Raw genomic sequence first — 144,179 nt, 5'->3', positions numbered from 1 at the left:
TTCTGTAGATAAAGCTCGGGAGGGTTGGGGACGGGAGTTGGGCCTGGACTTCACAGGGGAGCTGTGGGATAAAGCTATCCGTAGCATACGATCTAGCACGCCTTGCGCTAGATTTGAACTTATTCAATTCAAGGTGCTGCATAGAGCCCACCTATCAAAATCCCGATTATCTGAAATATATCCCAATGTTGCAGACCTATGCGACAGATGCCAGGGCTCTCCCTGCAATTTAAGTCACATGTTTTTCTCCTGTCCTAGGTTACAGAAATTTTGGAGTGACTATTCTGTGATCATGTCTAAAGTTCTGGGGAAAAATGTTGTTATGACCCCCCTCATAGCAATATGTGGACTCTCTGTTGGCTCCTCACATATCAGCCCCACACAGTCAGAAGTATTGGCTTTCACATCCCTTTTAGCAAGACGTCGTATCTTACTTCTATGGAAATCCCACAAGTCTCCGTCTATTTCTCTTTGGCTTAGTGATGTTATGTTTTTTTCAAATTGGAAAAGGTGAGATACTCAGTAAAAGGCAACTCAGCTAAATTTGTTCATAAATGGAAATCCTTCGTAGATTACTTTAACTCGTTGAAGACTCTCCCCACTGACTGATCCCCCCTTACCTTAAGTTTCTTTTCATTTCTTTTATTTATTTGTTTTTATTATTGTTATTTTTGTTGCATTTTATGTTTTATTTATTATTTCCATTTAATGGGATATCAGTGATGGACATTTGCATTTACCACTGCATTTGTTTTTTGTATGCAACATTTGCTCATCCATTACTTTCCTCCATTGATCCTTTCTTGCTCATCTGTTTATTTATCGTTCAAATCTACAGAGACTCTGTTCCTTAGTTAGGTTTTGTGTGTTTAAAAAAAAAAGGGGACAATGTATAATGTATAATGCGTATCTTTGATTATATGTATCTATGTTATAATTATATGTTGTTTTTTCTAAAAAGATCAATAAAAAAAAAAGAAAGGACAGGGATGTCACAAAAAACAAAAGTCTATCATTACAAAGAATTATACAGAAAGGAACAGAAGGGAGGAAATAATCATAACAAGACTCAGACTGGACCACACAGGATTAAATGACACTTTGTATGACATGGGGAAAAGGGACAGTGATAAGTGTGAGAACTGTGGAGTGAAAGAAAACATTGAACATATTCTAATGTATTGTAACAGGTATGAAATAGAAAGAGAAAAGCTACAGGAAAAAGTGAGAGAGGCAGGACGTGAGTGGAATTAGAGGGGGATCCTGGGAACAGAGGGAGAAAGAGGGGGTTGAAATCACCAGAAAGACTAATTCATTTCTTAAAAGACACTAGTACAGGGGTCGGCAACCCAAAATGTTGAGAGAGCCATATTGGACCAAAAAAACATTTTCATTTCATTTTATTCTTTATTTCATTCAAAAAATAAAACAAATAATTCAATACAAATACAAATACAAATGTTCATAAATTGTGAATGAAAAGGGAGCAGAAAGAATAAGAATCTTATCTAATCTGCCCCTTTTTTCAAGAAATAAAGTGTATAAGCCTTAGAATGAAGGCAGAAGGCGAAATGTCGAGAAAAATCGAAATGTCGAGAAAAAAGTCGAAATGTCGAGGAAAAAGTCGAAATGTCGAGATTAATGTTGAAGTACAATCTCGAGAAAAAAGTTGAAATGTCGAGATTAAAAAGGAAAGGAAAAAGGAAGAAAAAAAGAAAAAAGGTAAAAGAGGAGAAAAAACTAAGAAAAAAGAAGAAAAAAAAGAGGAAAAAAAGGTAAAAGAGGTAAAAAAATAAGAAAAAAAGGAAAAAAAAAAAGGTCAAACCTTTTTGAAAAAGCTCCAGGAGCCACTAGGGCGGCGCTAAAGAGCTCTAGAGCCGCGGGTTTCCGAGCCCTGCTAGGCTGATAAATATTGATAAATATACTGTAAAAATGAATTATACATATATATTCCATTATACATATAATTATGTTATACACTCTTGTACAGTAGGTGACGGTATGCACCTTAAAGTTTGTTGCGATCCGCTAATAAAACAGAGAAGAAGAAGAACCGCCAAAAAACGCAAAGAAAGAACAAGAAGAAGAAGAATGAGGGTCACGTGGGTTCAGACCACGTGTAACGCTTTATTTACAATTTTAAATGACAGTGTGTCGTAACTTTAGTGAATTTCACCTTAACTTTATAGTCATGTTAAGTCACAACAGCGAGAGATGAGCAGGATTAAAGTTACGAAGGAGAACCAGCGGTTTGGGTTCGGATTTTTAGGACGGAACCGAACTTATCGATCATGTGCTGCTGATCAGCAGAACAATCTTCATCATGCTGAGCCGGGGTTTTAGAGCCGTTTCTGCTGTAAAATCAGCAGGAGTCTGGGCTGTTGCACACTCTCTGGATGATACTGGTAATGTGTTACAGTTTCAGGATTTTTGTAAAAAATACCACATTCAATGCAATTTATTTTCCATTTACTATTCATTTTTGTGAATAATTTACCCATCCAAATGATGTCAAATGAGAGTGAACTTTGTAATATTATAAGCCCTCTTGGCTTCCTATTGTTCATTTTTCATTGACTATTTTTTTTTAAATTTTTTATAGCAAAAGGTGCAAATAAAAATAGACACTGATGCTAATAAATAGCCCATATAGGCCCATACACTTATTTAAAATCAAGGTGCAAAATAAAACAAACATCCCCAAAAGCAGTTGGTCCCCGAGTTGCTTCTTGGTTATAATATTGTGATTCAGTGCAATATTTCTGGGGTGAGATGCAGAGCTGCTTCAGTCCAAGGACAGTGAGCTACATTTAACTGTGAAGACAGTTATATTTGGTGTTTTTGTTGAAGACAAGAATTTGGGCTTTGTCCTTAAAAATTTGGTGTTATTGGGATAGTTCTTCATTCACAAATGTAGATATTTTAAGACCAAACCGTGTTTGACCCATTGGAGAAATGAGTTAAAGCTCTTGAGTAAGTCCTTAGGTCTTATAAGATAAGATAAGATAAGATAAGATATCCTTTATTTTGTCCCTCAGTGAGGAAACTTATTTTTGTTGGCAGCAGTACACATAGCACACACATGCAGGGGAGGGGTAAAAGGACTAAAAAGTCAGAAATAAAAATATATATAAAATATATATAATCACAGAAATATGAACAGTATATACAGTTGGTTGAAAGAAAGAGACAGGTGGAGTGTTGTGAGGTAGACTGGCAGATTGGCAGATATTGCACATCTTATATTATTGGAGATTATTAAAGAAAAGAAAGCCCTTAAACTGTTTTCTTTACTTGAAAGATATGATTTAATATGAGATGGCCCTTATGAGTTATTATTTTATTTTATTTTTATTTTATGTCGTACGATAATTAGATTATCAGTGTATATTTTGTAATACTGATGTTGCTCAACCAAAGGCAAAAGTTTATAATTCTGATATGACGTTTATGTGCTTTGTTTTTTTGTATCTATGTTTCAATAAAAAAAACAGCCCGGTTCTGCAGGAGAGGACGCTGCAGCCCGGCGGACCCGGCCCCGGGTCCTGGTTCTGATCCGGACCAGGACCCGGTCCAGACGCTGCACCGCCTCTGCTTGGACCGGTTCTACGTGGCTCCGGGTCCCGGCAGCGCGGCCCGGTTCCGGCGGGGGCTCGGCTGCAGCTACGGGCCGCTGGGCGAGGAGCTGAGGAGGAACCTGCTGGCCCGCTGGTGGAGCTCGGTGACCCGGTCCAGGAACCGGGTGTTCGGGGTCAGTATGGAGGGAGATTTGTCTTAATTATTCAATCAAAAAATATATTTTCAATTAAAAACATTTCACTTCAATCAAAAAAATGATTTCAATCAAAGAAAAAAAGTGTTTGAATGCAAAAAAATATTTGAGACAAAAAAAATGCATTTGAACACTGTTTTTCTTTGATTGGAAATGTTTTCTTTGATAGAAGTGACTTTTTTTCTTTTTAGTTTGAAGCAACTTTTGTGATTGGGCCATATTATGGGTAGGACTTTTGTGTCTATCATTTAATCAAAAAAGAAGTTCTTGCTGGCGACCATAACTTGCTGCTAGCTGGTCAGAAAGACGTGGTTGGTTTAGACACCTGTCACTCAAACATGTCTGACCAATGGCGAAGCACCGTCCACTGAGGGATGTTCGTGTCAAAATAATTCAATCAAAAAAAAGACTTACATTTTTTTCACTTCAAATCAAAAAAAAATATTTAAAAAAATTAAAAAATTGTTCAAATGCAATTTTGGGGTCTCAAATATTTTTTTGCATTCAAACACATTTTTTATTGAAAATATTTTTTTCTTTTTGAAACAACTTCTTTTTTGATTAAATGATAAAGACACAAATGTCCTACTACCCATAATCAAAATCAAAAAAAGTTGCTTCAAACAAAAAAAACTTCACTTCTATCAAAGAAAACATTTCCAATCAAAGAAAAACAGTGTTCGAATGCATTTTTTGAGTGTTAAATATTTGTTTTCCTTCAATCACTTTTTTTCTTTGATTGAAATTTTTTTTTTTTGATTTTAAGTGAATTTTTTTATTTTTGGATTGAATAATTAAGACACAAATCTCCCTCCATAGGTCAGCAGCAGCCTGAGCGGCCCGGCCGGACCGGAGGTTCAGGTCCGGGTCGTGGAGTCCGGGCGGCTGCAGCAGATCCTGGACCAGCAGGATCTGAGCAGGGAGCAGCTGATCCGGGAGGTCAGAGCGCTGCTGGACCGGTCCGGACCGGCCAGAACCAGCCTGCTCCCAGGTGAAATAAAACACTCACATCACTGCACTGGAAGAAATAACATTTAATCCTGAGGAAAAAGGGTTTTCAGAAACCTAAAACAAACATTTGGGGATTTTTTTATTTTCATTTCTACAAAAAAGTCAGAATTCTGCCCTTTTTTTAATTAGAATTTAAAAAAAAAAAAAAAAAAAAAAAAAAAACTCCCTAAAAGATGTTTTTTAGGCTTCAGAATTCTGAGATTAAAGTCAGAATTCTGACCTTTTTGTTTTGTTTTTGGTTTTTGAAAAAAGCCAGAATTCTGAATTCAGAATTATTACTTTTTTTTTTTTTTAGAAAAGGAAAAAAAATCCTCCCATCCTTTTTTTGTTTTTGTTTTCTGGTTTTTGTTTTTTCTGAAAAAAATCTGAATTCTGTTTTTAATCTCAGGATGAATTTTTTTCTCAAAATTCTGAGTCTGACTTTTTTCAGAAACCAAAAACAAAATTTAGGGAGAATTTTTTTTTCTTCGTTTCTAAAAAAAAGAGTTTAAAGTCAGAATTATGACTTTTTCTTTTAGAAATGAAAAAGAAAATCTTTCTCAAACAACATTTTTTTAGGCTTCTGAAAAACTAAAGTCTGAGATTAAATTCAGATTTCTGACCATAATCTCAGATTTCTGACTTTTTTTCTCCAAATTCTGGGATTAAAGTCAGAATTCTGATTTTTTTTTTTCTTTTTTTTTTTTATATATAGATACGAAAAAAAAATCCTTCCTAAAAATGTTTTTTTAGGCTTCTGAAAAAAGTAAGAATTATAACTTTAATCTCAGAGTTCAATGTTTTTTCTTCAGTGGCCCTGATCCTCTTCCGTACCTGCTTGTTGGACCATAATAATAGAAACATTTAGTCACCTGAAAGAACAAAGTAAACCTTATTCAGTTATGGGAAATGCAAACGTCCCCTTTACTGACGGACTACTTTAAACCAGGTCCGGTTTAAAAGAACCCACTTTACTGATTCTTCTGAAACCCGGTATATTATATTGTGACGTGGGTTTTCTTCCAGGGGCTCTGCAGCAGTTCGTCCCGTCTCTGGAGCTGGTGGGCAGGAAGCTGCCGTTCGGCCTGGCCGAGACCGGTCTGTGTTTCCGGCCTCCGGACGCCTCTGGTTGGTGAGGCATCAGTAGATGGGATGTTTTTTTGGATAATTGGGATCCAGTAATCTTCCATTTGTTTATCTCTCTGATGCATATGCAGGTTTTCTCAGGTTAGACATGTTTAGGGGGGAATTTAAGGTCCATATTTGCAGGCTGTTGCATCTCATGGAAGAAGACTCTTTTAAAACAACCCAATTCCTTCAACCACAAGACCACTGGATTTGTCCAAGTGTTATTGGCGGCAAATTAAGTTTAATTCCTCTTTAATTCAGAATTAAAATTAAATCAAATTTAAAATGAGTAAAAGTTACCATGTAAACACCTAATTCCGAATGAAAATGGCCATTCCGAATTAAACTTAATTCCGAAGTAAGTGGCTGGTTTATTCTGATTTTAAATCCAAATAGAATAATTCCACGATCATGTATAAACTCATTCCTCTTTTTTTTTTTTTAAACTTTTTTTTTCTTAGTTTTATAATACAGAATTTTATGTGCTGAAAAAAAAAACATGACAGAAATCAAACAGCACAGAACATACAGGTCACCGAAGGGGGTGTATTATGGTGTATCAAAAAAAAAAAAAAAAAACAGATATTGCTCTCGGTAATAAAGGGTTACTATAGTTCCTGGGTGTGAGAGGAGAGGGCAGCCAGCCCTGGGTGCGAGTCCCTCCAGTGTACAGTAAGTCCATCCAATATGCAGAGTAGGGAAGGTGTCTTGTCAGAAAAATCCGTATGGTAAAAAACAGTCAGGGGAACAAAGTTGATAAAACAATCGTGGGTAATAATATCAACAAGGAAATTTCCAATGCCGATGTGATTTCCGATCAGTCCAAGATATTAAGTAACAATAAACATCCATCATAGTATACAAATTAAACAAATTAAACACTGGGGTAGTTGCTCTATAACGGTCTCTCACCCATATACTTTAGCCATTTCCCCCAATATTTCTGGGCCTCATCACTACATAGTCGTAGGGAGAAGGTCAGCAATTCCATTTCACGTATTTCCTCCACAGTGGCTATCCACTCTCTCACTGTCGGCGGCTCCCTCTTAAACCACTTCCTTGTTAGTGACTTTTTGCTGGCTATAAGCAATATTTTCAAAAGGTATACATCCTGGGGATTGAGATCAGTTGGTAAATTACACAGATAAACAGATTTCAAGCTATACTCAATTCCAAAGCCAAGAATTGATTTTATCTCTCTGGCTACATCCAGCCAGTAAGGTTGGATCACTGGGCAACACCAAAAGATATGACAGTGGTCAGCCATTGAATTATTGCATTGTCTCCAACAGTATCCAGATTCAGTTCTGCCACCTTGTAGATATGTCCTTCTCGGGGTTATGAAATACCTGATTATGTTCTTCCATGCAAATTCCCTCCACTGCCCTGAACTGGTAGTGGAGGAGTTAATTCGACATATATTCAACCATTCGCCTTCAAACTCATTCCTCTTTAAATTAATTCCGGTCTTTCTTTCTGCTCGTTCCCTCGCCCGTCTGTCTCCATGACGCTTTTATTCCACGCTGGGCTGGTTTTCCAAACAAAGTTTCAAGATGCAGCAGCAGTAAACGCTGGTCAAGAGCAGAGACCATTTATTTAATAAATAGCTTGGAGGACCTGGAAATAATTAAAAGATGGCAAAAAACAAAAACTGGAGTTTTGCAACTATGCCAGGAATTACTGAGGTTCAATTCAGATCATACACTGATATCATGTGATGAAAAGAAAAGAGCTGGTTGCATTATGTTCGGTACATGTGATTAGAAAAAGAATGATTTAAATGTTTTTGTTGCATCATGCACCTGTAAATAATATTTTCATGGTTCTGTTTCAGCTCCGCTGAGTTCACTGAGACGTCTCTGGTCTGGTTCTGCTCCCCGCGAACGTCGTCCCAGTGGCTGGACCACTGGACACAACAACGGCTAAAGTGGTGGCGCAAAGTGAGTATGGGAAACGGCGTCGTACCAAACCGCTCAGCCGAAACCAAACGGGGAATCAGGATCAAACCCGGAAACGCTAACATGGACACAAAGGGTGTTTTGAATAAGTTGAAGCTAAATTATTAAAATCATTTATTGTTTAGTTGCCACAGATGAACAAGAGATAACGATCCTACAGGCTTATTAAGATTGTTTTAGTGTTTTTCTACCACTAATATATTATTATCTGAATCTCAGGCTAGTTTTAGGAAAATTCACAAACCAAAAACTGCAGCTTACGGGTATTTAAATATGGTAATTTTATTGTGTAGTTTGCTCCTTTTATCAGTTTTTGTAAATGCTTGAAGCAAAAACTGATAAATGTGAGGTTCTCAGGTCTGAAAATCTGGTTTGAGACCAGGAGGAACCTCCTGAAACCTCCTAGCTGTGACGCGGAGTTCTCCAGGGTTCCACTCCGGGGCCTCCTCGTTTTATATTATACACATTTGATCAAGTTTGTTGGTACCGTTCCATAAAACAAAGAAAACGACAAAACTTTTAAACTGACAAATGTCATTATAAATAATAATGAACTGAAAATCAACTAATGAGATTCAAAAGAATAGTTTACAAACGCAAAGGAAAGAGACTGGCCGTACAGATTATTGTGACTTCTGGTAAAGATCCATGAGGACCAGAACTCCTGTAGTGTCTACAGGTGGACTAGTGTCCACTAGGGCTGCAACTAACCACTATTTTAATAGTCCACTAGTCACCGACTATTGAAACGATTAATCGACTAATCGGATAATTAGTAATTTTTTCTTAAATTTAGTATGTTGCTTTAATTATGTGGCAATTGATAATAAACACGAGAAAGATGGCTACTTCAATGAAAAATAGATATTTTATTCAACTTTGTTCATACAAAAAGTAAATAAAATGTCCTATCTAAAACCAAGGACAGGCACAGTGATCAGTCAGTATAGACATAAATCCATAAATAAATAAACCTCTGTCCATTATTTAAAATTTTTTAAGGACAGGCAGTTGGGTTATATATAACATAAATTATAAAATAAAATAAAACGTCTCGTATTTTTTCTCCATCAAGTGGGTAAATGGGTTCTGGATGGCAGGACGTTCTCTGGGTTGAACTGGTGCATCATTTGTTGAAACCGTCACCATCAACCATGGAGAGCTGCTCATATCACAGATCAGTATTGATCAGTGAGGGCAGTCGTCTGGTGCAGGGACACGTCTGCTTCTTCTGCAGAAAGGGGTCCATGGTGGCTCTTCATCTTCGGACTGCATGCATTTAATTTAAAATACTTTTGTCAGGCACAGTCAGGCATAACGTTAAAGCTCTTTTAAAGCCAAAATAGGCTTAATATCTTACCAAGGCAAGTCCGTTTCATTCAACTGTCCGACGTGCTTCCTCTTCAAATGCTCGTGCGTCACCAACGTGCTCCCGTGATAAGCAAGGTCTGCTTTGCAAACCTTGCAAGTCAACTTTTTATTTACCGTATCGAGGCTAAAAGGCTGTACAGGACGCCGTCATTTTTGTTTAACCGCTACCGCTCGGCTGAGATTGTATCGAAGTGAGACGCCTCACTCCATTGGAAAACACGTCTCTGAGAGGACACTAATAACTGGTCCATGAAGAAAGCTGTGAAAGTAAATATTAAATCGAGGTCCATCACTTTTGTTCAGGTTTGTGTCATTCGGTTGTTTATTTTTATGATTTACGTTGAACCACAAATCAACAAGTCAGTTTTCAGTAAATTGTTTATCATCAATTTAAAGATCTTTAGGTGACTATTGTGGGTTTTTCTCTCTTTAATGGAAGAATACCAACACATTTATCCACGTGGATAATAATATTAATAGTCTTGATCATAATGCTGCAGTTTGAAGCTGCTACTGTCGTCTGATTGATGTTATTTACATCAACGAAATAAGTTGGTGGTGGATACGTACACTGCAAAAACTCAAAATCTTACCAGGAATATTTGTCTTATTTCTAGTTAAAATGTCTCATTTTTAGTCAAAAAATCTCATTACACTTAAAACAAGAGTCATTACCAGAAAAATAACTTATTTGACAATTTTCACCTTTTTCAAGTAAATTTTCACTTGAAATAAGTAGAAAAATCTGCCAGTGGGACGAGATTTATCTTCTCATTACAAGCAAAAAAATCTTGTTCCACTGGCAGATTTTTCTACTTATTTTAAGTGAAAATCTACTTGAAACAGGTGAAAACTGTTGTTTTTTTCCAGTGATGAGTCTTGTTTTAAGTGTAATGGGATTTTTTTTTTACTAAAAATGAGACATTTTAACTAGAAATAAGACAAATATTCTTAAGATTTTGAGTTTTTGCAGTGTAGAGTATATCAGTAACCAACGTCTTCCCACCCGCCCAGTTCGCCCTGAGCCCGTCCGGGTTCATCAGCAGCGAGGTCTCGGAGGACGAGCTGGAAGAGCCGGCGTCTCGCGGGGTCAGGATCTCTTACGATTTTCCTTGGGGACGCGAGTCCCTGGAGACGCTGTGGAGTCGAGGCAGCGCCGAGCTGCTGCAGACTCACAACGGAGTCCAGTCCAAGCTGCAGGTGAGTCTGCTACCGCCGTCTCCGCTGCTCCTGAATCAATCAGAGAAAACTGACAAAGGTTTCTGAAGACAAAGGAGAAACATCTTCAGAAAGCAAGAGAAGGAGGTCCTTTGTCGAGCTTTAGAGAGTTGAGATGCAAGCCCAACCCCTAATTTACCTACACGATAACACACCACACCGTCACCACACTGCACCCTTCACTGTCTACGTTTCCATGCAGTCAAAATTCAGGTTAAGGTCAATATTCCAGTTACTGAATTGGGAATAATAATAATAATGATAATAATAATAATAATACATTGGGAATAATCTGTTTCCATGCGTGAGCAAACAGGGTTATCCCTGTATACATTAATTAGTAATTTTAATCATTTGGGATATTTCCATCAAACCAGCGACGCATGGAGAACGTCATGACGCAATTCCCCTCATTTCTGCTTCTTCTTCCTGTATCCAAATCCAAAACAACAGCAATAACAGCAGCACGGAGGATAATCAACAGCCCAGTACAATTCATTTTGTTTCTCGGACCTGCGTCAGCGTCTTCCAGCAGAGCTTGATCTGGTCTGGCGTTCGTACAAATCCTGCTTCGCGCAACTTTTCTCTCACCTTCTTGTAAATCTTCTATCCCGGTACTTTCTACCGTCTACAAATGCAGAAATGTTCATATATTTCATTACATTTATGAAGTGATTAGTCTCCTCCTGGTCTTGCGTTTCTCCGTGTTTATAAGAACTTCCTGGACTCAAAAGACCAAGATTCCTTGCGAAAAGAACATGTGCAGAAAACAAATTCCTGTTCCGTTTGATGGGGAAATCCCGTTATGCGAATACATGACCAAATATTCGGGTTAGAAAAGGAGGAACCCAGGGGTCATTTTTGGGTTTTTAAAAACAGGAGACTGAACCCCAGGTCGTCTCCAGAGAAATGGGGGGTTCCTGTCAGGAGGGGGCGACATAAAACCTCCCTGTAGTCAACATCTGTGACCCCTTGAAAGAAGGGAAAAGCTGAAAGAAGTTTCTGTTCCTGTCGTCTACATCTCGTTTTCTCTGATTTACGGTTTTGAGATTTAGGACTGTCTTCCGTCTCTCACGTGCTCCATCATCTGCGTTTCCTCCATGTGTTTCAGTGTCGAGACGGCAGGAAGACGGTTCCTCACGTGATCTCTGTCAGCGGGAACATGGACCGAGGAGCCACGGCGTTCCTGTCCAACTCCCTCCAGCAGCTCAGTAAAGAAGACGGCAAGAAGAGGCTGCAGCACAGAAAGGTGACGGCGCTCGTTTTAAAAAGGCCTGTTTCCGTGAGCTGGGGGGTCGGAGAGAATCAAGACCGAGACTAGTTCAGCTCCAGACCGAGACCAAAAACAAACCTAGTAATGTCCTGATCCTGCGTGATTGTATTCCATCATCCTGGTTCTAGTTTCCATATGAGCTTGTTTTCAACTGCAGCTCAATAACACAGAGAAGTGGATGATGATGTTGAACTCACTATAAATGTTTCCATCCATCAGCTGAGATCAAATTAGGGCTGCAGATATTGAATATTTTGGTGATCAATTCTATGAAATATTCCATCAATTAATTTGATAAAGCTTACTTTTGCTGTATTAAAGCCCAATTATAAATATACAATAGAAAACAAGACAGATTACTTGATTTAAAAAACAACCAATTTGTTTTTTTTAGAGAATAATTTACATTTATTTACCGGTACATATTATGCAAACTAGTAAACTGTTTGTTACATTTTCCAATAAAGATATATATACAATTGTTTTAAACATAACATTTCCTGAAACATAAAAAAACCTTATGTTTTTCTAAGTATCAAAAATAAAAAAAATTCTGAAACACTGCTTTTAAATTGTGCAATTTCACATTCAGAACCAACACGTTTCAACAGAGATGCTTGGCTGTGGACCGGGGCCTTTTTTATTATTTTTATATATTTTTGTATTTATTTTTAATTTGAAATAATCCCACACCTTCGACATCTTCAAATATGTGTGGCGACTGCACTACCGCTATTTCTACACTATTGGAGGATTGACTCCAGTGCTTTTAAGGATTGACACGACGACTAACTAGTCCCAAAGTCCTCTAGCAGAATAACCAGCTCCAACACCCCCCTCCACCTCAGAAAAGTCAGGAATAGTAAATGTTACTGATTTTAATTGGACCGAATTTGGAGATGAAACCTGAATTTTAAATATTAAAGATTGAAATTACATTATTTACCATTATAGTAATCAGATTACACCGTATATCAGTATCACTGAAATGGACCTGATGCTTAATCAATCACAACAATATGCAAATATTATTCATATATGTATTCAAACAAGGCCATTATAAACACAAAACTGTAATTGAATACAGACACATGCAGATGCACCAAAACATTAAATCAAATGCAAAATACAAATACAGGTCTGTCTCAGAAAATTAGAATATTGTGATAAAGTTCTTTATTTTCTGTAATGCAAAAAGGTCATACATTCTGGATTCATTACAAATCAACTGAAATATTACAATCCTTTTATTATTTTAATATTGCTGATCATGGCTTACAGCTTAAGAAAACTCAAATATCCTATCTAAAAAAATGTGAATATTCTGGGAATCTTAATCTTAAACTGTAAACCATAATCAACAATATTAAAATAATAAAAGGCTTGAAATATTTCAGTTGATTTGTAATGAATCCAGAATGTATGACATTTTTGTTTTTTTAATTGCATTACAGAAAATAAAGAACTTTATCACAATATTAAAATTTTCTGAGACAGTCCTGTAGTTTACAAAACTGTACATTAACCAGAGGAAGAACTGCTGATACCAGATTCTGTCACCTTGGTGTGCAACGGACTCTCAATGATCCGAGTCTGAGACCTGGAGACCCGAGACCAAGACCAGACCACAGAAAAGTGGTCTGGAGAACCACAAGTTCACCCTGAACCCCCGCCAGTGGAAGCACGGCCTCGTCTGACACTTACCGACTTCTTTTTAGTGACTTTTCCTGAGTTTTGACTCTTTGATTTCAGGTGCTGAAGTTGCATCCGGTGTTGGCGCCGGTCAAGGTGGCGCTGGACATCGGGAGGGGAGGCACCGTGGAGCTGAGGCAGGTGAGACACGGGGAGCTCCTCCCTGCAGGGATTCACCTGGTTCAAACAGCCAACTCCCGCAGCAGAAATAAACAGTTTCAAGCAGGGGTCTTCAACCGGGGGTCCGCAACCCCTAGGGGGGCCGCGGGCGGAGGTACTGCAGGGGGTCCTCCAACTTTGACCTAATTTTAACCAAAATAATTTGAGTTAAAAAAAAACAAAAAAAACCTACCCTTTTCACAAAAAAAAGAGTTAGCTTTTAAAAACGAGTGCATTTAGGATTTAGATAATGAAACAAAATGCATAAAAAAATCTGGCTGGGCTGTGCCCACCCAAACGTGGGGGGGGCTTAGAGGAGGTGCCACTTTCAAATCTTGCTAGCTCTCAAACATTGCATACTATAACTTTAACTATGGGCAACATGCGATCACGATTTAAAAAAATTAATCGTTTGACAGCCCTAATAAATATATATATATATATATATATATATATATATATATATATATATATATATATATATATATATATATATATATATATATGATTGAGAAAACTCCATTTACAGGCGATAATAATCTACTTTTGACAATAACTATTTAGTCTACAACTCTACATAAATGATTCCCCTGACGTGAGTCATGTGACTAATGTCAACTTTAGAGCGGAAAAATGAGCTAGCTAGCTGTTTAAGAAAAAAAAATGTGTTGCTAAATTGACTTGGCTATTTCATATTTAACGCTAGTTCAACCTGAAGAATAAATTAGTGACAATAACGAAGCCTAAAGCTGGAGATTGTAACGTTCCAGCTCGGCCTAACGTTACTCCTTCCATGTCTGACGAGGCCAAAGTTTCATCAACCGTAAACACATGTAGCTAATAACCCAGTCAGGAATTGGTTAATAAGGTGATATAAGCAGAATAAAACACATTCAAAAGTTATTATAAGCCAGACTTAAAACCTGACACATTAAAAAAAGGGGAAAAAATAAGAATTCCAAGTGGGTTTTTCCCTGCTCCGTTGTTTCTCTCATCCAAGGGCTAAAAAAGGTTGAAGACTCCTGGTTTAAAGTGTTTCTCTCCGTGGATATTCCACTGAGTGTGGGTTTAATGGGACCAGTAAAGGTTTGAGTGTGTTTCCCAGGTCTGCGACGGCCTCCTGCAGGAGTTCCTGGAGGCAGAGATCTTTGCATGGCCCGGATATCTGGAAACTCTGCCCACATCAGCGGAGCAGCTGAACGCCAAGTAAGCTCCTCACTGGCCACGGTTACATGATGTTTTTTTAATTTGGAATTAATTATTCCAAATTAAATAATTTTCCTTCGAGTTTACATGGAAATAGTAATTCTGAATTGAGGTTTAAATGGAAAACAGGTTTGATGGTCTTTCTCCAATTCCTCTCCAGGTCTGGGGGTTGGGAAGGTTCTGATTGGATAGGGGGGGGACCGGAAGTTAAACTACCGGAAGAAAAACTAACTTAGCCGCTACAACTTTGAAAAGCTCACTATTCTTATGTTTCCTGTTTCCATCTGTTCTTTTAATTATTTCCAGGTCCTCCAAGCTATTTATTAAATAAATAATCTCTGCTCTTGACCAGCGTTTACTGCGTGCTGCATCTTGAAACTTTGTTTGGAAAACCAGCCCAGCGTGGAATATAAGCGTCATGGAGACAGACGGGCGAGGGAACGAGCAGAAAGAAAGACCGGAATTAATTTAAGGCAGAATGAGTGGATACATGATCGAGGAATTATTCTATTCGGATTTAAAATCGGAATAAACCAGCCTTCGGAATTAAGTTTAATTCTGAATGGCCATTTTCATTCAGAATTAGGTGTTTACATGGTCATTTTTACTCATTTTAAATCAGATTTAATTTTAATTCTGAATTAAAGAGGAATTAAACTTCCCATGTAAATGCACTGAGTGTGTCGACGCCGGCTGAGCTGTGAACCATGTGCACCGTTCCCGCCGCGGCCTCACCCGTGTTTCTGACCGTCCCTCCCGCAGGTACGATGAGATGGGCGTTCTCTTCAGCGCCGTGGTCGGAGAGAACACGCTGGAGAGCGGCCTCCTGCAGCTGCGCAGCAGAGACACCACCATCAAGGAGACCATGCACATCTCAGAGCTCAAGAACTTCCTGGCCAGATACATTTCTGCAGCCGACAACATCTGAGTGGAGGATTTATCCGGGAATCTGAGGAGACGCTCCTCCGGACGGAGCTTTGCTTCAAACTAATCTCCCCGAACTCAATCAGAACTGTAGACTTTTATTTATGTTCTCGTCTGTGTTTGGAATAAAAACGTGCACACAGCTTGTGTTTTTCACTGTTTATTATCACGTGAAAACCCATCCGAAGACCCGTTAGCCCCCTTATTCACCTGAGAAATTTAGAAATGACAACAAAATTAAATAATCACTGAGAATCAGAATCAGCTTTATTGGCCAAGTTTGAACATGCCAGACAGGGAATTTGACTCCAGTTGTTTCGCTCACTGAACCTAGTAAATATTTTTAATTTAAATAGTAGCAAACAGTAAATAAAAAAATGTGACTCTTATTAACATATTTACAATTTTTTTTTTAAAAAGTGAAAGGTGCAGCAGTATGAGGTAGTAATGCTTATTGAAAAGTGCGTTGTTACAGTGTATGATTGTGTTTATTATTATTAGAATAGAATACTTTATTGTCAATATACCTGGGTACAGTGAGATTAAAAGCAGCATCACCTTTTCAGTGCAAGACAGTGCAAACAATAAGAAATATAAGAGTATAAGAAATATAAATAATATAATAATATAATAATATAAAAAAGGTTAAGGTGCATTTGAATAGTGAAATCAAGACCCAAGATCCTATTTACAGATAATAACATATAGTTACACATGTGGAATATTGCACAGATAGTCCGGGAAAAAGTATTGCACGGTAAAAACAGTAATTGCACATGAAGGCATTCACATTTTGTTCAGGGCGGTTATGGCTTTAGGGAAAAAGCTGTTTTTTAGTCTGTTAGTTTTTATTATTGCACAGTTGTACAAAATAATATAAAATAATATATCCTTTATTTTTAACTACCTTAAAAATAAAATCACTTTCTTTCTATACTAAATTATAAGAGCATATAACATATGGTATTATTCTTCACAACAAAGATAATTGCCTATTGTATGTAAAAAAATAAATAAAAAATGAAATAAAATCCTTCCAATTTGGGAAATTTACATTTCAATTGCAAGTTAAATTCATATACAGGACTGTCTCAGAAAATTTGAATATTGTGATAAAGTTCTTTATTTTCTGTAATGCAATTAAAAAAACAACAATGTCATACATTCTGGATTCATTACAAATCAACTGAAATATTGCAAGCCTTTTATTATTTTAATATTGCTGATTATGGTTTACAGTTTAAGATTAAGATTCCCAGAATATTCTAATTTTTTTAGATAGGATATTTGAGTTTTCTTAAACTGTAAGCCATGATCAGCAATATTAAAATAATAAAAGGCTTGCAATATTTCAGTTGATTTGTAATGAATCCAAAATGTATGACATTTTTGTTTTTGTAATTGCATTACAGAAAATCACAATATTCTAATTTTCTGAGACAGTCCTGTAGATGTTCTCGGACGAGGTAACGTCAGACGTGTCCACGGTCATGCGCAATAAAGTTTCAGAGGAGAAAAAAAAAACTCGCCCAGCCCCCAGATCTCGCGAGGTTTCCGCCTCTCTCCTCTCCCGGTGCACTACAGCGGCTAGCTGCAGAAATGTCCTCCGACAAGCAGAACGGAGCCAAACTCGGTCCCATGGAGGAGAATAAGGAGAACTCCTCGGACGGAGGACTCGGTCTCGAAAGTATCCTTCCTCTCAGACCGCGGTTGGGGTTTAGTTTCCACTGAGAAGCAGCATTTTCTGTGTGGGAGCTAAGCTAAGTCTGCTAACGCCTTTAGGCAACGTGTCATTGTGAAGCTGTCAGTTAATCTCTTAAAATCACCTCATAAACCAGCTCTGACGCTTTTAAAGTCACTTTATTGCACCAGTTTGATTCTGTCTTTTTAAATGAACTCAGGCTTTGGTGTTATTAGGCAGTGAGGAAGGTTTTAAATGGAGGAACATTGTCGTTTTCATCCAAACTGTGTTGATTAATTAACGTATTTAGTATTTTGAATTATTGTTCTGCTCCTTCACCTCGTTAAACTGCAGTCCTGCAGATCATCAAGGAGTCCCAGCAGCAGCATGGACTCAGACACGGAGACTACCAGAGATACAGGTGGGAATTCACTGTAAAAGCCAACAATTAAAGAGAAGTTAAAAAAACTCAAAGAATTTCATACTTTAACACTTAATATCTTAGTTCCATACATGACTTATTGTGTGGAGGTTTGGGGTAACACCTATAAAACAAATATAAACCCTATTTTCTTATCACAGAAAAGAGCTTTAAGGATAATTAATAGATCTGACTATTATGAACCAACAAATAATCTCTTTATTAAATATTATACTCTATACTCTATACTCTATATAAATTCCATGATATAGTAGAGCAGAAAACTCTACAGCCCAGCAGAAACTGCTTCCAAACTGCATTCAGGACTTGTTCCAAATAAAAGAAACCCGCTCTGACCTGAGGGGGAAACTCATGTTTGAGACGACGACAGTAAGAACTAATATTAAAAAGAGATTTACATCAATTAAGGCAAGAGAAATATGGAATAGTTGTGTTAACAACCTAAAAATGTGCAGTTCTAGCTACAAGTCTAAGAAAATGTTTAAAGAAAATATTGTAAATAAATATAAAACACTATAACTATAAAGTATAGTAACAAAAACATTCTAGAATGTGAAACATCAATTTTATATTTTGTCTTATTTATTTTTGTCTTCTTTATGCATTGTTTGTTTCCACGGATTAATGCTAATGTTTCTGATTTAAGCTGATCACGAGAGAAAAAGGGTCGGCACTATAAGCAACGGCTTCAGCTACACCTTTTCAGCAAAAGCAATGTTTATTTTACTTTTTCATTTTGTTTTGTAAAATAACTTGTACTTGTCGAAATAAAGACCATTCATTCATTCATTCACATGTGCAAAAGGGAGTAGGAAGAAGTGTAAATTTATTTAATCCTACCCCCATTGACTAATCATTTATTAACACTTATTTATAATAACTAACTATACTATAATTTTGTGGTGGGGGGAAAAAAAATCGATATTGCAATATATTGTTGCACTCTCTGTCGCAATAAATAATCGATACACTGATGGCAAATATCAATAATTTATTACAGCACACATAATGGATTTACGCGGTTATCATTACACTATTGTTCATACACTTCAATTTGTCCAGCTGTACAGTAGGGCTGCAACTAACGACTATTTTAATAGTCGACTAGTCACCGACTATTGAAACGATTAGTCGACTAATCGGATAATTAGTCTTTTTTTTTTTTAATTTAGTATGAGGTTGCTTTAATTATGTGGCGAATGATAATAAACAAAGGAAAGATGGTACTAGAGCCCTGATATAGCAGGACTGTTTTCTTCATCCTGCTCCCGCAGTGTTTAAATCCACTCCTGCAAAACTCATGAATTCATGCCCGCACGGCGCACAATAAAGATGCATTGTTTTAGTGTCTTCTCCCGTCCCGCAAGAGAAAAGTCCAGACAAATCTATCTGATTTAATTTTAACATGATGATTGTGGAGCTTGATGGATAATTGACAGTTCATTGGTACCTGACTGAACGTTAGATGCAAATCCATCATTGTCATCATCACACAAGCTTTTTCACCTTTCACGCAGCATCAATTATGTGATGGAGGTTATAGCAACGAGAGTAGCTGTGAGTGGCTCAAATAATACTAATAAATAACATGAAATAAACAAAGTTAATGAATGAAAATAGGCTTAATATCTTACCAAGGTGAGTCCATTTCGTTCAACTGTCCGACGTCTCTTCAAATGCACCGACGTGCTCCCGTGAAAAGCAAGGTCAGCTTTGCAAACCTTGCAAGTCATCTTTTTATTCACCGTATCGAGGCGAAAAGGCTCCCGAACTTCACCTTCAGCGTCAGGATGAGGTTTAACGGTGGAAACTTTGACCTGCTTCTAGTGCATAAACTGGGTTTAGTTTAAGTTCTAACCTGGTTTGTCTCTGGCTTTGGTCCAACATGTTCAGATATTTGAGCATCTTTAAGTAGATTTGCTGTTAGTTATCTGAAGAAGCTGTTTCTTTCTCCCTGCAGGGGTTACTGCTCCCGCAGGCTGCGCCGCCTCCGCAAGACGCTCGGATTCAAGATGGGAAACAGACACAAGTTTGTTGGGAAGAAGGTCACGGTGGAGATGCTGTCGGACAGCAGGTTGGTGATGTTTACTCGTGTCGTAAAGAGTTAACACTAGTTTGTGTTCAGCTGTGTCTCGGTAACTCTTCCTCCTTCTAATCCCGTGTTTCTGCTCTAAAATCATCTGATCACAAATAGGGCTGCAGCTATCGAATATTTTAGTAATTGAGTATTCTACTGAAAATTCCATCGATTAATCGGATAAACATTTTTGTTTAGTTAAAGAGCAATTATAAATATACATAAGAAAATAAGACATTTCACCTAATAATGAACCCCTGGTTTCCTTTTTTAGATAATCAATGTCTTTATTTTTAGATGCACATTGTTTAAAACAGCCAACAGCAATTGCATCTCAGGAAATGTGACCAGAAAAAATAAATAGATAAGCAAATTTTAAGTTCTAGTTAAGTTTTAAGTTAAAGTCTTGATAAGATTTTGAGTTTTGGCAGTGTTCAAATATAATTCTGAGAGCTGCTGTAGTGGAGCACATTAGCCACCAGCGCTACTTGATGTTTTATCCAACAATGACTACAGAGCTAAAATTGAAAACTACCCGATTAGCTTTATTACATTTTTATTTTTCACCCTCATCACTCTACAGATCTATGTTTTTACAGATTAAATGCGTTAGCCGCGCATCAACAGTAGTTATAATTAACAGAAACCTAGCCCTCCACAGGGCTAACGTTATGTAATGTTAATCTTATTAATTAGCGCTACGTTAACTTAATTTTCCCATCTCTCGGGTGACGGTTCCTCCGCTCTCGGAGTAAACAGGGTGTTGGTGGAGAAGCTGCAGCGTCGAGGACGTGCTGTGTTCGCTTTGGTGTCCAGCTGGAAATGCTCCCACACTTTTGACATTTTCTGCCTTTTCTTTTAGTTAAAACCTTACATATCCGCCGCCTCTTTTGTGGCGTCAGCGCGTTGTGCCGCATTAAACGTAGTCCAGGCGAAATGTCCTGCTTTGAGCTGCAAAATTAAACGATTCCCCTAGGCAGAGAAAATTCCTTGATCATCAACTTTACCGTTATTAGGATGTACAAGATGTGCTTGTATTCAGCCCGGATGGACCAGTCGAGGTCCAGGATCTTCTTCTACCGTGAGGCCGGACTCAACATGACCCCCCACTTTCATGTTACGAAACCCCTGGTCAGGCCATGTACAGGTGTTGAGACCAAGGGTCACATAGCATGACATTTAAACCAGTAGGGAACCCAAGCATAAAAAGGTGCAAATAACTGAGACAACACAGGGTTTTAAACTGGTGTGCTTGATTTTACTTACACTCCAGCAAGATATTTACAATATTTACAAGTGTACAAAATGACCAAACAAAAGTATGCCACTGCCAGGGGACGTGGATGTTGCCAAAATAACAAACTAAGCAGCTGAGGAAATACACAGTTCTATCTAACTGTCTAATAGGGAAACCAAAAGCCTGTCTGCCTAACTACACTAACCAGTGGGACAAAAATACAGTGGTGGCAACCATCCCTTACCTAATGTGACTAAACATAGATTCTAACTACGTGATGCCTGTGTATAGGGGCCCCCGTCTTACCTGTCCCAAGGCAGGGCATATACACCAGACTATGTAGCCGAACAATAACAGAAGTGTGTGCTTCCGGGCTCTAGCAAGCAACCATCAACTTGCTATCAGAGAGAGCCAGCAGGAACTGGCAAACAGCCCTTTTATAGGGCACAGGTGGAGTTGATTGGAGGAGGGCACAGGTGGAGATGATTGGTGGAGGGTACAGGTGGAGATGATTGGTGGAGGGCAGAGACAGGGAACCAGAGGCTGGCCAGTGGGAGATGGGTGGTGAATGGCTGCTGGTTATGGACCTCACCTGCAGAGAATGAGTGGTAGGGAGGGGAGGAGAAGGTGGAAGAGAAATGCAGAGCCACAGAAAATCCTACCTCTGTGGCACGTAACACGCCCACCGACAAGAACAAACTTACTCTAAGTTTGTTCACAAGCAAAACAAAAACTATTGTGACACTTAGATGCGGGACAACGCATCAGCCATCACGTTGTCTAAACCTTTCTTATGTCTTATGTCCAGGTTGTAGTTCTGGACGATGAGAGCCCATCGCATTAAGCGCTGGTTCTGGTTATACATTCTGGACAAGAATGTTAGTGGGTTATGATCGGTGAAGACGACGACAGGTACAGAGCTCGAGCCAACATAAACTTCAAAATGTTGCAAAGCCAGCATCAAGGCCAGTGCTTCCTTCTCAATGGTGGAATAATTAAGCTGTGGCTTAGTAAACTTTCGAGAGAAGAAACAGACGGGGTGATCAATTCCATCAGCATCCTCTTGAAGCAATACAGCCCCAGCTCCCAAAGCACTTGCGTCTACCTCTAACTTGAAAGGCAGAGTAAAGTCTGGAGCAGCAAGCACCGGGGCACTGCAAAGCAAAGCCTTGGCCTTCTCAAAGGCCTGCTGACAATCTGAAGTCCAAGCGAACTGTTTAGCGTCACTGAGCAAACTAGTTAAAGGAGCTATTACAGAGGAAAAGTTACGGCAGAACGAGCGATAGTAGCCAGCCATCCCAATAAAACGTCGCAGCTCACGTTTGTTCGTTGGGGCTGGATAATTAACAATAGCCATAACCTTAGCATGCACAGGCCGTACCTTTCCCAATCCAACTTCCTTGCCCAAGTAAGTAATTGTTGCTTTTCCAAATTCACATTTGGCCAGGTTTGGTATTCCTGTGATCTGACAGTGATGACAGGTTTTGCAAAACTGCGCAACAGAAGATCGTAACTTAGGCCAAAAGAAATGCTTCCGTACCCTGTTGTAAGTTTTAGTTATCCCCAAGTGACCAGACCAAGAAGTCTCGTGAGCCAACAGCAGAACCTGGTGGCGAAAGGGGGTAGGCATAACCACCTGGGTCATCACACCCCAGTCCATGCCAGCTGCAGCAGGCAACGACCATTTCCTCATTAGCAAGTCATCTTCCACAAAATAGGCTATTGGTTTGCCCCTTGCAGCCACAGGGGAAACAGCCAATGCAAAGCAATGAGCTAAAGAGGGGTCAGTTTTCTGGGCAGCAATTATCTCGTTGCGAGTAACTGGAAGTGTAATGGAAGGCATATGGACTGGCTTTGATTTTACCTTCGCGTGGCCAGTTGAATGCTGGGGAAAAACGTCAGTAGCAAGTGGAGTGGCCAAAATGGAGTCTGACAAGTTAACTGCCCCACTCTCCTTACGTGCCTGAGCTCGTGTAAGCACACAGGCTGGAAATGTACCTGGGTGGACATCTGAGCCACTTGGCATAGCCATGGCATTGGGGTGTTCAACAATCTCCAGCACCGGGCAAACCTTGTCACCTGCAATGTCGTTCCCCATAATGAGGTCTATACCAGGAACAGGCAAAGCAGGGCACACAGCTACCTTAAAGCAGCCAGAAACCAGTTTTGTGTCAAGAAACACATTGTGTAGTGGAACTTTAATGAAACTCATATCAATTCCTTGAGCAATGCTGTGTGCACCAGAAAATGTTGCATCCGACAGAGGCAGCACATCATTTAGCAGGAAGGACTGAGCCGCCCCAGTGTCTCTCAAAATACGAATCGGCTTCTTACTACCGGGGTCACCAACCAAGGACACCATGCCCTCAAATGTGAAAGGCTTGAAGCCGTCACAGCATGTAGGAACAGCACTGGTTGGACTCTGCTCAGACACTGTCCTAACAAAACCCATCGGTTTAGCATTAGCAGGTTTAGAGGAACCAGAATTCTTTCTCCTCAACTGAAAACAATCCTTCTGGACATGACCCTTAGTGTGGCAATAATAGCATTCCCTGTCCTCCTTAGCACCGGCAGGAGGGGCAGAGTTAGCCACACCAAAACCCTTACCTCGAGGCGCCACAAACACCTCCTTATGGGTCAACATATACTCATCAGCAAAAATAGCGGCTTCATGAAGCTGAGAGACCTTCTTCTCATTCAAATAAACAACACAACGCTCTGAAGCACACTTCTTAAACTCCTCTAAGAGTATTAGCTCTCGAAGTCCAGCAAAATCAGTGACTTTGCTAGCAGCACACCACTTATCAAACCGTTCGCCCTTCTCTCTAGCAAACTCTACAAAAGTTTGAGTGGGACTTTTCTTGAAGTTTCGAAATTGCTGCCTGTAGGCTTCGGGTACGAGCTCGTAGGCTCTGAGTACAGCAGACTTACACACATCATAATCAAGACTATCGGCAAGAGGCAATGAGGCTATTACGTGTTGTGCTTTACCGGTTAGCTTGCACTGCAGCAGAGTGGACCAGTTCTCTTTTGGCCAATTAAGAACAGTCGCAAGGCGTTCAAAAGTATGAAAAAAAGAATCCACTTCCGTTTCTCGGAAGGGAGGAAGTTCTATGTGCCGAAATAAATCATATCTACCAGGTGGTGTTGGCGAGGCAGTGGAGGTGAGTGGACCATGGGTGCCAATTGAAGAGGCAGGAGCCGCCACAGTGGATGGAGAGACGAAGGCGGAGAAGGTGGACGGTGCCACAGGTTGGGGAGAGGACTCCAGCTCCAACTTACGCAGCCTTATGGCTGTCTCCAGTTGGAATTCCAGCTCTAGCCTGCGGATGGCAAGCTGCTGGTCAAGTTCAGCTCTCTGAGCTCTTTCCGCAGCTTCTCGGAGTTCCCTTTTCTCCTCCCGCTCTCTGTCGAGGCGAGCCAGACGCAACTTGAGCTTAGCGCCATCCAGGGACCCCGTTGGGGACGGTGAGTAAGCGTTAGGGTCCCCCTTTGGCAAGGTCGGCGTCGACCTTACCCTCACCACTGTTTCTGGGGAGGCTGCACCAACCAGCCCAGCATCCAGAGGGCCACCCAGAACACCTCTGTCCACTAACCCCTCCAGCACCACTGGTTTTAACTCCCTTTTAAGGGCACCACTGTCAGTCACAATACTATAATGTTTGGCCACCGAAATCAGGTCAGCCTTGCGACACTTCTCAAATGACTCACGGGAAGGGTTTGCAATGAACTGGTTTAAATCAAAACCGGATGCCATGGTACAACAAAAAACGCACAAAAACCAACTATCCGCTCAAGTCTAGAGAACCAAGTATTTGCACCCCCAAATGCTCAGAAATTTCCCGGACGAGCCCCCACTTTCATGTTACGAAACCCCTGGTCAGGCCATGTACAGGTGTTGAGACCAAGGGTCACATAGCATGACATTTAAACCAGTAGGGAACCCAAGCATAAAAAGGTGCAAATAACTGAGACAACACAGGGTTTTAAACTGGTGTGCTTGATTTTACTTACACTCCAGCAAGATATTTACAATATTTACAAGTGTACAAAATGACCAAACAAAAGTATGCCACTGCCAGGGGACGTGGATGTTGCCAAAATAACAAACTAAGCAGCTAAGGAAATACACAGTTCTATCTAACTGTCTAATAAGGAAACCAAAAGCCTGTCTGCCTAACTACACTAACCAGTGGGACAAAAATACAGTGGTGGCAACCATCCCTTACCTAATGTGACTAAACATAGATTCTAACTACGTGATGCCTGTGTATAGGGGCCCCCGTCTTACCTGTCCCAAGGCAGGGCATATACACCAGACTATGTAGCCGAACAATAACAGAAGTGTGTGCTTCCGGGCTCTAGCAAGCAACCATCAACTTGCTATCAGAGAGAGCCAGCAGGAACTGGCAAACAGCCCTTTTATAGGGCACAGGTGGAGTTGATTGGAGGAGGGCACAGGTGGAGATGATTGGTGGAGGGTACAGGTGGAGATGATTGGTGGAGGGCAGAGACAGGGAACCAGAGGCTGGCCAGTGGGAGATGGGTGGTGAATGGCTGCTGGTTATGGACCTCACCTGCAGAGAATGAGTGGTAGGGAGGGGAGGAGAAGGTGGAAGAGAAATGCAGAGCCACAGAAAATCCTACCTCTGTGGCACGTAACACGGCTGGGGAACTAAAAGATGACTGTACTTTTATCTGAACGTCCCCTCCAGGCATCTGCTGCTGGTGTTGATGGAGGCGGAGCGGGCGTGGAGCTACGCCATGCAGCTGAAGCAGGAGGCCAACACGGAGCCGCGCAAGAGGTTCCACCTGCTGGCGCGGCTGCGTAAGGCGGCCAAGCACAGCGAGCGGCTGGAGAAGCTTTGTGAGAGCCCCAACGTGGACGCCAAGACCAAGCTGGAGGCCCAGGTGACGCCCGTTCTCAGAGCCGCGTGTGCAGGGCTGGGATCCATGCAAATGTCAAGAATCCATTCAATTCTTAAGATTCAGAATCGATTATCAAGATTTGATTCGATCCGATATCGATTAGTGTTATTAAAACAGTTTTTTCAGCTGTTGCATGAATTATATGACTGTAGTTCTGCAACATATAATTACTAGTATTATATTGAGATTCAACAGCAAGTATTGCAGCTAATGATGCTGTAAGGACCAATCAGCTCCCAGAATGCTGATAGAACTGCTTTCAGAAACATCGTGGGGCAGAATTACCAAACAGATCCAGGGAGGAAACAGAGACGGAAGAAATCACTTTTATTTTTTCCCATTTTTGAGAATTTGGTTTTTAGCATTTTATGCAAATGTAACCCCAAGACAGTATATAAAGCAAAGAAATACAGACAATATATGCAATTATAACTGTAAATGTAAATGTTGTCATACCTTTTAAACATATTTAAAGGCAAAAACATGGCACCAGTTATTCTCGTGTCCAACAAAACATCCTTTTTTGGGCATAAACAAAAACAATACCAAAAGTAAAACCAAAACCGGTCTCGGAGGTCTGTTTGTGAAATTAACAGCACAATGAAACATGTTCTCTTTTCAGATCTGAACTATTATTCTGTTTTAGTTCTTGTGCTAAGAGCCAAGTAGCAAAAGTGATGCCAGCCGTTGGCTACGCCGGCCACCGGGTCACAAGACCGTGTTCCCAATTGACCCTTTGTCAAGCCCTGCCCCCGTCTGTCATCTCTCCAACCAATATGGACAATTTTTGCAATTATAACTGAAAACTTAAATGTTTTCGTACCTTTAAACATTTTTATAGGCAAAGACATGGCACCAGTTATTCTCATACGGAAGAGTATTAGGGCCAGGCAGGAGAAAAATAAAAATAATATTTTAGAGGCAGATTTTTTTTTTCATTATGCACTTCGAGAAAAAAGTGGAAAAAAGGCGACATTTTGACTTTTCTAAAATGTATTTCAACATTAATCTCGACATTTCAACTTTTTTCTCGAACTGCACAATAAAAAGAAATCTTCCTCCTCCTCAAATATTTTTTCTCCTGCATGACCCTAAGACTTATTCTCATGTCCAACAAAACATTCCTTTTTTGGGGCATAAACAAAAAAATACAAAAAGTTATAATGTAATGATGAAAAAAAATAAATTTATCTTTAGACATACGAATCGTTTTTTAGGAATTAATATGAGAATGGATTTAGAATGGGGAAAATGTATTTTTTCAGCACGGCTAGCGTGGCAGCGCAGTAACGGTTCCCGTTGTTCCCACAGGCCTACACGGCGTACCTGACCGGGATGGTTGAGTTCGAGCTGCAGGAGTGGAAGCTCGCCATGGAGGCCTTCAACAAGTGCAAGTACGTGTAAACGTTCGTTCTTTTTCCTGTAAAGATTCGTACCGGACCTGACGCGTGCGAACGCTCGTCTCTCTGTCAGAACCATCTACGAGAAGCTGGCGAGCGCCTTCACCGAGGAGCTGGCCGTGCTGTACCGCCAGCGCGTGGACGAGATCTCGCCCAACATCCGCTACTGCGCTTACAACATCGGTGAGTCGCCGCGGATCCTCCTCCCTTACGGTGTCGGGTTGAAAACTACCACGTTATCGTCGTATAACGAGCTGCTTTTAACGAACCAAACGGTTCCTACATTAACATTCAAAAAGAGTACAAAAAAGTAAAAAACAGAATACAAATAATTCAAATGAGACCTTTTTATTTTCACTGGAATATAATTTTATAGTTTTTATGGGTCTTATGATCAGAGCCGTATGGGAGGTTTGCGAGGCCCTGTGCGAAATGGCCGGGGGGGGGGGGGGGCCCTCGCGCGTGAGCGTAGCGAGTGCAAGCAAAATTTTTGGGTTTTTCGGGTCGGATCGGGTGTCTATATGCGCAATTTTAACTTTCCAATTATCAAAATACTGCATACCTTCCCCTGCCTCATCATCATCATCTCTCGCCTCGATGCGCGGCCCCACGGCTGCTTGAGACCCGGTCAGATTGTGATTTTTGTAACAAATTTATCAAACGAGCCTTTCAGAGAGGCATTAAACTCTTCCATTTTCTTTAGTTTTTTTTCTTTTTTCATCCCCTGATGGAAATTTCCTGAATCTGTCTCGTTCTCTCGACATTGTGTGACAGTTTGTTCCAACTCCACCGTCTGGATCAGAGCAGCTTGTGTCTGCGCTTGGTCTGATCAGTTGTATTGAACAGACACGCGCATCATTGCACATATATTTATTGATATGCACAGACTAGTACACATTTAGGTCTGTAATGGAACGTAACTGTTGATATTTATAAGGGAAAAAAGGAAGAAAAAAAACGAAAAAAAAAAAATTTTTGAAGGAAGAAAAAAAAGAAAAAAAAAACGACCCATAGCGCGAGGCCCCGTGCGGTCGCACGGTTCGCACACCCCTTGCGGCGGCCCTGCTTATGATTGTTTATTTAGTCCGTGTTTTAAGTGGCTGCACTCGTAACTACAGGTGACCAGAACGCCATCAACGACCTGATGCAGATGAGGCTGACGGGCGGAGGAGGAGGCATGATGGCCGAGAAGCTGGAGGTGAGTCGGGAGCCACGACTGTAGGTTTAAAGATGATTGATGATGCTGATGTGGATCCCGGACGGTGATTTATTTTATTTCCCTCTCCCTCCCGCTCAGGCCCTGATCACCCAGGCCCGGACCAAGCAGGCCGCCACCATGAGTGAGGTGGAGTGGCGAGGACGGACGGTGCCGGTGAAGATCGACAAGGCTCGCGTCTTCCTGCTGGGCCTGGCCGACAACGAGGCCGCCATCGCTCAGGTCTGCTCCTGCTTCCACACCGCGTTTAGCTGGAGGTTTTATATCCCAGCATGCACTCTGATCATCTCCAGCCTCAGTGCTTATGTCCAAATACACACGACTTAGAATAATAAACTAGGGCTGGGGATCCATTCAAACGTCAAGAATTGATTCTTAAGATTCAGAATCGATTATCAGGATTTGATTAGATCCGATATTGATTTGGGTTAGTGTTATTTAAAATGTTTTTTGAGCTGTTGCCTGAATTATATGACTTTAAAATAACTAGTGAAATAATAATTTCACAATAATTATTGTGAAATAAATAACTCAAACAGGCCTTTCAATATCCATTTAAAGTGCAAAAAAGAAAGCAATTGCAGCAGCTCATGCAGTAAACAAATCATTTTAGCTCGTCTAATTTATTCTGTCACAACACACACACATTGCCATGAAGCACCTGGCATTTTTCAGAAGTGTCATGACAAACTGTGTGTCCGACTACTGGGATTAAAGTTCACCGGGCGAAAATGTAATGATGAAAAAAAAAAATCTATCTTTAGATATAAGAATCGATTTTTAGGAATTAATATGAGAATCGATTTAGAATAGGAAAATCGATTTTTTTTTTTTTTTTTTCCAACACAGGCCTATAATAAACTATAGTATTACAACAAATAGTGAATAAAATGTCCCTTTAACGCGCCACACAGAATGTCTTACTGAGTATTAGATAATCAATAAGACACCTAGGTTGATAATCAGTTATCAGAGGACAAACCAGTTGACAGATTATTATGGATCAATAACTCAGTTAAGCTTGATTAACTCTTTGATACCGGCGTATTGCAACAGATTAGTGTCCAAAATCCCCCAAAATGTTTTCCTTGTCAAACTGATGCAGGAAAAACCAAACAAACATTTCATTTGTGATTTTTGCTCTCACGATTTATAAAAAAAAAAAAAAAAAAAAAAAATATATATATATATATCAGGGTTCAGTAAAGGAAAACAGAGTGTACAGTTCCTGATCCGACCAGCGGGGTGAGCTCTGCTGCCAGCTCAGTTCAGCCTGAGCACCCTGCAGACACGCCCGTCACACCCGGGGCCACTCAGGTCTCTGGCATGCAGCATCTTTCGTAACGCGGCTGCATTCTGCACATTTCAGCCCACACATGAGTGCTAGAGGACCCGGTCTTTGGCCCAGTCCCAATCCCCCCCCTAGTCCTACTTTTCAGCAGTACCCCTACATTTTGCGCGTTCCCGTGAGGGTAGTGGTGTCCCAATTCCTCTTTACATGTAGGGCTAGTGGGTATGAATCTAGCCTTTCAGAGCGAGGGATTTCAGATGCTGACTCGCCGACCGAGGGCCTGAAAAATTTCCCAGAATGCTTTACGTCATCATTTGCAGACTGAATCAAACAAAAAAACATGGCAGGCATTTTCTAATTTTTAGTGAATAAAATCAATATTTTGAGTTAGTTTCTGCATAAAAATGCGTTTTGATTACATTTCTAGCGAGAAATATATATTTTACTTTCATAATATTCACTCAGTGAATGTACATAATCACTCACTTGCCCGTTGTATCTTCAGATCTCATCAGAATAAAGGCTGATTTATGGTTCCGCTTTACACCAACGCAGAGCTTACGGCGTAGGTTAAGCGGCGACGCGCAACGTACGCCATAGGCTCTGTGTCGATGTAACGCGGAACCATAAATCGCCGGCGGCTCTTCTCATCCCTGAAAACATCGGGCAAATTTCTTAACAGGCGTTATTTGGATAAACTGATCTTAACGGTTACTTTTACGCCTGAAAAAATATTAAAACTTAATAAAGTGGGAGATTAAAACAGCTTTAAGCTCTGGGCTTCCTGACATGGTGTGACGTATGTGCAAACGTAACTACGCAGGCGCTTACGTACCCAAACGTAAACCACACAGTGACGTAGCAAGTGGTGTCCCAATCCCTAGTGAAGATTACAAGGGCCCTACGCCTGTGGCTTCATTTTGAGGGTGAAGTGGTAGTGGGTGAGGGCTAGTGGTAGAAAGTAGGGTGAACATTGGGATTGGCCCTTTATCTCCCGGCCTCTGAGGATGCTGCACATTCCTCTGCCGGCCAGGCGAGGCGTCGCTCCCTCCGCCGTGATGATCGGCCCTGCCTCGGCTCAGCGGAGGAGGCCCGGCAGGTCGAGCCGGTCCTGCCGGGCCTCAGCGGGGCGTTGGCAGGAAACCAGGCATCAAGTAACGTCAGTCCCTCTCCGAGGAAGGGAGCAGCCCTCGCCGCCGCCGCCTCTCTCCTACTTAACGAGTCTGCTTCGTCTGATTCTGCAGCGTTTCCATTCCTGAGAAGCTTTGACGTGATCCGATCTGCGGTTCTGAGCTCCGTTTCATCATAATAATAATACATTTTATTTATAACGCACTTTATATTTGAAACAAATCTCAAAGTGCTACAATAGAAACAATTTTTTTTTTTTTTAAAGCAGCAAAAATAAGATGGACTAAAATTGCAAGAAAAAAAAGTCAAAACATGTTCACCTCCGCACAGCTACAGGATTAAAAGTACATAGTTTGTACTGAGGTTAGGCAAATGCCTTGGTGAACAAAAAAGTCTAGAGTCTCCTTTTGAAGGAATCAAGTGACTGTGGTGCTCTCAGTGAACTAAAACTAAACCAGAGGAAACTACTGAAAACATGGACATTAAGGATCTTTGGTAGAACATTTCGTCTGGTTTTTGTCTAAAAAAAGAAAAAAACGGAAAAAAATGGAAAAGAAATAAAAAACTAAGGAAAAAAAGAATAAAGAAAAACAAAATGGGGAAAAAAAGGAAAAACAAAAAAGAAATGGAAAATAAATAAAAATAAATAAATAAAAACTAAATGGAAAAAAAGAGAAAAAAGGAAAAATGAAAGAAAGATAAGAAAAAATTAAAAAAAAATATGTAAGTATTTATTTCCAGAGCGGAGGGAGTGGGTGGCGGTTTGGGGTGCGATGAGTTCTTTCAGATATGATGGGGCGTTGCTGTGGGTGCACTGATGGGTTAGAAGGCAGACCTTGTATTCAGTCCTGGAGGAGACGGATAGCCGGTGGAAAGTGTGGAGTTTGGGTGTAATCTCTCATCAGGATCCTAGCAGCAGTTCTGAATATGCCGGAGCTTCTGGATAGTACTGCTCGGGTCCCGGTGACGAGTGTGCTGCAGTAGTCCAGCCTTGAGGAGACAAAAGTTTTTCGGCATCAGGGAGGAAAAGTGTGGGACGGAGTCTGGCTATATTTAGGAGGTGGAAAAATGAGGTTTTGCGAAGGTTTTGGATGTGGGGGTCAAAGGTCAAGTGGGGGTCCATTTCTGACACCTGGGTTGGTGATTACAGATGAGAGCGGGAGGTTCTGGCCGGGAAAGGTGATGCTGGTTATTGGGGATGAATTTACCTGGTGTGGGGTGCCGATCAGAACGGCTTCTGTCTTGTGAGCCATCCACGCCTTTATCTCCTCAGGGCAGGTGGATAATGATGGTGCTACCGGGGGGCGGAGGGAAGTAGGACTGTCCGGAAATACAGTTGTGTCATTAGCGTAGCAATGGAATGATATCCCAGGGCGGCTGATGACACGACCCAGGGGAAGTATGTAAAGTATGAAGAGGGTGGGGCCGAGGACAGAACCCTGGGGGACGCCACATGCTAGGGAATGTGTAGTGTTGTTTCTGTCAGCCTGTTTCAGTTTTAGTCTAGTCTTTGGGTCCAATTATCATTTTAGTTTTTATTAGTTTTAGTCACGTTCATTCTCCTTTTTAGTCGTGTCAAGTTTCAGTCGACTAAAAGTCTGAGCATTTTAGTCTTATTTTAGTCAAAGATTGTATTTAACCGAACCCATTTTACAATTCAAACAAGGTTATCTTATTATATTATTGTTACCTTATAGACTCAAGAATACATTCATTCCAGATACAGAAGACTCTAATTTGAGATTACAACATTTTTATTTTTGTCCCCATCTTTTTCTTTTCTCACGGCACATTGGGTTTTCTTTTCCATGTCTATGTAGGAAAGTGTATCCAAAGATGGTAACTTGTTTTTAATTGACGTGAACCGTCAATTAATGCGACTGGGATTGAGGACGTGATGTCACCCAGCAGAACTAAACCAGAGAAACTACTGAAAACATGGACATTAAGGATCTTTGGTAGAAAATTTCATCTGGTTTTTGTCCAAAAAAAGAAAAATGGAAAAAAAGGAAAAGAAATAAAAAAACAAAGAAAAAAGTTTTTTAAAAAATAAAGAAAAACAAAATGGGGAAAAAAGGAGGAAAAAAGAAAAAACAAGAAGAAAATGGAAAAAGGGAAAAAATGAAGAAAAAAAGTTGCTTAAAAAGTTAAAAACAATCATTCCTGAGATCCACCTTAAACATTAGAGGTTCTACACTGACAGACAGAAAGATGAGAGCAGCATCCTGAAAGAACTGGGAACAGAGGAAACTCCTGAAAACATGGACATGGATTTGTTAGTTTGGTCTCGTTTTGGTCAACAAAAATGAAGACACATTTTTAGCAGAGTTTTTATTTTGTAATCTACATTTTAGGCTCGTTTTTTATTCGTCTATGATATTGCATCATATATTTAATTATCCTCACGTGATAAAGGTTTGTTGACGACGATATTTAGTCTAAGTTTACGTCTCAACCCCTGCTGCTTCCTCTGAACAGGAGGGGAAAACCTGCAGGTTTCCCTGAGAATCGGAGCAGCAACCCTGCTGGATTAGTGTGTAGATGAACGCCAGATAAGGCGCAGAAAGAATCCCGTCATTCACAAAGATCTGAACCCTGAAACTCCAGCGCGGCTCGTTGCTGGTGAGTTATGTGCAGGAATGTGTGAGCAGCCCGTCGGACCACATACCCGGTTTAGCACCAGCATTCCTGCTTTAACTGCAGCTCTAGTCGCTCCTCCTACATCCACCTCCTCAAGTCATCACTAATAAGGTGTAAAACATTTATCTGAGACAAAAGTTGTGGCGCTACAGTTTCGGTTCTGATGGCGTTTGAAGCGTCGGTTTGGTTGTGGCCGGTTATACCAGATGCCAAACAAACGCCGCCGCTCTTCCTCTTTTCTTCATGAGTCATTCAGCTTTTACACAAAGAAGTGAGACGAATAAAAAAACAATAGGATTAGATTGTGGTGACACCCATTTGTGGTCACCTGATCTGTTGCCACACTGCAAAAACTCCAAATCTTAACAAGAATATTTGTCTTATTTCTAGTTAAATTGTCTCATTTTTAGTCAAAACAAATGTCATTACACTTAAAACAAGACTCATCACTGGAAAAAACAATAGTTTTCACCTGTTTCAAGTAGATTTTCACTTAAAATAAGTAGAAAAATCTGCCAGTGGAACAATATTTTTTTGCTTGTAATGAGAAGATAAATCTTGTCCCACTGGCAGATTTTTCTACTTGTTTCAAGTGAAAATTTACTTGAAACAGGTGAAAATTGTAAAATAAGTTATTTTTCTGGTAATGACTCTTGTTTTAAGTGTAATGAGATTTTTTGACTAAAAATGGGACATCTTAACAAGAACTAAGACAAATATTCCTGGTAAGATTTGGGGTTTTTGCAGTGCAGTGGTGCACGGCGGTTGATTAGTGATTAATATCCTCCCACCCGGGTCTGGGGAAGGTCCTGGTTCCCTCAGACGGTCTAGACCGAAGCTCTGGCCAGACATTTGCAGCGCTGCGTCTCTTTTTCAGCTGTGGTCTAGAAATCGGCAACGTGAGTCAGGATTAGAGCTGGAGATCGATTCAAATGTCAAGAATAGATTCTATTCCGATTCTTAAGATTCAAAATCGATTATCACGCTTTGATTCGATTCTATTCCAATATTGATTTGGGTTAGTGTTATTAAAACTGTTTTTTTCAGCTGTTGCATTAATTATATGACTGTAGTTCTGCAACATATTAATACTGGTATTATATTGAGATTCTACAGCAAGTATTGCAGCTAATGATGCTGTAAGGACCAATCAGCTCCCAGAATGCTGATAGTTTAGTTTAGTTTATTGTTTTGCACAGTTTTTAAAAATATACAGGAAATATCAATGATAAACACTATACGGTGCAGGAAGAGGCAAAAAACCCAATGGGCTTATTTGAAGCCTCCACCGAAGATATTAAAATTTCATGTCAAGATTAACATACAAAAAACAAAGTATAACTACACAAAAGTGATGGCAAACTAATAATGCAATATATAAAGAATAAAGACAAAAAATAAGTGTGTGTGAGTGTGCATGGGATATTGTTTTTACAACTTATATTGTATTGATTCCTGAGCAAATAAGACTGTACATGTCACTATGAGTGAAACACAGAAAAAAACAAAAAGAACATGGATACATAAACAACAATACATTGGGAAAACAGTTACAAAACAGCAGTCAAGTGGTCCTTTAAACGTCTTTTGTAAAATTTCAGAGAGGACGAGCTTTTTGCCAGGTGGGAAAAATCATTCCACAATTTAGTGCCCCTAAATCTCAACGAAAATTGACTTCTGCAAGTGAGAAATTTAGGAGGATGAAGATCTGAGGATTGTCGAGTTGAATAAGAATGAATCTCTGAAATTAATTTAAAGTAAGTCTTGAACTGTTCAGGAATATTGCATTCACTTGAATTTAGCTTATAAATAAAAACGCATATCTGAAAAATATTGATGTCATAAATAGTAAGAATCTTGAGTTTTTGAAATAAAGGAGTAGATGAAGCGAGTGACTCTGATCGAGTTGCAATCCTAACAAAACGTTTCTGTAGGACCAGAATTTTGTGAAGAGTTGTAGGAAAAGTATTTGCCCAAACTATATTACAATAAGAGAGATAAGGATAAATTAAACTATAATAAAGTGTAAGGAGACAACTCGTCGTGACAAGATGACTAACACGCCTTATAATGCCAATGGATTTATTGATTTTTTTGGTGACCCAATCAATTTGTTCTCTCCAACTCAAACTCTCATCAACAATAATACCCAGGAATCTTGTAGTTGACACCTGAGGCATACTAACAGACTCAATATTAATTTTGCATGAATCCTTAGGGTATGATTTTTTGCCACTAAAAATTATGAAATTTGATTTCTTTATATTCAAGGATAGTTTATTTAATCTGAACCACATAGCATAGGCAGTTAAACCAGCATTGGCATCCTTAATCAGTGAGTTGAAGTTTGAATGAGAGAGCACTAGGGTTGTGTCATCTGCAAACATTATTGGACAAAGGAAATTTGAAACATTAGGCAAATCATTAATATAAATAAGAAATAATAATGGTCCAAGAATGGACCCCTGCGGGACTCCACAAAGTAATCTGGCCTTATTGGAATAGCAACCATTAACACAAACAAATTGCTTTCTATTTGAGACATAATTTTTTAACCATTTGTATGCAGTATCGTGAAAACCGTACTTATGTAACTTATCCATTAAAATTTGATGGTTAACAGTATCAAACGCCTTTGAAAGGTCGATAAAGATACTACAGGTAAATTCATTTTTCTCAAGTGCAGAGGTAACTTTGTCAATAAGGTGAAGCAGAGCCATATAAGTAGAATGATTTTTCCGAAAACCATACTATAGATAGAACTGCTTTCAGAAACATCGTGTAGAATTACCAAACAGATCCAGGGAGGAAACAGACGGATGAAATCCGTTTTATTTTTTCCCATTTTTGAGAATATGGTTTTTAGCATTTTATGCAAATGAACCCCAAGACAGTATATAAAGCAAAGAAATATAGACAATTTATGCAATTATAACTGAAAACGGAAATGTTTTCATATCTTTTAAACATATTTAAAGGCAAAAACATGGCACCAGTTATTCTCATGTCCAACAAAACATTCCTTTTTTGGGCATAAACAAAAAAATACCAAAAGTTGTAATGATGGGGAAAAAAAATCGATCTTTAGACGTAAAAATCGATTTTTAGGAATTAGTATGAGAATCGATTTTAGAATCGGAAAATCGTTTTTTTTATTTTGTTTAGGTGATCCTCGGTTAGCACTTTCTTAGCTCAGGTCTTCCCAGATAAAACCAAAACCGGTCTCGGAGGTCTGTTGGTGAAATTAACGACACAATGAAATATGTTCTCTTTTCAGATCTGAACTATTATTCTGTTTTAGTTCTTGTGCTAAGACCCAAGTAGCAAAAGTGATGCCAGCCGTTGGCTACGCCGGCCACCAGTCACAGGACCCGTCAAGCCCCGCCCCCGTCTGTCATCTCTCCATCCACTTCCATTGTAAAAACAGGCTTTTACATCACTCTATTTCTAATTAATTTACCAAAGAATGATTTTTGCAACAAGATATAAATAAAAAGTACTTCAGGTACTGTGGAGTGAGTTTAAAAAAACTTTTACACACCGCTTAACCATTTTAAGATGAATAAATAAACGCTTCCCCGGTTGTAGCTATGGGTTGGAGCCTGCTGTCGAGCCGACGGATTGGAGATACCAATTTAGGGATAAAAACACGATGAACCCTCACAACATTACAAATGTTGACCTTTACTATTACAAAGTTTAAAAAAATAATCCAGTGATTTAAAATTTTTATACAAGGAAAGTAAAAACGACACTTTTTCCAACCGGAAGTAGCAACAGAGGATGATTCTTCTGATTGGTCAATCAGGGACCAATCAGAAGGCTGACAAAGGGCCAATTGTAAGAGAATTTGTTTTACTTGATGTACAAAAAAATAGTCCCCGTACAGATGTCCATGGATGTTTTTTTTTTTTATAACCACACTGTAAATATGTTTATTTCTGCTCATTGAAGATTTGACTGACCTCTGGAGCCCCTAGTGGTCAGTCGAGGAACTGCAACTTTTTCCTGCTTCACTCTCAGTCCGAATCATAGACTGTATAAAACAATGGACGGCCGTGTTGCTTGAGATGCCACATGTCAATCAAAGTTAGCTCCGCCCCCAGCTCCTTCAGCCGAACCCAACCGAAATATCTGCAGAGCTGCCGTCAGACATTTACATCGAGATGAACCGTTTAACACGACGGCAAAATCAAACATGACATTTAACCAACGCTGGTTGGTTAAACGCCAGCCAGCCATTGGCCGAGCCGACTGTCAATCAATCGTGAGAATGGACTCTCTTTTGAGGAACTGAAACGAGTCTTACTTACGAATGGAAACTAAGAGTTTAGTGTTTTCCAGGCGGCCAACGAGGAGACCAAAGAGCACCTGTACGAGACCCTGCTGGCCGAGTGCAGAGATACGATCCAGGCCGTGAGGGAGGAGCTGAAGACCGAGGCGGTGAGAGGCGCCGCCGTAAAGCGGCTATTTATCTGAGAGGCCAGCCCGAAAACAAGTGTGTTTGGTAGCGGAAAGGAAAGTGAAAAACTGCGTTTTCTTTCTTGCAGAAGCAGCGAGAGAGGAGCTCTGAAGGCGACGGCGGGAAGGTTTCCAACCTCCAGTACCTGCACAGGTAAGAGGAACCGCTGGGCGGCACAGAGGAGAATGTTGTGGTTGTCGTTAAGTTCCTGTCCTGACGGCCGTCTTTCCTCCGGCAGCTACCTGACCTACATCAAGCTGTGCACCCTGGTGAAGAGGAACGAGAGCATGGCTCACACTCTGCACGGCAAGCTGAAGGAGACGGAGGCCGACGAGTACAAGAGGGGCCCCCGGCCCCAGGACCTGATCCGGCTCTACGACATCATCCTGCAGGTGGAGGAAACACGGCTACTTAATCTCTGTTAACTAGTGACGCACCGAATGTTCGGTAAACGTAATTGTTCGGCCGAAAATAGCAAAAAAACACGCTCGGTGGAATAAGTGGGGAAAAAACTACGGTGGCAGAGACCCGCCATTGCTGAAAATAAAAGTAACGCTGCCAACAAAAAGAAACGCCGCTGCAAATAAAATAAACGCTTAGCAAATAAAATAAACGCTGCAAACAAAAAGAAACGCCGCTGCAAATAAAAGAAACGCTGAAAATATAAAGAAACCCCGCTGCAAATAAAATAAAAAAACGACGCAAATAAAAAAGCCACAACGGAAGTGAATTACTATTTTTGCTGATTTTTGACTATTTTTGCTGATGCACCGGTGTTTTTTACGCTCTTCTTAGCAGAAGCAAAAATAGTCCCCGGTAATTCACTTCCGTTGTGACTTTTTTATTTGCGTCGTTTTATTTTTATTTGCAGCGGGGTTTCTTTATACTTGCAGCGTCTATTTTATTTGCAGCGTTTGTTTTATTTGCAAAGCGTTTATTTTATTTGCAGCCCCACCACGACCTGATTAACTGGATTTGAACGGGAGAAAATGAAAAAGGATTATGAGAAAAAATACAATAAATACAGTAAGACAAATTGTGACTGGCGGGTATTTCACTGCACATTTGATTTATGCAATGGTGGAAAAAATTGGCAAAATAAATGAAAAACTGCAAAGAACCATTGTTCGGTATTATTCGGTATTCGGCCAAGTGTTTTAGTTTCGGTTTCAGCCACAAATTTTCATTTTGGTGCATCACTACTCTGAACTCATCTGTGTCCTGAACTTGTCCTCCGTCTCTCCGTCCGTCCAGAGTCTGGCTGAGCTCTCCACCCTGCAGGGCCTGGAGGACGACCACACCTTCCAGAAGGAGGTGTCCCTGAAGACGCTGGTCTACAAGGCCTACAGGTCGGTTCGTGTCCCGAGTTCTCTCTGAGGAGTTTAAGGGCCAATCCCAATGTTCACCCTACTCACTACACTGAACACTGAATTATGGCGGATCGCTGGGTTGACGAGCTTCTCTGGGACCGACCTCTGTAGGGGTCCCAGAACAACCTGGAGGGAAGAACAACCTGCGTTCCTTCCAACATTTGTCTGTTTTGTCTGTTGTTTCTGCTCTCATTGGCGGGTGGAACGGTACCATGAGGCGGCCCGATGTTAAACGGGCCGGTGTGTGAAACATCTGGACGGTACAGATGTGTGCTCTGGTCTTTAATGCTCCTCTCTCTCTCTCTCCTCCGTCAGGTGTTTCTTCATCGCTCAGTCGTACGTGTTGGTGAAGAAGTGGAGCGAGGCGCTGGTGCTGTACGAGCGGGTGCTGAAATACGCCAAGGAGGTCCAGTCCAAGGCCAAGAGCCTGAACAACAGCCTCAAGGTCGGTACCGACATGTGACCGCCACACTCTAGCACACGGGTGGCCGAGCCGCGGCTCGCGAGCCGCATGCGGCTCTTTGCCCGGTGTCATCCAGCTCTTGCAACTTTATTTGATAGGTGCAGTGAAAGACGGGCAGCGGGGGCAAAATATGCCGCGACTGGAATCGAACCCGTGTCGCTGTTCAGGGGAAGGTTTACATAAGTCCCTGCTCAACCCGTTGAACTATACGGGCGCTAGCGCTCGTGTTTGTGACGGGAATAACTCGTGTACTCTCAAATCTACTCTCAAAATGGCAGGGAAAAAATGCACAGCCAAACGAAAATATGAAGATAAACACAGGGCGTTTTTTTAACGGAGTGGGAGAGTTTAATATATATATATATAATATAAATTAAATATTAATATTTAAAACTTTTGCTCTTCTTTTTTTTCGGAGACAGGCAATCGTCAATCCATTCATCCATTGTTAGCTCCTCCCCGGAGATCGTTTACCGTCAACATGCCGAAACAATAACGAAAATAAAAAAATAAACTTCAGCTACTTTTTGCTACCTGCTGTAACCGTCAAAAAATATGTAACAGTTGGTTGTTGTCATGGAAACATTGTTGCTTCCCTGACGCGGAATGATCTGCTGTGATAAGGCTTAAAAAAAAGTAAAAAATATATAATTACGAAATATAAACAGTATACTGTATACATTGGAATGAAAAAATATGCTCATTATACCACAGTAACAACCAATCAAATTGCAGGATTTCACCTTTCCGTTTTCTAATGGTATTTTTATGTCTGAGAGAGAGCAGGGAGTGAAGGATCATGGGTAGTTGATGTGGCTCTTTGCAGTAACACAGTAACCAGTTGTGGCTCTCAGCCTCTGACTGGTTGGCCACCCCTGCACTAGTACAATGAGTCTGACCTTTGACCTCCACCCCGGGTCTCTGCAGGACCTCCCCGACGTCCAGGAGCTCATCGCCGAGGTCAGCGCTGAGAAGTACTCCCTTCAAGCTTCCGCCATCTTAGGTAGGAGGTCCTCCGGGTTCCAGCCCGTTCTCTCTTCTGCTGGCTTGTGGCCGCGATCCTGAGGAAATGCTTGTCTTCCAGATACCGACGAGACGGCGGACGTTCCCTCGCAGCAGCAGCTGAAGGACAACACGGTAAGAGCAGGAGACACATCTGGACACACCTGGACCCGCCTCTGGGAACTAGGACTCTGGTTCTGATGCTGCCAGTCCTGACAGCGAGGGCTGTAGCGATACACTGATCTCATGACACGATACATGATAATCAGCTCACGATACGATATATATCACGATATTCAGCTCACAATACGATATATATCACTATATTCAGCTCACAATACGATATTTATCACGATATTCAGCTCACAATATGATATTTATCACGATATTCAGCTCACAATACGATATTTATCACGATATTCAGCTCACAATACGATATATATCACGATATTCAGCTCACAATACGATATATATCACTATATTCAGCTAACGATACGATATATATATATATCACAATATTCAGCTCACAATACGATATTTATCACATTATTCAGCTCACAATACGATATTTATCACGATATTCAGCTCAGGATACCATATATATCACGCTATTCAGCTCACTATACGGTATATATCACGCTATTCAGCTCACGATACTTTGTATATCACGATATTCAGCTCACAATACGATGTATATCACGATATTCAGCTCACGATACGATGAATATCATGATATTCAGCTCACGATACGATGTATATCACGATATTTAGCTCACAATACGATGTATATCACGATATTCAGCTCACGATACGATGAATATCATGATATTCAGCTCACGATACGATTTATATCACGATATTCAGCTCACGATGCGATATATATCACGATCTTCAGCTCACGATGCGATATATATCACGATCTTCAGCTCACGATGCGATATATATCACGATCTTCAGCTCACGATGCGATATATATCACGATATTCAGCTCACGATGCGATATATATCACGATATTCAGCTCACGATGCGATATATATCACGATCTTCAGCTCACGATACGATTATATATCACGATATTCAGCTCACGATACGATATATATCACGATATTCATTTTAAATCGGATTTAATTTAAATTCTGAATTAAAGAGGAATTCAACTCCCCCCCTCTCTCTCGCCGCAGCGCCTCTGCGACCGCCTGGAGACTTTCCGCCTGGACTCGTCCCTGGTGGGGAAGCAGCCCAACCTGGTCCAGTTCCCGCCCGAGTTCCAGCCGATCCCCTGCAAGCCGCTGTTCTTCGACCTGGCACTGAACCACGTGGCCTTCCCGCCGCTGGACGACAAGGTGGAGCAGAAGGGCAAGGGCGGCCTGACCGGCTACATCAAGGGCATCTTCGGCTTCGGCAGCTAGGCCTCACAGACCCCCGTCCGAGTTTAACGACCCGCCGGACTCCCGGCCGTCGGCTGGAATCATCTCACCTCCTCTGTTTGATTCCGAGGGAATCAGTCCGATCTGAAGGTTCTTAACTCTGACCGGTCAGGGGTCACGGCGGCGCCGGCCGGCGCTCCAGCCGCCTCCAACTGTAGTTAAACTCGACTCGTTTGGCATTCTTGGGTCTTCTCCCATTCATGTAAGCGCCTTTCATCTTTGTTTTCCTTCGTGTGAGACGTTTTCATCTTTTATTTGTCTTTTTTCAGATCCTGCATGAATCACCAGAACTAATTTGGCGAAGTGATTTTTATTTTTTATTTTTTTTGTTTCCATTATCGCATCTTGAGCTTCGTCCTTCGTCTCACGTTAGCCCGCGATGATTAAGCCTGTGAGACTGAAGACGCCGCCACGGGCCTCATGTCCCCCCCAGGACGCCTTACAGACGCGTCGGAGGGAACAAAAACCCGGTGTCGGTCGACAGAATCTTACTGCTTTCAATTCAAATAAATTTCGTTTTTTCTGAATTAACGGCAGTTTTTCTTTTTTTTCTTTTTTTTAAAGTTTTTATGAATTAAGATGATTTTATTCCTTTTTTTATGAAAGAGGAAAAATGGTTTCCCTCCCGTGAGTTTAAACGAGCTCCTCCGGAGTAAAACCTGTCAGATCATCAGTGTCATAAATCATGTTTTATCTAAAATTGAACTTTTAGCCCTTTTTGTACGACGGAGTATTAGGGCCAAACTAAGACCCAAAAATAAAATTGAAATTACGAGAATAAAATAATAATATGAGAATAAAGTCGTAAAATTACGAGAATAAAGTCGTAATATAACGAGAATAAAGTGGTAATTTATGAGAACTAACAGGAAGAGCAGTCCTCCCTGTGTTAAAATGAGGAATATTGAGCGTCTTGTGAAGTTATATTTTGGTATCGGTTTCACAAATAAGGAAATACTTAATCTTTTGGGACATCAGCACCGCATTATCAATAAAAGGACTTTAAAACGATTGTGCTCTTCCTGTTAGAGTTCTCATAAATTACGACTTTATTCTCATAATATTACAACTTTATTCTCGTAATATTACAACTTTATTCTCGCAACATTATGACTTTATTCTCATAATTTTACAATTTTATTCTCATATTATTATCACTTATTCTCGTAATTTCCAATAATTTTTTTTTGTCTTAGTTTGGCCCTAATAATCGTTGTATTTTTGACTCCAAAACGAATAAAATTTGATGCAACTAAAGACGTTTATTCAGGTCTGGATGTGAAGAGCAAACAAAAGCTGTATTATTGATGGATTTTGTTCTTAATTCAAAACAACAGAGCCGTTTTTAAAACCATCACTTTAAGAATCAAAGCAGCTTCGTTTATCTTTCATTCATCCGACCGGCCTTGAAGTGGGAACTTCCTGTCGACTTCCTGCCGTCGTCAGGCGGTTGGAAGCAGCAGACGGCGAGGTCTGGAGGAGGTTTTAACGCGCCAGTAACGCGCCCGTGCTCCAGGGCCGAGCACGGGCCCCTCCTCACACCTCTGAGTGGTTTTCCTCCCGTTTAGCGTCATAAAAACATGAATTGGGGTCAGTAGTTGTGGAGACTTGAATGTGTGATTTTCATTTGGTCTCTAAACCCGAAATTAAAATATTTGCACAAAACGTCTTGTTTTCCTGAAGTCCTTCATTCTCTGACTGGAGTGGGAGGTTGTGTGTGTGCGAGCTCTTCTGCTGAAGTGTGGGTGTGTGTGGGAGGTGTGTGTATGTGGGAGGTGTGTATATGTGTGTGTGAGGTGTGGGATGCCTCAGCAGGGTGTGGGTGTGTGCATGTTTTCTTCTCCTACCTGTAGTGTTTGTTTGAAGCATGAAACCTGCACAAGTGGCCTAATCAGCCTCGGTCCTGGAGAGGAACTCTCTCCATCTCGGTATCGATGGAGACGTTACAGAAGAGTTGCAGTTTGATGGATGTTTGTCCTCAACGGATCAGGGAAGGTCTTTAAAACGCAGCTTATTTACGGAACCAGTCCAGAATCAAATGGCTCTTTTCCACCAGCACCTACTCAGCCCGGTTGGGCTTGGCTCCACTCGGTTTGGTTCTTTTCCACTAGGGGTCTAACGTGCAGAGTAGATACTTTTCTGTAGCTACTCTGCTGACCAAACTCGTAAAAATTTGACCAAACTAAACTCGATCAAACTCAACTAAATTTGACAAAATTCAACCAAACTTGACTAAACTCGACCAAATTTGACAAAACTCTCTGTTGCCGTGGTTACCATCTGGCAGTTGATCCAGCGCAATGATATTAAAGTTATCAGGCTACTTGACCAAACTTGTTTTCTAGGTTTAGGTTATCACTTATAACCTACACCTGCCAGCCAATCAGAATCGAGTATTCACACAGACCGTGGTATAATTAGAAATAACTCTTCACAGGAACAGATGCTTCTCTAAAACCATGACTGATCTCTTTGCCTTTTGGCGCTGTGTTTGCTGCCTAAACCCCCCCAGTTACAGTTTTTCACAATTGTTTAAACACATTTCTTGATAGACTACCTCACTTTCTCAAAACTCTAAACAAAAATTACAAAACTCACACACAAAATGTAAAATCCTACACTTCTCTTGCAAAAGCACACTCTACCCTCAAAACAGTGTTAACTCTTCACTAAATGGTATTTCCTTCTCAAATGCCAAACACATACATCATTTGAGTAGACATTTCTAAGCACCCACTGAACACTGATGTGCAGAATGGAAGACACTATAGTATGAATGGAAAACACTATATGAATGAATGAATGCCTCAGTAGAATCATGCATTATGTTCAGTGTTACACCTTCAGCTGTTGGACGTAATATATCACCATATAGTATTCTTATGTATAGGCTACTCAAATAGAAAACAACACACAATTCTTTACTGTAACAACAAATAATATTTTACAGTATTTGGACTCAAAATGTGCAGTCCACTGGACATCACAGCAAGCTGTGGATGAAAACTTGACAGAAAATAGAAACAGAACAAAAGTATTAGGCTGCATCCTGCCTTTCATCCCTGGCTGGCCACAGGACCTCATCCACGTTGCAGGCGATGTTCTCCCTGGCCAAGCAGCGGGGGAACAATCTCCTACACCTTGACAGGCCTCAGCAGTGACATCGCCACATGCGTCCTCCATGGCCTGCAGCAGTGGGATCCGTGTCTGAGGATTTATCTCGTATACCTTCCATCTCCAGGCAGAGAAAAACTCCTCAATTGGGTTGAGGAAGGGAGAGTATGGAGGGAGATATAGGACATCAACTTCTGGATGGACCCTGAACCACTCACGGACCAGAGCAGCCCGGTGGAAACTGACATTGTCCCAGATAACAATGAACCTGACCACCTCTGTGTCCTCCATCTGGTCTGGCTGGACAATGATATTGTAGAGCTGGTCCAGGAATGCTAGAAGAAGTGCAGGGTTGTAGGGGCCAAGGGTGGCATGGTGATGGAGGATGCCGTGGTGATTGATGGCAGCACACATTGTTATGTTCCCTCCACGTTGGCCAGGGACCTCTGTGATGGCACGCTGGCCGATGATATTCCTCCCTTGGCGCCTTCTTTTTACAAGGTTGAACCCCGCTTCATCAATGAATATGAATTCAATGGCAAATTGCTGATTGCATATTGCACAACAGCCTTTGGAGTTTAGAAATGTGATTGACTGTGTGTTCTGTGTGAACAGCAAGAGAGGGAATTCAGGAAGAGTGTGCAGGATATTGGGAATTGTGTGTAGTGTTGTGAGAAATGTGTGGTATGGAATGGGAATTTGAGTCTAGAGCAGTAAATGTGCTTGGAGTTCAGCAGGATTGGTTCAGCCACCTGAAACATGAGTTTCAGGATGTGCACATTGTGTCTGATGTTCCAATAAATGTGTTTAAACAATTGTGAAAAACTGTAATAGAGTTTATTTGGCGTAAGTGTTTGTAACGGCTCCTCCTTTGATTCCTTCCTGCTGTCATTCCTCCCCGGAGACTGTCGGTGATTCAGTGTTTGGGAGTAAACGAGTATCTGAGCGACGTGAAAAGTATCCGCGAACACACCCTGAAAGCGAAGCCGTATGACTGAACCATCAGAAACGTGTCCTCTTGTCACTCTGCTGCTCTGAAAGCTGCCGGGCTGCATTCCTGCACCTGATCCTGCATTGTTGAGGCGGCTGGAGAGACACGCCCTGATGCTGGAGGCCTCGTCTGCTGAGGCCTCGTCTGCTGCCGCCGCCGCCGCCGCCGCCGCCGCGCACCCGTCTCGCTGGATCCAGCCCTTCATCACCACATTTCATACCGGCGTTACGTCACACACTTCCTTTCTGGGGGTTTGGTTGTTGACTGAACACACCGAGTGTGTGTTTGCAGCACGCCGAGCTCGATGGGGGCCGACCTGAACAGGTCAAATGGAAGAGTTAAATCGTGGAAGGAGGCGGTAAACTAAAACTAGTTTCAGGAAAATATGTCCTAAAACTCAGGAATGTTTTCACCACGATGAAATAATGAGCTATTTAGCTTTATGTGGTTCCGTTTACCACTAACTCACAACCCTGGGCAAAAGAAAACAGGAAACTGAAGGATTTAGGTCCAACAAAGCCGAACGTAAACCATTAACTTATAAACACCGGGTCTGGAGGGGAGCGGTGCTGGACCGGCGATGATCGGAGGAAATATTCCAGAGTTAAAGCAAGCCCGGGTCTGGAACTGGAGGATAAGGAGTCCAAACTCGACCAAACTTGACGAAATTCGACCAAACGTGAGCAAACTTGACCAAGTTCGACCAAGTTCGACCAAATTCAACCAAATTCGACTAAATTCAACTAAACTTGACCAAATTCGACCAAATTCAACTAAACTCAACCAAAATTGACTCGACCAAAAATGACCAAATTCAACCAAACTTCACTAAATTCGACCAAACTCTACTAAAAACAACAACCACGGACTGAAAACACAATGGACAAAGTGTTTGGTACCGTGAGGGAGGGAGGGAGGAAGAAAAGAAGGAAGGAAGGAAGGAAGGGAGAAAATAAGGAAGGAAGGAAGGAAAGAAGGAGGGAAGGAAGGGAGGAAGGGAGAAAAGAGGAAGGGAAAAGGAAGGAGAGAGCAGGAGGAAAGAAGGAACAGGAGAATTAGGTCATTTTGACCCAAAGACAGTACAGGGTTAAAGGCCCTGGTTCTCCTGGTCTCACCTGAGTGTGAGGCCCGGTGACGAGGAGGGAGGAGGGCAGGGACGGCCCGGAGAACAGGTCCGGCTGGTCCTGGGCGTCAACAACCTGCTCACCTGTGGGAGGAGCCGGGGCCGGAGCCGAGCACCGTGTTGACATGACAGAGCTGGAGAGGAACCAGAGACGGAGACGCAGCCGAAGGGACAAGAAGACCCACACGGAGATACAGACGGACTAATAAATAATAAATAAAGACAGTTTTTTTCTGGGGATCTCTGCTCGACACCACCATGTTTAAGAAGAAGGAGTCCAAGGGCGGCACGCTGAAGTCCTCCGGGAAGTCCAGGTGAGTGTAGGACCCGTCCCGGTCCGTCCTCCAGAACCCAGGACTGGGTCGTGTTTCAGAGAGGCCTCCGGCCGGGGTTTCTGGTTCTGGGGGGGTCGGAACTCATCCTTCGGCTGGGGTTTCTGGTTCTTGGGGGGCCGGAGCTCGTCCTCTCAGGGTCCTCGGGTCAGGGGCGGGGGGGAAACGTTTAATTATCATTATTATTATGAGAAATGAGAACATAAGAGGTCAGAAGACGTGAGGGTGAAGAGTTCTGGACAAACCAGTCAAGTTTCAAGAGTCTGGTTCTGGTTCTGGGTCTTAAAGACCTGTTGGGTTCCTCTTCAGAATGAAACCTGGATGTTTATTTGACAGAAGCAGAACTGAAGTTCACTGAACTTCTTTACTTTTGAATGTAAGAGAGTTTTGTTGTGAGAAAGCAGCTGATGGACATGAACAGGGAGCAGTTTCAGGTCCGTCCGGAGGCGGCGCCGCTGGGCGGCGACCGCGGGCCGGCTCACCTGGTTCACCTGGTTCCCGACCCAGAGGTGTGAAGGTGTTACCTGTGAGGCGTGACGAGGGCCGGGCTCATCCTCTCACCTGCTCGTCCTCTCACCTGCTCGTCCTCTCACCTGCTCGCCCTCTCACCTGCTCGCCCTCTCACCTGCTCGTCCTCTCACCCGCTCGTCCTCTCACCTGCTCGTCCTCTCACCTGCTCATCCTCTCACCTGCTCACCCTCTCACCTGCTCGTCCTCTCACCTGCTCGTCCTCTCACCCGCTCGTCCTCTCACCCGCTCGTCCTCTCACCCGCTCGTCCTCTCACCTGCTCATCCTCTCACCTGCTCATCCTCTCACCTGCTCACCCTCTCACCTGCTCATCCTCTCACCTGCTCGTCCTCTCACCCGCTCGTCCTCTCACCCGCTCGTCCTCTCACCTGCTCGTCCTCTCACCCGCTCGTCCTCTCACCGGCTCGTCCTCTCACCTGCTCGTCCTCTCACCCGCTCATCCTCTCACCGGCTCGTCCTCTCACCTGCTCGTCCTCTCACCCGCTCGTCCTCTCACCCGCTCATCCTCTCACCCGCTCATCCTCTCACCCGCTCATCCTCTCACCTGCTCATCCTCTCACCTGCTCATCCTCTCACCGGCTCACCCTCTCACCTGCTCATCCTCTCACCTGCTCGTCCTCTCACCTGCTCGTCCTCTCACCTGGGCGTTGGTCCCACAGCAAACATGACCCACAACACGGGGATGCAGGTCCTGCTTGTGTGTGTGTGTGTGTGTGTGTGTGTGTGTGTGTGTGTGTGTGTGTGTGTGTGTGTGTGTGTGTGTGTGTGTGTGTGTGTGTGTGTGTGTGTGTGTGTGTGTGTGTGTGTGTGTGTGTGACACATTGATTTACTAACAGGTTTAACAACTGTCTCTTGTTCATAAAGACATTTGTGAGACGAAAGAGAAGCGACATTTATCACTAACTCAACTAAACTCGACCATATTCGACAAAACTCAACCAAACTCAACTAAACTTGACTAAATTCACCTAAACTTGACCAAACTTGACTAAATTCACCTAAACTTGACCAAACTTGACCAAACTCAACTAAACTCAATTAAACTTGACCAAACTTGACTAAACTCAACTAAACTCACCAAACTCGACCAAACTTGACTAAATTCAACTAAACTCGAACAAACTTGACCAAACTCGACCAAATTCGACCAAACTCGACTCAACTTGACCAAACTCGACAGAATTCGACCAATTACGACCAAACTTGACCAAACTCAACTCAACTCGATGAAATTCGACGAAATTCGACCAAACTTGACCAAACTCAACTAAACTTGACCAAACCTGACCAATCTAGAACAAACTCAACTCAATTTGAACAAACTCGACTAAACTTGACCAAACTCGACCAAACTTGACCAAACTCGACCAAAGTTGACCAAACTTGACCAATCTCGACCAATCTCAACCAAACTTGACCAAACTCAACTAAACTTGACCAAACCTGACCAATCTAGAACAAACTCAACTCAATTTGAACAAACTCGACCAAACTTGACCAAACTCGACCAAACTTGACCAAACTTGACCTATCTCGACCAAACTTGACCAAACTCAACTAAACTCGACCAAACTCGACCAAACTCGGCCAAATTCGACCAAACTCGACCAAATTCGACCAAACTCGACTCAACTTGACCAAACTCGACAGAATTCGACCAATTACGACCAAACTTGACCAAACTCAACTAAACTTGACCAAACTCGACCAATCTTGACCAATCTCGACCAAACTTGACCAAACTCAACTAAACTTGACCAAACTCGACCAATCTTGACCAAACTCGACCAAACTTGACCAAACTCAACCAAACTCAACGCAACTCGATGAAATTCGACGAAATTCGACCAAACTTGACCAAACTCAACTAAACTTGACCAAACCTGACCAATCAAGAACAAACTCAACTCAATTTGAACAAACTCGACCAAAGTTGACCAAACTTGACCAATCTCGACCAATCTCAACGAAACTTGACCAAACTCAACTAAACTTGACCAAACTCAACGCAACTCGATGAAATTTGACGAAATTCAACCAAACTCGACCAAACTCAACTAAACTTGACCAAATCTGACCAATCTAGAACAAACTCGACCAAATTCGACCAAACTCGACTCAACTTGACCAAACTCGACCAAATTTGACCAAATTCGACCAATTTCGACCAAACTTGACCAATCTCGACCAAACTTGACCAAACTCAACTAAACTCGACCAAACTCGACCTAACTCGATTCAACTTCACCAAACCACACACACTCATACACACAACCAAGTGCAATTATTGCCCCAGATAATATTGCACTAAATGTACAGTTAATTTTATATTTTTTATATTACAATTTTGCATAAATTATTATTTTTTTTCTTATTGTTTCTGTGTGGGTGTTATGCTGTCATGTGGTGCTGATAAACAGATTTTCACAGCGATGTTGGAAACAATGTTTACAGTGACAATAAAGGATTCTATTCTATTCTAAACTCGACCAAATTCGACCAATCTCGACCAAACTTGACCAATCTCGACCAAACTTGACCAAACTCAACTAAACTCGACAAAACTCGACAAAACTCAACCATACTCAACCAAACTCGACCAAGCTCGACCAAACTCGACCAAAATTAACCAAACTTGACCAATCTCGACTCAACTTGACAAAACTCCACAGAACTCAACTAAACTCCCCATTTAGGGGCGTTAAGGTCAATGTTTCTTTAGCTGCTGATGACTCTCACAGGGGACAGAAAATGTCATTTCATTAAAGGAGCTGTATGTAAGAGCAATAATAAAACGAATCATAAAATGACCCCGATATGTCAACAGACATTTAAAAATCATGTTCATTTCAAATACTTATGTCACTGACAACAGCACTCAAGCCAGGATATTCCAGTTTAAAAAGAGGAGTTGCAGCCCTCAACTGATGTTTATGTTGAAGCTCCACCCTCCACCTATCTCCCAATCACCAAGTCAGTATTGTTTCTGAAGCTCCACCCTCCACCTATCTCCCAATCACCAAGTCAGTATTGTTTCTGAAGCTCCACCCTCCACCTATCTCCCAATCACCAAGTCAGTATTGTTTCTGAAGCTCCACCCTCCACCTATCTCCCAATCACCAAGTCAGTATTGTTTCTGAAGCTCCACCCTCCACCTATCTCCCAATCACCAAGTCAGTATTGTTTCTGAAGCTCCACCCTCCACCTATCTCCCAATCACCAAGTCAGTATTGTTTCTGAAGCTCCACCCTCCACCTATCTCCCAATCACCAAGTCAGTATTGTTTCTGAAGCTCCACCCTCCACCTATCTCCCAATCACCAAGTCAGTATTGTTTCTGAAGCTCCACCCTCCACCTATCTCCCAATCACCAAGTCAGTATTGTTTCTGAAGCTCCACCTATCTCCCAATCACCAAGTCAGTATTGTTTCTGAAGCTCCACCCTCCACCTATCTCCCAATCACCAAGTCAGTATTGTTTCTGAAGCTCCACCCTCCACCTATCTCCCAATCACCAAGTCAGTATTGTTTCGGCATCCGGGTTGCCAGCTCGGCTCTAATTATCGCAGCCATGGCAGCCTAGGTTCCTGCTGCATTCTGCAGCCTACCTGGCAACCTCTGGTCGGGGGGAGGAGGGGGAGGGTACACGCCGCTCAACAATATTTTGAAAGTGACTGCAGTACCAGTTTTGGACATTTCTTACAGACGGCTCCTTTAATGTTTATTAAAAAACAAATTTAGAAAAGTTTTCTGCACTAGAATTCCTTAAATTATCTAAATAGTCTGAAACAGTATTTTAGTTTTCAGCACAGCTGAACTCATTTAACCCTCGTCATCCCCAGCTGTTTGATGTTTACGTCACTTTATGCAGCTTTCAGGTCAATAAATCATCTTAATTTTCCCATCCAACAGAATCGGCTCATCTCTATGACTGTAATAATTGTAAATCATGATTAAACTGACAGATCAAAGAAACTTTAGAAAAGTGCCAGAGAGATTTAGGGATTTGGCCCCAAATGAGAGGATTCCAGCTGATTTGTGCATCGTTTGATTTTATTTACAAAAACCGTCCACCGCTATGACGTCATCATGAAGGTCACCTTCTCCTACTTTGAGTCTTGCGCCCGTACGAAGGTCACACCGTTTCATTCAGAGGCTGATGTGAACGTTTTAACGGCAGAGACGAGGAGCCGTATAGCAGGAACTCTGATCTAGTCCTGGATCTGTCAATCACCATCAAGTACCTCAGCCGATAGAGGGTCTCATGACGTCACAGATGAGACTTCACAGCGGGTTTCGCCCACTGAGTGTCAGAAAGACTGAGTCGCAGAAAGACTGAGTGTCAGAAAGACTGAGTGGGAGCGTAAACTTTCAGTTTGAGCAACTGGAAAACATCTAAAATGGGAAAGAGCTGTTGTGCGATCGACTGTACTCATAGATTTAGCAAGAAATCGGAGTTATCGTTTTACAGACTGACAAAAAATAAGCTTAAGAGAGACAAATGGGTCGCTGCAATTCACAGAAACAACTGGATTCCAGACACCGAAACGTGGATTTGTGGTTCCCATTTTGTATCAGGTAATGTTGGATTTTTGGGTAGCTAACGTTAAACGGTCCAATCATAAAGTTCGGTGTCCTCATCACTTTAATTTCTACAACAAATCCTGCCTTGAAGTCGGACCAAGACTTTTGTAAGCCTTCAAGCTTTGCTTCGTGTATTTCCCCGGCGTAGAAATGAAGTACATATAAATCAGGAAACTGGATTGGTGGCCAAATATTAATGTCCATGGACCACTGGTTCTTGGTAACTGTACCAAATATTAATGTCCATGGACCACTGGTTCTTGGTAACTGTACCAAATATTAATGTCCATGGACCACTGGTTCTTGGTAACTGTACCAAATATTAATGTCCATGGACCACTGGTTCTTGGGGTAACTGTACGGGTCACTGGTGACAGGTGCTTGTTGGGCTTGATCAGAGTTTGTGCATGAATCTGACCCCCCACCCCCTTGCCGCCCACAGGCCTGGGACCAGCAGCCTGGCCCTGCTCATCGCCCAGATGCAGCAGAACGCCGACCAGGTGGAGAAAGACATCCTGAAGTCAGAGGAGCTGCTGGCCGTGGTGAGAACAGACACACGACCTTTGACCCCCCCAGGGGGTCCTCTATTACTGCCAATAATACTGATTATTGATCATTCTATTACTGCCAATAATACTGATTATCGATCATTCACACACCTCCTATAAACTTATTTCATGTTCTTCCCTGTCATTACAAACACACTTGTAAAACTAGATGTAAGAACTTTTTGTTGTAGTTAGATTATAATCCACAGTGATTAAGACCATGGAAGCAACAACAGATTAACATATTTGCAGAAAAATCTTTCAATTAATATTTATTAAAGTCAGCAACTGCCCCTACTGGCCACACAGAGAAGCAACAGGTCAAAGGTCAAAGGTCACAGTTGCAGCAGTGTTGTTTCCGTCATCCTACTGTCAGCCTGGCAGGTTTTTACCATCTATGGTTTTTAATGTGAAATGAAGCAAATTCAGCTACAAGAGCGGCCTGGGGTTGATTTACACTTAATATTTAAAGTGATATAGTACTAAGTGTGATACTGAGTGTCATCTACAGCGTAGGCCTACTAAAAGAAACAAAATAATCAAATGGATCATTTATAAACCATTTACTGTAAACACGTTATCTACTTTATTTTTGGTTTTAAATAAACTGCAACAACAATTTGAAGAGGAAAAACAATGAAGTGCAACAACAAAGTACTACAAAAACTAGAACGATAATTAAAATCACTCAACTTAGATAAACAGAACCTCGTCAATATGTGTATTTATGTAAAAATAATTGTATTTTTTATTTATTTATTTTTTTAACTCTTGGGTGCCCCCTAGTGGTCATGCTTAGTTTGCTTATGCTTTGGCCGGCTCTGAACTTGACCTTTGACCCGCACCCACCCAAACACCGCGTGATGACATCCCCCCCCCTCTTTCCTCCAGGATAACGAAAACGACAAGAAGGAGCTGGCGTTCCAGCACCAGGACGAGGTGTCGGTGAAGCTGGGCGAGGCCGAGGACCTGATCCGGGACCTGTTCCTCAACGTGGACACGGCCAAGAAGCTCAAGCACCCGCAGGTCCGCGAGATCGAGAGCGAGTGAGTAACCGCCGACACGCCTCCTCACGCCTCCTCCTCACGCCTCCAGCACAGGAAAATCACCATTTAGGCATTTATTTTTCTCTTAAAGGGGACAAATTAAACCTTTTTTGTTTCAAAGTTCGTTAAACGTCTCATTCAGCCAAAAAAATACATAAAAAGATAAAAGATCTCTCGTACAAAAGCTCCCTGGAGAGATTTGTTACATCTTTAGAGGTCTGTTTACAACCGGTGGGAGGATGGCCACCCAGCTGACCACCAGGGGAGGTAATACCTGGTCTGATCTGTTTCTCCTCCAGCGTCATCCACCTGCACGAGCGCTGGCTGAAGGACTGCAGCTTCTACCGGGACATCTACGAGCAGATCGACGACGTCTCACTGATGCCGCGCATCGACTGGGGGCCGGTCCTGAACCAGAAACAGGTACGGTGATGAAGATGAGGGGGCTGAAGAGCTGCCAGCTCTGCCAGCTCTGCTGCCCAACCAGATAGGTGACCCTCACTGAACCAGTACCAACTGGTTTGGGTCGACGGCTGATGCAGATCTTCACGAGGTTCCAGGAACTGCAGGATCCACTAGAGATCTTAAAACCTCCACATGTGTTTGTGTTTGTGTTGCTCTCTCACCCTCCGTCCCTCCGTGTTTGAACGCTGGAGCCGCAGCCGGCTGGCGGTTGGTTGGTTTATAATCACTCTTTTAGTTTGTTTTATACCAGTATTAAGATGGTCTGTCATGGTTGACTCATGATCAAGTAGATCTTCTGGACTAGGGATGCCCCGATACCATTTTTTAGTATGAGTACGAGTATTTTAATTTGTGTACTTACCGATACCGAGTACCAATACGATACTTCTACCACAAAAATAACAAGGCTAAAAATGCAATGAAAAATGCAATGAATTGGAAGACAGGTTTTATTTGCAACAGATAAATTCAATAAAATTAATAAAATGAGTAGAATAACTATTTTAAACAAAACTCAGCCGGCTGGGCTTTCCTCCGCGGCCCGGTGTCGCTGGGAACGCTAGCCCCCCCGGCTTTTGCAGAACCTGAGCTAATGTTGCTGTTGTGGTCTTGCAGTAGCATTAGTAACCTCCATATCCTCAGCTTTATGAAGCGTCTGGAGATGTTTTATCAAGTTGCTGGTATTAAATGACGTATTCTCCTTTCCTCCTCTTGACACCTTAGCAACACATAGCTTCAGTCTGCCTTGCTTCTGTCGTCGTCCCTTATTTTCAAATATGTCCACACTGCTGACGTCCCGCTGGCATTAATTGTCGTTATCTTGCCTGAAACTGCACTGCCAGTCTCACTCATGTATCAATCTCTTCTCATCACCACTGACTGCAGCTCAACATCTCCCCCTAGAGTCGCTAATCAGTAACTACAACAACAATGAAGTATCTGTGCGTGGTATTGTAGTATTTTTGCGAGTACGAGTCTATGAGAGCAGTATCGGCCCCGATACCAGTATTGGTATCGGGGCATCCCTAATCTGGTTTTAGGTCCAGGGATAAAGGTTCTGCTCCTGTAGTGCTGAGAACAGTAGGAAGGTTCATTGTCTGTCTTCCTCTGGTTGTTTCCTCCCCCAGAAAGAGGTGAACGTGGAGGAGTACGGTCCCACCATGGCCGACCTGGAGAAGCAGATCGCTGCTCACAACATCCTGCACAAAGAGATCGAGGCGTACAACTCGCAGCTGTGCGTCAGCTCCGCCGGCAGCAAGGTGAGGCTTGTGAAAACCCCCGCCGTGAAATCTAGAGATGCACCGATTTTGAGGGCTGATCACCGATAACCGATCCCGAAAATCAGTATCTGCCGATCAGCAATCACATTCTTCAATATTGTTGTCTCATGTACAACACTGACATTGTATTATTAGGTATCAAAATTATGAGATGCGAAAGTATCATGAATTGACTCTTTTATTTCAGGCTGAGGCAATATGCAATATTTCACTCTAGAGACTCCTAGAGACGATTTAGACTTGGCTTACAAAGAGTAAGTGTAGCTACTAGCTTCAGTTTTCCTGTGGTAATAATGATGTACAACATGTGCAGCAACACAGAAGCAGCAAACTTTGGCAACTCAATATACTCGTTTGTTTGAAAAACTTTCAAATGTCTTATCAGCTTTGTTGTGTTGAAATTCTTTTGTAACATTCCTCCTTGGGGTATCTCCTTTGGACACACCTTGCAAACTGCAGATTAGTTGTCCTATTCGGACATTGTACAACTCCCATACCAGCGAGGCCGGTCACGCTCCCTTAGGTCTGAGGTTTGTTAACGCAGCGCGGGCGGCGTTTGTTGTTGTAAACGTCATCTGATCGGCTTTGAACTATTATTTTGAGAATGCCGATCAAAACCGATAGGGCCATTATCGGGCCGATACCGATCGGTTGCCGATCGATCGGTGCATCTCTAGTGAAAACCCCATCTCTTCCTCTGCTGACGTGTCACAACCTTGTCTTTCAGGAGAAATACACGGCCCTGAAGAAGCAGTACAACAACCTGCTGGTGAGTAGACCGTCCACACAGAGAAACAACTAAAACACATCCATCCATCCATCCATCCATCCATCCATCCATCCATCCATCCATCCATCCATCCATCCATTCATCATACATCCATCCATCCATCCATCATACATCCATCCATCCATCCATCCATCCATCCATCCATCCCTCCATCCATCCATCCATCCATCCATCCATCCATCATACATCCATCCATCCATCCATCCATCCATCCATCCATCCATCCATCCATCCATCCATCCATCCATCCATCCATCCATCCATCCATCCATTCATCATACATCCATCCATCCATCCATCATACATCCATCCATCCATCCATCCATCCATCCATCCATCCATCCATCCATCCATCCATCCATCCATCCATCCATCCATCCATCATACATCCATCCATCCATCCATCCATCCATCCATCCATCCCTCCATCCATCCATCCATCCATCCATCCATCCATCCATCCATCCATCCCTCCATCCATCCATCCATCCATCCATCCATCCATCCATCCATCCATCCATCCATCCATCCATCCATCCATCCATCATACATCCATCCATCCATCCATCATCCATCATCCATCCATCCATCCATCCATCCCTCCATCCATCCATCCATCCATCCATCCATCCATCCATCATACATCCATCCATCCATCCATCCATCCATCCATCCATCCATCCATCCATCCATCCATCCATCCATCCATCCATCCATCCATCCATCCATCATACATCCATCCATCCATCCATCCATCCATCCATCCCTCCATCCATCCATCCATCCATCCATCCATCCATCCATCCCTCCATCCATCCATCCATCCATCCATCCATCCATCCATCCATCCATCCCTCCATCCATCCATCCATCCATCCATCCATCCATCCATCCATCCATCCCTCCATCCATCCATCCATCCATCCCTCCATCCATCCATCCATCCATCCCTTCATCCCTCCATCCCTCCATCCTCCAGGAAAACTCCAAGTGGCGTCGTCACTACCTCACCAGCCTGTACGACTACATGCACGGCTGCAGCAAAGAGCTGTCGTTCCTGGGGGAGCAGCAGAACAGCATCCGGACGCAGGACTGGAGCGACCACATGGTGGACCCGCCCGACGTCCGCCGGCAGTACGAGGTCAGAACCGAGGCCCCGCCCCCTCTGGGAGGCCCCGCCCCTTCACTCATTAAACTTGATTATTGGTCATCAGATCAGCAGGTCTCACTGACTACGTTTACATGCAGTCAAAATTCAGGTTATGGTCAATATTCCAGTTACTGAAACATTGGGAATAATGTGTTTCCATGGGTGAACCAACAGGGTTATCCCTGTTTACATGTAATTAATCATTTATCTGGATCAAACCAGCGACGCACGGAGAACGTCATGACGCAATTCCCGTCATTTCTGCTTCTTCTTCCCGTATCTAAATCTAAAACAACATTGCTTATTATGTCTTACAGTTTAAGATTAAGATTCCCAGAATATTCAATTTTTTTGAGATAGGATATTTGAGTTTTCTTAAACTGTAAACCATGATCAGCAATATTAAAATAATAAAAGGATTGCAATATTTCAGTTGATTTGTAATGAATCCAGAATGTATGACATTTTTGTTTTTGTAATTGCATTACAGAAAACACAATATTCTAATTTTCTGAGACAGTCCTGTAAACCGTTGTCTTCCATATGGAGATCAGGCCGGGTTCAAGAAACGAGAACTAATTAGAAGCATTTCGTAAAAAAGAGGATTAAAAAGCTCAGTCTTGAATATTAAAGCGTTTAAATCTCTCGGGATTATGAAATCATTAATAATGAGGTTTGAACGGTTGGAGGCAGAAGAGAAACCTCTGGTTTATTCCACCCAGAACTTCAAGAGCAACAGTCTGCTGAACCACGAGGGCGAAGTGAACAACCTGCAGGACGAAGGGGACCGGCTGATCGAGCTGAAGCACCCGGCCAGCGCCACCATCCAGGTACAGGATCAGGGTTCACACCTTTACACGGCTTTTTATGATTCTGTTGATGCATACAATTAAATCCAACACTTATGCACGCAATCGTATAGCAAAAACCTTTAAATCACCCGTCCCCACCCACCCTGTAGCGATCCAACAAGACAGCAATAACACAACAGGACAAAACAAGCAAGACAAGAAAACAAACTAAAATTTTTTTTATAAATGTTCAGTCAATGTTCAGTTCTTTCAGTTTTTTACGGAAGAGTATTAGCGCCATGCATGAGATTTTTTTTATTGTGCACTTTCAGAAAAAAGTCGAAATTTTGAGAAAAAAGTCGAAATGTTGAGATTAATGTTGAAGTACAATTTCAAGAATAAAATAAAAATTTCGTGAATAAAGTTGAAATTTTGACTTTTTTCTCAACATTTCTCGAAATTGTACTTCAACATTAATCTCGACATTTCGACTTTTTTGGTGGTGGTTTCCATCGAAGAGCAAGCATTTTTTAGCGGCTGTTAATCCATAAAAATAAATAGTAATAATAATCAAAAGTAAAGAATAAAGAAAATAAAAGGACTTAACTCAAGGGAAAAAAGATACAGGTATAAATACATACCGTATATACATATTTAGCCCATTTCCTGTATAAGCACAGCAAAGTCACAAGAAAAGGGGCATTGAAAATAAACAGCAATTAACTGTCATCTAATCTTTGTTCATGAGAATCATTGGGCAGATTGTCCATAAAATGTAAAAAGGGTGACCACATGTCATTAAATTCTTCAACTTTACCTCTTAGAATGTATGTTAGTTTTTCTAATAGTAGGTGTGAAGACATCTCTCTTAACCACTGAGTGGAATTAGGACTCTGAATCCTGAAAACTGCAAAGAGGAGAATTGATTTTGTTCATTGCATGTTGTTTTTTTTGGTGTTAAATAAGTTTCATGCAGAAAGTTAAAATGAATAAACTGGTGATTAGGATTTTTTGAGGTGAATGTGGGTTTGGTTCTTCAGGCCCAGAGGGACAACGTACGCAACGAGTGGCAGGAGTTCCTCAACCTGTGCATCTGCCAGGAGACGCACCTGGACAACGTGGAGGAGTACAAGAAGGTAAGAAGGTCGGCTGAAGGGCGTCGGGGGTCGTCTCTAGAACATTTCAGGAAATTTTGATATGGGCCTTACTACCGTCCCCTCTCGCTGCTTTGGTTTGGGGCTGTAGTGTTTGTGTTCGGGGTGGTTCTATGTCAGTTTGAGGTGTTTATGGTTGTATAGCAGTCATTCCTGTGCTCCCCACAGGGGTGTGGTTTAGGGTTGTTAATAAACCACACCCCCTGCTTCAGGGTTGTGTGGTTTAGGGTGATTAATAATGGCCAAGAAGTAGTTTAGGGTTGTTAATAAACTGTTAAAGGTTGTTGATAAACCTTTGGGGATGGGACCATTTGGCAGGCAATCTGACTTAAAATCTATGTAAATCACAGCTTCAGGAAATGTGAATATGTTGTAGTCCACAGCAAGGCGGGTTTTGAAACATTTGAATCATGTCCCTACGATAACCTGTTGCCTAGCAACAAGCGTCCAAAGTCAAATGGACATTAATTTTTTTTATTGAAAGTTTAATATCTCAAGAACTGTAATAATTGCCATAATGAGGTTTAAAGATATTTTGGTCCAAAGTTAACCGAGTCTGGGAACATTTGAACGATGTCTCTACGGTAAAGTTCGGCCGACCAATAACCGTCTGAATTTTCCCCTTTTTTACTCCGCTTCTTGGCATCTAGTGTTGCCACGGTAACGCTTTTGGCTGAGGAAAGTATTGCCCTTCGAGGCACGATGGAAATGCATCCAACGATGTATGCTATGCATGGGTGCACGTTCTGGTTCAGGCTACGTTAACGGATAGGGTTTTTATTTCACCATGGTAAAAAGCCCCATCCGAATGAATGGGGCCATTTGACATGGATTTTGACATGAAAATCCCAGCTTCATGAGATTTTAATATGAGATTTTAATAGGCCACAGCGTGGCGAGTCAGGGAACATTTGTATGATGTCTCTACGATAACCTGTTGCGTCCAAAGTAAAATTGAAAGTTAAATATCACAAAAACTGTAATAATTGGCATAATGAGGTTGTACGGTCCTTTAGAGCCAATCGGGCCGAGTGTTTGTAAATCTGAACAATGTCTCTACGATAAAGTTGGGCCGAGCAATAAGCGCCACCATGTCTCTGTCCACAGTACCAGCTGGACAGCGAGCAGCTGTCGGAGACGCTGACGAAGCTCAACAACAGCCTGGACCCCAAAGCCCTCAGCAAGAAGAGCAAGTCGGAGACGCTGCTGCAGCTGGAGGTAGGAACACCCCGGCTTCTGCAAATCAATCCGCCATTGAAGCCCAGAGATGCCGACGCACAAGTTCCCTGCTGGCACGTATTGCTGACATAGAGCGGTGGTCGGCCCAGAACCTCCTGCACTTAAACCTGCACTTAAACCAGGACCAGACAGAGAGCATGGTGTTTTGGGGAAACTGTGACGACTAGCTTTGTTGCCTCGTCCTCGTCGTTCAGTCCTTATGTCAGAAATCTGGGGGTGATTTTTGATAGTTTTTTCAAATTTGACAGACAAGTTGATGATGTCGTTAGGACAAGTTTTTATCAGTTACGTACGGAAGAGTATTAGGGCCGGAGAAAAAATATTTGAGAGGGGAAGATTTTTTTTTTATTGTGCACTTCGAGAAAAAAGTCGAAATGTTGAGATTAATGTTGAAATACAATTTTAAGAAAAAAGTTGAAACATTTCGACTTTTTTCTCGAAGTGCACAATAAAAAGAAATCTTCCCCTCTCAAATATTTTCAATCAAACACAATAAACAAAAACGATATATAAATAAATAAATTAATTGGTTAAATTAAAAAAACGTTTTTTAATAAAAAAAATAAATTAATAAATTAAATTAAACTAAGGAGGGGCAGAAAATAGTTACAATGGGTCACCAGTTCCACTGCACAGACCAACCTATCAAAAAAGTTCACAAGCAGGGTAGAAGTATCATTGGTCCTTAATATACTTTAGTACTGGGTTCCACATCCTGGAGAACTTCAGAAGATTGCCGGATAGTTAATGTCTCAGTCTTTCAACATGTAAAACACTTATGAGTTCCCTCAACCAAGCCTCACACTTGGGGGCTGAATCAGATTTCCACAGTTTTAGGACACATCTCTTGGCGATCATCATGCCAAGTTGTCAGGGCGATACCTATGTTGCAGTCCAAGTTTTCCATAGTAGCAAAATGTCCAAATAGAGCGGTTTCAGGATCATAACTGAAAGATGAGAGACCAAAAAGTGTACAGTTTCGAGCAAGAGAGCTTTCCGTAGTGTTGCACCTATTACAAAGTGGAGACACATTAGGAACAATTCTGTGCAGATTGTATGTTGTATTTCTGTATGTTTTATTCTGTAAAGCACTTTGGCTCACCTAGAGGTGGCTGCAAAGGGCTATATAAATAAAGTACATTTACATTTCACTGTGATGTGGGAGAGAGTTTGTAAGAGTTTCTGGTCCGGTTTTCCCCCCAGGGGGAGGAGAACACGGTGCAGAACTGCGACCAGCTGCTGGCCGACCTCCGCAGACGCAGCACCACCATCGCCCCCCTCAAGCTGCGGCGCAGCGCCCCCAGCAGGCCGGTCACCGTGGAGTCGCTGTGCGACTGGGAGTCCGACCAGGTGAGATCTGGATACACATGTGGTTATCGTGTTTGCAGCAAAAGACACACATGGCAGTTTGACAAACAGCATAAAAACAGACACAGGACAGTAACACAGACACGCTGCATCCCCTTGTACATAATAGAACCTTAAACCTAAAACTTAGAAACTAGGACCTAAAATCTAGAAACTAGAAACTAGGACCTAGAACCTAAAACCTGCAAGCTAGGACCTAGAACCTAGAACCTAAAAACTAGAACCTGAAACTTAGAACCTAAAACCTAGAACCTGAAACCTAGAAAGTAGGACCTAGAAATAAGAACCTAGAACCTAAAACCTAGAATCTAGAACCTAGAATCTAGAACCTAGAACCTGGAACCTGGAACCTAGATATATATACAAGACTGTCTCAGAAAAGTAGAATATATGATAAAGTTCTTTATTTTCTGTAATGCAATTAAAAAAACAAAAATGTCATACATTCTGGATTCATTACAAATCAACTGAAATATTGCAAGCCTTTTATTATTTTAATATTGCTGATTATGGTTTACAGTTTAAGATTAAGATTCCCAGAATATTCTAATTTTTTGAGATAGGATATTTGAGTTTTCTTAAGCTGTAAGCCATGATCAGCAATATTAAAATAATAAAAGGCTTGCAATATTTCAGTTGATTTGTAATGAATCCAGAATGTATGACATTTTTGTTTTTGTAATTGCATTACAGAAAATCACAATATTCAAATTTTCTGAGACAGTCCTGTATAGATAGATATAGATATGTGTTTATTGTCCCCGTGGGGGAAATTTGTTTGCAGCAAAAGACACACATGGCAATTTGACAAACAGCATAAAAACAGGGACATAGAACAGAAACACAGACACTTGTACGTGGTATTACCAGCCAGCTGGGGGGCTATTTCCTAGAAGTATTTAAAAGTTTAATGGCTTGGGGGATAAAGGACTTGTTTGACCTGTTTTTAGTGAACAAGGGGGGGGCAATAACGCTGAGCTGATGCAACAGTTTAAACCTGGAGGTAAGTGGGAGCCTCATCATCAGCCACAATGGCCTTTGGCTTGTTTGTTACCGTCTCTGTACATGTTTGGAGGCTGTTGTTACTGTCCTCATAACAGACCTCTTTTGAGCCTCAGAACCAATTCCCAAACCAGTAGATGATGCAGAAAGTTAAAACACTTTAAATAAAAGCACAATAAAACATGTGGGCCATTTTTCCATGAACATTAAAAGCCAGCAGATCTGTGGGTTTACGGTTAACAGGCGGATCTTCCCCCCCTCACCCTCTCACTTCACTGTCTCGTTCCCCCCAGGGTTTCCTGTCCAGAGGGGAGAAGTTCTCCCTGAAATCCATCTCTGAGAACGAGGACTGGGACGTCACGTCCTCCGACGGCGTGACCAAGACCTTCCCGGGGGTTTGTTTCCAGATCCCTCCCCCCGACCCCGAGGCCATCGACAGAGTGGACCTGTGAGTACCGGATAAACATTCTTACCCTGGTATAAGACGGGTGTAACGGTACACAGAGGTCAGAGTGGACCTGTGAGTACCGGATAAACATTCTTACCCTGGTATAAGACGGGTGTAACGGTACACAGAGGTCAGAGTGGACCTGTGAGTACGGATAAACATTCTTACCCTGGTATAAGACGGGTGTAACGGTACACAGAAGTCAGAGTGGACCTGTGAGTACCGGATAAACGTTCTTACCCTGGCCTACGACGGGTGTAACGGTACAGAGGTCAGAGTGGACCTGTGAGTACCGGATAAACACTCTTACCCTGGTATAAGACGGGTGTAACGGTACACAGAAGTCAGGGTGGACCTGTGAGTACCGGATAAACACTCTTACCCTGGTATAAGACGGGTGTAACGGTACACAGGAGTCAGAGTGGACCTGTGAGTACCGGATAAACATTCTTACCCTGGCCTAGGACGGGTGTAACGGTACAGGAGGCACGCTTAGGTACCAGCCTGGTACAACGGGGAAAAAAGAAAGTAGAAAATAATATTTTGGTCCTTTAATTTTGAAGAATGTAACCATCCAACAATAATGGCTTATTGGTCCTAAGTTTTTAGTGAAGCTGTTCAGTTCTGCTGCAGTGGAAACAGAAAACTGAAAATAAAGTAGGGGTTTATATGGAAGAGTATTAGGGCCAGGCAGGAGAAAAATAAAAATAATATTTTAGAGGAGGAAGATTTTTTTTTATTGTGCACTTCGAGAAAAAAGTCGAAATAACAAGATTGTTGAAATACAATTTCGAGAAAAAAGTCGAAATGTCGAGATTAATGTTGAAGTACAATTTCGAGAAAAAAGTTGAAATGTTGAGAAAAAAGGCAAAATTTCGACTTTATCCTTGAAATTGTATTTCAACATTAATCTCGACATTTCGACTTTTTTCTCGAAGTGCACAATAAAAAAAAATCTTCCCCTCTCCTTGAAATTGTAAAATAAAAATAAAAACGAGAAAAACAACAACATCCCCTACAGATACAATAGGGCCTTCGCACTGTAAGTGCTCGGGCCCTAATAAAATAAAAAACATTTTGGAACCAAATAAATATTTAAACAACATTTAATTAATATTGACAGTCACCCACCCAGCACCCAGCATGTTTTTTCTTTTCTTTTTTCTTTTTCATCTCTTGATTTGATGGGGGGCCCTAGCGCCCCCTACTGACTGATACTGACCAGCCACCGCTAACATCTGTCTCTAATGTGTTAGCATGGCGGCGGCCTAGCGCCCCCTACTGACCAGCCACTGCTAACATCTGTATTGAATGTGTTAGGATGGCGGCGCCCTAGCGCCCCCTACTGACCAGCCACCGCTAACATCTGTCTCTAATGTGTTAGGATGGCGGCGCCCTAGCGCCCCCTACTGACCAGCCGCTGCTAACATCTGTCTCTAATGTGTTAGGATGGGGGGCCCTAGCGCCCCCTACTGACTGATACTGATCAGCCACCACTAACATCTGTCTCTAATGTGTTAGGATGGGCGCGGAACTGGCGGACATCAAGAAAAGAAGAGCGGATCTGGCCTCGTCCCTGAAGAACCACAAATCTGACGCCATCAAGCCCCGACAGTCAGGTTTGTGTTTACCCCTTAAATCCTGAAGCATCACATCAAATATCTTCAGAATTAATTCAGAATTTGTTAAAGGATAGGCCCTTGAGATGTGCCATCTCATTTTCAAGGGGTAATGTGATGTATTGTAATGTTGTATGTTTATACAACATTACAATAATCACATTACAGTACAGACATACATGACATAAAACAAACCCCATCCCACACACAAGCCTAACACATAAGTCTGGTTACAAAATAGACACATTGAATAACCGGGACAATAAAATAAATATAACATAAGAGAGAAAAAAAATAGAAAAAAAGGACAAAAAATACATAAATAAATTAAAAACATAGGCAATTTGGTTTAAGATGAGAGTATATATCCTGGGTTTGAGGGAAGGGCTATTTGAGAAGAGATGGCAAAAGTGGACATTTTATCTTGAGAAAGCATAAGGATGCAGACCTCTTTTTTTTCTTCTCTTTTCTTTTTTTGGATAGATTATTAATGTGCTAACCCACAAGTTTATGTTCATGTTTTTCTACTTTTTATTTTTATTTGTTTGTTTGTTGCACGGTAATATATATATATATATATAATTTTTGTAATCTGGTAAAAATGTGCAGTTGTAATAACCTGAAAATCCAATAAAGACAAAGTGACAAAAAAATTAAAATAAATAAGATGAGAGTATAATGACAACTTAAAACAATGAAAAGAGGTAATAGAACGCAAAAAGAGAGGAAGATTATTCCAATCTGATGGAGCTTTAAAATGAAATTATATTTTACTAACCTCTTTTAAAATTCTAGGAACAAAGAAAAAAGGAAAATTCATATGTCTCAGTGGAGAGTTATATGGAATCATAAGTTCTTTTAAATATGGAGGAAAAACAGTGAAAATAAACACATTTAAAAAGGAAGTGAAGCCGGTGAAACTGCCATCTAGATTTGGGTTGCAACCAGGTCAATGAATCAAACATAAAACAATGATGTTCTGAAAGGACAACGTAACACAAAGAGGTTTAAGATGGGGATCTGGAGTATTTTGATAAATAATATCTGCATAATCAACAAGTGGTAGTATGAGTTGAGAAATTAACCTTTTTTCTGACAGGAAGTGTGAAACAGTTGATTGAAATATCTGGTAATTTGTTACAATTAAAGCCACCCTATGTAGTAACCGCAGCTGGGAGTTGACTCCTCCGTTTCCTCCCGCAGCTCCGGTGTCGGCCGCGGCCCCGGACCCCAAAGCCGCGGCTCTGGCCGAGCAGCTGGACCGTCTGGACGGAGACCTGGCCGGGGCCGAGGAGGCCGTGCTGGGCCGGCTGAGGGCCCCGCTGAACCGGGCCGACCCGGCCGGGGACCTGGCCCAGAGGCTGAGAGAGCAGGAGGTGGGAAAGAAACACATGAATGAATGAATGAATGAATGAATGAATGAATGAATGAATGAATGAATGAATGAATGAATGAATGAATGAATGAAAAGGTAAAATAAACATTGCTTTTGCCAAAAAGGTGTAGCTGAAGCCGTAGCTTATAGTGCCTAATCTTTTTATCTTAAAATCAGCTTAAATATGAGACATTAGCATTACTCCGTGGAAACAAACAATGCATAAAGAAGACAAAAAATAAATAACACAAAATATAAAATTGACGTTTCACATTCTAGAATGTTTTTGATAATATACTTTATAATTATAGTGTTTTATACTTATTTACAATATTTTCTTTAAACATTTTCTTAAACTTGTAGATAGAACTGCACATTTTTAGGTCGTTGTCACAACTATTCCATATTTCTCTAGCCTTGATTGATGTACACCTTTTTTTTAATATTTGTTCTTACTGTCGTCGTCTCAAACATGAGTTTCCTCCTCAGATCATAGTGGGTTTCTTTTATTTGGAACAAATCCTGAATGTAGTTTGGAAGCAGTTTCTGCTGGACTTTAAAGGCAAATAAAACAGTTTTCTGCTCTGCTATATCATGGAATTAGTATTATTATTATTATTAGTATTATATTTAATAAAGAGATTATTTGTTGGTTTATAATAGTCAGATCTATTAATTATCCTTAAAGCTTTTTCTGTGATAAGAAAATAGGGTTTATATTTGTTTTATAGGTGTTACCCCAAACCTCCACACAATAAGTCATGTATGGAACTATGAGTGAGTTATACATTAAAAACTGTTGCTCTTTGACAGAAGATATAATTTGTTTTACTTAATATTGCTAGGCTTTTAGACATTTTTGATTTTACACTATTTATATGTGATTTCCAGCTAAGTTTATCATCAATTATTACCCCCAGGAACTTATTTTCGTATACTCTTTCTATTTCCATACCACTAATTTTAAATGTTATTAATTTTAATCCTGACGGTTTCAGGCTAATGCAAGGCTGCAGGGCCGGCCCAAGCTGGGGCCCTCTATTACTGCCAATAATACTGATTATTGATCATTCACCACTATAAACTTATTTCATGTTCTTCCCTGTCATTACAAATACTATGGAAGAGTATCAGGGCCAGGCAGGAGAAAAATACAAATAATATTTTAAAGGAGGAAGATTTTTTTTTTTTCATTATGCACTTCGAGAAAAAAGTCGAAATTTCGACTTTATTCTTGAAATTTTATTTCAACATTAATCTCGACATTTCGACTTTTTTCTCAAAGTGCCTGGGGTTGATTTACACTTAATATTTAAATATATATATAAATATATATAGTATTAAGTGTGATACTGAGTGTTATCTACAGTGTAGGCCTACTAAAAGAAACAAAATAATAAAATGGATCATTTATAAACCATTTACTGTAAACACGTTATCTACTTTATATAACAGCAATGTGCAACAATTTGCAGTGGAACAACAACAATTAAGTGCAACAACAAAGTACTAGAAAAACTAGAACTATAATTAAAATCACTCAACTTAGATAAACAGAACCTCGTCAATATGTTCTCCACATGAGAATAAATTCAAATGTACAAAAACATTATTAAATAGAATAAACAAATACTTTTTTTTTTTTTTTTTTTTTACAGTTTTTGTACAATAACATACTTTTGATAATGTATGAATCATCACTCACATAAAAAAATAATTTTATTTTTTTCAACTCTTGGGGGCCCCCTGGTGGTCACGGGGCCCTAAGCAGCCGCTTCGTTGGCTTATGCGTTGGGCCGGCTCTGGTCGGCTGAGACCTTTTAAAGCAGGACGTTCACCCTCTGATGTTTGTTCCTGAACAGGAAGCTGCCGGGGCCCTGAAGGCTCTGGAGCAGCAGAAACAGGCGGCTCAGGCCGACCTGCAGCCCCTGCTGGACCAAGACCCCAACGGCACGTCGTCCGGCCTCCCGCTCAAACTCAGCGCCGCCAGCAACAAGTACGACAGCCTGGCCGCGCTGGCCGACCTCTACGAGAAGAAGTAAGTGACCGTTTCAGGAGGAGGGCGCTCCATCGCTCTCCGGTTTCACATCTCAGCTCCAACTTTTGATCCCTAAAAGTCTAAAAAAAAACAGATGTCATGAAGCATTAAAGTCTGCTTTAGTTTGGCTGCTTAGTTGAATTTCACTGAAAACTTCGGGACCGCTCGAGTCTCTCCGGCACCTTTGGGCTCCTGCCGGATGCACAATTACTGAAGAAAGAGAAATAAATGAGTGATTTGGAAAGGTTGGAGCACAGAGGAATGGTTCATTCTGCAGAGATTGCTATGAATATGTACTTAAATTTACAGCATCTGGGGTGCAGAGATGAAAGTACAATGATTATTGTGATGCTCAACCAATATTAAAAGATTCAAAAATGCATAAAATGGGACCTTTTAAGCACAAGTTCAGTAGAAAACCTCACGTACAACCGACTGCCACTAGTGTGGCACAATTTCAGAAGTAAATAGTCTTTTTTGAATCTCTTAATTCCTCAATTTTTCAGAGCAAATGCGTCCCTGAACCTGGAGAACCAGATTAAGAAGGTGGACGGCATCGTCTCCGGGTTTGAGGAGGACCTCAGTGAAGACGGCCCGCTGCCCGAGTCCCCGGACGCCATCCCAGCCCGCGCCGAGGACATCGAGGTGAGGACGGCCGCTCTTAATGTTCCTTTAAAAATCATATCTCAACCACGTCTGAGACTAAAGCTGGGCAGACACTGTGCGATATTTTAAATCGTTTGATTCAGCCCCATCTCAAACTGCACGACTAGATCGATGAGTTCAAAAGTTCACAGCCCACGATTTATGGCCTCACACAAAAACAAACGCGCTGCCTTAAACCTGAATTATGGTTCCGCGTTAAATCGACGGCGTAACCGTACGGTGCGGGTCGCCACCGTATCCTACGCCGTTGGCTCTGCTTTGGTGTAACGCAGAACCATAAATCAGCCTTGGCAATTCGTGCCATTCTGTGTGGCGATAAATGAAAAAAGATTAGACAACGTCGTGATTGGACAAGGGATTGGCTGGGCAGACGTGGGAAATGCAGTCTTTTTTTTCTGCTATTAAAACATGATTTGTAATGTGAATTTGCAACACATTAGACTACAAATAATAGTTTTTGAGATTGCGCATGCTCTCTGTGAAAGGATGAGTCCAATCGGGTCGTAGCTGCTTCAACTGTGCGATTCCTTCACGAGGAGCGACCAGGATTGAAACACGTTTGATTTTCTTGCAAGCACACGATTCTTGATCGGGAGCTCGTCGTGAGGTGTTAATCTCTCGTCGCGGGGTGTTAATATCTCGTCGTGAGGTGTTAATCTCTCGTCGCGGGGTGTTAATCTCTCGTCGTGAGGTGTTAATCTCTCGTCGCGGGGTGTTAATCTCTCGTCGCGGGGTGTTAATCTCTCGTCGTGAGGTGTTAATATCTCGTCGCGAGGTGTTAATCTCTCGTCGCGGGGTGTTAATATCTCGTCGTGAGGTGTTAATCTCTCGTCGCGGGGTGTTAATCTCTCGTCGTGAGGTGTTAATCTCTCGTCGTGAGGTGTTAATCTCTCGTCGCGAGGTGTTAATCTCTCGTCGTGAGGTGTTAATCTCTCGTCGCGAGGTGTTAATCTCTCGTCGTGAGGTGTTAATCTCTCGTCGTGAGGTGTTAATCTCTCGTCGTGAGGTGTTAATCTCTCGACGTGAGGTGTTAATCTCTTGTCGTTACCCCACGTTTACTGCACGAGGCACGAGCAACGATTGGGTCGAAATTCGTCCCGATCCAAAAAATAGTCGCACGACTGGAAAATCGGTTCAAAACGAGCCGACAATCGCACAGTGTCTGCCCGGCTTAACCAAATCCCTGTCTCGTTCAGCGCCAGCGGAGGTCCGTGGCGGCGGCTCAGGACGACGTGAAGAAGCTGAGCCAAGACCTGGAGGCGACGGAGCAACTGTGCAGCTCGCTGCAGCAGAGCTACCAGGAGTACTGCCCCGACGTCCAGCGCCAGGGCAAGGAGGTGAAGCAGCTGCAGACCCGCTACGCCAACGTGGCCTCCCAGCTCAAGGAGAGGTGAGCGCCGCTCAGGAACATCCTACCAGGAAAGGAGACGTAAAACTGTTTGTTTGCAACCTGCGGGGATCAACCATCAACCTGTATGCAGATGATGATGTCTTAATTCTCCCCGTGTGGTGTGGGTTTTCTCCAGTCGCTCCGGTTTCCTCCCACATCCCAAAACACCAACTATTTAGGTTAATTGGAAAATCTATGCTACCCCCTTGTGGTCTGGAGAGGTAGTGTTACAGTTATGGTGTGGCTTTTAAAGATGCTAACAAATGCCAACATTGTGCATGTAAAATTCAGATTTTTGCAGTTATTTTGGCAGTTTTCTGGAGTTAAAACTGACCCACGACATAAAAGGTTTAAGGGGTGGGAAAAGATATCGTGATATTTTGCCGGTCGATTCGATATTGATATTTAAAGAAATGTTTGACTTATAAATCATGTTTCAGATGGGTTGTAAATCCAGTACGACTTTATTGTATAAATGGTCTTGAATAATATTGTTAATCTTAATTTCATATTCTGTAAATAATATGAAAAACATATGCAAATATGTTGTAACTTTAGCTTGTATAGTTACAATAAGATGGCATGGATCATTTGAATTACATCGGTTTGACTGTTTGTCCCATGAATTATTATAATCTGAGGAACGTGCAACTCAGATTTTAAGATGCATGATGCCTTTTACAGTTTTCAGTGAACTACGTATAACAGCGATATATTGCAAAATTTGGATATCGCAATATCATATCGTGATGCGTATCGTATCGTTAGGTCCTTGTTAATACCCGGATAAACATGTTGGTGTATCTTTATGTAAACTTGTGGCTCTAACTGTTATATATGACAAATGTGATATTCCTTGCACAAAATAGGAAAAATATTGTTTTAAATTGTGTTTTTTTTTTCCAACCCAATATTGAAAAGAGAAAGTAAACAGTCTAAATCTTGACATCTGTGCAGGAGTACGAGTCCATGCAGATGATGACACCAACTATTTAGGTTAATTGGGAAATCTAAATTCACTTCAGTAAGTTATAAACGAATCAGAATTACCAATTAATATTTACTTGTTTAAACACTTAAAAAGAAACAACAAAAAAAACAACCTACAAACATAACAAAAACCTTCTAAACCCCCCTGTTACGGACTCATAAAAGTAAAGAAATTAGGCTCAATGAGACCACAACATATTAAGGACGCCACACAAAGATTTCAAGGGTTGAAATCAAATTTTATTGATTGTTGTTTTTAAATTGCTGGGGAGAAAATAAACAAGGAAAAAGGTTAACCCAAAAGTAATGAACCAAAAGGAGATGGAGATCCCGGCCAAAAAGTGTGATGTGTGATTTGTTTCTTATTTATCTTATCTTTTATCTCTTATCTTTTTTATCCTGTAGTTTTTAATTTTAATTTTCTTGCTCTCGATGTTTTATCTTTGTGTCTGTGAAGGGTCTTTGTACGGTGGCTGAGACCCGCCATAGCTGAAAATAAAAGTAACGCTGCAAACAGAAACAAACGCCGCTGCAAATAAAATAAAAAAACGACGCAAATAAAAAAGCCCCAACGGAATTGAATTACCGGGGACTATTTTTGCCGATGCACCGGTGTTGCACATTAAAAATTACACGTAGAAACGTTGAACACTAACCTTTTCACTTATTTTCTCGTTCGTGGTTCTTCTTATTCCTCGCTCTTCTTATTTCTTCCTTTTCACTTACGTCCTCTTCTTCTTTTCCTCTCACGTAAAAAACACCGGTGCATCAGCAAAAATAGTCCCTGGTAATTCACTTCCGTTGTGGCTTTTTTTTTTCGTCGCTTTTTTTAATGCAGCAGCGTTTCTTTATATTTGCAGTGTTTATTTTATTCGCAAAGCGATTATTTTATTTGCAGCAGCGTTTCTTTTTATTTGCAGCGTTTATTTTATTTGCAAAGCGATTATTTTATTTGCAGCGGCGTTTCTTTTTATTTGCAGCGTTTCTTTAATTTTCAGCAATGGCGGGTCTCGGCCACCGTATCTTTGAGATCTGTTAAAGGCGCTATATAAATAAAGTTGATTATCATTATTATTATTTATTCAAACCTGTGATCTTCCTCTCAGGGAAAACATCTTACAAGAGGCTTCTCCGAAGAACCAGGACTTCCAGAGCTCGTGCAAGTCTCTGAACTCCTTCCTGGACAACCTGCCGACGGACCGGGTCGGCCCCGGAGACGACCTGGCCCAGGTGGCTGAGAAGCAGAGCTCCCAGGAGGTGAGAGTGAGGCTGACGCAGCGCCCTGTCTTTGACCGTTGTTCCTCCTGGATAAATACCATGTTCCATCCATGTGAAATAATGATGTACCTTTCTCTGCGCAGAGAGCGGTGGACGACCTGAAGAGGAAGGAGGACGACGTGGACCGGGTGTCTGCGCTCTCTCAGGACCTGCAGAGTCTCCTCAACGTAAGATTCAACCTAATCAAGTTTACCGACACTAGGCCTGAACTTCCTCCTTAAAAACCTCAGACAACGCTCACACACCATGTTTGCAGGGGCGACTCCAAAACTGTTTCCTAGGGGGGGCAGATGGGGCCACTTAAATTCTTACAGGACTTTATTTATTTATTATATCTGTTGTAGTATACAGGCTCAGAAATACTTTTTCTTTTCTTTCTAACTTGTTCTCATATATATTAATGGTTAATACCATGTTGGTAAAAACTTAAGGCATATATATATATATATATATATATATATATATATATATATATATATATATATATATATATATATATATATGTATATATATATGCATTTTTAATATATTATATCATATATATTTTAATATATCATATATTTATTTTATTAATACATATACATATATAATTTTTTGTATATATATATACATACATGGTAATAAGGTATGTAATAATATATGTATATATGTTATAATGTAAATATAAATATTACTAAGTAATACCCTACCTAGTTACTAAGTAACTAATACTATAGAAATATTCATTTAATATAAATACCATGTCATAGCTATCTGTTTCTTGTTATTTTCATACAAAAGTACATTTTTCAATGTTTATAATTATTCACAAGTATGCAGTGTCATAACTACATCTCTGACGTTCATAACAAACCAAACTGTTTGAAAATCTGTTGAGAATTGAGCAAGTTAAGGTTGTTTAAGCAGTACAGGCACCATTAAACACAATGTTATGAGTGAGCGTCTCTCCTGTGGCAAGATGGCCGCCGGTGAACGACGCTGGAGACTCCACCTTGAGTCATCTAGCCTTTATATATATCTATGTTGTCAATGGTCACTGTTGCTATGGACGCTGGTCACTTTTGTGGTGATATGCTGCCCCCTTGTGGTTTGGAGAGGTAGTGTTACATGGTGTGCCTTTTAAAGATGCTAACAAATGGCAATAGTGTGGATGTAAAATTCAGATTTTTGCAGTTATTTTGGCAGTTTTCTGGAGTTAAAACTGACCCACGACATAAAAGGTTTAAGGGGTGGGCAAAGATATCGTGACACTTTCCCGGTCGATTCGATATTGATATTTAAACATTTTTTAACTTATAAATCATGTTTCAGATGGGTTGTAAAGCCGGTACGACTTTATTGTATAAATGAGCTTGAATAATATTTATCTTAATTTCATATTCTGTAAAATATATGAAAAACTTATGCAAATATGTTGTAACTTTAGCTTGTATATTTAATATAAAATGGCATGGATCATTAGAATAAAATTGTTTTGACTTGATTTTAGATGCATAATGCCTTTTACAGTTTTTTTTACAGTGAACAATATACAACAACGATATATCCCAAAATTTGGATATCGCAATATCATATCGTGATGTGTATCGTATGTTTAGGTCCTTGGCAATACCCGTTATAGATAAACATGTGTATCTTTATGTAAACTTGTGACTTTAACTGTTGTATATGAAAAATGTGATATTCCTTGCACAAAATAGGAAAAATATTGTTTTAAATTGTTTTTTTTTCCAACCCAATATTGAAAAGAGAAAGTAAACGGTATAAATCTTGACATCTGTGCAGGACTACGAGTCCAACGTTGACAAATACAACAGCACACTCGAGGATTCTGGCGCCGCAGTTCCTAAGAAACCTCCCATGCTCACGCTCTCTGACGCTGTTCAGAAAGAGGTAAAATGATGGCGTTTTTAACATAATGTGCCCTTGTATATTGACTAAAACAGCAAGGATATTAATCAGTTGTTAACTACAGGAAAAAGATCTGGTGAACCGCTATGCCGAGGCAAAGGCCGAAAACAACCAACGCCTGAAGCAGATGGGCCTGGCCAAGAATCTAATTCAACAGGTAGGAAACATTTAAAAAGTACAAATAATCCGTCATAAATGCTTCTACAGAAGAGGATTAGGGCCATGCAGGAGAAAAAATATTTGAGAGGGGAAGATTTTTTTTTTATTGTGCACTTCCGAGAAAAAAATCGAAATGTTGAGAAAAAAGTTAAAATTTCGAGAAAAAAGTCGATATTTCGAGATTAATGTTGAAATACAATTTCGAGAATAATGTCAAAATTTCACCTTTTTTCTCAACATTTCAACTTTTTTCTTGAAATTGTACTTCAACATTAATCTCGACATTTCCACTTTTTTCTCGACATTTCCACTTTTTTCTCGAAATTTCAACTTTTTTCTCGACATTTCCACTTTTTTCTCGACTTTTTTCTCGACATTTCCACTTTTTTCTCGTCATTTCGACTTTTTTCTTGAAATTGTACTTCAACATTAATCTCGACATTTTGACTTTTTTCTCGACATTTCAACTTTTTTCTCGACATTTCGACTTTATTCATAAAATTTTGACTTTTTTCTCCACATTTCGACTTTTTTCTTGAAATTGTACTTTAACATTAATCTCGACATTTCCACTTTTTTCTCGACATTTCCATTTTTTTCTCGACATTTCCACTTTTTTCTCGACATTTCCACTTTTTTTTCGACATTTCCACTTTTTTCTCGAAGTGCATTATGAAAAAAAATCTTCCTCCTCTAAAATATTATTTAAATTTTTCTCCGGCCTGGCCCTGATACTTTTCCGTATGCGTCACTGCGAACCAGATGACCCTCTGACCTCTGACCAACTTCCTTTTCCTGCAGAACGAGGAGAAGGTGCAGATGGTTGCGCAGCAGCAGGTGCAGCTGCAGAGCCAGCAGAGGAACGCCTGCGAGGTGGACGGCCTGGTGAAAGAGCTGGAGGACGAGAAGGAGAGGGCGACTCACGCCGAGGCCGAGATGAGGACCTACAAAGACCGGATGATGTCGCTGAAGAGCCGGCGAGGGGTGGAGCGCGTGGAGGAGAAGGAGGTGCTGAAGTACTACCGCGACCCCAAGCTGGAGAGCGATCTGGACGACCTGAGCGGCAAGCTCCACGAGGAGGCGCTGAAACGGAGCGCCACCCAGTCGGAGATCGAGCTGCTGAACAAGAAAATCACCGCCGTTCAGGACACGATAAAAAACACCACCCCCAAGCTGGTGACCAGGGAGGTGACGGAGTACGAGAAGGATCCTCAGCTGGACGTGGACGCCGCTAAGATCAGAGACGACATAGCCAAGCTTAGGGACGAGATCCACGCGAAAGACGGAGAGCAGGTTCAGATGAAGACGGAGGTCTCGATTCTCCAGGCGAAGAAGCCGCCCATCAAGGAGAAGGTGGTGAAGAAGGAAGTGGTTAAGGTGGAACAGGATCCCACGATGCTGAGAGCTCTGCAAACGTTTGAGACGGAGATTTCCGACGAGGCCAACACGAGCTCGCTGCTCAATGACCAGATCTTCCAAACCAGGAGTCAGATCAACGCGCTGGAGAGGCTCATTCCCAACATCCAGCCCAAGGTCATCACCAAGGAGGTGAAGAAGATCGAACAAGACCCGGAGCTCATCACGGAGACCAAGAGAATCCGTTCCAACCTCGAGGGAGAGAAGATCGAGAACAACTCCTTGTCCAAGGAAGTCATGGAGCTCAACAACCGCTACCGGCACGTTCAAGACTGGAAGCCCAGAGTGGAAGTGAAGGAGATCGTCAACGAGATCTACCGGATAGACCCCAACACGGAGGTGGAGATCGTGCGAATCCGCAAGGACATCCAAGACTCCGACAAACACCGTGCCGACGTCGAAAAGGAGATCGCCGACGTCACGGCCGATCTGAACGTCCTCCGTTCTCAGAAGCCCGAAGTGGAACTGAAGGAGGTTTTCGAAGAGGTGGTTAAGGAGGAGAGGAGCCCGGAAAACGATCGTGAGATTCAGAGGCTGAACGATCAAGTGAACCACTTGCACAGCAATCACAACTCCCTCCTGGACAAGATCCGCCGGCTCCAGAAAGAGAGGGACGAGTGGAAGGCCGAGAAGTCCAAGGTGGAGACCAAACTGGTCAACAAGGAGGTCATCAAGTACGAGCCCGACCCGCTGCTGGAGAAGGAGGCCGAGCGCCTGCGGAGGAACGTGAGGGAGGAGGCGCAGCTCCGGCGCAGCATGGAGGAGGTGGTGTTCGACCTCCAGAACAAGTGCATCCTGCTGGAGAGGCAGAAGCCCGAGGAGAAGGTGGTGGTGCAGGAGGTGGTGCGCCTGCAGAAGGACCCGCGGCAGCTCGTCGAGCACGAGCGGCTCGGCAGGGACCTGGACGAGGAGGTGACGACCCGGCGTCAGCTGGAGCTGGAGCGGCAGCAGCTCAAGTCCAAGGTGGAGGACAAAGAGAGGGCCGTACGGGAGAGCGAGGAGAGCCAGAGACGGGTCCAAGCCGAGGGCGAGCTCAGGGAGATCCAACGGCGCATCAGCCAGCTGGAGAACGCGCCGCCTCCCGTGGAGGAGAGCATCGTGGTGGAGGAGGTGCTGAAGGTGGAGAGGGACCCCAAGCTGGAGAGGATGACCAACGGCCTGCGCTCCGACATGGACAAGGAAACCAGCGACATCCTGCGTCTGGACCGGGACATCCGTGGCACCAACGCCAAGCTGGAGATCCTGAAGAGAGAGAAGTCCGGGGAGAAGACGGTGTACAAGGAGGTGGTGCGCGTGGAGAAGGACCAGGCCGTGGAGGCGGAGAGGGATCGCCTGAGGGAGCAGTACTCCCAGAGCAAGTTCGACCGGCAAGACCTGGAGGACGAAATCAGACGCCTCGGCGACAAAATCAACCGCCTGACGAGCAGCAAGTCCAACACGTCCAGGGAGGAGACGACGCTGGTCGTCAACAGAGACGCTCTGCAGAGGGAAAAGGACGACCTCAGCCGGGAACTCCGAGACCTGGAGGCCAAGAAACGCGACACCAGCCAGTCCTTCCAGCAGCAGAGCCGGCTGATGGGCGAACGCACGCAGAAGACCCGGCAGAAGAGCATGAAGATGGAGTCCGACTCCCAGCAGCTGGAGAAGCAGATCCTGGACGAGAAGGACAAGATCCACCAGCGGGACGGCACCATCCGCGACCTCCAGTCCAACCTGCAGAAGGAGGAGAGTGCCGAGACGCGGACCAAGGAGACCAACGTCTCCACCAAGATCACCATCCTGGACCCGGACACGGGCAAGGACATGTCCCCGTACGACGCCTACCTGCAGGGCCTCATCACCCGCCAGCAGTACATCGACCTGCAGACGCTGGAGTGCGACTGGGAGGAGATCACGTCCACGGCACCGGACGGGGAGACGTCCGTCCTGCTGGACCGCAAGAGCGGGAAGCAGTACTCCATCAAAGATGCCATCAAGGAAGGGAGGCTGACGGAGAAGGAACTCCAGCAGTACAAACAAGGGAAACTCCCCATCTCCGAGTTCGCCCTGCTGGTGGCGGGCGAGGATAAGAAGCAGCCCAAGCTCGACTCAATCCTCCCAAAGTCCAGCAAGCCGGACAAGTCGGCCCCCTCGGACCTCCCCACGCCTGAGGAGAGATTCCCAGTTTCGGGAGTGATAGACGTGCACACCGACACCGTCTACACGGTCCGCGCCGCCACCATGCGCCGGCTGATCGACCACACCACGGCCCAGCGGCTCCTGGAGGCTCAGGCGGCCACAGGCGGCATCATCGACGTCCAGGACAAGAGGAGATACAAGGTCCACAAGGCCACGAACAGAGGCCTGGTGGAGGAGTCGCAGGTGCAGCGGCTGCTCAACGCGGAGAAGGCCTTCGTGGGCGTGGAGGACCCCATGACCCGAGAGCTGCTGTCTGTGGGCGAGGCCATCCAGAAGGGCTGGATGCAGAAGAGCTCGGCCATGCGCTACATGGAGGCCCAGCACCTGACCGGGGGACTGGTCAGCCCTCGCACCGGCTCCCGGGTCAGCGTCTTCGACGCCGCCGGCTCCAAGATGATCGACAGCACGATGATGAGGGAGCTGCAGGCGGACAGCACCCACGTGAAGGACATCGTAGACCCGCTGACCAAGGAGAAGATCAGCTACAAGCAGGCGCTGGAGCGCTGCAGGACGGACCCGGCGTCCGGCCTGCCCATGCTGCCCGCCTCCTCCAAGGAGTCCGGATACAACTCCTTCGGGCGGTACTAGAGAGACGAGCACGACGCGGAGCTTTCTGATCAAACTGTCCCGCCAGATACGTGGAGTTCATACCGTATTGTCCCGAATATAAGACGACCCCGATTATAAGACGACCCCCTCTTTTCAAGACTCAAGTTTGAAGAAAGACTTTTTGAACACCAAATTCAATTTTTATACAGAAAATAATTACAGTACATCTACAAATGATTATAACAATATATTGGAGAGAAAAAGCATGTTATTTTGACTATTTGAAATCATATCTTGAAGTTTGCAACATAACTTCTCCTCAGCTGCCGGTTCACCTGCCGAACTTCCACCCTCTTTTCTCCAGATTGTCGCTACGTTTCTCCACTTTCTGTTATCTCTTCTCTTATTTTCTCCTCTTTTCTTTCTTATACTATCTTTTAGTTTTCTTCTTCGTGACAGGGGTTCGCTTTGGCCTGGGGAGTTAAGTTCAGCATTCGCTTTAAAGATATCTGGCGCCATCTAGCGGTGTAAATGGGTATAACGTCTAGACCCCGAATGTAAGACGACCCCCACTTTTTCAGTCTTATTTCAATGCAAAAAACACCGTCTTATATTCAGGCCAATACGGTATATTATTGACTCAGGAGACACGTCTTGTATTTGTTTACTACACGTGTCTTATGTGGGCAGATGTTCTTTTATTTTCTTTTTATTTTTATCTAATTTAAAACCAGAGAACATAAATGATGTTTGAGAATGTGTGAAATGAAGATGATGTTATTGACGTAGGGATACTGGGACATGGTGCAATGCTATTGGCCAAGTTTGATTTGATTCTGTATTACTCACGGGCTCAATGTTGTTCACTTTAAACTCACGATTGTTTGATACTTTATGAAGAAACAAACCAATAAATTTAAATTATGATGGTTAACGAGCGCCTCTTCATTTTCAATGCTGGGCCGTCTTTAATGATGATTTACCCTTTTTATTTTTTGTTTCTGTATATCCAGTACTCGAGTTGTAAAATAAATCAGGGGGGATGGTGGATTTTATCATATGGGGACAGATAATCTGTGCTGATTACAAATAATATAATATATTACAAATAATAGCAGTGACCAAAACACCTGCAGAAATACTGCAGGAATGACATAGCAGCAGTTAAATGCAGCCTTCTGTAAATATCCACTGGGCTTACATCTAATACATCAAAACACAACCATAAAAAACACTTTTCTGAACTTATCAATATGACTCTGTCCTTCACAGGATAAGTAACATGGATCACTGCAAAAACTCACAATCTTAAGAATATTTGTCTTATTTCTAGTTAAAATGTCTCATATTTAAAACAAGACATCACTGGAAAAAAACAACAATTTTCACCTGTTTCAAGTAGATTTTCACTTGAAATAAGTAGAAAAATCTGCCAGTGGAACAAGATTTTTTTTGCTTGTAATTAGAAGATAAATCTTGTTCCACTGGCAGATTTTCCTACTTATTTCAAGTGAAAATTTACTTGAAACAGGTGAAAATTGCATATATGGATGGATGGATTTCTGGATTAATGGACGGGTGGATGGATGAATGTCAAAATGGATGAAACTGTAATGAGCATAATAAAGCATCTTTAATACGAAGGTAAGACAGTCAGACAACAGCAAACACCCAGGTGCATGATGGGTAACGAGACGAACGACGCCCCCGTCAGGTTGCAGCTCCGGTCTCCGTGGCGACGCCCCCGTCAGGTTGCAGCTCTGGTTTCCGTGGCGACGCCCCCGTCAGGTTGCAGCTCTGGTCTCCGTGGCGACGCCCCCGTCAGGTTGCAGCTCCGGTTTCCGTGGCGACCGCCTCCTTGGCCTCCCTCTCACTGAAGTATTTCCTCTGCTCAGCGATGGCTTTCTGAAGAAGAGCCAGGTTTACTCCGTCCACGCAGTTCAGGACGCGAGCGCGGATCACCACTCTGTCGCCTGCAGGACAAACGGAGACGTGTTCTTCGACATCCAAGTGATTACATGTATAAACTAATGTTGGCATTTTAAATTCAATCAAACAATAGTTTAAATATCTGCCCAACAAACCTGTGAGGGTGAATTATCCTCAGTTAATACGTCCAACTGAATCAACCCCAGATCATAATACTGCCACCTCTGACTTGCCCAATGAGCACTAGGACTGAGAGCATCTGCTCTTTTTACCCAGAAGCCCCTTGTGCTTGTAATAGAGTAAATGTGTCGTCCTCAGAGATCGTGACCGTTTCCCAGTGCTCCCATATTCAATCCTTCCCTTTTAGTGTCAGTGGCCGCGGTTACATGATGTTTTTAATGAGGAATTAATTATTCTGAATTAAATAATTCAGAATTAAACTATTTTCCTTCGAGTTTACATGGAAATAGTAATTCCGAGGTTTACAGGTTTACATGGAAACACGTTTGATCGGCTTTCTCCAATTCCTCTCCAGGTCTGGGGGTTGGGAAGGTTCTGATTGGATAGGGGGGGGACCGGAAGTTAAACTACCGGAAGAAAAACAAACAACTTTGAAAAGCTCACAATTTTGATGTTTCCTGTTTCCATCTGTTCTTTTAATTATTTCTATTTATTAAATAAATGGTCTCTGCTCTTGACCAGCGTTTACTGCTGCTGCATCTTGAAACTTTGTTTGGAAAACCAGCCCAGCAGGAATATAAGATCATGGAGACAGACGGGCGAGGGAACGAGCAGAAAGAAAGACCGGAATTAATTTAAAGAGGAGTGAGTTTATACATGATCACGGAATTATTCTATTTGGATTTAAAATCGGAATAAACCAGACACTTACTTCAGAATTAAGTTTAATTCTGAATGGCCATTTTCATTTGGAATTAGGTGTTTACATGGTCATTTTTACTCATTTTAAATCAGATTTTATTTTAATTCTGAATTAAAGAGGAATTAAACTTCCCATGTAAAGGCACTGACTGATCAAGGGTTGTCTTAAGTGATACCGTTTCCTGAGTTTGGTTGGAGGAGTTGGCTCGAGTGGAGGAGTTTTAGTTTTACTTGTTCACCAGGGAGGGAAGGGTGGGGGTGGGAAACCAACCGGTAGATGAGTGTGGTATCTGCAGTAAGGATAACTCTGGATTGGTCTGTTGTGGTGAAGAGAGAGCTGAGGTACGAAGCATGGCTCTATTTACCGGTCAATATACGCTCCGACCCTCAGCTACCGTCTAGGAATGGGCGATATTTTACCGTTCACGATAAACCGTCCCCAAGGTAAGAATTTGTCATCTCGCAGTAAAAACGATAAATTCCCGGCTCTGCGTTAAATCAACGCACAACGTATGTGAAAGAAGGAAGGAAGGAAATGAGCAAGCAAGCAAGCAAGCAAGCAAGCAAGCAAGCAAGCAAGCAAGCAAGCAAGCAAGCAAGCAAGCAAGCAAGCAAGCAAGCAAGCAAGCAAGCAAGAAAGAAAGAAAGAAAGAAAGAAAGAAAGAAAGAAAGAAAGAAAGAAAGAAAGAAAGAAAGAAAGAAAGAAAGAAAGAAAGAAAGAAAGAAAGAAAGAAAGAAAGAAAGAAAGAAAGAAAGAAAGAAAGAAAGAAAGAAAGAAAGAAAGAAAGAAAGAAAGAAAGAAAGAAAGAAAGAAAGAAAGAAAGATTCCCGTTGATACGTGTTTGTGTAACAAACATGGAGGATCTGAGTCATTCCAGTTTTGCAGTACAGGTGTAACTCATTTAATTGGTTTTTATTAATTCATTGTAATTGGTGTAGTTTAGTATTTAGTATCTTTTAGAGCAGTGTTTTGGCTCCAAAGACTGAATGTGGTGATAGATTTATAGTTACAAAGATGGAGTTGAATTGGTATTTTTTTTTATCGTCATTTTTATCATTATCGGGATAAATGCCAGAAATTATCGTGATACATTTTTTAGTCCATACCGCCCATCCCTAGTACCGTCATGAAACGCTGGTAGTCATAAAAACTAAGCAGTGGCAAGTCGGTCAGACGTGTGACTCCATTGATCAGACTAAAAGAAGAAGTCCTGACTAAACCAAAAGAGGCATCATTAAATGTTCAGGGCGTGTCCTGGGACAGGAGTACTGGGAAACAATGCGTATGAACAAAAGATAAAAACTAGTCTGTAAATGGCCTCCGTAAATATGGGAAGAATGGCCATTCAAGAAATATTTGCTAGGTAGGAAAAGGGACCATAAAACATAAAGAAACCTCCACCAAGCTCTGCTGACGCTGTGTGAGGACGGCAGTAAAAGGGGCATTAATCTAGAAAACAATAACTGAGTCTATTGGACAAAGTGGTGGTATCCTTTCTGGACGTAAGTTTGTAAATACTTGTTAGAGTTGCTCTAAATTGAACCCTAGAGAAACACTAAACTGTGGATGGCAGCAATGCTAGTGCCTAGTAGACCTTGGCATCAAGTATGGACTGACTTCACTGACTCGGGAGTAAATCAGAGTAAGATAGTAGATATTTACTCGTACGTGTTGGTACATTCACTCAGCGGGTGGAGGTAAAAGGCACTAACAGTGAAGCAGTCCAAGAGGTCATAAACTGGTTAATATATTACCTAGAACCAGGGCACGCTGAACCTGAAGGCATCAGGTCAGAACGTGGGACTCGTTTTACTTCGCAGGGTCTGGTGGAAAGAGCCAATCAGACCATTAAACAACAACTGGCTAATTGGGGATTACGCACATATCTTTTGGGACTGTCCAATAATTCAAGTGGTTTGGAAAAATGTCGAAGCAGAAATGAAAAATATTGTCAAGGTAAATGTTCCTCTGGATCCTATAGTGTATTTGTTGGGAGCTGTAGCAAAGGAAACGTATAACGCAGAACAGATATATATACTGCGGATTTGGTTACTGATTGCCAAGAAAATGATTACTGTGAATTGGAAGGACAGTAAATCACCGACAATAACACAGTGGAAGCAGAGACTGAAGCAGGTATACATCATGGAACAGATGACCGCAAGGCTACAAATGAAAATGGACACTTTTGACCAAAGATGGGGAGATGTTGTGTTGTATTTGGATACTGATGGAAATGGGTTGTAGTAAAAGAAGGGGAATTGTCTTAATAAGTAATCTTGCTGTCTGTATTAATGTCGACCTAATATGCAATTTTTGATTGTCTGTGTAGGGGGGAAATGTTCTGTTATTTGTGAAAAAAGTAAAAAAAAAAAAAAAAAAAAAACAAAAAAAAAAAACAACAACCGGCTAAAATTTGTGATGAGACCAAAATGAAATGGTCTGAGGCCGTAACTTTGGTCCTATTTGCTCTCAGGTCCAGTCCTGCTGGGGCGATAGGCCTTATGGACCAATTTCCAACCTTCCATTTGTATCTAAAATTCTGGAAAAGGTAGTTGCAAACCAGTTATGTGACTAGACAGGGTTGGAAATGCATCATAGCACAAAAACAGCACTGGTTCGAGTCACGAATTACCTTCTTATGGCCTCAGGTAAGGGATTAGTAGATTATTAGTGTCCATACTGGTTCTACTGGACCTCAGTGCTGCTTTTGACACTGTAGATCAGCATTTTACTGTACAGGTTAGAGCATGTTGTTGGGATTAAAGGGACAGCTCTACGTTGGTTTAAATCATATCTATCTGACAGGTTCCAGTTTGTTCATGTACATGAGGTTTCTTCAGAACAGTCAAGGGTCTGTTATGGTGTTCCGCAGGGTTCAGTGCTAGGGCCAATCTTGTTCAGTTTATACATGCAGCCAGGGCCGCCGCAAGGGGTGTGGAACCGTGCGACCGCACGGGGCCTCGCGCTATGGTCCTTTTTTTTTCTTTTTTTTTTCCTTCTTTCCCTTATAAATATCAACAGTCACGTTCCATTACAGACCTAAATGTGTACTAGTCTGTGCATATCAATAAATATATGTGCAATGATGCGCGTGTCTGTTGTTCAATACAACTGATCAGACCAAGCGCAGACACAAGCTGCTCTGATCCAGACGGTGGAGTTGGAACAAACTGTCACATAATGTCGAGAGAACGAGACAGATTCAAGAAATTTCCATCAGGGGATGAAAAAAGAAAAAAAACTAAAGAAAATGGAAGAGTTTAATGCCTCTTTGAAAGGCTCGTTTGATTAATTTGTTACAAAAATCACCGATCCGACCGGGTCTCAAGCAGCCGTGGGGCCCCGCCCTGAGGCAGTCGAGGCACTTATTTTTTGTTTTCAACGTCTGTATGTGTTTGTATCCAGTATTTTGCTAATTGGAGAGTTAAAATTGCGCATATAGACACCCGATCTTCAGGCATGTATTAGGGACATCAAGGACTGGAGGTTCACTAACTTTTTGCTTCTAAATTCCGATAAAAACAAGGTTATTATTTTTGGTCCCGAACACCTCAGGAAGGGATTAGATGCTGCGATGGCCAACAATGCAACTGTGAGAAACCTCCGTGTTATTTCCTCTGTGGAACTAGTGGAACTCACACATTTTATGGAAAACTGAAGGTTTCTACGCATTTAGCTCTGGTGCAAGGTCTTCTCTCCCCCGTACAGATTATATCCGTGGGTGAGTCCTCATCCTGGACCGGGCCAACGCCACATTCTGATAGTAGAAACTAGCTGATCAATTATCCAGTGGATTTGAGTCGGTGCTTTTGTGGATTACTCGGAATAAGAACATGGACAGAATAAATTATTTGCATTATAATATACAACGATTGGCAAATGATACTAAAGCAGGGGTCGGCAACCCACGGCTCTAGAGTGTGGCTCTTTAGTGCCGCCCTAGTGGCGCCTGGAGCTTTTTCAGAAATGTTTGACCTTTTTTTTCCTCTTTTTTTCCTTTTTCTCTTTTTTTCTTCCTTTTTCCTTTCCTTTTTAATCTCGACATTTCGACTTTTTTCTTGACATTTCGACTTTTTTCTCGAAATTGTACTTCGACGTTAATCTCAAAATTACGACATTTTTTCTCGACATTTCGACTTTTTTCTCGACATTTTGACTTTTTTATCGAGATTGTACTTCAACATTAATCTCGACATTTCAACTTTTTTCTTGACATTTCAACTTTTTTCTTGACATTTCGACTTTCGCCATTTGCCTTCATTCTAAGGCTTATACAAGACTTTTCATTTTTTGCGGCTCCAGATATATTTGTTTTTTGTGTTTTTGGTCCAATATGGCTCAACATTTTAGGTTGCCGACCCCTGGACTAGAGCCGTCTCCTTCACTGCCGACCCAACACAGAAAAGCTCTTGATATGTTGCAGCATATGTTGCTGGTAATAAATATAATCTTTGACTCTAAAGAACGGGGGTCTGTTGTGTTTCCATTTAAGGGCTAAAGATCGTGGGCAGAAGAAGGTTTAAGATATCGTTCTTGATCAGCTGTGTTGGGTCAGAGGCTTTGATTCACCACTTCTGTCATTCAGCAGACGCTTTTATCCAACCTGACCTGATCTGATCTGATTGGTGGTCTGTCCGGACGGTTCTCCTCTTACCCTCACACTTCTCCACCTCCCCCAGAACCAGGTACTGGGCACCGATGATGGGGTTGAAAGGCTCCACAAACAGGGTGTGAACCTGCACGAGATGTTCTCTGGAGGCGTGATGGGCTGAGAGTGTGGCCCTGGAGCCCTCAGCTTGGTAGGAGATCAGTCTGCAGACGGGAGCAAATTATTACGTTGCTATTAAAGACAAACAATTACAAATACAGCGTAGCCATGGGTGTGCATGTTCGACTCAATCAATCAATCAGTTTGTAACTCTTGCCGTCAGGCTGAGTCAGTCTTAGACTCCGGCGGCGATTTTATATTTCACCATGTTCCTCTTGATGGGTCAATGTTTTTGTGAGAACACATATACACAGACCAAAAGTTTGGACGCACCTTCTCATTCAAACAAATGGGGAAGTGTGTCCAAACTTTTGGTCTGTGCTGTATAAAGTGTTTTTATTTTTTATTACTTTGTCACTGATTTATTTGAGAGCACGTCACTTGTGTGAATAGATCTGACTTTTATGTTTTAGTTACTAAGCGTACAAAGCTGTTTTACTCAGCGTTGCACAGAGATAAGATCAGTATGATCTTGATCGATGATTTGAATTTCCCTCGGGATTTATAAAGTATATAATAAATCTATCCAACTTTCTATCCATCTATCTATCCATCCATCCATCCATCACACCCACTATCTATTTCCTGGCTTCGCCACAACTTCAAGAGTCAGTAATGCAGCTATGGTTATTTTCTTCTTAAATAAGGATAAATTGTCCTAGACATTTGCACTTTCGGCATTATTTTGTGTAAGAGCCCCAGCCTAACGAGCGGTGAGGAAACTCCCACCTGCCAAAGGTCTTCAGCGACTGTCCTATTTATCTATGAATCCAACTTTCTATCTTTCTATGCATCATTCCATCCATCCATCCATCTATCCATATGTCATAAAGGCTCGCCAAAATGATGCGACTCTTGAGCCCTAGTTATTCTGTGCAGCCTGTCTGTTGCTTGTTAAGAGACACGTGTTTGTTATTATGCTCCTGACGAGAATGTTTTGTTTTCTTAATAATTTTAAAATAGAAAAAGAATCATGTTTCTGAATGTTTGTGGGATTGCAACCTTCAGTTTGTTGAAAATAAGTTTGGCACACCACCATCTATTTCCTGGCTACGCCACGACTTCAAGGGTCAGTGATATGAATACTTTATTAGATTAAGATTCCCAGAATATTCAAATTTTTTGAGATAGGATATTTGAGTTTTCTTAAGCTGTAAGCCATGATCAGCAATATTAAAATAATAAAAGGCTTGCAATATTTCAGTTGATTTGTAATGAATCCAGAATGTATGACATTTTTGTTTTTGTAATTGCATTATAGAAAATCACAATATTCACATTTTCTGAGACAGTCCTGTATATCATTTGTATCTCTTCATAATAAATGTAATAAATCTAGCTCTTTGTTTGTAAAAAAAAAAGAAAGTGAAACACAACTACAAATGAAATGACTTTATTCATGGCATGAAAGATACAGTGTGCTGTACAGAAAAAAAGATGAAGCTAAGAAACTGCTACAACAAGTGTGTGCAGAGGGAAGTTTGTACTCAGATAGTCCGTGAGCAGCTCCCTGATCTTCTGACCCCCGTCAGTGTCAGAGTCGTCGTGGGCTCGGGCTCCAGGTTGTGGTAGGTTGGATTCTAACGCAGCAGCCTCGTCGGTCCAGGAGGGGTTCACACCGTCCTCCTCATCTTCACATAAGTTATGCAACGCACAACACGTAGCTATCACATGAGGGGTGAAGGTAAAATGAAAATCACTTCGCTTGAGCAGAACTCGCCAGCGTGACTTCAGTCTCCCAAAGGCGATCTGCACAGTGGTCCTCGCAGAGCTTAAGTACACGTTAAACGACTCCTGCTCAGGGGTGATGGATGGGGAACGGGTGTAGTCTTTGATCAGCCACTCCATGAGAGGATAACCTGGATCTCCCACAAGAAAATGGCTGACGGCAACACCGTTGATTTCCCTTAGGCCCTGAGTGAAAAAGACAAAATAATGAAGAACAAATTTCAGAGTGTGTTGCATCTGATGGTAGTCTCCTCGGGGATTTGCACATTAAGGTCTCAGAAAGAATTATATGCAGAGGTAATAATCCTTTTTTTTTCTTCCTTTTTAATCTCGACATTTGACTTTTTTCTCAACATTTTGACTTTTTTCATGGCATTTTGACTTTTTTCTTGAGATTATACTTCAACATTAATCTCGACATTTCGACTTTTTTCTCGACTTTTTTCTCGAGATTGTACTTCAACATTAATACCGATATTTTGACTTTTTTCTCGAAATTTTGACTTTTTTCTCGACATTTTTCTCGAGATTGTACTTCAACATTAATCCCGACATTTTGACTTTTTTCTCGACATTTCAACTTTTTTCTCAACATTTCAACTTTTTTCTCAACATTTCAACTTTTTTCTCGACATTGTACTTCAACATTAATACCGATATTTTGACTTTTTTCTCGAAATTTTGACTTTTTTCTCAACATTTTTCTCGAGATTGTACTTCAACATTAATCCCGACATTTTGACTTTTTTTCTCGACATTTCAACTTTTTTCTCAACATTTCAACTTTTTTCTCAACATTTCAACTTTTTTCTCGACATTGTACTTCAACATTAATCCCGACATTTTGACTTTTTTCTCGACATTTCGACTTTTTTCTCGACATTTCGACTTTTTTCTCAACATTTTTCTCGACATTGTACTTCAACATTAATCCCGATATTTTGACTTTTTTCTCGACATTTCGACTTTTTTCTTGAAGTGCATAATGAAAAAAAAAAATCTTCCCCCAGTTATAACTAATATAGAAACATGCAGCATGTGTTGTCTTCATTCTAAGGCTTATAAAAGACTTCATTTTTTGCGGCTCCAGACATATTTGTTTTTTGCGTTTTTGGTCCAATACGGCTCTTTCAACATTTTGGGTTGCCGACCCCTGGTACAGGACGACTTACCTTAGGTAGCTGATGTGCGTGGCTGAACAACGCCGACTGCCTGAGAACGTCTGCGTCGTCGGCACTTCCAGGCAGTTTGCAGTTTATGTTCCAAAACCTAAAACACAAAATAGCAGCATTAAGTTCATGATGCTCAGACTGCACAGCGGGTGGCAAAACGTTCTTTAACGCTCAAAAACGGTGCATATTATAGCATTTCACAGTATCCCCTCACCACCATTAATAGTCAGAATTAATTTTGGAATAAATATGATTCAAACAAGCAACAAAATGTGTATTAGTTGCACAAAAGTTGAAATATTTCCATTTGTGTATACAGGACTGTCTCAGAAAATTTTAATATTGTGATAAAGTTCTTTATTTTCTGTAATGCAATTAAAAAAACAAAAATGTCATATATTCTGGATTCATTACAAATCATGCATTATAGAAAATCACAATATTCTAATTTTCTGAGACAGTCCTGTACTTGGTCACATGAAGACAAATCTTTTACATTTCTCTTTTGAGGTGTGTGTTTTCTTCTCTCGACTGTAAAAAATGGTTCAAATTAGATCCTGCACAATATTTAAGGGTTAAGAGGAAATGTGTTGGCCCATGCTCACCGGTACGTGTCGTCCACCACAGCCTGGAGGACGTAGGAAGTCCATCCTTTTCGATTGATGAAGTCCTTGTAGCCGTCACTCGGTGGTAAAACAGGAATGTGTGTGCCGCCGATGCAGCCGATTATCTGGGGGATGTTGAACTTTAGCTCGAACCGGCGCGCTATAGCGACGGCTTCCTCTGCAGTGGGAACCGTGATGAAGTTTTGGATGACCGATGACACCATGCCTTTGCAAAAAATGTACACAAACTTTTTCACAGTCGACTTGTGCACGCCGAACTGGTTTGCCACAACCCTGTACTCAGAAGAACTGGCCAGCTTGTAAAGGACAATCGCAACCCTCATCTGAAGCGGCACCGGTGCCCGAACGGTCACGTCCTCGGGTTTCATCACTCGTGACATCAAGCCACACAACTTGTCGAAGGTTCTGCGGGTCATTCGGAAGTTCTCTTTCCACTCCTTGTCGCTAAACTCCTTTAACACCACTCGCTCCCACCAATCTTTGCTCCTGACCCGCATCCAGCATGAACGCTGAGACGTGCTTTCAAGCAGAGACTTTTCAAGCAGAGACGCTCCAGCGTTCATCAACAAATTCATGCTCTCTATGGCCCCTTGACGTATTATTTGCCGCCGGCGTCGTTCTTCCGTCATCACTGCAGCCAAAAGATCCGTTGTTCTTTTCATAGTCACAACTAACAGGTACATAATGCAGGAAATGTACGTTGCTGTAGCCTGGTCCAGGTCGTCGAACGCCATCTTTCTTTCTTTGTTGTCGTTAAGTGGAGGCAGAGACGTTCAATAAACGAGACAGCCCACTACGGTTCGTTTTCCTGTATCTGTGTCACGTGACTGCCACGCCCCTTTAGGAGACAGTCCTGAGTCTATTGAGTCCTATGGGAAAAGTGAACGTGAGCACAGATTATTACCAATTCCTTCGCCCCATAGTAACCTAAGTAAATATGGGACCCATTTTTCAAAAGCCACAAACCTTCTGAACATTCTGACACCAAAATGGCAATTTTCAGACCGACAGATTAGGAGAAAATGAACTTTGTTTGAGACCTGTCTCTGTCTGAGCAACACACTCTCGCCAGATTTGGCTCTCATTGTTTTCCCATCGTATAAAATTAAGTTTAAAGCTAAAATAAAACTTGCTTCTTTGCTTAATAATACTGTTATTTTTATTATTTAAGTCTTTTTGGAAGAAAGTTGTACTGGATCTAGTGTTGTATGTTCCAAAACGATGTGGGTAGAAGAGGACACTTAGGAGACAGGAAGTGTATACCATTTCATACCATTGGCAGTAACAGTACTGCGCTAATGCGCTATCTTCTGTATAGAGGATCTTTGGTGGAGGTCAACTGGAGGTGGCTCTTGTTGAAATGGTTACCAGACATATATAAAGGCTAGATGACTCGTCCGCGCTGCTTCCAATGCAGAGCGACGTCGTCACACGGCGGCCATCTTGCCATAGGAGACTCGCTCACTCATAACATTGTGTTTAATGGAGCATGTACTGCTTAAACAACCTTAACTTGCTCAATTCTAGACAGATTTTCAAACAGTTTGGTTTGTTATGAACGTCAGAGATGTAGTTATGACACTGCATACTAATTATAAACATTGAAAAACGTACTTTTAGATGAAAATAACCAGAAACCGATAGCTATGACATGGTATTTATATTAAATCAATATTTCTATAGTATTCTTAGTAATATTTATATTTACATTATAACTATATATATATATATATATATATATATATATATATATATATATATATATATATTATTACATTATAATATATATATATATATATATATATATTATTACATTATAAAATATATATATATATATATATATATATATTATTACATTATAACATGTATTTATACACACGTTATAATGTCATGATATAAATACATCATAATGTAATAATATATAAACATGTTATTAGGTAATAATATATGTATATATGTTATAATATATAATTTAAAATAATATATTATATAATATAAATATAAATATTACTAAGAATACTATAGAAATATTGATTTAATATAAATACCATGTCATAGCTATCTGTTTCTGGTTATTTTCATATAAAAGTACGTTTTTCAATGTTTATAATTATTCACAAGTATGCAGTGTCATAACTACATCTCTGACGTTCATAAAAAACCAAACTGTTTGAAAATCTGTTGAGAATTGAGCAAGTTAAGGTTGTTTTGCAGTACAGGCACCATTAAACACAATGTTATGAGTGAGCGTCTCTCCTGTGGCAAGATGGCCGCCGTGTGATGACGTCGCAGCAGCGCGGACGAGTCATCTAGCCTTTATATATGTCTATGGTTACCATGGTTACAGCGCCACGGAGTCATGCATGCTATGGCCATTTATCCGATCTCTGAACAGCATGTAAACTCAGACAAGTGATCCGGTCTTCTGCATGTCGTTATCTGATACGATCAGAAATCTGATCTCTTTGCTGCATGTAAACGTACTGTAAGTCTGTCTAAAATAATTATTTCTAACACTTTACAAATTATACTAGCTAGAGCAATAGGCCTGTAGTTATCTATGCTGGAGATTTTTCCAGTTTTGTCTTTAATCACAGGCACTAACAGTACAGACAGCATAGAGCCGGTAGTAATGCAACTATAGTTATTTCCATCTTTAAAAAGGATAAATTGTCCTCTTCTTTTTGCACTTTTGGTATTATTTTGTGTAAGAGCAGCAGCCTAACTAGGAGTGAGGTAACTCCCACCTGCCAAAGGTCCTGAGCGACCGTCCTTCCCTCGCCGCGTCCACCTCCCACGGCAGCAGGAAGGCTGCGGCCGATGGCAGCATGGTCCCGCTCCGACCACGTGGTCCGGGGGCCCCGGTCACGTGTTCCCGGCTGGCCCCGGTCACGTGTTCCCGGCTGGCCCCGCCCCCTCGCGCCTGCGCAGTGACGAGGCCACCGGGAAGCTGCCAGGTTGAACTTCAAGCGTCACAGTTTATCTTTTTATTTCCATAAATACATGGTGGTTTTCAGCGGCTTCGTCCAGCCATGAATGCCGATATAAAGAGAGAGCGGGAGAATGCCACGTTTGACATCGAAAAGATGACCCACATCTTGGACGGGTCGCCGGAAAAGACCAAAAGAAGACGAGAAATCGGTGAGTTTGGAGCGCCGACCCCCGTTGGGAAACAGCGGGTCGCGGTACAAGGTTCCGGGTCCTGCTTGCATAATTTAAGAAGATAAACATCATTTGGCCTGATCTAACGCGCATTTCTTAAGTTTAATATACTACAATGACTCATTAGGTCTCAAAGATGAATTCGGCTTCTGTTTTACCTGTCAACCTGTTGTACATTTTTAAATAAATAAATAAATAGTGATCACCTTCCTTGTTCCTTTGTAAATGAATGTGCAATTGTCTAGTGGGGAAATGATGTTCAGCCTTTTGAAGTAAAAAAATTGATTATATTGTTATCCATTCAATTAAAAACCTGGAACCAATTCAGAAGGACCTTTAATCTCACTGACCTTTCACATGCTGCACCATTATCAACAAATCCTGTTCCATCAAGGATGGACGAAGCTTTGGGTGTCTGGAATACAGGACTGTCTCAGAAAATTAAAATATTGTGATTTTCTGTAATGCAATTACAAAAACAAAAATGTCATACATTCTGGATTCATTACAAATTCACTGAAATATTGCAAGCCTTTTATTATTTTAATATTGCTGATCATGGCTTACAGCTTAAGAAAACTCAAATATCCTATCTCAAAAAATTAGACTTCTGGGAATCTTAATCTTGCAATATTTATAATATTTGATTTGTAATGAATCCAGAATGTATGACATTTTTGTTTTTTTAATTGCATTACAGAAAATAAAGAACTTTATCACAATATTCTAATTTTCTGAGACGGTCCTGTAGGTGGAATATCTGACCTCTACATCGAGAATAGGTTTGCCTCTTTTATACAGCCAGAAAATAAATATAATCTTCTCATAAATCACATTTCTACAGGTATTTACAGCTTGGAGTTTTTGTGGCTTCTAATTATGACCACTTCCCCTTGAGTCCTGTATCTCTGCTAGAAACAATTTTTTTTATTTTCTGTTTATTTGAAAAAGCAATTGTTTCTATATACAGTATTACATTCACTCCTTGGACCATTGCAATGTCTTCCTCTAAAGTTCAACCACCTGATCCCAATGAAATTGATTCAGAAAAACTTTATTTATCCCCGAGGGGCAATTGCAATTGGGAAAGGTGGATCCAAAAAAAAAGGTTTAGGTGTCTTTGATCATGATGTTTTTCCAGATTTTAAATAAGTTTGTGTAACATGAACTACAGAACTGGGGGAGCCCTTTTCTCTTTATCGTCACAGCTTCGCAAGATGAAAAATAAATACAGTCCAGTATTAGAGTGGTATCATGTGTAGAGAGCAGGTCATCACAAAAAACACAGATTCAAATGAAATCAGATCTTACAGCTTCATGTAATCAGTCCAAGACCAAAGCCGATATAACTTTTCTTTTTGTATTCTGAGGGAAAATTACAACTTTTCCATAATGTAAATTTCGCGGACAGTATCAATCCATTCTTCAATAGTGGGTGATTCTACTTTAAACCGTCTTCTTGTGACAGATTTCTTACTTGCTGCCAACAGAATACAGAGCAATTTTTTATCATCTGTATTCCAGTTATCAAACTGTATATCACCCAAATACATCGCTTCATATTTGAAGGGAATATTTACACAAAATATATTCTCTATGTGTTTATGGATCTCTTCCCAATACTAGAAACAATTTTAAAATCTAAAGTTAATATAAAACAAGTAATGGGCAGAGTCTATACATTGCTTAATACAAATAAACAAATCAAGTGGGAAACAGACCTAGATGAAATGATTCCAGAAGAAATATGACAATCAATTATACAGCGAATGTACTCTTCCCCAATATGCCTCAGACATGCTGTGGTTTAGTTTAAAATATGTTTTAATGGTATTGATTGGACCAAGAATAGATTGTCTAAAGTCAAGATGGATATTATTGGCCCTACATGTGATCGATGCAGACAAGCTCCTGCCACATTGCTGTTCTGGTCGTGTCCCGAGCTGGACAGTTTTTGGAGTCTTATCTTTGAGACATTCTCTGGAATATGTGGGGTGACGGTGCAGCCGTCTCCTCTGATTCACTCTCGGTGTAGATCTGGTGGAGGCTTCTTTCTCTGGGCACCATCTGAACCTGCTAGGAGGCTTATTTTGTTGAAATTAAAGGATGCTCTCGCCCCAACATGTGGTCAATGGATCAGAGAGGTTATGAGTCACGTTCATTTAGAAAAAAATGAGATGTACTGTGTATCGGCCTTTTCATTTTTAAAAGCCGTGGTGTAGAAGGGGTCGGTCCGCTTCACTCACGTTCATAAAACTTTAGGTCGCCAAGCCTTTTAAAAAATCATAATTTTTATTTTTACGTTTCAACTTGTTCCAAAATATTTTCTAAATTGTTACGACATCCAAAAGCAAACGAAAAAGTCTTTCATGGCAACAAAAACTTAAATAACGTGGTCAAAAAACTGTAGACAACCACCACCCTCGTAACCAAACATTTAGGTTTTTCACGCCGCGCCGCGGAATCACCTGACCCCTAAATCCTCCTGACGCACACAACACGCCCTCCGGAGACATAAAAAACAAAAAACAATAATATAAACATTCTTAGCAAAATCATAAGCAGAATAAACACTATAAAACTTAAGACTAAAACTAAGTTAACTAATATACAAAAGTAATAACTTCAACTTAACAGCTGCAACATACTGTAAGAGGATCCACCGGAAAATGTTATGCCATTTGGCAGCCGTTTATTTCCTTTGTAGAAGCACGGCAGCTACTAAAATATCTGGGTAACCAAATGTGTTTACCTTATTTGTATGTTTGTGTTTTGTTTTGTCTGGCTGTATGTAAATCTACTGAAGGTCCAGTACTTGAGGGAGGGGGAACTAGATTTGATTGTTTCATGTACGAGTGGTTTTATCTTTTGTTTGTTATATATATTTGAAACTAAAAAAGACTTTGATAAAATAAAAAAGGATTTTATATTATCATTATTGTCCATCGAGACTAAATTAAAGCACATATTGTTGACAACAAGATGAGTTTAGTTTGAACTCCCTAAGAACAGATTTTATTCTTTAAGGAGACTGTTTTATACAGATGTTTGACATATTTAGGATTCATTCTAGTTCAGGTTCACAAGGTTACTGAATACTTTATTTAAACCTTAAATCAACAGAAAGGGTTGTTATTTTTATGATAAAGCATCAAAGGAGACCCAGAATAATTAGAAACCAGGGAATCAGATGTCCAGGAAAGGGCAGGACATTTAAATCTACTGCTAATGCACGTCCGGCCTTCATGACGGGTTCAGCTCGAGGGCAGACGTCAAGTTTATCAAAGACGTCTCAGATTATCTGAGAATATGACGCACAAACAAACTGCTGGACGTGAACCTGCAGGAATCCAGCAGCAGCAGTTTGATCCCACCAGGACATCAGACAAAGACCAGGATGTCTGGAAAACGGGTCTGTGGATTGAAAAAAAGGGGATTATTTAGACACGACACCACTAGGCCTGTGTTGAAAAAATGTATTTTCCGATTCTCAATCGATTCTCGTTAATTCCTAAAAATCGATTCATATGTCTAAAGATCGATATATATATATATATATATTTTTTCCCTCCTCATCAACTTTTAGTATTTTTTTGTTTATGCCCAAAAAATGAATGTTTTGTTGGACACGAGAATAACTGGTGCCATGTTTTTGCCTTTAAATATGTTTAACACTATGAAAACATTAGTTTTCAGTTATAATTGCATAAATTGTCTATATTTCCTTACTTTATATACTGTTTTGGGGTTACATTTGCATAAAATGCTAAAAACCAAATTCTCAAAAATGGGGAAAGACTAAAACCGATTCCATCCGTCTCTGTTTCCTCCCTGGATCTGTTTGGTAATTCTGACCCACGATGTTTCTGTTTCAGTTCTATCAGCATTCTGGGAGCTGATTGGTCCTTAAAGCATCATTAGCTGCAATACTTGCTGTTGAATCTTAATATAATACTAGTATTAATATGTTGCAGAACTACAGTCATATAATTCATGCAACAGCTGAAAAAAACAGTTTTAATGACACTAACCCAAATCAATATTGGAATCGAATCAGATCGTGATAATCGATTCTGAATTTTAAGAATCGGAATCGAATCGATTCTTGACATTTGAATCGATCCCCAGCCCTAGATACCACGATAAGATGTCCGGTCTGTTCCAGATTACGTCCTGCAGCCGGTGAATTAATGCGGTCTTGGGTTTTCTCTGGTTCTTCTGCAGAGTCGTTGGTTTTCAACGACCCAGACTTCGACGAGGAGGACCCGAACTTCCTGTCCCGCAGCGAGCGCTACGACCAGGCCGTCAGGAAGAGCGCTCAGATGATCCTGAAGATGCGAGAGTTCGGCATCGCCGACCCCGAGGAGATCTACCACTACAAGAGGTAAAAGGAGCTGAGGTCACTCACATGGGACACAGATCCTCCGTGGGCCGTTTTTAAAGAGAAAATATTATAAAATAATCACTTTTACACCCCTAGAACATAATAGTTCACAGATGACAAACTGAGGGACACATTTGCTTAACTTGAACATGCTTTGACAGCCAGATTTAAAGATGACTCGTGTGTTTAGAGGATGAATGTGATTATTAGACTAAAGACCACAAATCTACCTGGTCAGTCATCTAGCACTTTAGTCGGTCCAACTCTTTACTCTTTTTATACCAGCAGAACTTTCTCTTGGGTCCTGACGTCTAACTGCCGTTTGTTTAATACGTTTTCATCTTTCATTGAGCAAAGTTTTAGTGGTAAAATGGTTTCTGCTAACAGACGTTTGTGAAACGTTGCTCATATATTTAAAGTTAGCCCCTAATAATGTATAGAAACATCATAAATCACAGATTAATTCATTGTACTTGATGATAATTTGTTGAGGATGAACTTTATTTGTGCATTTTTTTTTTTTGCACATTTGAGAAACATGAATTAAACCTCAAAAACACTAAAAGGCTGAAGAGAATAAAATATTAGTTATTTTTAGATAAACCAGTCATAGTTCTGTTAAACACTTTTTCTTCATGGATATAACTTTTATTTTGTGAAATTTTGAAATATCAGCGTATTTAACTCAGAAAATGTTTGTGATAGAAGCGTCTTTTGCTTTTTCTAAAAGAGAAAAATATGCAGCAAAACAATCCTCTTGACTTCAGCTGCGTTATGAGAAGTTCTGTTTAATTCTCTCCCAGTTGGACTAAGATGTTTACGTTCGCTGCAAAACCACAGCGAAATACGGCGCATCAATATTTTGGTGTGCATGTGCTGGAAGAATTACGACCCGATGATTGACCCGACATGTTAGGCCTTTATACGACTTGGCCTCGTTTGATACGAGTCACCTGGAGATTACTGGGATTATCAGGGGTGGGTGTTGCCAAGGACCTCCCGATACGATACACATCACGATACCATACACATCACGATACACATCACGATACACATCACGATACTTGAGTCACGATACGATACACGTCACGATACTTGAGTCACGATACGATACACATCACGATACGATACACATCACGATACGATACACATCACGATACGATACACGTCACGATACTTGAGTCACGATACGATACACATCACGATACGATACACATCACGATACGATACACATCACGATACGATACACGTCACGATACTTGAGTCACGATACGATACACATCACGATGCGATACACATCACGATACGATACACATCACGATACACATCACGATGCGATACACATCACGATACGATACACATCACGATACGATCACGATACGATACACATCACGGTGCGATACACATCACGATGCGATACACATCACGATGCCATACACATCACGATGCCATACACGTCACGATACTTGAGTCACAATACAATACACATCACGATGCGATACACATCACGATGCGATGCACATCACGATACGATACACATCACGATACTTGAGTCACAATACAATACACATCACGATGCGATACACATCACGATGCGATGCACATCACGATACGATACACATCACGATACGATACACATCATGATACGATCACGATACGATACACATCACGGTGCGATGCACATCACGATGCGATGCACATCACGATGCGATACACATCACGGTGCGATACACATCACGATGCGATACACATCACGATACACATCACGATGCGATACACATCACGATACACATCACGATGCGATGCACATCACGATGCGATGCACATCACGATGCGATGCACATCACGATGCGATGCACATCACTATACTTGAGTCACGATACGATACACATCACGATACGATACACATCACGATACGATACACATCACGATACTTGAGTCACGATACGATGCACATCACGATGCGATACACATTACGATACACATCACGATACACATCACGATACACATCACGATGAGATACTCTTTACAATTTCTTTTTCATCAAAAATCAAAAATTCCGGCCAAAGTGGAGATTTTCAAAAACTCCGTTTTCACGTTTGCTTGTAAACGGAGGGAAACGGAGATTTAGGCTTCAGAACATCACAATTATGCAACAGAAACGTCACCAGCGTCATGTGTGCGAACTGTGTTTACAATTTGTTTGGCCACGGTCAATATTTTCTGGTATTTTACCTGTTTTATATTCTAAATTCACACTTAAAAGTAACTCCACTTCTCTGTCACTCCAAACGAAAGACTCTCGTTCATCTTGGAAGTAACTGGCAGTCAAGGCTGATTTATGGTTCCGCATTACACCAACGCAGAGCCTACGGCGTGCGGTACGCAGCAACGCGCACCGTACGTAGGCTACGCCGTCGATTTAACGCGGAACCATATTATTCAGGCTCCACACGTGTCATTTGTTGACGTTTTTTTCCAGGATTCTGATTGGCTAGCATGACTTTATCTTCTCGTTACACTGCCCCCTGTTGGTTTGGCTGCTCATAGCACCTTAACAGTGTATGTATGCGGGTTTGTGTAAACGATGATATTTTTCAAAACGTAGAAAATATCCGTTTTTGTAAATACCCGGCTATGTGTAAACGTGGCCTCAGATTAGTCTATAAACTTTGTAGCGACGAAATAAAACATACTTTTAGAGTTATTCAGGGTAACATTGCTGAAGGTACATTTTCAGGGAAGCACAAAGCCGTGGAACTTCTCTCAGGTGAGCCACGCTTCCACCTCCAGGTAACTTCAGGTTTCATAAGAGATGTTGTTTATGTGAGGCGGCGCGCCGAGGCCTGGCAGGGCCGAGGGTGTGACGTTCATGGAGAGCAGGGTTTACGGTTGTGAAATGAGCCTTCAGGCGGAGAAACTTCAGCGGGATCAGAGTCGGCACGAGCGTGGAACTGTGTCAAAGGTTATGCAAGCCTCCGGCTAGGAGGTTACGTAACCTGCCACCAGAATAACTGGGACACAAATGCATCTTACTGCTTTATTTACTCATGTAGTCGCGTTCCTGGGTTAGGGTTACCCGTCCTCGGCCTTGGGAGACGGCAGGACGGGTGACGACCCTCCTTATGTATACGTAGAATACGATCCCTCTTCGCACGACTCTCTAGTTTGAAGATCCTTCCATAAAAACATTGGCCACGGTTACATGATGTTTTTTTAATTCGGAATGAATTATTCCGAATGAAATAATTCAGAATTAAACTATTTTCCTTCAAGTTTACATGGAAATAGTAATTCTGAATTGAGGTTTACATGGAAAACACGTTTGATGGTCTTTCTCCAATTCCTCTCCAGGTCTGGGGGTTGGGAAGGTTCTGATTGGATAGGGGGGGGGACCGGAAGTTAAACTACCGGAAGAAAAACTAACTTAGCCGCTACAACTCTGAAAAGCTCACAATTTGTATGTTTCCCGCCATCTGTTCTTTTAATTATTTCCAGGTCCTTTCCAGGTCCTATTTATTAAATAAATGGTCTCTGCTCTTGACCAGCGTTTACTGCTGCTGCATCTGGAAACTTTGTTAGGAAAACCAGCCCAGCGGAATATAAGATCATGGAGACAGACGGACGAGGGAACAAGCAGAAAGAAAGACCAGAATTAATTTAAAGAGGAATGAGTTTATACATGATCGCAGAATTATTCTATTCAGATTTAAAATCGGAATAAACCAGCCACTTACTTCAGAATTAAGTTTAATTCGGAATGGCCATTTTCATTTGGAATTAGGTGTTTACATGGTCATTTTTACTCATTTTAAATCGGATTTAATTTTAATTCTGAATTAAAGAGGAATTAACTTCCCATGTAATCACACTCTGTGTGTCCTGCACCTCCTCCACCAGCATGGCTAAGGGGACCCTGCAGGAGGCCCTGGGGCTCCACTTTGTCATGTTCCTCCCCACCCTGAACAGCCAGTGTGACGCCCAGCAGGCGGAGAAGTGGCTGCCGCTGGCCGAGTCCTACCAGGCCGTGGGCACGTACGCCCAGACCGAGCTGGGCCACGGTCAGTCCGGAACTACAGCCATGCTTGTTTACTTGTTTCTGCACCAGCTTATGGCGCTTTTCCACTAGTACCTACTCAGCCCGACTCGACTCTCCACTGGGTTTGGTTCTTCTCCACTAGGGGTCTAACGTGCCGAGTACCGTATTTTCCGCACTATAAGGCGCACCTAAAAGCCTTCAACTTTTTCAAAAGCTGACCGTGCGCCTTATAATCTAGTGCGCCTTATATATGGATCAATATTGAGCCACGACAGGTCTCACAACCATAGACATATATACGTAGACGCCTCATGACACGCTGGGACGTTATCCAGCGTCGCCGCCATAATGGATGGGTCTCCTCACTCCAGGCTAAATTAACTACACTGGAGTTACAGAGTTACAGTTACAGCCAGCACACGCAAGAAGCTGCAAAACACTTCTGTTTCAAGGGTTTTAGCTCCCCAGCCCCAGTTCAAGCCTAACAGGGTAGTATAAGACCCTGAAATGACCTGGATTTATTTATTTATTTTCTAATTTTATTATAGATATATTCATTGAGGGCAATAAGAGAAAAAAAAAGGGTTGCCGACCTTTGGTCTAATGGATGCATAACGTAACCCCAGCCTCTACTGTAGCGCCTTATAATGCGGTGCGGCTTATAGTGCGGAAAATACGGTAGATACTTTTCTGTAGCTACTCTGCTGAGGTTCTAAGCTGCTGAGTCGGCTATATCTGATTGTTCGGGGGGTTGGAGTCAGACGTCTGAGTCAGGATGTGACATCAGAGAAAGAGAGACTCTGAAGGCGGATTCTGCTCCAGGTGCTGGATTGTAGTGGAAAAGAAACCAGGCCGAGTAGAGCTGAGATGAGTAGGTTCTAGTGGAAAAGTACCATTAGAGATGTACCGGTGGGTCCAGACGGATCTGGGTGGTGATGTGGGACGATTTTTGTCCCGCTTTCACCACGACAGTGGATTTGAAATAAAAGAGTCGAGATGTGATCAAAGCGTTAACGTTCAGCTTCACTTTCACGGGTTCAGGAGGTCCGTTCCCCTGAAGCGGATCAGAACTCTGCAGGTTTGACTGGAGCCACCGAGTCGTGGGAGATCTGAGTGGAAGTGGAGGAAGCTGTTATTCAGCTGAGAGGAGAGAAACGTCAGATCCTAACCGGACCGCCTCATCTGGTGGAGGCGGTGTGGCTGCATCAACGCATCGACTTCAAAATATTGCCAACGTCATATTTTGTCGTTGACGCATCGCCACAAACACGTGGATAACCAAAACAAACAAACTGAAACTACGACCTGCTGCCCAACAAAGTCTCGCAAAAAACCCCAAAAAACAGCCCCAAGTCCTCAAAAGTTTGCGAATACTTTACATTTAGTCCCAAACACCTTTTGGAGTTGATACCAGACCAGCATGTTGGAGCATCTACAGCTGAGGCCCCGCCCTCTTATCTCTCGTGGGCGGGGCAATAATAATAATTATAATAATAATATTAAAACGAACGTCACATGCTGCGATGGACTGGCGACCTGTCCAGGGTGTAACCCCTGCCTTTCGCCTGAAATGAGCCCGATAGGCTCCAGCAGACCCCCGTGACCCTGCAAAGGATAAAGCAAGTATAGAAAATGGATGGATGGACGAACGTCACATGATCAGATTATGGTCTGTATCAGCTCCTACATTTGATGTTTTCTGGTCATAACTCCGTTTACTGGCCTAAAAAACCTTTTTTACCAGCAGAAGCTACAGTGCCGCCGGAAAATGATTCCTACCGAAAACAATGCCTTAGCAAGGTTCCTTTAGTGATTACACTTTTTTATGTAATAAAAATATGTAATTTAGTGTGAAACAGTGCTGTTTTACCAGAATATGTTATGTTTAACACATTTGGATGACGTGCTATATGTTGGATTAAACAGGCCTTTTTTTTAAATAATTGTATTCAATATTTTTGCTTTGCAAAACTGTGTTTTAATGAACTGTTATTAATGATTTTTTTTCTATATTTATTTGATACATTATGGCTTTTATTAATTGAACAACAGAAAAATAATTATTTAAACATTAACCCAAACCCAATTACTCTTTAGATTAGTCGACTAATCGATAAAATAATCGTCTGATTAATAATTTTAACGTAATCCTTTACTGGTTATGAGACACGTCCAGCCGTGCTGCCAACGCAACGCTCCCACCGGTGTTTGTTGGTCTGACTGACGAGGACTCGGGAGAAGACGTGATGGAGTCTCTGACGTTCCTGAGAAACCTCCTGAACTGAAGCCGGTGCCGCGATCACATGCCGACTGTTTTATTTCAAATCCACGGTGAAGCTTCTAAAGTTAAAGAGTTCCCGGTGAAGTGGCTGATGAGTGAACCTTAAAGGGGGCCAAACCAAAACCTGTTTGGACCGGTTTGGACCCGGGTCAGTCCCGGGGAGAGCTCTGGTTGTGTTTGACAGATCCAATCACATGCGCCCGAATAATTGTTGATTACTTTAGTTTTTCTAACATAAACTATTAACATCTGCGTTTATACCCATGTTAGCGTCAACATAGTTCCCCTAGTGGTCAAAACCTCCAACTTAGACGTAGTTTCCTTTAATCTGAACCCCGTTGCTTCCTGCTGACAGCTGCTTTTCTTCACCATGACGATGACTTGTGATCCACGAAGATTGATTAACATCTTTTACCAATCATGAACCAATAATTCAGCTTTAATGATTTAATCTTGGGCATCATGAGAGAGAAGGAACGGGGTGGGGGGTTAGGTAGTGGTGGACGTGGGGAAGCTCTGACGAGGCCTCCGGGGGGCTCTGTTAGCTCTTTTCCACCAAACCAGTTCCAGGGCTGGTGCTAGTTCAGACATTTTTAAATAAGAATGAATCTGGATGCAGCAAAGCATCATGGGAGGAGGAGACAACCTGTCTTTTAGAGATGTCTCCACGGAGGAGCTACGTGGATCAAGTCCTGTTAGAGCAGATACCTGGTTGTTGCTGCAACTTTCACACAAAACGGAGCGAAGTAACTGACGTTTGCAGCGACGTAACTGACGTTTGCAGAGACGTAACTGACGTTTGCAGCGACGTAACTGACGTTTGCAGCGACGTAACTGACGTTTGCAGCGACGTAACTGGCGTTTGCAGCGACGTAACTGACGTTTGCAGCGACGTAACTGACGTTAGCAGCGACGTAACTGACGTTTGCAGCGACGTAACTGACGTTTGCAGCGACGTAACTGACGTTTGCAGCGACGTTTACAGTGACGTAACTGACGTTTGCAGCGACGTTTACAGAGACGTAACTGACGTTTGCAGAGACGTAACTGACGTTTGCAGCGACGTAACTGACGTTTGCAGCGACGTAACTGACGTTTGCAGCGACGTAACTGGCGTTTGCAGCGACGTAACTGGCGTTTGCAGCGACGTAACTGGCGTTTGCAGCGACGTAACTGACGTTTGCAGCGACGTAACTGGCGTTTGCAGCGACGTAACTGACGTTTGCAGCGACGTAACTGACGTTTGCAGCGACGTAACTGGCGTTTGCAGCGACGTAACTGGCGTTTGCAGCGACGTAACTGGCGTTTGCAGCGACGTAACTGACGTTTGCAGCGACGTAACTGACGTTAGCAGCGACGTAACTGACGTTTGCAGCGACGTAACTGACGTTTGCAGCGACGTAACTGACGTTTGCAGCGACGTTTACAGTGAGGTAACTGACGTTTGCAGCGACGTTTACAGAGACGTAACTGACGTTTGCAGAGACGTAACTGACGTTTGCAGCGACGTAACTGACGTTTGCAGCGACGTAACTGACGTTTGCAGCGACGTAACTGGCGTTTGCAGCGACGTAACTGGCGTTTGCAGCGACGTAACTGACGTTTGCAGCGACGTAACTGACGTTAGCAGAGACGTAACTGACGTTAGCAGAGACGTAACTGACGTTTGTAGAGACGTAACTGACGTTTGCAGCGACGTAACTGACGTTTGCAGCGACGTAACTGACGTTTGCAGCGACGTAACTGACGTTTGCAGCGACGTAACTGGCGTTTGCAGCGACGTAACTGACGTTAGCAGCGACGTAACTGACGTTTGCAGAGACGTAACTGACGTTTGCAGAGACGTAACTGACGTTAGCAGAGACGTAACTGACGTTAGCAGAGACGTAACTGACGTTAGCAGAGACGTAACTGACGTTAGCAGAGACGTAACTGACGTTAGCAGAGACGTAACTGACGTTTGCAGCGACGTAACTGACGTTTGCAGCGACGTAACTGACGTTTGCGGCGACGTAACTGACGTTAGCGGAGACGTAACTGACGTTAGCAGAGACGTAACTGACGTTTGCGGCGACGTAACTGACGTTTGCGGCGACGTAACTGACGTTAGCAGAGACGTAACTGACGTTAGCAGAGACGTAACTGACGTTAGCAGAGACGTAACTGACGTTAGCAGAGACGTAACTGACGTTAGCAGAGACGTAACTGACGTTAGCAGAGACGTAACTGACGTTAGCAGAGACGTAACTGACGTTAGCAGAGACGTAACTGACGTTTGCAGCGACGTAACTGACGTTTGCAGCGACGTAACTGACGTTTGCGGCGACGTAACTGACGTTAGCGGAGACGTAACTGACGTTAGCAGAGACGTAACTGACGTTTGCGGCGACGTAACTGACGTTTGCGGCGACGTAACTGACGTTAGCAGAGACGTAACTGACGTTAGCAGAGACGTAACTGACGTTAGCAGAGACGTAACTGACGTTAGCAGAGACGTAACTGACGTTAGCAGAGACGTAACTGACGTTTGCAGCGACGTAACTGACGTTAGCAGAGACGTAACTGACGTTTGCTGTGATGTAATGACGTGGCTCCTCTTGGCACCGAGCTGTGGAAAAACAAACCGGTTCTCAGCTGGTTCCAAGTTGAACGAGTTGTGAACCAGTTTGGAAAAGGGATGTGTGAGCTCAGGGCCGACGAGTCCAGCTGGAGTCTTTATTCACTTAACGTCTGCAAAGATGGACGGAGGGAATGCTAGTAGGGAGGCCCGATACCATTTTTTTCACACCGAGTAAGAGTATTTTAATTTGTGTACTTGCCGAAACAGAGCCGACTAGCGGCGGCTCGGCGGCTGCTCCGCCGCCAGCCTGCACAGTGACCCGGGGAGCCGCGGGGCGGCTCAACATCTCCCCCTAGAGTCACTAATCAGTAACTACAACAACAATGAAGTGGTATCGGTGCGTGGTATCGGAGAATTTTTGCGAGTACGAGTCTATGAGAGCAGTATCGGTATCGGGTCATCCCTAAACGCCAGAAGAACGAGGTCCTTAGTTCTCTCCATCAATCCGTCTTGCAGTTTTTGTCTTTAACTTGTTGTTTTTTGCTCTGAAAACAGATTATAAAAGAAAAAAGAGTAGTTCTCTGGTTACGCTGACTGTATTGATCGTATCCTGTCGATGATTGATACTGCAGATGTGCTGATGGTTTATTTCCTCGGGTCAGGTTTCAGGTCCCAGTTTGGTTAAAGAGGTTAAAGGTCGTGAGAACGAGGGATAATCATGCTCCAATCATCTTGATTACAAAGCAGTTTTAATTGTCCTAGTAATTGGTGTTAGTAATTGTCTTAGTAACTCCCATCATCCCTGTTTTCCTGCACTCCCCCCACCCCCACCCCCTCTGCTTGAATCATCTTTCCCACAATCCCTCTCTGAGGACGATTGGTCCATTCTCCTCTAATCCATCACCTTAATCTGTTTCCATCTAAACGCTCCGCCCCCCCACCTGTCTCTCTCTCTTTTACCCCCCCGGGGCGCCCCCAGCTGCGTGCACCCCGACAGGCCGTCTCCCCTGGACCTGCACCTGGCCATGTTCCTGCCCACGCTGCTCAACCAGGCCGCCCCCGAGCAGATGGACCAGTTCTTCATGCCGGCCTGGAACCTGTCCATCATCGGCACCTACGCCCAGACCGAGATGGGCCACGGTAAACCCCGGACCGGGCCAGGGGCCCGGGGACGACCCACCTCTGAGAGGCCGGACCGGGCCAGGGCCCGGGGAACACCCGCCCCGGAGTGGGCCAGGGCCCGGGGACCCCAGGGCCTGGGGCCGATCCACTTTGGAGCGGGCCGACCTGCCTCAGACCGGGCCAGGGCCTGAGGCCGACCCGCCTCAGATTGAGGCTTTGGGCACTTTGGGCGACCCGCCCTGGAGCGAGTCGACCCGCCTCAGGCCGACCCGCTTTGGGCGACCCGCCTCCGAGCAGGCCGACTCGACCCGGAGCGGCCTGAGGCCTCAGACCGGGCCGCCCCGAAGTGGGCTGGGGCCTCGGTCTGACCCGCTTTGGGCGACCCGCCCCGGCGTGGGCCGACCCGCCTCAGACCGGGCCGCCCCGGACCGGCCCTTTCACGCTTTCACTGTCAGCAGAAAGAGGTTTTGGTAGTTTTTAATGTAGGATTAGTTCACGTGTGTCAGTCATGCAGCTCTAATAAACTAATAAATGAACTAATAAACCCCACATTAGTTTATTTAAAAACTAATTATAGTAATATTATATGATACCCCAAAAACCCCAGTCCAAATTTATAAACTAGTTTAATTCCTTAAACCAAAGAGGTTCTTTACATCCACAGTCGTGAAAAAACCTGCTTTTTCACGGGTAGATGGTTAGAAAGCTGCCCCCCCCCGTTGAAGCATGTTTCTTTTTTAAAGGCCTTTAATTTATTAATCACAAACGTTTTATAGTTTTCATTTCATCAGACAGTCGAGGTTTTAGACAGGCCGGGAGCTGCCGCTCGTGTTAAAACATCTCTTCTGAAACCTCTGTTATCGGATGAAAAGATAACTAAATATTAATATTATATATATGATATTAATATATAATATTAATATTATATAAGCTAATCAAGCGGTCTGTCAAACACCACCAACGTCACTCGTCAGAACTTCTTTCGGCCTCTTCGTCTCCACCGGTACAGAACGTACCGAGCCAGTCAGCGGCTCTAAAGTTGTTCGTTCAGTTTCATGAAATTGTTTTGTACGGAAGAGTATTAGGTCCATGCAGGAGAAAAAATATTTGAGAGGGGAAGATTTTTTTTTTTTATTGTGCACAAGTTGAAATGTCGAGATTAATGTTGAAATACAATTTCAAGAATAAAGTCGAAATTTCGCCTTTTTTTCTCAACATTTCAACTATATTCATGAAATTTTGACTTTTTTCTCGACATTTCGACTTTTTTCACGAAGTGCACAAATCTTCCTCCTCTAAAATGTTATTTTTATTTTTCTCCTGCCTGGCCCTAATACTCTTTCGTAGTTTTGTGTCTGAATGTGTTCCCGTTTTAATTCTCTCTCTCGACTGTTTCCGGCGGCGGTGCCGCCGCGGCGTGTTGCTGGCGTGTTGTTGCCGCGGCGACCGCAGGGACCCACCTCCGTGGGCTGGAGACCACGTCCACCTACGACCCGGCCACGCAGGAATTCGTGCTCAACAGCCCCACCGTCAGCTCCATCAAGTGGTGGCCCGGAGGACGTAAGTGACGCGGGACCGCGCTGTAACGGCGTCTGTGTAACGGCGTCTGTGTAACGGCATCTCTGTGACGGCGTCTCTGTAACGGCACCGCTGTAACAGTGTCTCTGTAACGGTGTCTCTGTCCTCAGTGGGGAAGTCGTCCAACCACGCCATCGTGCTGGCGCAGCTGCACACGCTGGGCCGCTGCCACGGCCTCCACGCCTTCATCGTGCCCATCCGGGACATGGAGACGCACCAGCCGCTGCCTGGTAGCCGCCGCCACCACAGCCGCCATTTTTCTCAACATTTCAACATTTTTCTCGACATTTCGACTTTTTTCTCGAAATTTTACTTCAACATTAATCCCGACATTTCAACTTTTTTCTCGACATTTCGACTTTTTTCTCAACATTTCGACTTTTTTCTCGAAATTGTACTTCAACATTTATCTCGACATTTTGACTTTTTTCAGAATCAGAATCAGAAAAAGCTTTATTGCCAAGTCAGACATAAATCAGACGAGAGAACTTGACTCCGGTTCACACCGATGGCACCATTAATACGGACGCCATTTTTTAGAGGAGGGATGGAAGAGGAGGGAAAAAAAAGGCATCTTCGCACTGTGTATTAAGTGTGAAGATGTGTCAAGGTGCAAAAAACCACCTGAGCACAGAAAAGCAACATACACACAACAAAACTTGCATGGGTATGGGGGGTGGGCAAGTCAGTTCATCCAAGTGAGGGCCGCGGCCTTCGTGGTGCTCGAACCCGGCAGGGAAGGCGTTGAAGATGGGGGGGGGTGTGGTTATCAGTAAGTAAGTGTGTGTGAGCGGTAAGTCTGTGAAAACCTCGCCCCAGAGCTGCTCCTCAGCCATTGTCCTTGATGTTATCAGACGGCTCGGTACAGTTCTGAAAACAAGTCCACAGATGTTTTTGAGAGAGGGAGGGCTAGTGGGGGCAGAGCCACTTGTTTACATTCCACCAGGGAGATTGTGACTGGAGCAGCGGGCCAAGCTGCCCTGTCAAGGTCAGATTATAGAATCAACAATTGTATTGAAAGAAAGGAAACAGGCAGACTCCAGTAATTTTCCGTCTGCCTTAAGTCTCTGGTTCCTCAATGGCGACTCCAAACAGACGAATTAGTGATCAATTCCCGCCAAGCCGAGCTTCCAACTTCTCCAAGGTTTTCTCCATCTTGCCAATGAGCTCAAAGGCCGCCGCCAGCCTACGATTCTGTTCAAGAATCGCATCTAGCTTGCGGCTTTGCTCTCCCAGCGTTAAAGTTTGAGTGTTGATCCCCGTGCTCATTCCTTCAGCAACGTTGGGTAGCTCAGAAAGGGCCAAGACAGCTGTCGACGACTTACGCGTTTGTCGATAGGCCAGGTAAATCCCCACTCCAGTTAGAAGCTATCATAAATCCAATTATGAAGGCATCTTCAACGTCCTCGACAGACAGAATCGCCAAACACAACGGTTTCCAATGTTTCCAGGAATCCATTGTGTATCCAGTAAAAAATGTCCCATCGGGGCAGGAGGGCTCCCTTACCCCCTGACTTCTCGTCGCAAACATTTGGTCAATTGTGCTGAGAGACCAGTTAATCAATTCCATGATTGTAGAGTTTCGGAGGAGTGAAAAGGAGAGGCTCTGAAGACAAGACAGGACAAAAGCAGTAGCAGGGCAGATTGATAAGGGAGAGGAGCAGAAAAAGCATCCGCCTTCGCTGAGAAGAAGATCAACATTTCGACTTTTTTCTCAACATTTCAACTTTTTTCTCGAAATTTTACTTCAACAATAATCCCAACATTTTGACTTTTTTCTCAACATTTCGACTTTTTTCCTAACATTTCGCCCGCCGCGCTGCGCCCCTCTCTAACCCGCTCTGATCCCCCTCTGACTCGGGGCTCCGCCCCCTTTCCCATCAGGCATCGTGGTCGGAGACATCGGGCCCAAGTTCGGCTTCAATGAGGTGGACAATGGCTTCCTGAAGCTGGAGAACGTGAGGGTTCCCCGCGAGAACATGCTGATGAAGTACGCCAAGGTGGGTGTGGACTACCGCTGGGGTCACCTGGGGGTCACCTGGAGGTCACCTCGGTTTCACCTGGGGGTTCCCGGGGGGGTCACTGGGGGTCACCTGAGGTGTTTCTGGACCGGGGGTCACCTGGGGTCACCCGGGGTCACTGGGCGTCACCTAAAACCTTAAACCAACTTAGACACAGTTTCATAAGTTAATCAGTAACTTTAATGTTGGTCGTTGATCCTCCCTGAACCTCTGGTCGTCTTCACGTTTGTGTTTCCTGAGCGGCTCCATCACCCGTGACTGTTCCTCCTCCCGTCCACCAGGTGGAGCCGGACGGCGTCTACGTGAAGCCGCCCAGCGACAAGCTAACGTACGGCACCATGGTGTTCGTCCGCTCCATGATCGTGGGGGAGTCGTACCGGGCGCTGGCCAAGGCCTGCACCATCGCCATCCGCTACAGCGCCGTGCGGCACCAGTCCGAGCTCCGGCCGGGGTGAGGAGCCTTACAGGAAGTAGCTTTGCCTTAACGGGAAGTAGCTTCGCCTTAACAGGAAGTAGATTCGCCTTAACAGGAAGTAGCTTCACCCTAACAGGAAGTAGCTTCGCCTTAACAGGAAGTAGCTTCGCCCTAACAGGAAGTAGCTTCGCCCTAACAGGAAGTAGCTTCGCCCTAACAGGAAGTAGCTTCGCCCTAACAGGAAGTAGCTTCGCCCTAACAGGAAGTAGATTCACCTTAACAGGAAGGAGCTTCGCCCTAACAGGAAGTAGCTTCGCCCTAACAGGAAGTAGCTTCGCCCTAACAGGAAGTAGCTTCGCCCTAACAGGAAGTAGCTTCGCCCTAACAGGAAGTAGCTTCGCCCTAACAGGAAGTAGCTTCGCCTTAACAGGAAGTAGCTTCGCCTTAACAGGAAGTAGCTTCGCCTTAACAGGAAGTAGCTTCGCCTTAACAGGAAGTAGCTTCGCCTTAACAAGAAGTAGCTTCGCCTTTACAGGAAGTAGCTTCGCCTTCACAGGAAGTAGCTTCGCCTTAACAGGAAGTAGCTTTGCCTTAACAGGAAGTAGCTTTGCCTTAACAGGAAGTAGCTTTGCCCTAACAGGAAGTAGCTTCGCCTTAACAGGAAGTAGCTTCGCCTTAACAAAAAGTAGCTTCGCCTTTACAGGAAGTAGCTTCGCCTTTACAGGAAGTAGCTTCGCCTTTACAGGAAGTAGCTTCGCCTTCACAGGAAGTAGCTTTGCCTTAACAGGAAGTAGCTTTGCCTTAACAGGAAGTAGCTTCGCCCTAACAGGAAGTAGCTTCGCCTTAACAAGAAGTAGCTTCGCCTTTACAGGAAGTAGCTTCGCCTTCACAGGAAGTAGCTTTGCATTAACAGGAAGTAGCTTTAAGCCTTTAAGACCGGCCGGAGTGCCGGCGCTCCCAGTTGTATATTGATTCTCCAAATGTACAATTACAACCAAATAAAACAGCAATAATTCTTTCTGTAGGTTAAACAGGAAGAATTTCACTTCCATATCCTGCATTTAGTGTCCCAGAGTTTTAATCCATTAAATCGTTTGGGAAAAATCCCATAATAATCCAGTAAAATTGCAGAAATCTTCATAATTGACATTGTGGGTTATTTATAGATCCGGTCCGTGTTCACAGCTCGTCCTACATTGACGTACGTCAGTCTGGTCCAGGTCCAGTTTAGTCCAGGTTTTTCTCCCACTAGCTCCTTTTCATGCTTTTTATTTTTTCACGAAAGATTACTCAGTGACACACACTACACACTCACTATACAAACACACACACACACACACACACACACACACACACACACACACACACACACACACACACACACACACACACGCACACACACACACACATATTATTGGCGCGATATATAAAATGATTTATCTCAAAAACTAAAGTATGAATTAATTCCAGATACATTTCCTGAGGTCTGAAAGGCTTCTGTGTTACTTTTGAGGGATCTAGCTGTGGGATTTCTGTATTTAGAAAAATATGTGTACAATTAAAAAAGAGTTACATTTTTGTGGTAGTTATTTGCACTCTATTTAGTTAGTTTGGACTTGTGACATACAGATTATTAAAAATCGGCTCATATGAGTTTTTTTGATGCATAGAAAATCAAAATACTCCATAAAATGGCAGTATAGCATGCAATAATGTAAAAATCTGCGTATTTCCCTGTCCGTGTTTTGCAGTGAGCCGGAGCCCCAGATCATGGACTACCAGACGCAGCAGTACAAGCTGTTCCCCCTGCTGGCCTCCGCCTACGCCTTCGCCTTCGTGGGCCAGTACATGACCCAGACCTACCACCGCATCTCCGGAGACATCAGCCAGGGAGACTTCAGCCAGCTACCCGAGGTACCGGCCCCGCCGGGCCCCCACAGGGCGCCGTTAACCACTTAATTTAGATCAGGGGTCTGGGAGCTTCATAGGAACTAAGAGATCCAGCATGTATTCTGGTTCAAGACCATTCAGGTCTTTGTAGACCAGCAAGAAGATTTTAAACTCTCTCCTTTGACTCACTGGAAGCCAGTGTAGTGATTTCATGACCGCTGTAATGTGGTCCAATATTACTGTGGCCGAGACCCGCCATTGATGAAAATAAAAGTAACGTTGCAAACAAACACGGTACTGGAGTTGAGGGGGGATGGCATCCCCCCTGAAATAAAAACGGTCCAAATCATCCCCCCTGTAAAACTGCCATCCCCCCTTTCCATCCCTTATGTCATTTCATCAATGAATGTGGTTTTACTGCTATTTCATCATTTAGAGTCATCACCAGAAAAATAACATATAAAAAATAACTTATAAAAAATAACAATTTTCATCTGTTTCAAGTAGATTTTCACTTGAAATAAGTAGAAAAATCTGCCAGTGGGACAAGATTTATCTTCTCATTACAAGCAAAGAAATCTTGTTCCACTGGCAGATTTTTCTACTTATTTTAAGTGAAAATCTACTTGAAACAGGTGAAAATTGTTTTTTTTTCCAGTGATGTGTCTTGTTTTAAGTGTAATGAGATTTTTCTTTTACTAAAATGAGACATTTTAACTAGAAATAAGACCAATATTCTTGTTAAGATTGTGAGTTTTTTCAGTGATCCATTTTACTTATCCTGTGAAGGACAGAGTCATATTGATAAGTTCAGAAAACTGTTTTTTATTGTTGTGTTTTGATGTATTTGATGTAAGCCCAGTGGATATTTAAAGCTTACAGAAGGCTGCATTTAACTGCTGCTATGTCATTCCTGCAGTATTTCTGCAGCTGTTTTGGTCACTGCTATTATTTGTAATATATTATATTATTTGCAGCTCCACGCCCTGTCGGCCGGCCTGAAGGCCTTCACCACCTGGGAAGCAAACTTCGGCATTGAGGTTTGCCGCATGTCGTGCGGCGGCCACGGCTACTCGCGCAGCAGCGCGCTGCCGGACATCTACGTGGAGTTCACGCCCACCTGCACTTACGAGGGCGAGAACACGGTCATGATGCTGCAGACGGCCAGGTAAACCCGCCGGCCCGGACCTGGACCCGGACTGCCGGCTCCGATGTTCCGTCCATTTCTGCTGCTTTGTCCAAAAATGCTACTTACTGGTTTTCTACCTTTTGTAGAGCTACAATTTCGCCGTGTTTTACTCCCTAGCCCACGTCCTTTTCCCCCCAAGTGGTCCTTGTCTCTCGCCAGGCCGTCATTGAGTGCGTTTACATGGGAAGTTTAATTCAGAGTTAAAATTAAATCCGATTTTAAAATGAGTAAAAATTACCATGTAAACACCTAATTCCGAATGAAAATGGCCGTTCCCAATTAAACTTAATTCCGAAGTAAGTGGCTGGTTTATTCAGATTTTTAATCCGTATAGAATAATATACACTTATTCCGCTTTAAATAATTCCTGTCTTTCTGCGCTGCTCGTTCCCTCGCCTGTCTCGTCTTAATTAATTAATAATTCAGAATTAAACTATTTTCCTTCGAGTTTACATGGAAATAGTAATTCTGAATTGAGGTTTACATGAAAACACGTTTGATGGTCTTTCTCCAATTCCTCTCCAGGTCTGGGGGTTGGGAAGGTTCTGATTGGATAGGGGGGGGACCGGAAGTTAAACTACCGGAAGAAAAACAAACTTAGCCGCTACATCTTTGAAAAGCTCACAATTTTTATGTTTCCTGTTTCCATCTGTTGTTTTAATTATTTCCAGGTCCTCCAAGCTATTTATTAAATAAATGGTCTCTGCTCTTGACCAGCGTTTACTGCTGCTGCATCTTGAAACTTTGTTTGGAAAACCAGCCCAGTGGAATATAAGATCATGGAGACAGACGGCGAGGGAACGAGCAGAAAGAAAGACCTGAATTAATTTAAAGTGGAATGAGTGTTTACATGATCGAGGAATTATTCTATTCGGATTTAAAATCAGAATAAACCAGCCACTTACTTCGGAGTTTAATTCTGAATGGCCATTTTCATTCAGAATTAGGTGTTTACATGGTCATTTTTACTCATTTTAAATCGGATTCAATTTCAATTCTGAATTAAAGAAGAATTAAACTTCCCGTGTAAACGCACTCATTGTAAATAAGAATGTTCTTAATGACCTGCCTGGTTAAATAAAGGCCAATGACTGAATGAATATCAAATAAAGCCATAGAATTGTATTTTTTTTCTCTTTATCGTATAATGTTCACAAAGTGTAATGCAATTCATGTCATGGGTAGTTTTATTTTGAAGGATCAAATACTCAACATCCCATATTATCAATTTTAAATCAATATTTCAGGGGTAGCATAATTTGATAGTCCAGTAACATCCTATCAAATAAAGCTCCCGTCACTTAATGCATTCAGGTAAGATACTAATCACCTCACTGACACTGCAGGATGAATTTAAGCATACTTACACCCCCCAATTTATCAATTTTGTAATCACTATTTTTGGATTGATAAGTATAAAATAATAAGAAATAAAAGTAAAGGCACACAAACAAACAAATTGTCTCAATTTCTCGTTTCAAAAAACATTTAAAACAGTAGATGAACAGAGGGCAAAATCTAACATCACAATATTTTTCAGCGTCGACTGAAGGGACGCAAGTACGGAAGAGAATCAGGGCCAGGCAGGAGAGAAATAAAAATAATATTTTAGAGGAGGAAGATTTTTTTTTTATTGTGCACTTCGAGAAAAAAGTCTAAATGTCGAGATTAATGTTGAAGTACAATTTCGAGAAAAAGGTCGGAATGTTGAGAAAAAACATTTGACATTTCGACTTTTTTCTCGAAGTGCACAATAAAAAAAAAATCTTTCCTCTCTCAAATATTTTTTCTCCTGCATGGTCCTGATACTCTTCCATCAAGAAATGATGGGCGTGGCAATCAAACTTTGAAAATCGTGCGCAGAACCACGAAGTAGCTGTTCTGAACGGGTAGCATGGATTGACAGAACAGCGGCGGTCATCGTGGAGACTGAACTCCCCTTCCTGTGCAGGTACCTGGTGAAGAGCTTCCGGCAGGCCCGGGCCGGCCAGCGTCTGAGCGGCATCGTGTCGTACCTGAACGAGCCGCAGGACCGGAGGCTGCAGCCGCAGGCGGCCGGGGCCAGGCCGGCCCTGGTGGACGTCAACGACCTGAGCAGCCTGGTGGCCGTGTACCGGCTCCGCGCCGCCGCGTGAGTGGAGGGGGAGGTCTGGGGGACCCGGGGGTCCGGCGGGCTCGGCGTGTCTCTGATCTGTGTCTCTGGTTCCAGCCTGGTGGAGATGGCGGCTAAGAACATCCAGCAGGAGCTGCAGCGCCGGGCCAGCCAGGAGGAAGCCTGGAACAACAGCGCCATCGACCTGGTCCGAGCCTCCGACGTAAGTCCCCGTTCGTCCTTTTAACGCGACGTAAGTCCCCGTTCCTCCTCTTAACGCGACGTAAGTCCCCGTTCCTCCTCTTAACGCGACGTAAGTCCCCGTTCCTCCTGTTAACGCGACATAAGTCCCCGTTCCTCCTGTTAACGCGACGTAAGTCCCCGTTCCTCCTGTTAACGCGACGTAAGTCCCCGTTCCTCCTGTTAACGCGACGTGAGTCCCCGTTCCTCCTGTTAACGCGACGTGAGTCCCCGTTCCTCCTCTTAACGCGACGTAAGTCCCCGTTCCTCCTGTTAACGCGACGTAAGTCCCCGTTCCTCCTGTTAACGCGACGTGAGTCCCCGTTCCTCCCGTTAACGCGACGTAAGTCCCCGTTCCTCCTGTTAACGCGACGTAAGTCCCCGTTCCTCCTGTTAACGCGACGTAAGTCCCCGTTCCTCCTGTTAACGCGACGTAAGTCCCCGTTCCTCCTGTTAACGCGACGTAAGTCCCCGTTCCTCCTGTTAACGCGACGTAAGTCCCCGTTCCTCCTGTTAACGCGACGTAAGTCCCCGTTCCTCCTGTTAACGCGACGTAAGTCCCCGTTCCTCCTCTTAACGCGACGTAAGTCCCCGTTCCTCCTGTTAACGCGACGTAAGTCCCCGTTCCTCCTGTTAACGCGACGTAAGTCCCCGTTCCTCCTGTTAACGCGACGTAAGTCCCCGTTCCTCCTGTTAACGCGACGTAAGTCCCCGTTCCTCCTGTTAACGCGACGTAAGTCCCCGTTCCTCCTGTTAACGCGACGTAAGTCCCCGTTCCTCCTGTTAACGCGACGTAAGTCCCCGTTCCTCCTGTTAACGCGACGTAAGTCCCCGTTCCTCCTGTTAACGCGACGTAAGTCCCCGTTCCTCCTGTTAACGCGACGTAAGTCCCCGTTCCTCCTGTTAACGCGACGTAAGTCCCCGTTCCTCCTGCTAACGCGACGTAAGTCCCCGTTCCTCCTGTTAACGCGACGTAAGTCCCCGTTCCTCGTGTTAACGCGACGTAAGTCCCCGTTCCTCCTGTTAACGTGTTGTAAGTCCCCGTTCCTCCTGTTAACGCGACGTAAGTCCCCGTTCCTCCTGTTAACGTGTTGTAAGTCACCGTTCCTCCTGTTAACGCGACGTAAGTCCCCGTTCCTCCTGTTAACGCGACGTAAGTCCCCGTTCCTCCTGTTAACGCGACGTAAGTCCCCGTTCCTCCCGTTAACGCGACGTAAGTCCCCGTTCCTCCTGTTAACGCGACGTGAGTCCCCGTTCCTCCTGTTAACGCGACGCGAGTCCCCGTTCCTCCTGTTAACGCGACGTGAGTCCCCGTTCCTCCTGTTAACGCGACGTAAGTCCCCGTTCCTCCTGTTAACGCGACGTAAGTCCCCGTTCCTCCTGTTAACGCGACGTAAGTCCCCGTTCCTCCTGTTAACGCGACGTAAGTCCCCGTTCCTCCTGTTAACGCGACGTAAGTCCCCGTTCCTCCTGTTAACGCTCCCGTACGCGCTCCGTCGTGTACGGCTGATGAGTAAATGACCCGCGGCTCAGCCCTAGGTTTTATTATTATTAAGTTAGGGGGAAGTTAGATGAATTAATACGTACCGTAAAACGGTAGCTTAATAATATGATGTAAACTTCTACTTACTCATATTTGTCTTTTTTCCTAATTTTTATACAGTATTGTAGTTTTTTTCTTTCTTTCCTTTGTCTTTTCTATTTTTTTTGGTATGTACTTTTCTCTTTTCTTTAGTTTTCTCGTGCTGTCTGTGGGGGTGTATGCGTGTGTGGCGTATAATATGCATTAATGTCCATGATAATGTCCATTTTTATGCACATAAAAGTCCTCTTGTCAAGCCCCTCAAGGGTTTTTTGGACTTCCTTGCATATATGTTGTCTATTGTTTTTTTTTTTTAAGGGTAATTGTATTACTGACTTTTTAATCTGTGCTAAATAAATAAACAAACATTACGTCCGAGTCCCAATTATCCGCCAGGTGTAGCAAAATATCTCAAATAAAGGCCGGGTCAAACATGTTTCTTCTCATAGCCAGAAGAATATTCTACCGTATGCAAATATAATGTACCTAAACACAAACAAATAACCGTAAACGAGTTGAAAAGTTGACACTTCATTTAGTTTTAGAGGACGTCACTGATGTTGTGAAGTTAAGCGACTCGTGTATCGGAGAGATTCAGCACCACGGACAGCAACACGGCTTCCCACAGGAAATATGATGTTCAGTTAAATGTAGTTGGATGTGCAGAATAGTGGAGAAGCAGCGGCCGGAGAGTTTGGTGTGGACAGCAAACGAGTAAGAGAGTGGGAAAATAGAGTTAGCTACGGAAACAGCAAGGGTGAGAGGTTGCATGGTGGAGGGAGAAAGAAACTAGAGGCTAAAGTCGTAGCTCGGATTCTTCACAATCGTGCCAGACACCAGCAGGTCGTAGAAGATGATACGAGTAACAGGGTAAGATGTATCAGACCTCCAGGAATCACCTCCGTGGTCGTGTTAGCACCCCGTCTGAGCTCGGCCTTCGTCGGGGTCCCTAATAAAGGCGGGTCCTAAATCAACGTTGGTCCCTAATAATGGTGGGTCCCTTATAAACGCGGGTCCCTAATAAAGGCAGGTCCCTAAAAAAAGTTGGAGCCCTAATAAACACTGGTCCCAAATCAAGGCGGGTCCATTATAAAGGCTGTAGCGCTGTTAATATGCCACTTTATTAAGTTTTAATATTTTTTCAGGAGTAAAAGTAACCGTTAATATCCCCAACCTGGGCTCAGTTTATCCAAATAACGCCTGTTAAGAAATTTGATCAGATGTTTTCGACGATGATAAGAGCCGCCGGCTCGGGGGAGAAACCTGCAGCTCTGTGGAGAATTACCGCTGGCTGAAATAAATCATTTAGGAAGATAAATGTTGGTTTAATAGATGAAATATAACAGTTGTAGCTACGCCTGTTAAGAAATTAGCTCAGAAAATTTCGGGATGAGAACGGCATGCCGGCTCGGGAGCTGATTTATGGTTCCACGTTAAATCGATGCAGAGCCTACGGCGTAGGGTACGGCGTACGGCGCGCGTCGTCACGACTCACGTAAACCTACGCCGTAGGCTCTGCGTTGGTGTAACGTGGACCCATAAATCAGCCTTTATTCTGGCGAGGTTTGAAAAAGACTTCCCAACAACGGACAAACGAGTGATTATATACATTCACTGTATATATATATTTCTCGCTAGAAATGTAATGAAAACGCATTTTTATGCAGAAACTAACTCAAAATATTGATTTTATTCACAAAAAAATAAGAAATGTCCGCCATGTTTTAGTTTTTTTTGATTCAGTCCGCAAATGACGACGAAAAGCATTCTGGGAAATTTTTCTGGCCCTCGGTCAACTAGGGAGCATCCGAAAACTCTTGCTCCGTAGGGACAGATTCAGCCACTACACTAGTTTTCTTCACTACCCCTTGGTGGAAAGAGGAATTGGGACACCACTACACTCACGGGAACATGCAAAATTTAGGGGTAGTGCTGAAAAGTAGGGGTAGTAGGGGATTAAAACTGGGCCTAAATCAACGTTGGTCCCAAATAAAGGTGGGTCCCTAAAAAAGTCACGTCCCAAAAAAACTTGGGTCCCAAATAAACGCATCTCCTTAATAAAGGCGGGTCCCAAGTCAATACCTGTTGATTTGGTCGGTTTAACCAGATAAACGCCTTTATTCTGTGTCTTACGGTAGTGTCTAGTTGCATTTCAATCGGCTCAGGATTTCTGACCCCACCGGTGATGTTTGGTTGAAAGACCTTTAAGACGTAGCTGGACCTCTCACACTCCAACGCATCACCAACCATTTACCCATGATTGTCCTGTCCCCCCCCCCCCAGGCTCACTGTCACTACGTGGTGGTGAAGTTCTCTGACTGATCTCTTCTTGTCTCCTGTCCCCCCAGGCTCACTGTCACTACGTGGTGGTGAAGTTCCCTGACTGATCTCTTCCCGTCTCCTGTCTCCCCGTCTCTGTCCCCCCCAGGCTCACTGTCACTACGTGGTGGTGAAGATCTTCACGGAGAAGCTGGCGGAGGTCCGAGACCCGGCCGTGCACTCGGTGCTGTCCACGCTGGCGCTGCTCTACGCCCTGAACGGCATCACCAGGAACTCCGGGGACTTCCTGCTGGTAACGCCACCTAACCCTAACCCTAAACCAGCTGCTGCTGTTTAGTTTTACTTAATTATTTAATATTTGATTAACATTAATATTTAATTTTTAATTTTCTTCTTAATTACTTCTTACGGAAGAGTATCAGGGCCATGCAGGAGAAAAAATATTTGACAGGGGAAGATTTTTTTTATTGTGCAACTTCGAGAAAAAAGTCGAAATGTTGAGATTAATGTTGAAATACAATTTCAAGAACATTTCAACTTTATTCACAAAATTTTTCCTTCTTTCTCAACATTTCGACTTTATTCTTGAAATTGTACTTCAACATTACAGGACTGTCTCAGAAAATTAGAAAAAAAAACATCATCCATTCTGGATTCATTACAAATCAACTGAAATATTGCAAGCCTTTTATTATTTTAATATTGCTGATCATGGCTTACAGTTTAAAAAAACTCAAATATCCTATCTCAAAAAATTAGAATATTCTGGGAATCTTAATCTTAAACTGTAAACCATGATCAGCAATATTAAAATAATAAAAGGCTTGCAATATTTCAGTTGATTTGTAATGAATCCAGAATGTATGACATTTTAGTTTTTTTTTAATTGCATTACAGAAAATAAAGAACTTTATCACAATATTCTAATTTTCTGAGACAGTCCTGTATTCTCAACATTTCGACTTTTTGTTTTTCAACATTTTGACTTTTTTCTCGACATTTTGACTTTTTTCTCGACATTTACACTTTTTTCTTCATAATGCATAATGCATTTTTCTGCATAATGAAAAAAAATCTTCCTCCTCCAAAATATGATTTTTATTTTTCTCCTGCCTGGCCCTAATACTTTTCTGTAAAAGTTTAACTTGTTCCCTCTCATATTCCCCCAGGCCGGGCTGCTGAGCGTGCCCCAGGTTCTGCAGATCTCCGTCCGGATCAAGGAGCTTCTGTCTCAGCTCAGACTCAACGCCGTGTCTCTGGTCGACGCCTTCGACATCCACGACAAGAAGCTGAACTCGGTGCTGGGCCGCTACGACGGGAACGTGTACGAGCACATGTTCCAGTGGGCGCGCCGCTCGCCCCTCAACGCCACCGAGGTGAGTCCCGTCGTCAACGACAACCACGACACATCCGTCACGCTGCAGGCTCAGATAGGGATGAACTATCCAGAGTCGGCAGAAATTTAGAATCAGGGCATTTGGCAAGGCAAGGTGAGGCTGCTTTACATCAACATTAAAAGCGGCAAGACACAATTAAACAGTAAATAACAAATACAATAAGAAAAGAGGTAAAATAATAAAAAGCACAAGTTGTTAAAAAGTAAGGGCAGTAGATCAAGCAGGTTCATCTCATTCTTACAATGGCAAGAATTACGTTTCTATATGGTCAAAACGTACAAAGACCGGGTCAAATACAAATATCATAGTTATATTATATTTATGATAGAGCTTACATCTTGTATTAAACAGGTTATTTTTGTAAAAATGATATATATTTATACAAATTAGTGTATGGTATAAAAAATAAATACAGACATATAATTTATGTTTAGGGGTGGGATTAAATAAGTTTATACTTCCTCTCACTCCTTTTCGAACATGTAACTGAAATATGTTTTTTGATGTTGGTTTTTATTCTTTATGTGGTGGAATGCCCACTTGTTTTCTTGTCTTTTTTCTTGTTTTTTTTAAATGTTCGAAATAAACGAAATTAAGGAAGAGTATTAGGGCCTGGCAGGAGAAAAATAAAAATAATATTTTAGAGGAGGAAGATTTTTTTTATTATTGTGCACTTCGAGACAAAGGTCGAAATGTCAAGACAAAAGTTGAAATGTTGAGATTAATGTTGAAGTACAATTTCGAGAAAAAAGTCGAAATGTTGAGAGAAAAGACAAAATGGAATTGGGACCCCGATTTAGCTTTGACAGTCATGACTTGCTTTATGAACCCGGGTCGTGTTGCATGGATTGATTGTGTATAATCCTCTGCTCCGTTCCCTCCTCAGGTCCACGATTCCTTCCACAAGTACCTGAAGCCGCTCCGGTCCAAGCTGTGAGCCGTCGGGGGACCAGAGACCCGGCTGAGACCCCCAGCTCTGCAGGAAGCAGCTACGCAGTAATTACAGTCACATTAATCCATTAACAACTCACCATAATCAGCCCCCCGGCTCTCCGTGGTAGTAGAACACAACCAGCCTTTTAAAGGCCTTTAAAGACCTTTAAAAGGACTTTAAAGGCCTCCGGCCTGCAGACTAACCCTGGACGTCTGTAGAGACTCAGCAGGGGGGCTTGTAGTTGAGGGGTCCAACGAAAAGTAACGAACGTGAAGTTAAAACCCCCAAAATAGCTTTAAGAATCCTGAAAAACAATCAAAACGTCCTCCACAGTCTTCGGCCGTCGGCTCTCTCAACAGATCTTTACTGTTTTCTGTTCGTCTTCTGTTGAGCTGAGAGATTTCATCCACGAGCCAGAGAAAGATAGAGGTCTCTTTTTTTTGTAAAAATAATAATTGCAAAATGTTGTGAATTTGAGTGAATCATCATTTAACCTTGAAAATGGTACCAGATTTACGTTTTTTGCAGCTGCTCGAAGCATTAAAGATGTTAATTTATCTCCAGCTGTTGTTCCTCAGACTGCACCTTAAACCGGGGGTTTCCAGCCGTTTCTGCACCGCCGAGCGGTTTAATGACGACAAGTCGCCCGTTAAACGCTCGCCGGCGCCGGTTACGGTAGTTTAACGGTGTTTGAGGCGACACGACTCGGCGCTGAAGCTGGAAATGTTTCACAATGCTCACTGATGACTGCTGTACATGATGATGATGATGATGCTGATGATGATGCTGCGTTCAGGGTCATCACGGAAGATTGGATGCCCTGGGGACCCCCTGCTTTAACGTTAAATGGAAGAAGATGATGCTTAAGAAACACTTTGACTGTAAAATTGCACTTTGAATTAGTTTGTTTTTATCGACGCTCCCTTTTCAGGATGAAATCCTGTTGGTCCAAAAGCTCTTAAAGGCAGGGTAAGCAGTATTTGGATGGAGACACAGAGCTAGCTCCTCCCTCGTCTGTGATTGGCTGGGACGGTGTTTGTCATCGTGTCTCATGCACAGTGTGAAGAACAGGGTTTGGGGTGAGGAGACGTCGACTGAATGGGGTAGAACTCGTCTGGAATCACTTAATGTGCTTCATTTAATCCTCGGCTCAAGTCTCGACCCTTGAGCCGAGGATTAAATTGAGCCCTTTGGGACTTTAAAGTCTCTTTATAAGAAAATGTTCACGCTTTTGTTAATTTGGCACCCTGAGTGGTGGATCATGGGAGAGTTATTACTTGTTTAATTGTGTCGGAGGAGCAGATTTTCTTCTGCAGAAGCGTGAACTTGGTGGTTTTTGACTTCTGCGCTTTAGTATTAACCCTTCCTGCCTTTGGGGTTGATTCATATCAACAAGGACCACCTGTCGGATTCTTACGGAAGAGTATTAGGGAAAAATAAAAATAATATTTTAGAGGGGGAAGATTTTTTTTTTTTCATTATGCACTTCGAGAAAAAAGTCAAAATGTCGCGAAAGAAGTCGAAATGTTGAGAAAGAAGTCGAAATGTTGAGATTAATGTTGAGATTAATGTTGAAGTACAATTCTTTATTCACAAAATTTCTACTTTATACACGAAATTTCGACTTTTTTCTAGAAATTGTATTTCAACATTATTTTGACTTTTTTCTTGACATTTGACTTTTTTCTTGAAGTGCACAATAAAAATCTAAAATCTAAAAATCTTCCTCCTCTCAAATATTGTTTTTGCATGGCCCTAATACTCTTCTGTAGATTCTGGATCAATTATTTCTTTTTGTGATGGATTTCAGAATAAAAGCTCAACACGCCCCAGGCTCACACTGACTGAAATTATCAACAAAATACTGAGTAACTTTAAGCGTTTATGACTGTAACAGCAGTATGATTTAAAAAAAGGAGGAGCTTTATTGTAAAGCCTCCCTAAAAAAAGCTGTGAGGATGATGTTCGTGGTAAAACGTGCCTGAGGAAGTTTCCTCCCTTAACTTCATTAACAGAGATTGTTCGCTCCCAATAATTTCATCCCCGTCATTTCAACTTAAGCTGTTAATTATTTAGTTCTTTGTGAAAGATAGAAATGTTATTTCCATGTAATAACTGTTTGTTAAATATGTTTCACTGGAATTTGTCAGGATGATTTTGTTGATTAATGACGATTGTAAACATGATTTTTAATGGCATGACCTTAAATATATTAGTAAAAAAAATGAAGAAAAATGTGTCTGGTCCCTTTCTTGATTTTTTTGTTGTTGAAAATGATCTTTAAACTCCTGTAAAAAAACATGGAGAAATCCATGTAATGAGGTTTTACTGTTGGAAGCTTTTAATTTGCTGAACGGCGACATGATATAATGCAACAAAGTCACATGTTTGGTTCAGTTCTTGGCTCCGGTTTCCAGATTCCTCAGTGTCAGACAATAAAGTATAAACACCATGGAGGACGTAGAAATCCAACCGCCCAGGAACAAGACGCTTCTGTGTCCGAGATGAATGAGCTTTATTGTGAAATGTGCAAATGAACTTCAGAAAAATGAAATAAAAATAAAAACTACCCAGTTAAAATGCTGCTGAAACCAGGAAGACGGTGCAATATCTTGTAGTTCAAAACAAAAAAAAAACTACTTCTGCACTGACATGAACCCAAAGGCTGCATAGCAAGATAAAATAACTGCTCCAAAACCTGCATAAAAAAGCCAGATTAGCCAGTTTGGTGCTGCACATTTCATCTTTGAGGTGTGTCGACAGATGAGACTTAATTTTGAAATATTTGTCATCATTTTTACCTGTTATTTTTCTTCTTTTTTTTTTTCAAACAAAATGTTATTGAAAATATACAAACTCTCAAAGAGGATAATGGACAAATATCAATTTAAATGCAATATGAAAAGAAAGGAAAAAAAAAAGTGGGTGTTGGGCTAGTTACTGAAAAATTGTAACTAGTTACCGTTACTAGTTACTTCATTAAAAAAGTAACTCAATTAGTAACTCAGTTACTTAGACCAAAAAGTAATGCATTACTATGAAAAGTAACTCGTGAGTTACTTTAAATAAAATTTTGCATTTCTGTCGAATTTCCAACGAATATCCAACGTAAAACTAACTTCACCGCGGTCTCACCATGACCGTCATGTTTTTGAAAGCACACACGCATCCACACTACATTTCCTCCGGTCTCCGCGTGCGGGAAAAAAAAGCTTCACATTAGCCAGAAATAACGGAGTAACGCATCTTTGGTAACAGTAACGGTGTTACTGAATTTAAAAAGTAATGCGTTACAGTATTAGTTACCGCAAAACTAACAGCGTTACTGTAACGCGTTACTCCCAACACTGTGTGTGTGTGTATATATATATATATATATATATATATATATATATATTATATATATACGTGTGTGTGTGTGTGTGTGTGTGTGTATATATATATATATATATATATATATATATAGATAGATAGATAGATAGATAGATAGATAGATAGATGTCGGCCGTTATTGAACTGCTTTATTGAACTACCCATATTCCCGCATTCAAAGCTTTTCCTTCCAACATTATCAACCACATTATCAACCGCCACATATTAAACAAGCAAATAAATGTATAAAGGCGGTGAAGATCAGAGATAGTTTGACCCAGTCAATCATAAATCCATAAATCAGCTCCTGAAGTCGCCGTGGATAGTTGTACTGCACCACGTGACCGGTGTTCTGCCATTTTTTGCTGCTTTGCCAAAAAATGCTCCCTAATGGTTTTCTACCTTTGTAGAGCTACAATTTTACTGTGTTTTACTAAACCCTAAACCACTTCCTTTGCCCCCAAGTGGTCCTTGTCTCTTGCCAGGCCGTCATTGTAAATAAGAACGTTCTTAATGACCTGCCTGGTTAAATAAAGGCAAATGAATGACTGAATATCAAATAAAGCGATAGAATAGTTTTTTTTTCCTCTTTATCGTATAATGTTCACAAAGTGTAATGCAATTCATGTCATGGATAGTTTATTTTGAAGGATCAAATACTCAACATCCCCTATTATCAATTTTACATCGTGCAAGAAATGATTGGCGTGGCAATCAAACTTTGTAAATCCACTTTGCGCATGCGCAGAACCACAAAGTAGCATTTCTCGGCAGGGAGCAGAAATTGGCAGAACACCCGGCTCCACGTGGTCCGGACCACGCCCATCGGGACGGCTGTGCGGGGAAGACACGGCTGGCCCCGCCCACCCCTCCTAGCCCCGCCCCCTCCCCTCCTGGCCCCGCCCCCCGCTCCCCGGTTGTTAGAGCAGGCGTCGGCAACCCAAAATGTTGAAAGAGCTGTAATGTATTGGACCAAAAACACAAAAAACAAATATGTCTGGAGCCGCAAAAAATTACTGAGTCTTGTATAAGTCTTAGAATGAAGGCAACACATGTTGCATGTTTCTACATTAGTTAGAACTGGGGGAAGATTTTTTTTTCATTATGCACTTCGAAAAAAAAGTCGAAATGTTGAGAAAAAAGTCGAAATGTCGAGGAAATAGTAAAAATTTTATGAAAAAAGTCGAAATGCCGAGAAAAAAGTCGAAATTAATGTTGAAGTACAATCTGGAAAAAAAAGTCGAAATGTCGAGAAAAAAGTTGAAATGTTGAGATTAAAAAGGAAAGGAAAAAGGAAAAAAAAGGAGAAAAAAGGAAAAAGAGAAAAAAAGAAGAAAAAAGAATTAAAAAGAAAAAAAAGAAGAAAAAAACGGGAAAAAAAGAAGAAAAAAGGAAAAAAAAAAGGTCAAACATTTTTGAAAAAGCTCCAGGGAGCCACTAGGGCGGCGCTAAAGAGCCGCATGCGGCTCTAGAGCTTATAGATCCATGCTCTAGAGCCGCGGGTTTCCGACCCCTGGTCTAGAGAAAGAGGGAAGTGGTGACAGACGGAGCTGCAGGCAGATATTAGCAAATTTATTATTGACTCTTTTGCTATAGATTTTAATTTACATTGGGAAAATGTTGTTTTTGGTTTCCATTGTTTCCCTAAGAAAGAAGGAAAATGTTACTTTTTAATAAATCTGTTTTTATTTCTTGCCAAATTTCATATTCATAATAGTAAATTTTCAAAGAAAACCCCTTGTTTTTTTGTTTTCCAGAAAGAAATGTAACTTTACTTGAAATTAATCCTAAAATCAACAAATAAAAAGGCTATTAAAACCGTAGACTTGTATTATATGTTGAATCTTCTTGAATAACAAACATCACCCCTGGCACATGTTCTGTTTTTTATTTGTATACCGTTCTTGTATACTGTTTTGTACGACGGAGTATTAGGGCCAAACTAAGACAAAAAAAGGGGAAATTACGAGAATAAACTCATAATATTATGAGAATAAAGTCGTAACATTACGAGAATAAAGTTGTAATGTTGCGAGAATAAAGTCGTAATAGAATAAAGTCATAATATTACGAGAATAAAGTCGTAATATTACGAGAATAAATTCGTAATATTACGAGAATAAAGTCGTAATATTACGAGAATAAAGTCGTAATTTATGAGAATAAAGTCGTAATATTATGAGAATAAAGTCGTAATATTATGAGAATAAAGTCGTAACATTACGAGAATAAAGTCGTAACATTACGAGAATAAAGTTGTAATGTTGCGAGAATAAAGTCGTAATATTACGAGAATAAAGTCGTAATATTACGAGAATAAAGTCGTAATATTACGAGAATAAAGTCGTAATATTACGAGAATAAAGTCGTAATATTACGAGAATAAAGTCGTAATATTACCAGAATAAAGTTGTAATATTATGAGAATAAAGTCGTAACATTATGAGAATAAAGTCGTAACATTACGAGAATAAAGTCGTAATAATACGAGAATAAAGTCGTAATTTATGAGAATAAAGTCGTAATTTATGAGAATAAAGTCGTAACATTATGAGAATAAAGTCGTAATATTATGAGAATAAAGTCGTAACATTACGAGAATAAAGTCGTAACATTACGAGAATAAAGTCGTAACATTACGAGAATAAAGTCGTAACATTACCAGAATAAAGTCGTAACATTACCAGAATAAAGTTGTAATATTATGAGAATAAAGTCGTAATATTATGAGAATAAAGTCGTAACATTACGAGAATAAAGTCGTAATAATACGAGAATAAAGTCGTAATTTATGAGAATAAAGTCGTAATTTATGAGAATAAAGTCGTAACATTATGAGAATAAAGTCGTAATATTATGAGAATAAAGTCGTAACATTACGAGAATAAAGTCGTAACATTACGAGAATAAAGTCGTAACATTACGAGAATAAAGTCGTAACATTACCAGAATAAAGTCGTAACATTACCAGAATAAAGTCGTAACATTACCAGAATAAAGTCGTAACATTACGAGAATAAAGTCGTAACATTACGAGAATAAAGTCGTAACATTACGAGAATAAAGTCGTAATATTACGAGAATAAAGTCGTAATATTACGAGAATAAAGTCGTAATATTACGAGAATAAAGTCGTAATTTATGAGAATAAAGTCGTAATATTACAGGAATAAAGTCGTAATTTATGAGAATAAAGTCGTAATTTATGAGAATAAAGTCGTAATTTATGAGAATAAAGTCGTAATATTATGAGAATAAAGTCGTAATATTATGAGAATATAATTTATGAGAACTCTAACAGGAAGAGCATCTTCTCCCTGTGTTAAAATGAGGAATATTGAGCATCTTGTGAAGTTCTATTTATATATTTATAATATATTTAATATTACGACTTTATTCTCGTAATATTATGACTTTATTCTCATATTATTATGACTTTATTTTTTTATTTTTTGTCTTAGTTTGGCCCTAATACTCCGTCGTCGTTTTGCGATAATTCTTTTAAATAAAAAAAAAAAAAAGACAGACAGACGGAGCAGCAAGGCCCCGCCCCCTCCCCTCCTGGCCCCGCCTACATCCCCTCCTAGCCCCGCCCCCCCGCTCCCCGGTTGTTCTACGGGAGAAAGAGGGAAGTGGTGACAGACGGACAGACGGAGCTCGGACTCTCCCCAAACTCTTCCTCGGACATATTTACCGGACACATAAACCTCTTCTAATGACTCAAACCCCCGCCGCGCTTCTCCAGAGGTGAGTAAAGCACAACACCTGCCTGTTTCCCGAGGTTTAAAGAGAAGCGTCGCCGTGGTTTCGGTCAACGGTCAGATTTGAATTTTGGTCGCGGGCACGCGCGCCGGACACCTGGCTCGCGGGAGCGCGCTCCTGCTCCGCTGATAAAAACAAGAGAAAACGAGGTTAGATTTGAAACAACGCTGGTTTTCCTGCAGATAAACATGTCTGGACCGGCCCTTTGTTGCCCCAGCAGCTCCAGCAGCTCCAGAGCCGCCTCTTCCAGCAGATTCTCCCCTCAAGTTAATTACTGGCGCCATGTGTCAATCAGGGGTTAATCAGGGGCTGGAAATCCTGGAAAGTGCTGGAATTTCAATGTTGTGTTTTCAAGGCCTGAAAACTGCTTGAAATTATAACTAAAAATTGCAATCAGATGGATAGTTTAGTTATTACAAGGAAGAATAGTAGAATCAGTAAGATGAAACATGTACAATGTACATAATTGTGATTAAAAAGTGGAAAAAATAATTTCGAGTATACAGGACTGTCTCAGAAAATTAGAATATTGTGATAAAGTTCTTTATTTTCTGTAATGCAATTTAAAAAAAAAAAAAAATGTCATACATTCTGGATTCAAATCAACTGAAATATTGCAAGCCTTTTATTATTTTAATATTGCTGATTATGGTTTACAGTTTAAGATTAAGATTCCCAGAATATTCTAATTTTTTTAGATAGGATATTTGAGTTTTCTTAAGATGTAAGCCATGATCAGCAATATTAAAATAATAAAAGGCTTGCAATATTTCAGTTGATTTGTAATGAATGTTTTTGTAATTGCATTACAGAAAATAATAATAATAATGAATTTAATTTATAATGCACTTTCCATTCGGAAATCTCAAAGTGCTTACAAGAAGAAAAAAAAAAAGAAAAAAAAAATCACAATATTCTAATTTTCTGAGACAGTCCTGTATAGTTTAGTTATTACAAGGAGAAATAGTAGAATCAGTAAGATGAAACATAACTAGATGTTTACAGCACGATGCAATGCACATAATTGTGATAAAAAGTGGGAAAAATAATTATGAGTATGTATATTCCTATAGATATTTTACCCCCGCGATAAGGTGCTTGAAGATTTTGAAAATGACCCTTGAAAGTGCTTGAATTTGACCTTGAAACATGTGTATGAACCCTGGTTAATGCTCCCAGATAGGTGTTCCTGCACAGGCCCGGGGGAATCACTGGAGAATCACTGGAGCTCAGTACAATGGCAGTTTAGAGGGGAAACATGAGCTGTTTTAGTTACAGACATGGACGTTACAACTAGACGAATCAATTCTTGCAGAAATGTTCAGATGAATCTGCAGAAATGTCTGTAAATTAGACTCGGGTAGTCAAGACCAAGACACTACCCAGACCAGAGAGTATCAAGACCAAGACCATGACAGACCAAGAAAAGACCAAAACCTAGACCAAGACCTTGTTAGACCAAGACAGACCAAGACTAGTTCATCTCAAGACCGAGACCAAGACACTACCAAGATTAGAGAGTATCAAGACCAAAACAAGACCAAGATGGACTAAGTCAAGACCAAGAAGTTCAGTTTAAGACGGACACAGAGACCGAAACCAAGACACTACCAAGACCAGAGAGTATCAAGACCAAGACAGACAAAGACCATAACTACTTCAGTTCCAGACCGAAACCGAGACCAAGACCAGGACAGACGAAGACAAGACTAGTTCAGCTCAAGACCGAGACCAGGACAAGACCAAACCTAGTAATGTCCTGATCCTGCGTGATTGTATTCCATCATCCTGGTTCTAGTTTCCATATGAGCTTGTTTTCAACTGCAGCTCAATAACACAGAGAAGTGGATGATGATGTTGAACTCACTAGAAATGTTTCCATCCATCAGCTGAGATCAGATCTGTGTGGCGACTGCACTACCGCTATTTCTACACTATTGGAGGATTGACTCCAGTGCTTTTAAGGATTGACACGACTACTAACTAGTCCCAAAGTCCTCTAGCAGAATAACCAGCTCCAACACCCCCCTCCACCTCAGAAAAGGAATGAATGGTAAATGTTACTGATTTAAATTGGACTGAATTTGGAGATGAAACCTGAATTTTAAATATTAAAGATTGAAATTACATTATTTACTTGCCATTATAGTAATCAGATTACACCGTATATCAGCATCACTGATGCTTAATCAATCACAACGATATGCAAATATTATTCATATATTTAGTCAAACAAGGCCGTTATAAACACAAAACTGTAATTAAATACAGACACATGCAGATGCACCAAAACATTAAATCAGATGCAAAATACAAATAGTTTACAAAACTGAACATTAACAAGAGGAAGAACTGCTGATACCAGATTCTGTCACCTTGGTGCAGCGGACTCTGTTATCTGAGACCGAGACAAGACCAGGACCACAAAAAAACGCTCTCCAGAACTCCAAGTCTACTGTAAATCAAGGACAGGAGAGAGAGGAGTTGCGGGTGAGCTCCCGGTGGCGGAAACGGGGACTTCCATGATGAAGTTAATGCTTCCTTCTGTCAGACCCAAAGGGAAAATATTCAGAAACTTTGCCTCAAGCTGAAATCTCTCCAAAGGAAATGTCTTTGTGATTAACACAAGACACGCTCTCAAACCTCTGGCATCGAAGCTGTGGATTATTTAACCCGGGGCGTGCAGGGATTCAAACGTCAGTGTTTCCTGACATTAGCCACCATGTTTATTCTGATAATAATATTAATAACAGCTGATAGGATGGTGACACCATGGTGGTTCCAAATACCTGGAAGAAACTTGTGTGTTCAGATACTTCCAACTCAGTATTCAAAAGTATAGTAATTAAGTAGTTATTGTTTAATTGCTTGGACTTCAGTGACGATGCAGAATAATCTTTTTGTCAACATATGTCTCACGAAAAACACCTTAACCCTTGTGCTGTCTTTGGGTCAAGGGAGGGTGACGGGAGAAAAGAAGGAAGGAAGTAGGAAAGGGAGTAAGGAAGGGAGAAAAGATGGAAGGGAGGAAAGAATGAAGTAAGGAAGGAAGGGAGAAAAGAATTAAGGAAGGGAGAAAAAATGGAAGGAAGGAAGAAAGTAGAAAAGAAGGAAGGGAGGAAAGAAGGGAGAAAAGATGGAAGGAAGGGAGAAAGAAAGGGAGGAAGGAATGGAGAAAAGGAAAGAAAGAAGGAAGTAATGGATAAAATAAGGAAAGAAGGGAGAAAAGGAAAGAAGGGAGGGAGGAAGGAATGGATAAAATAAGGAAAGGAGGAAGGAAAAGCAAAGAAGGTAATAAAGGAACGAATGACCGAAGGGAGGTAGGAAGAAAAGGGAGTAAAGGAGGGTAAAAAAGGAGGAAAGGAAGAAGGAAGGAGAGAGCAGGAGGAAAGAAAGATAGAAGAATTGGGTAATTTTGACCCAAAGACAGTACAAGGGTTAATAGAACAAACAGACTCAAGAACAGTTTTTTTCCCTAAAGCCATCACCTTCCAAAAAATAAATGGAAATTTTCGGGGCATTGAATACTAAACTTGCACTTTATATGAGGACCAGCACCTGTGATGAAGCACCTTTCATTTTGTTGTTATGAAATATGAACAATGACAATAATGAATCTTGGATCCCTTAGTCGTCTGCTTTTAAGTCATCACTAGTTGGACTATGAGCACCCTTGGGAGCGTTTTCTGGGGGTTAAGGGCCTTGATCAGGGCCCACCGTGGTTCACCTCGGTTACCACCCTGACACTGGTGGCTTCACCGGAAACCAGAAGATGACACGTGTGCTTGAGTTGCCATGGTAACAACAACCAGAACGTCGGACCTGAATGTGACCCGAGTCTCGGTGGTGAGAGGACGGTGAAAGAACCGCGAGCTTTTTCACTTGTCATCGCTGCTGATCTCGGCTTCGTTCTTCTTATGGTACAGTTCTTCCTTCTTCTGTCTTTTCATAGAAACGTTTCAGTTCATGTCTGAGAAAAGTCACAGTTGTATCATGGGAATTAGTTGGTGCTTTCTGCGTTTCAACTCGTATTTCTACGCCGTATACGCTGAAACTAGTAGTTGTTATTACTGGAATGATTTGAATAATGATGTTTTGGTCACAACACCTGCCCCACCTCCTCGTGAGAAACTTTCATGCACAGTCGACGCTCACAAACACCAAACAAACACTAAACAAACCCTGTTATCAGGGCGGCCGCGGGGCCTTGAGAAGTCTTAAAATCAATTTTCCTGACATAAGGCCTTTAAATGTCTTAATTTGTCTCATAAATCTCAATCCAAGGGTCTTAATTTTAGAGGGATTTTATCAGGTCATCATTAAAAAGTTTTCTTACACTTTTTGAAAAGGGAAAGTTTATTAAATCGATTTGAGGAGAAATAAATCTGTTTAGCAGTTTTTAAACAGCGCCTCAGTCAGGGTTGCCAGGTTGAGCGGGTTTCAGCCCAATTAGGCGAGTTGATAAAATCTGGGCTGAAAATTATAGGATTGGGCGGGTTGATAAAATTTGGGCTTTTCCTGGTTTTCAGAATAGAATAGAATAAACTTTATTGATCCCCCAGAGGGGAAATTCACTTGTGCAGCAGCAAACATACACACCCTCGACAGTTTTTGCAAAATATACATAAAAGTATGAAAAGGTATAAAAAAGTATATCCCAAAAAAATAACCAATAAATAGCTAAGTAATTAAAAAGAGCAATATAAAAAAAGAGCAATGTACAAAAGTACTAAACCCGAAAAATGAATAATATATACATGTGCAAAGAGACAAATACCAGTGATGCATTTAGGGAGAGAAGGTTATTACACTTTTAAACTGTACTTGTGGAGTGATGTGAGCCATTACTTGAAGAAAAAGCAATTTACAAAATATTAAGGAGAAATTATTCACAAAAAAGTTTCCATTACGACAGAGAAAAGTAGAAACGTACACAATAAACTCTCTGATATTTTATTTGCTTTAATCTACTCAATTTAATTGTAGTCTTTGTTTGGAGCCTGAACTTTTTTTTTTTTTTTTGACTTCATTTGCTTATGACTTGAAATTTATTACGCATTTGATAATTTATGGTTTTAACATAGAGAATGTTTGATTTGGGCTGTTTTTTCATTATTTCGGCGGGTTTTACATCACATTTGGGCTGGAACCTGTCAGATCTGGCAACTTGACTTCAGTAACCGTAGTCTCAAAACGAGGCAAGCAAATGGCTCGAAAATGCCAGTTTCTCTGGACATTGGGTTCAGATTGCGTGACTGTCTTTTTGGTCTTAAATTTAATTTGAAAATGGTATTAAAAAGTCTTAAATTGAACTTGTTGGAACCTTTAGACACGCTGGTTTTAATGCAGGTGCATCTCAGAGCTGCTGATCCACGACCAGGAGGCCGAGCAGAACGCATCTGTGTTTCTGTCACAGCTCTAACTCTCACGCCTGACCATTTGCATGATGGGTATTCCCCTCTCGAACCCGCTTGTTTTTCAGGTGATGCATCATAATCCTCTCAGGAGAAAAAGGTGTGCCACCACTTTTCTTTTTTCCCGTTTCAGTTACGGGGTGATCAAGTTTCGGCTCTTGGGATGTTGTTTTTCCCTTCGCTCTCACGGAGCGTGACACATTAACTCAAAATAAACCAAGACTACAGAAATACTCTGAGATTTTAGACTAGTAAAACCCTTAAAAGGGCCTGCGTGGATCCCCAGACGTCTCTGTGCAGCGAGGATTCGGCCCACAGTGCCACCGAGCTTCCCCTGGATTCCCTGCCAGTTCCTGGTGGACAGAACGTTCCTCGCCGGGATCCGTCTGTTGCTGCTCTGAAGTCCCGACGGTGCGTGAGAGTGCAGCGAAAACGCAAGCCGAGCCACTAAAGACGCAGATTTCTCTGGTGAATTCCTCCAGGCAGAAGCTCGGGTGACACATTACAGCGTATAATTGCAGCGTGACTTTTCCTTTTTCCTTTTTTTTCCCTTCCCGTCGGCAGATGGGTCATATTTAAGGATTGTGAGGAATTCCTGGAGTGGAAGCAGAGCCGGCGCCGTGCGGGTTCATAGCCGCCTGCAGCGCTGCAGGTCGGAGCTTGCAGACATTTGGAAACAAAAGAGGTGGAGATTACGTTTCTTAACGGTTGCATTGATGCCTGTTCAAGCGAGATGTCCTTCGTGAACTTCTCGTAATGGGCTTGGTGTGGAGCCATTGATTTGATTGAGCCGTCTGAGTGCCGTTTTCACGCCGGGGAGAGCGATGTGCCGTTTAAAGACCCGGGGTTTCGTTCAGAGGCGTCTGGGGGGATTGTGGTCGCGGGTGAAGAGTGAGTGGGCGGTTTCGATCGTCACCATGACTGAGAAAAGTTAGCGAAGGCCTCGACACCCTTACAGACACTCGCTGCTCGGCTTCGCTCGCTTTCAGCTGCTGCTCACACCCGATCAGCTCCGTTCCCACAGAGTCAGAACAGCAAAGGTCAAAAAGAATAGTTGTAGTAATGCAGTTTAAAAACTGTCTCCTAAAATGTCAGTTTCAAGGCAAGTTTATTTGTAGAGCACAATTCAACACAAGGTAATTCAAAGTGCTTTACATTGACATTAAAAGCGGCAAGACATATTTAAACAGTAAATAACAAATCAAATGATAAGAAAAGAGGTAAAGTAATAAAAAGCACAAGTTGTTAAACAGTAAGGGCAGTAGAGTACAGCAGGTTCATCTCATTCTTACAATGGCAAGAATTAAGTTTCTATACGGTCAAAACATATAAAGACCGGGTCAAATACAGTATTACAAAAGTAATCTGTAACAATTCGTACGGTGAATTAAACCAATTTGCCAATTCTACATCACAATGCAAAGGCTGAAGGTGGTGTGAATCTTTATTCTTGTTGTTTTTTATGTCAGAACCCAATAGGGACAGTTGTTTTTTCTTTCTCTTCTTTGAAAGGGTGAAATAAATTGAAATAAATCAATGATGGAAAGTTGTTTGTGTCCAAAGTAGAACTACAACTATTAGTCGAAACAGTCAAGGTAATTGATCATAAAACAGTTCTTTCTTCACCTCTCAGATGTGAGCGTTGCCCACAATGATGACTGGCTTGTGTTGGAAATGTGCTATACAAATAGACTTGCCTTGGCTTGATGTGGTGCAGTAGAGGAGGAAACGGCGTTAGGGAGGCAGGAAACCAGTAGCGTTGCCACATGTCTTTGCCCATGTGGAGGTGGTGATGCCACCGAGGGCTTGCAGCACTCGGCTACGTCTTCCGCCCCGCGGTCCAGCGGTGAGCTGTGCTGCACTGCTGTCCTTTCTCCGCAAGGTTATAGTAAATGAAGCTAAGTGAACTAAATGAAGCTATTGGCAACAATCTAGCTGAGGATTAAACTGGCGGTTCCAGTAAACATGGGCGAGAAGACAATCTATTATTGAGTGAGGTGCGTTCGACTCCCCGACGCTAGGTGGCGCCACACGCACTCCCATGCTGGTGTTCTTCTGGTACAATTGGTAAACAAGCGCGAAGGAGGACAACAGCATGCGAAAAATGGACGCTAACGATGCAGCCAGAGCCGGATTAAATAAATGGACTACACTAGGCAGACTGTGATTTTTGGGCCCCCCTCCATCGATGTTATTTATGAAATCTTAAACTTACCAAAGTTACTAATAAAAGTTAATTCACATTTTACATAGCATAGTCATAGTCAAGTTGGTTCTTTGTATTCCAAAATAAGTCATGTGTTGTATATTAAACAGTCTATCAGACTATTTTTAGATTTTTATTATTTATACGTTATTACAATGCTCTATTAAATGCTATTAAATTATCCTTATCTTATCGATTGTGAGCATTTTGCAGAAAATCTTAATTAAATGTGTTGATTAAATTGAATAGTTAAATAAGAAGTCAAATCTACAAAGACCAATACAATTTGCAGTAAGACAAAGTGTGCTGTAGTATGTACTGTATGTCTGTATGTGTATATGTATCTATGTGTATGCGTATGCAGAGCCGTTTGAGAGATTTGCGAGGCCCTGTGTGAAATAGCCTGGGGGGCCCTCGCGCGTGAGCGTAGCGAGCGCGCGCGAAATTTTTGGGTTTTTCGGGTCGGATCCGGTGTCTATATGCGCAATTTTAACTCTCCAATTAGCAAAATACTGGATACCTTCCCCTGCCTCATCATCATCTGGGCTTACCTCGACGCAGGGCCCCATGGCTGCTTGAGACCCGGGCGGATCTGTGATTTTTGTAACAAATTTATCAAACGTGCCTTTCAGAGAGGCATTAAACTCTTCCATTTTCTTTAGTTTTTTTCTTTTTTCATCCCCTGATGGAAATTTCCTGAATCTGTCTCGTTCTCTCGACATTGTGTGACAGTTTGTTCCAACTCCACCGTCTGGATCAGACTAGCTTTTCGTCCGCGCTTGGTCTGATCAGTTGTATTGAACAACAGACACGCGCATCATTGCACATATATTTATTGATATGCACAGACTAGAACACATTTAGGTCTGTAATGGAACGTGACTGTTGATATTTATAAGGAAAAAAAAAAAAAATTGGGGGAAAAAAAAAAACGGCCCATAGCGCCAGGCCCCTTGGGGCGCCAGGCCCCTTGGGGCGCCAGGCCCCGTGCGGTCGCATGGTTCGCACATCCCTTGCGGCGGCCCTGTGCGTATGTATGCGTAAATATATATGTATGTATACTAAATATAGTAATAATGCACATATATATATGCCTTAGGTTTTTACCGGCATGTTATCAACCATTAATATGTGTGCAGACAAAAAAAAAAAAAAAAAAAAGAATTTTTTTTTTTTTTTTTTTTTTTTTTCCCTCTGTCTGGGCCCCCCCCCCTGTCGGGCCCTAGGCACGTGCCTAGTCTGCCTTTGCGTTAATCCGGCTCTGGATGCAGCAGCGCTGTAAATGTCGTACATACTACAGTCTCCCTCTTCTGTCACCGTGTTGTTGTGATGCCGTGACTGTTGTTATTCCAGCGGCTAGCTTGGGTTGTTATACATACAGGAATAACTCGGATTAGGACGCATCATCCGGCACTAACGGCTCCATCTCAAGACCTTCATTTCGCCCCGGCTAAGGTGTAAACACGGCTTTTAAAACTTTGAAATCGTTCAGATTAAGGCAACAATTCAACTTTCAGTTAGTGCATGTGAATGTACCGACTGAGACGACGGTCAGAAAACCGTAGTTGACGGAATAGGAGTGCAGATAATTATTAGTTACAAGGTTAAATGAGCACCGAGGACCAGTAATGTTTGGTTTCTCTCTCTTAACAGTAAACGCCACCTTCAGTGTAAATAACGTAGAGAAAAACCTCTGAACAGTGAACTTTTATCATCCACATGTAGGGCTGTGCGATTAATCGATTTTAAATCTAAATCGGATTTATTAATCACAATCGATGTTGAAAAAAGGATAATCGGAAAATCGATTTTCCTTGTTTGCAGCTGCATTACAGACAGAGCTCGTCTAGTCATCTTTGTTTGGTCAAGAACATTGTAAATGTTGTCACTTTACTAAACTCAAGGAGGATTTACAGGATCTTTCAATTGCACTTCATTCCCAATAGGGAAATTTGTTTGCTATTTTTCTTTAAAAATAAAGATAAAATATTTGAAACAATTTATTCCATTGTCTTTTGTATTTTTACCAAAGAAATCAAAATCGAAAATCGGGTTTTCAGAGAAAAAAAATCGGGATTTTATTTTAGTCCAAAATCGCCCAGCCCTATCCACATGTTCAACAAAATCCTTAATGATCAGTTATCGATAATCAACTATTAATCCCCTTATCTTGTTGTCATGGCCACCTCCCAGTTCTGACTCGGTCAGCTTAGTTGCATCAAGTGAAGCTATAAGAAAAACTTTAGTTATAAACACTTTTAATTTGTAATATCAAACTTGATCGATAACCGCCCAGGAAACGGCGCTCTGCTCCCTCTCTCCTCACCTCTCTCCTCCATTAACACGTGTTTCCATCCAGATACCTGTATTGATCCGGGTTACTGTCTTATATCAGTCCCCGATATCACTGATCTGTCCCGGCCAATCAGCTGCTGGATCTGTACTTGTGAACATCTGACTCCAATCATGCAGAATGTAATTACTCAAAGTTGGTTAACACATCCAAGTAATGCTGTTAGGAGTTTAATTACTCCAGCTCGTCTAATCACCCCCCGTGGCAGCGAGTCCAGCATTCTTGAGTCATTAAATCACCCCGGGCTCGTGTCCCTGACCAAAGGCCAGCGCTCTGATCAGATATCAAAGCCGAGCCAGAGCCGCCGTCCCGTCACGCACACGAATCACGCTCGTCCCTGAGAGCTTATATCTGCAGCTTTCCAGGAGAGAGATGCTTGGTTCTGGTTCTCTGGCCGCCGGCCCGGCCCGGGCTGGCTGAGCGGCTCCTCCTCACACTCTCCCTTCTGCTCGTCTTTGTGTCTCGCTGCCGGAGAGACGGTTAATCGGGAGAACGGGCTTCTTCCAGTGACACCTTTCATGCTCGTGTATTGTTCCCTTCAGATCGCTGTTATTCATACTTTAACGCAGGAATGGTCCGATACTGGTCCAGAATAAAGATGATTGTAGCATGAAACCCTGAATTTAAAAGCAATGACTGCGTTTCCATGCAGTCAATAACCCTTTTCTAACCGGAATATTAGCAATACACGGCCATGTAAACACCAATAACCCCTTTGAATAACCGGAATTTGCCCATATTCCGGTTTTTAAAAACCCGAAAATGACCCCTGGGTTCCTCCTTTTTAAAACCTGAATATCCAAACGGAACAGGAATGTGTTTTCTGCACATGCTCTGTTCACAAGGAATCCTGGTCTTTTGAGTCCAGGAAGTTCTTATAAACACGGAGAAACCAAGACCAGGAGGAGACTAATCACTTCATAAATGTAATGAATAGGGGTGTCACGGTACACACAAGTCACGGTTCGGTACGTACCTCGGTACAGGGGTCACGGTTCGGTACGTACCTCGGTACAGGGGTCACGGTTCGGTACGGGTTCGGTACGGGTTCGGTACAACGGGAAAAAAAATACAAAAAGTCCCAAATGTATAAGACGAGTTTTTTCTTCCTTTATTTTGATCATAGCATTTGAAAGTTAAAGTTTGTTCAATTGGCTACAAAACTAAAAAGCATCTCTTATTAAAATGTAAAATAAATAGAATAAAACATTTAACTTGTGCATTAGTGTTTTTAATTTTACCACGGACTGGTTTATGTGAGTGCAGGATGGTATTGTAACGAGGCTCGAGCACTTTTAATAAATACTTGAACCCGGGCTTCTCTACTGCTGCATATGGGGGCGGAGCATTCTCCATGGGCCTTATGATAGTCATTTTAACGTTCGACAACATCATCCTACCCATCAAACTACATTCATTCTCACTTTTATTGAGCCAAGCCTATAGGCCTATGCTGCAGAAAGCAGAGTAAAGTCACACACACACACACACACACACACACACACAGGCCTGACAGCTGTCAATCACACGGCGCTGAAAACTCTGATAGTCACAGACCGACTCAGTTCCATCTTTGATTCAGCTTAAATACAAAAAAAACATAACTGGTCTAAAATTACAGCATCTATTTAGATAGATAGACACAGCGGTCTGTAACATCATTTCTGAGCTCTATAACAGAGAATAGACTCGGCGGTCTCGTTCACAACAACACAAGCACATTACAGGCAGCTGGTCAAGACACATTCTGATAAAGACATTATTTAAGAAGGTAACACTGACTCACCAATGGCAGTCGCCTCTTCCATAACCCAAAATAATCCAGGTAACGTGGAAAACAGGGTAACATTCAAAACTTTGTACAAATTTAGTCCTCTTTTAAACTTTAGCGCTAATCTCCTTCACGGCAAATTTGCTGTGACTGTTAAGGCTGATTTATGGTACCGCGTTACACCAACGCAGCGCCTACGGCGAAGGTTGCGCGTCGCCGCATAACCTCGCCGTAGACTGCGCCGTACCCTACGGCATATGCTCTGCGTCGATTTAACGCAGAACCATAAATCAGGCTTTACAGCCAACCCGCTTTGGCTGGCGGCCCTGGTGCGTTCAGGACAGTTGTAAATTAAGAATTAGAACATTTTATCGTTATTATAGCCTACAATTTATGATGATATATGAATTGCACATATATTTATTGATATGCACAGACTAGCACACATTTACACTCAAAACTTTGTACAAATTTAGTCCTCTTTTAAACTTTAGACATTTTAAACATTTTTAAACATTTACACTCTGTTGTATTAGACGCTATATAAATAAAATTGAATTGAATTGAATTGAATTGAATTTAGGTCTGTAATGGAACGTGACTGTTGATATTTATAAGGGGAAAAAAAACGATGATTGATTTATTTTATTTTATTTTTTTTTTAACTCAGTCAGACGTATTCGCCGTATGACTGCGTGAACTGAACCGTGACCCCCGTACCGTGACGGGACGGGACGAATACAAATACCGTTACACCCCCTAGTAATGAAGGATATGAACATTTCTGCATTTGTAGACGGTAGAAAGTACCGGGATAGAAGATTTACAAGAAGGTGAGCGAAAAGTTTGTTGGATTTGTAGGATTTTGAAGCGGAAATGACGGGAATTGCGCCATGACGTTCTCCAAGCGTCGCTGGTTCGATGGAAATATCCCAAATGATTAATCACCATGTATACAGGGATAACCCTGTTTGCTCACACATGGAAACAGATTATTCCCAATGTTTCAGTAACCGGAATATTGACCTTAACACATATTTTAACT

The 144,179-nt window shown here is 42.0% G+C and overlaps 6 protein-coding genes across 9 annotated transcripts in view; 5 read left to right on the top strand and 1 right to left on the bottom strand.

Moving 5' to 3' along the window:
* The first annotated feature begins 2,107 nt into the window (after window positions 1–2,107).
* LOC133450192 (DNA polymerase subunit gamma-2, mitochondrial-like) lies at window positions 2,108–15,823 on the top strand. Its single transcript, XM_061728826.1, has 10 exons — window positions 2,108–2,405; window positions 3,495–3,751; window positions 4,592–4,763; window positions 5,789–5,894; window positions 7,725–7,830; window positions 10,234–10,419; window positions 11,549–11,686; window positions 13,463–13,543; window positions 14,667–14,767; window positions 15,530–15,823. Exons 1-10 carry the CDS (start codon window positions 2,324–2,326, stop codon window positions 15,693–15,695), a joined length of 1,395 nt encoding a protein of 464 aa, XP_061584810.1. The 5' UTR covers window positions 2,108–2,323; the 3' UTR covers window positions 15,696–15,823.
* A 1,413-nt stretch (window positions 15,824–17,236) lies between these two features.
* LOC133449201 (signal recognition particle subunit SRP68-like) lies at window positions 17,237–44,125 on the top strand. Its single transcript, XM_061728365.1, has 16 exons — window positions 17,237–17,378; window positions 17,727–17,793; window positions 19,775–19,888; window positions 25,844–26,039; window positions 27,369–27,451; window positions 27,531–27,640; window positions 28,576–28,655; window positions 28,755–28,895; window positions 38,080–38,178; window positions 38,286–38,350; window positions 38,436–38,589; window positions 39,452–39,546; window positions 39,883–40,012; window positions 40,958–41,033; window positions 41,115–41,167; window positions 42,215–44,125. Exons 1-16 carry the CDS (start codon window positions 17,291–17,293, stop codon window positions 42,440–42,442), a joined length of 1,779 nt encoding a protein of 592 aa, XP_061584349.1. The 5' UTR covers window positions 17,237–17,290; the 3' UTR covers window positions 42,443–44,125.
* A 3,694-nt stretch (window positions 44,126–47,819) lies between these two features.
* Window positions 47,820–80,915, top strand: LOC133449664 (envoplakin-like). Its single transcript, XM_061728788.1, has 22 exons — window positions 47,820–48,002; window positions 53,574–53,673; window positions 54,571–54,725; window positions 55,025–55,148; window positions 56,318–56,449; window positions 57,198–57,239; window positions 58,240–58,401; window positions 59,133–59,240; window positions 60,242–60,337; window positions 61,463–61,573; window positions 62,798–62,944; window positions 64,258–64,412; window positions 65,934–66,031; window positions 67,235–67,407; window positions 69,269–69,444; window positions 69,951–70,089; window positions 71,307–71,500; window positions 73,597–73,747; window positions 73,852–73,935; window positions 75,554–75,661; window positions 75,744–75,836; window positions 76,640–80,915. Exons 1-22 carry the CDS (start codon window positions 47,947–47,949, stop codon window positions 80,018–80,020), a joined length of 5,985 nt encoding a protein of 1,994 aa, XP_061584772.1. The 5' UTR covers window positions 47,820–47,946; the 3' UTR covers window positions 80,021–80,915.
* Window positions 80,916–81,535: 620 nt separating this feature from the next.
* On the bottom strand, window positions 81,536–94,215 carry LOC133450329 (CST complex subunit TEN1-like). 2 transcript variants are annotated; one of them, XM_061728906.1, is made up of 4 exons: window positions 93,838–94,215; window positions 91,070–91,959; window positions 90,465–90,561; window positions 88,959–89,478 (listed from the first exon to the last, which is right to left on the bottom strand). In XM_061728906.1, the coding sequence occupies exons 2-4, from the start codon at window positions 91,822–91,824 to the stop codon at window positions 89,008–89,010; spliced, it is 1,323 nt and encodes a 440-aa protein (XP_061584890.1). In that variant the 5' UTR covers window positions 91,825–91,959; window positions 93,838–94,215; the 3' UTR covers window positions 88,959–89,007. The 2 variants fall into 2 exon arrangements, with proteins under 2 accessions (XP_061584976.1, XP_061584890.1); XM_061728992.1 differs by lacking the exons at window positions 88,959–89,478; window positions 90,465–90,561; window positions 91,070–91,959 and adding exons at window positions 81,536–81,954; window positions 87,451–87,608 and having other exon boundaries at window positions 93,838–94,097.
* On the top strand, window positions 94,010–126,491 carry LOC133449824 (peroxisomal acyl-coenzyme A oxidase 1-like). 3 transcript variants are annotated; one of them, XM_061728797.1, is made up of 14 exons: window positions 94,010–94,231; window positions 98,477–98,636; window positions 108,496–108,656; window positions 110,091–110,198; window positions 110,327–110,446; window positions 112,101–112,216; window positions 112,519–112,688; window positions 114,404–114,566; window positions 115,520–115,710; window positions 117,683–117,862; window positions 117,941–118,046; window positions 122,074–122,217; window positions 123,095–123,301; window positions 124,209–126,491. In XM_061728797.1, the coding sequence occupies exons 1-14, from the start codon at window positions 94,123–94,125 to the stop codon at window positions 124,257–124,259; spliced, it is 1,986 nt and encodes a 661-aa protein (XP_061584781.1). In that variant the 5' UTR covers window positions 94,010–94,122; the 3' UTR covers window positions 124,260–126,491. The 3 variants fall into 3 exon arrangements, with proteins under 3 accessions (XP_061584781.1, XP_061584789.1, XP_061584796.1); XM_061728805.1 differs by lacking the exon at window positions 108,496–108,656 and adding an exon at window positions 102,537–102,697; XM_061728812.1 differs by lacking the exons at window positions 122,074–122,217; window positions 123,095–123,301; window positions 124,209–126,491 and adding an exon at window positions 121,929–121,982.
* A 4,746-nt stretch (window positions 126,492–131,237) lies between these two features.
* The window catches only part of LOC133449108 (inactive rhomboid protein 2-like), a 74,233-nt gene continuing 61,291 nt past the window's right edge, over window positions 131,238–144,179 (top strand). The window contains exon 1 of the mRNA XM_061728273.1: window positions 131,238–131,375. The gene's annotated coding sequence lies outside the window, so the exon portion shown is untranslated. The remainder of the gene's footprint in view (window positions 131,376–144,179) is intronic.

Source organism: Cololabis saira, chromosome 1 (genome assembly GCF_033807715.1).
Source record: "Cololabis saira isolate AMF1-May2022 chromosome 1, fColSai1.1, whole genome shotgun sequence".
Classification (NCBI taxonomy): Eukaryota; Metazoa; Chordata; class Actinopteri; order Beloniformes; family Belonidae; genus Cololabis; species Cololabis saira.
Note: the sequence above shows the minus strand (reverse complement) of the source record. Positions and strands in the feature narration are given on the sequence as shown.

Bases quoted from the DNA above. Each gene is read 5' to 3' on its own strand.
- LOC133450192 (XM_061728826.1), top strand. From the start codon at position 2,324: ATGCTGAGCCGGGGTTTTAGAGCCGTTTCTGCTGTAAAATCAGCAGGA. The intron at 2,406-3,494 runs GTAATGTGTTAC...TAAAAAAAACAG, and splicing joins ACACTCTCTGGATGATACTG to CCCGGTTCTGCAGGAGAGGA. The intron at 7,831-10,233 runs GTGAGTATGGGA...CCACCCGCCCAG, and splicing joins GGCTAAAGTGGTGGCGCAAA to TTCGCCCTGAGCCCGTCCGG.
- LOC133449201 (XM_061728365.1), top strand. From the start codon at position 17,291: ATGTCCTCCGACAAGCAGAACGGAGCCAAACTCGGTCCCATGGAGGAG. The intron at 27,452-27,530 runs GTACGTGTAAAC...TCTCTCTGTCAG, and splicing joins GAGGCCTTCAACAAGTGCAA to AACCATCTACGAGAAGCTGG. The intron at 41,034-41,114 runs GTAGGAGGTCCT...CTTGTCTTCCAG, and splicing joins TCAAGCTTCCGCCATCTTAG to ATACCGACGAGACGGCGGAC.
- LOC133449664 (XM_061728788.1), top strand. From the start codon at position 47,947: ATGTTTAAGAAGAAGGAGTCCAAGGGCGGCACGCTGAAGTCCTCCGGG. The intron at 54,726-55,024 runs GTGAGTAACCGC...TTTCTCCTCCAG, and splicing joins GTCCGCGAGATCGAGAGCGA to CGTCATCCACCTGCACGAGC. The intron at 57,240-58,239 runs GTGAGTAGACCG...TCCATCCTCCAG, and splicing joins AGCAGTACAACAACCTGCTG to GAAAACTCCAAGTGGCGTCG.
- LOC133450329 (XM_061728906.1), bottom strand. From the start codon at position 91,824: ATGGCGTTCGACGACCTGGACCAGGCTACAGCAACGTACATTTCCTGC. The intron at 90,562-91,069 runs GTGAGCATGGGC...TTTGTGTTTTAG, and splicing joins GTGGTGGACGACACGTACCG to GTTTTGGAACATAAACTGCA. The intron at 89,479-90,464 runs GTAAGTCGTCCT...TTTTTCACTCAG, and splicing joins ACGCACATCAGCTACCTAAG to GGCCTAAGGGAAATCAACGG.
- LOC133449824 (XM_061728797.1), top strand. From the start codon at position 94,123: ATGAATGCCGATATAAAGAGAGAGCGGGAGAATGCCACGTTTGACATC. The intron at 110,199-110,326 runs GTAAGTGACGCG...CTCTGTCCTCAG, and splicing joins CAAGTGGTGGCCCGGAGGAC to TGGGGAAGTCGTCCAACCAC. The intron at 122,218-123,094 runs GTAACGCCACCT...ATATTCCCCCAG, and splicing joins ACTCCGGGGACTTCCTGCTG to GCCGGGCTGCTGAGCGTGCC.